Source organism: Paramisgurnus dabryanus, chromosome 19 (assembly GCF_030506205.2).
Source record: "Paramisgurnus dabryanus chromosome 19, PD_genome_1.1, whole genome shotgun sequence".
Classification (NCBI taxonomy): Eukaryota; Metazoa; Chordata; class Actinopteri; order Cypriniformes; family Cobitidae; genus Paramisgurnus; species Paramisgurnus dabryanus.
Genome location: NC_133355.1, coordinates 14,364,492 through 14,502,255, shown reverse-complemented (window position 1 = coordinate 14,502,255; position 137,764 = coordinate 14,364,492). Strand labels below are relative to the sequence as shown.

At 36.8% G+C, this 137,764-nt stretch overlaps 3 protein-coding genes and 1 long non-coding RNA gene across 4 annotated transcripts; 3 read left to right on the top strand and 1 right to left on the bottom strand.

Moving 5' to 3' along the window:
* The first annotated feature begins 6,620 nt into the window (after positions 1 to 6,620).
* On the top strand, positions 6,621 to 12,697 carry LOC135772411 (uncharacterized). Its single transcript, XR_010543227.1, has 3 exons — positions 6,621 to 6,768; positions 7,663 to 7,776; positions 12,560 to 12,697. It is a non-coding gene; the product is annotated as an uncharacterized lncRNA (long non-coding RNA).
* Positions 12,698 to 60,123: 47,426 nt separating this feature from the next.
* Positions 60,124 to 129,677, bottom strand: eif3hb (eukaryotic translation initiation factor 3, subunit H, b). The gene is made up of 8 exons (XM_065290739.1): positions 129,540 to 129,677; positions 115,395 to 115,551; positions 87,824 to 87,991; positions 82,019 to 82,118; positions 79,748 to 79,897; positions 67,070 to 67,190; positions 64,866 to 64,998; positions 60,124 to 60,942 (listed from the first exon to the last, which is right to left on the bottom strand). The coding sequence occupies exons 1-8, from the start codon at positions 129,612 to 129,614 to the stop codon at positions 60,845 to 60,847; spliced, it is 1,002 nt and encodes a 333-aa protein (XP_065146811.1). The 5' UTR covers positions 129,615 to 129,677; the 3' UTR covers positions 60,124 to 60,844.
* Positions 129,678 to 130,049: 372 nt separating this feature from the next.
* utp23 (UTP23 small subunit processome component) lies at positions 130,050 to 131,507 on the top strand. Its single transcript, XM_065290646.1, has 3 exons — positions 130,050 to 130,435; positions 130,578 to 130,752; positions 130,860 to 131,507. The coding sequence occupies exons 1-3, from the start codon at positions 130,248 to 130,250 to the stop codon at positions 131,259 to 131,261; spliced, it is 765 nt and encodes a 254-aa protein (XP_065146718.1). The 5' UTR covers positions 130,050 to 130,247; the 3' UTR covers positions 131,262 to 131,507.
* Positions 131,508 to 134,387: 2,880 nt separating this feature from the next.
* LOC141281067 (uncharacterized) lies at positions 134,388 to 137,335 on the top strand. The gene is made up of 2 exons (XM_073812719.1): positions 134,388 to 134,703; positions 136,199 to 137,335. The coding sequence occupies exons 1-2, from the start codon at positions 134,527 to 134,529 to the stop codon at positions 136,478 to 136,480; spliced, it is 459 nt and encodes a 152-aa protein (XP_073668820.1). The 5' UTR covers positions 134,388 to 134,526; the 3' UTR covers positions 136,481 to 137,335.
* The last annotated feature ends 429 nt before the right edge of the window (positions 137,336 to 137,764 follow it).

Genomic DNA, 137,764 nt, shown 5'->3' with positions numbered 1-137,764 from the left:
TTAACAAAAATTATTTTGACCCTTTTATTATTTCACATCCAATATTTCTAATGTATAATTGAATTTCATTTATAATTCATACAATTATATATTTAAACTTTTAAAATATTTATTTAATGTCTGGAATGGACAGATGTACATTAAGCTTTTATTTGCTAACATGAATTAACAATATTTCTACAGCATTTATTACTATACATTCACACCAGACGCGAGTTCAAAGATTTGCGCGAGTAGATTACATACAAAGTCAATGCAAAGAATGACGCGATCAGACGCGTCCTCGCCCACCCAGTCTCACAAGGTTTCGTGATATAGTCACGTGAATTTTTGATCTTTTTAGTGATATGATCACAAATCGTGATATTCGTGATAACGAATTCCTGTTTTCATGTGATTATCACGTATTGGTTACTCAACTGCTTTTTCCTATTTTCAAACCATTGTCGCTTCGGTTTAGGGTTAGATTTGGTGCTTGCATTAGAATGTCACTTTATGTATTGGTTTATACTATTTTTTTCTAATTTATTTTTGTATATGTCGCCTGGCGTTAGAGTTAGAGTTGTTTTTGGGTAGGGATGTCATTTTTATGTAAATCTAACCCTAAACCGAAACGACAATGGTAAGAAAATAGGACAAAACAGTTGAGTAACCATACATGATAATCACACAAAAACAGGAATTTGTTATACGATCAAGAAAAAATGTGGAAATTTGTGATAATATCACAAAAAAAGAATCAAAAATTTACGTGACAATATAACGAAATTTCGTGAGACTGGGGTGTCCTCGCATGGGGTGATGCGAATGAAGTGATATGGGCGGCGTGTTTCCCGCGAAAACAAGCGCTATTCGCCTCAAACGCGTCTTCGCCCAAGTTGAAAATATTCAACGCTAGCAAAAAATTTGCATGACATGAAGTTAAATCCCGCAGGTAATCTAGGGTGAGTAATGCGATAACCTGCGTTTGGTGTGTACACAACATTAACCTTAGTTTGTGTTTATTTCATAATACATTTAAAAATCGAATTTAAAGTTATAACTTTTAACATTAGTTAATGCACAATTAACTGACATAAACAACTGTATAAGCATTAACTAACATTAACTAAGATTTATAAATGCTGAAAAACTATTGCTCATTGTTAGTTCATGTATAGCTCATGCATTTACCAACATTAACAAATCCAACCTTATTGGTAAGTTACTTTTTTTTATCAAATGATACTTTATAGAATAAAACAATATGTACATTTTGACAACAACAGGTACAATAACTATGCCTCCCTATTGTTTCTATGGCAAACCTGGACAAAGAAATCAATACTCCCCACAGCTTCCTTCAACTCAATCCATCACCACCCCCACAACTCCCCGGGAACCCTAGAAGGAAAATGACAAATGCACCCATCATGTCATCTATGTCCACCATAGCTGGAGTCCACACGTCCATGGTGCCGTCAACTTACGTAGCTAGTGACATCTATATATTATGACACGGGCTCCTACCACTTTAGTCAGAATGCCAGTGGAACAAATGTGTGTATAGATGCGTGAGGGTGTATTCAGACCAGAACTCTCCAGGGACTCTGTTCTGCTCAGACCCAGTTAGTCCTGTCACCCGGGTCGGCAACAACATTCATCAGCACGCCTGCGTCCAGCCTCACCCCAGGTGTGTGAACACGACAGCGCGGTAGCTTATATCTTAACTTTGTAATAAAAAGAGAAAAAAAGGTCACTGACTGCAACTTCCTCGGGCACTGAAGATGAAATAGTTCATCTTGAAGCCCTGACATTCTTCTTTGTCATTTCAAAGGCTTTTTAATAGATTGCCAATTTTTACCAGTTCTGCAAGAAAGAACAGGTTTTAAGACAAACAAGCAAACACTGCTTCTGAATTCAGAACAGCTGTCTTCCAGTTACAAGTGGTATGTTACGCATTTGCCATGCTGTTTAAAATCAAGGGGCAACCTTTCCGACCTTTCTGATAAAGCCAATACGGAAGTTATTTAAACTGCAATTCATCAACTGGCCGCAAGAGGCTGGCTCCAAAAGAGAGTCAATTCCCATAGACCTCCGTGTGTTAAAATGCCCAACTTTACAGTAGAAAAGAATATGTTTACAGCCCGGTACAAAAAGTGTTTTTGGTCTATATAGCTAATTTTGCCATTCATGACAACTGTTAGGGGGGTGAATTTTTTTGTAATTCATTCGTTTAAATGATATTAAGCCTTAAAGTTCTGCATAATTAACGGCGTGGCCACTTGAGTGACGGTTGAACTGCCACTGCTGTTACTAGAGTCGAGCTGGGGGGCGTGGTTTAAGCAACCAGTCACCTCGGCTTTACCCACTTCCTGCCTTTTTACCCATTTTTGGATATCCGCGTCTTTTTACCCATTTGCGGTGACCAAGATGGGGACAGCAGGTACCACATACTTTAAGCTTCAAAGGCCCTGTCCCAAATGGCACACTCCAGACTTGTGGACCTCCTCAGAGTCCACACTTTGACGACATCATGTAGTGCAGACCTTAGAGACCCTTGACGGGAGTCCAAGAGGGCGCACCGGAGTCATACCTTGCGACAGACTTGAGCGTCATGCAAGAAATAGGAAGAGAAGTTGCCCATCAGTGTGAACTCCTCCCTTCCGCCGTCTGATTGGTCCTGCTCTTTGGCAAGGACTTTTTGGGTTGGTGAAGTGCGCGAAGCCTGCAGCAGTGCGGGCTTCGTCGAAGACCACATCAAAGGTGCTAAGAGGGCGCTGATGAGCACACTTTGGAGCACATAAATGAAAGATGGGACACCCTACGGACTCGTAGACTAAGCGAGAAGCAATTTAAGGCCACAAGACCGAAAGTCCTCATGAAGTGCGCCATTTGGGACAGGGACAAAAACAATCATCAGAAACCTATGGGTGACGTCACGAACACTACGTCTAACTTTTTTTACAGTCTATATTTAAAATACACTCCCACATTCCTAAAATCTAAAATATTGCTTTGGGTATAATTTTTATGGTGAAAAAAACTGAACCAAATAATACAAGGAGCAAACAATTAAATAGTTAACAAATTCATAATCATGAAATATTACATTCAATAAAATAATAATAAATTTGTTTTTTGCTAACCCATTTGACCAATTCTTTGACAAAAAACAGTGATTCACGAATAACAGATAGTTAGTTCTTTAAAACTAAACATTCAGCAGAAAAAATCAGAGTTATGTTCTTCAGGATTGAGTTTGAGCCTAGATGTCCGACATAAAGCAGCATCCGTACCAAAACGTATGGATTTCATTGGCTTCCTCTGACATTGACAAAGCTCTGATTTACACTCCAGAGATGATAAGTCACCCTTTTCACTCCATTTTATTGTGAGAAAGTTGTTTCATAAAGGGGTGGGCCTATCTACCCACCTCTGCCTGTCTCTGCCTGCCTGCCACATGGACACCTGCAACCAATGTTTATCTTTTCTGTGAATTCAATCGATTCAAACCCCTTTCACTCTTTCCACCCACCCTTTCCTGTTCAAAATGATGTAAGCAATATGTCACATACTGTACATGAATATTGTGTTCACATTCTTTAAATGTCAGTGACAATGTGCAAGTTCCCAGCATCGCAAATGCACACGCTGAAAGGCATGTTAGTGAACATGCCACAGTTCCACGGCCCTAAACAGACTTTGAAGATGACCTCAGACATACCTGAGCGTCTGTTATATCAGTTATAACCATTCATTAAAGTGTCTATTAGGCAACATAAGGATTTAGTGAAACAATGAACCTGCCAGATCCTAAAAATCCCTGTTTCCTGTTTTTATGTGCACAATAGCACCACTATTAGGTAACAGTTTGTCCCTTCAGTTAAAGATCCAGCAATGTACATTTCAATCTTTAGACATACAGTAATTGTTGCAGTTTGTGACCTTGCATGGAAAACATGTTAAACAAAATTGTAAAATGTCAATATCATGAATTGAACATCCAAAGTGTGCTACAGATTAACCTGACTCAGATCATAAATGACAGTCAACATGGATGAGGAAATGTTCTGGCAAGAAGTATACAGTACCTCCAAACCCATACTTTAACAAATGGTCCCTAACCAAGCCGTTCTTGGCAATGTGTGGTTTCTAATTCTAAATCTAATCCCAATGGAAGAAGCATTCCTTGTTTATTGCTGTTCTTGCAGAAACCGTGCCGCATAGCTAAAATATCGTTTTAGAAGTCTCATTAAAGTTTTATCAGTCCTGGGCTATCGACATTTTGAAAAAGCATTGTTTTCTTAGAGCTCAGCTCATCTAAACTGGATTTATCCATAATGACAGTCCATCCTATTAAATAGTAAGTGACATCAGTATGGACCTGGTTAGATGGTATCTACATAAGTCCATTACTCTCACTGATAGGTGCTTGCACAGATAATCTTATTGTATACACATACACTAAGCATTTTCTGTATAAATCCACACAATCTTAAATTTTTTAAAGAGCACCTATTTCATTGCTAAAAACAACATTATTTTGTGTATTTGGTATAACACAGTGGGCCCTATTTTAACGATCTGAAACGCAAGTGCGAAGCGCAAAGCGCAAGTGACTTTGTGGGCGGATCTTGGGCGCTGTTGCTATTTTCCCGGTTGGAGAAATAACTCTTGCGTCAAGGCGCAAATCAATAAGGGGTTGGTCTGAAGTAGTTTCGTCATCCAACGAGAACGTCATCCAACATTCCCTTTAAACGCAAGTGCACAAGTTCCATGGCGGGTTGCTATTATTATGACGGATTTACCAGGCGCATGCCAGGAGCCGTTCACAGCCGAGGAGACCGACGTTCTTGTAAGAGCAGTCAAAGACAGAGAAGTTGTTTTGTGTGGGGATGGGAGAAATCCGCCCAAATCAGCGTTAAACAGGCGTGGGAGGAAATAGCCACAATTATCTCATCAGCTGGCATCCCCAGGACGTTGCGCCGCAAGTGCTACAATGATGTCAGGAGATGGGGGAATCCCAAGCTTGCCAGCATAAATCAGCCACAGTACACTTACAAATCAAGTTCACATACATTAAGGTTTCTTATAAAAACTGTAACAATGGTAACAATTTATGATTTGCAAAAATAACTGTTGCATCTGTGTAGATTAGATAAGCAAAGTGTGTGCGCGTTGTGCATGCTATACATTATGGTCAAGCATGCGCCCTTAAAAAGCATAATGAACAACGCACAAAGCGCCACTGACCTTAGACTAGTTTTTTCTGGTTAGTGGCGCAATTGTTTTTTGAAACTGGAAAATAGCATCAGGGATGGTTTGCGCCGAAACACACCTCCTTTTTTGCGCTGAACCGCCCAGGGAGCGCAAGTTCATTCCCTAGTTTGCCGACGTGCGTCTATGGAGGGAAAAACCCGCTGTGCGCCGGTGCAAAATACGAATGATACATGCGTCACTGACAAAGTCAATTGCGCTGGGTGTAAGATAGGGCCCATTGTGTTTCCAGATTTCACTCTCTTCCTAAAACGCGCAGATTTGTAAAGCTCTGTGTTCCTGCTTGGCCAGCTAATCTGTACGTTGTGATTGGCCTGAATATCTCTGACGCCAGCCGGAATTTATTACACATAAAGCTTACCCTTATTACCGTAATATGCACTGTTGGGCACCCATATGTTCCTCGGAGGTACTAATATGAAATCTTTAGGTGCAAAGGTGTACTTTTTAATAGGGTAACAACCCTCAGGGACAGCTGGGACCATTGTTTGAAAAAATTTATCTTTAAATGTGCTTTTAGCATTTTTACCCACTTTAAATCATAGGAAATGAAGAATCCATTAATATCACTAGCTTAATAAAAACTTATGGTTATGGAATAAATAAATTTTTTAAATGATAAATTAATAATTTTTGTATACTAAATAGACTTCTGCATATTGACTAGAACACACCAGAAAAACATTTTTAATATCATCTCTCGCTGACCTATATTTTCTCACACAGTAACAAGAAATCAGCCAAGTTTACAGTAAAATCCCCATTACCGAATGTGCTTACTCATACAGTACACCCTGACCCCGCATAATCATCTCCAACACACCAGCTCTCAAAGAGAGAGATCGGGTCCATCGACGCTCATGCCCAAAAGCCAAATGAGTGCAAAGCGAAAAGACAGTCAGCTAGCAAGCTGTGGGTCATATGTCTTTTATCACCCTGTCTTTTCAGAACCATCATAAGAATTTCTAATTATTTTCACTCTCCAACCTCATAAAACATGTCGTCCGACAGAGAGACCATATTTTCGCTCTCCGCATTAGACGTGGATCTCGACAATCCTGTTTGTAATTATCAATTCATTTGGGAATATGGGATTTTCTTTAAAAATAAGGGATTGTTTTTCTCTGGGACGAAACCACATCACACGCTATCAGACATAGGCCGTTATTGTAGCTTGAAAACCAAGAGAATGGAAACTTAACAATAAGGCGCCACTGATGGAGTCTGCAAGTCCCCGAGGAAGAGAGTTCGCCGTTTGAAGATAACGTGCGTCTTTTTCCTTCGCACTCAAAGGAAGAGAAGTTTTGTCTGTGCATCTCAAATGACACAGTTCTGGGCAAATCATTTATGAAACACTTTTCACAGGAAAACATTACATGGTGTGGAAAGGAAAAAACATACACCCATAATGGAATTCAGGGATAAAAGCCATAATGCTTAATACAATAAGCTGGCTGTGTGGCGGAGAAAGACTGCGTGGGACTTTTTGCCAGCGTCAGAATTAGTTTGGTAAGCAATTTATCACAGTTATGTCTGTTTTTCATGGTTTAGACAGTGTGATATCCAAGCATGATTTCTCAAGTGAAAGGGATTGTGGGTATTCAAACAAGATTCGACTGAAAAAGAGAAAAAATACGTTTACGGAAAACGAAATGTTCAATTGATCCCCCAGCAAGGAATCACAGAACTTTCTCTGACCTGTAATTAACCTTAATGCTCATTAAGAAAGCTGCTATCGGTTCAAGATTATGTTAATCTCCGCTTGCAGCGTTAATAATCTTCCACGTCTGTATGTGTTAAGATGAACTCATTATCATAAACAGAGGGGTACATCACAACAGAGAGCGCTGGTGACTGCTGCGAGTGATTATCGAGGATGACAATACAGATGATGCTCATTGTCATCGTAATCACAATCAACACAAGGCTTTCTTTGATGATAATACAACTCAACGATGTGCTTCATTATTGCTCAAAGCAGGTCAGGTCACGGGCCGCTGCTCATGCACATGCAAATGCCAGATGCTCACGAAGCAGAGAAAGTCCCTCTGAAGGCATTTCATCAGTCTCTCTTCACCTCTGCTTTCTCATGGATCTGATATGAACAGGATCCTTATTTGTAAACCTCGCACGAACCTTACAGTAACACATTACGGCAACACCCCGGATTCTTGATTTGCTCATCGCTTAAATAAATCGGCAGCTAAAACAACGCAGACGGTGCGTGCATAGAAACGGCGCTGTCAGCAGGATCAGGTCATTCTTGTAAATTTGTTTTATAAACCTTTAAATGAATTCTCCCCTCAAAGTCATGATGTAGATGGCCCGACTCAAATTAGCATTCTTAGAAGGGGTCTTTATTCATTTATTTTTCATAGTCCTTTGTTTGGCTTTCTTTTCCAGGGTGCCAGGCAGATGGATGGAAGCGAAGAGCTCACTGGTATGATAAATGAAATTCACATCACTCAGCTCCAGTGAGCTGGACACAGGACGGTATGCTGGGATGTCTGAACAAATGTAGGCAGGCGAAAACAAAGTTATACTACATTTTCTCCTTTTTTTCTAGTAAGGATGCTTTATGAAACTTCCTGTTTAACCCAAGCTATAAGCTACTTCTGATTGAAAGCAGTAATATACAGACAGGTGTGGCATTGAAGCAGTTGTTAGCTACTAAGATAAAAGTTATTTTATAGGCCAATGTTTATTAAATGTCTATTTAGACCAGACCATTCTCATGCTTTGCATATAAATACCACGCAGTGTTAAAAGTCGTGCAATACAGGCCTAGTTCCAATTTTGCATGCATATAGTCTAGTCCTTCCTGTAAAGTTAATACACCACATATTTGTGTGTTTTTTTATGTATTGGTTTTTCTTTTTTTTTTTTCAGTTTTTTTACCGTTGTTGCTTGGGTTTGGGGTTAGACAACGCTATTTTACGAGAATTCATACATATTTTACGAGTTGGCAATTCATGTTAATTCATACAACCACATTCGTACATTTTTGTACGATTTGCCTTGACCCCTGTGACGTTGGGGTTAGGTGCGGGCTTAGGGGTTAGGTTTTGTTGTTGTTCTTTTCATGAGAATCGTACATTTTTGCACGATTAACTTTGTATGAATTCATACGAATTAGCCAACTTGTAAAATATGTACGAATTCTTGTGAGATCAGGCTGGGTTAGAACAACTTTTTGTTAAATGACATCCTAACCTTAAGCCCAACTCCAAGCAACCATGGTTTAAAAATAGACAAAAACATAAAGAAACCAATATTTAAAATAACCCATATATATATATATATATATATATATATATATATATATATATATATATATATATATATATATATATATATATATATATATATATATATATATATATATATATATATATATATATATATTGGTTTCTTTTTTTGTCTATTTTTAAACCATGGTTGCTTGGAGTTGGGGTTAGGATGTCATTTAATATATATATATATATATATATAAAAATAATAAGGGTTATTTTCAATCCAGCATTGGGTCAAAAAGGGACAAACCCAACCTGAATTTACAGAGTTTCGCAGGGATGATGTATTTGTGTAGGTTTACCTGAAAGTTAGCGGTTCACTGGTCACAAAAAACCTATTCATTTGTTCCATAGACTTTTGAATTATTGCAAAAAATAAGCTTTGTGATGACATTATAAAAATCATAAAAGTTGTATTCATCTGTGAGGATTAACTCGTTGCACAAAACGTGAACAAAAAGGTGTCATAAATGTTTGTTAAACACGTCGCTTTTTTTAGGTAATCCAAAGTCTATGGGAAAACTAATGGGCTTTTTTGGCCTACAAAATATTATGGCCTTTATTTACTTGGCTTTTTATATAACTTAAATTTGGCTGGGTAGTTAATCACATATCTTTTGTGTTGTGACAAACTCAGAACACACATTTAATATCGCTTTACCCGAACTTAAAGTTATAAGTAGTGCATTACTGGCATTATCTATAGCTGAGATCGTACATAGACTAGGCTACTCTATACGGTATGAACTGCTGCTGGCACTGAAGGGTCTGCCATGTTTACAGGATCCATAAAGCAGCTGGAGGTTGGTGTTATTAATGTAAAATACAGTTCCACAGCCAGCATTAACATGGCTTATGGGACAGTCAATAAAACCGCACAAGTCCAGTGTAAACTCAGCCTGCCATTTATAAATAAATAAATAGAGACATGAATAAGTAATACGGATAATAATAATAAATAAAAAGCTGGTGTGTATTCCCCAAATGCGAAGTAACGTTGAGTTACCACGCTGTAAAACGTAGGGGTGATTTTGATGGCATGCGTTGTGATAATGCCGTCCCCAGATGCCATGCAGCGCATGTCTGAAGTTATGTTGTACCCACTATGAACATAACACAGGAAGGAGTGCAGGGGAAAGCCTGTGTTATTATGTGGGGCCAGGAGATATCGAGGAGCCAGGCACCCGTGAATATGAAATGTGCTTCTCATTTGAAAAGCTGGCATGACTTTATTCCAACAGTATCTCGAGAGACTCTCCAGCTCATCTGCAGTTTGTATCCACTGTCAGCCCCCAGAATGTCTTTCAATACATTTGCACACTGTTAACTTAGCAAGAGTAAACTGCCATGTTTTATTATTATATATTTATTTTAATTTAAGATGTATGTGGTTGGAATACTAACTTTGTACATAAAATACATATGCCAAGTTGTTTAAACCCATGGTGAATGAGCAACGTCTGTGGTAACCGTGGTATAAGTGGAATAATTGACTCTGGTTCTTTGAATTATTTAAAAATAATGCACACTTAATGTGAAACTACCACCTTTATTTTCTAATAATTCAACGGCCTGTCGTCAATTATTCCTTATGTAAATTACAAAAAAATTACTTTTAGAGGCAGGGTAAAAAATAATGCAATTTAAATTTAGTATAGTAACGTAACTTTGAGTGCAAATTTGTTCAATTTAGTTATTGTTTGTTTGCTGGATTCACACCAGCTCTTCAATGCCAAAACCTCCTGGTGATAAACTACAATCTAAAACAGATATTTTCAGCCTAAATACATGCTAGCATAAGCAAATCTCATACAAGCTCAATGACATCCATTTTACAACATTATGCATTTATAAACATTATGCTAAAATAGTTTACATTCCTCACATTACAGACTTCTCTCAAGTGGTCGGTTTATAGTATCGCAAAGGCTAGTCATTTAAAAGCATGTTTCTGAAGCTCTCAAAGCCACATGAAAAGACTTCTGGCTTTTCAAATGTCGAAAAAACACTTAATTAGTCGCTTTATTGTGGGTTATTTACATGTAAAGCAGATAATTAAAACTACAGCGGCAGAACAACACGGCAACAAAATGGCAATTAATAATGCGAAGCAACGTGATGGAACACGCTGGAACAATGGAAACGCGACAGCCCACGTTCGGGCGATGCAGCTTTGCGTGAAACACATCAAAGGCACCGAACATTAAACAAAGCTAAATTTACCGCATGCTTGGCCCTGCATTTACTAAACATGGCAATAACATTCAACGTTCAGATGTTAAACGCAAACATATTGCTTTGTTCAGTCATAGGACAGACACTATGATGCGGTAAATATCTTTGAGTGTATCTTTTGAAATATCTTTGACGTTTTAGGGGACAGTGGCTTGATAGAAGTTTGTAAAACTGTAATAAAACATTTCAGCTGTCAAAAATAGAGCTTCAAAAATCATTTGTTATAATCCTGGCAGGTTTTTGTAATCATATGGGTCTGATTACTTTGATACTGTAAAGGGGTTGGGAAACTGTTTCTGGACCACGAGGAATGCATTCTCCAATTGTGACTTCAATTTGTGGTTTTATTATAGAAAACGGAGACACTTCCTCAAGTGCCCTAATCTGCCTTCCTTTAAACGCAGTAGAAAATCATTAGTGATCTTTAGAAACTCGCCTGGTTTGCCGTTTATATTTCAGCCTGTCATAAGGGACAAACATCACACGAGTATTTTTATTTCAGCATGTGATATTCGATCTCATAATCATAGGCTGGTCACCAACCAGAGGGACGTCTTTACATTCGAAAGCAACGATTAAGGGACACAGAGTTCATGGCTGGACAATCCATCAAGGGCAACTGATACAGTGTTATTACCAAAATGATATATGAGAATTACAGGATATCTTGATCTGATAGACTGATGGGAACCGTGATCGGATTGGAAATGTACATGTCATATGGTAGCATGACTTCTAATCATATAAATTTTACGATAATAAAATTACATGCTTGATACGTCCATGACAAAATGTACATGTCAAGTCCTATAATAATCAGTTTCGAGGAAGCCACTTTTGAAACTGATGTTTGCCAAGATAAAAGCTACTTTTTAAAGTAATTCAAGTACAGTCAGCGTTCTCGTTCAACTACTTACAAACTGCACCGAAGCTACATAATGGCTCGATATCTTTTTAAACATACAGTAGAGCAGTTTTTCTGGGACAAATGCTACAGGCCCTTTACATAAAGTGTGAGAGAGAGAGAGAGAGAGAGAGAGAGAGATTATGAGAGACCTTAAGAACATTTAGTGTGAAAACTTTATCTTCCTTTATCTTTAAAGGGACACTCCATTTTTTTTTTTTTTTTGTAAATATGCTCATTATTCAGCTCCCCTATACTTTTTTCACGCACTGTGTAATATCACTACGCCTCCTGCAGTCATGTTACGCCAGCAAAGTCCTTGATTATTACGCCAGAATGAGAGTATAGTTCCTAGCTATATCGGCCTAGAAAATCGCAACTTTTAATTTTCCGTTGGTCTTAGTACATGATGTAACTACAGAAGAGTCAAGTTTTAAATAGGAAAAATATCAAAACTCTTTAGTCGTTTTTGAGCGCAATGCTAATGGTCTAATCAGATTCAATGGATTGTGCTAAGCTATGCTAAAAGTGGTACCGCGAGATCCAGAGATCGGCTGAATGGATTCCAAAACAGTAAAAATCAAATGTTTAACTTTAGGGGAGCTGGAAAATTACGTATTTTCAAAAAAGTGGAGTGTCTCTTTAAGTCTCAATCAACCATTTCAGAAATGTAACATTTTGTCATGCTACACTTGCTCTAAAAAGCAGTGAATATTTTCATATTTGTAAGTTACTAGTCTCACTGTTTTTAGTTAGTTAATTCCCAACCATGCTAACGATTGTTTGTCTGTAATCTGTTCTAACTACTGAAGTACAGTACTTTCTATACCTATAAAAACTTTGCACATTTGTATGCTTGTTTTTACAGAAGCTTTCGAGGTTTTTATCTGGAGTGCCTGCTGAGGGCCAAATGCTCAAACAGACCTATCCTGCACCTGCCACCGAAACACTTAAACAAGCAATTATCCCAAAGAAACTGGATCTGTAAACCAATCACATTTTTAAACTGCCTATAACCTTTTGATTAATAGCCAATAGACTGTCACTTCAATGTAATTTGGCACTTGCTAATAAAAGGAGGGACATTCAAGAGAGCATTTGATTGGACAAAATGTAAACTTAATGGAAGGTAATTAACTTTCACCTTATAAAATTTAAATGAAACTTTTGTGGACTTGTGAGTTGTTCACGACTGAAATAACTGCCCGAGGCGTTGCAAACATGGCTGTCTAGTGGCGCAACTTCCCTAATGCCGAGTTCAGACTTCACGATTTTAGCCCTGATTTAACTGGTTTTGAGAAATCACCAACAAATGCCAGAAATCAAAGGCAAATTGGTGCTCGTTCATGCGAGTGACAATCAAACAGTGTGAACCATCAAAGACGCGATCTGAGAGAATCGCTGATGAGTCGCCGACACCCGAGAGACATCTGGCATGCTAGATATCTGGACCTGTTGGCGATTCAAAATCATGCTGTGTGAAATGTGTTTTGACTGAAAATAACATCGGCCATGACCTACAGCCAATGAGAGAGCAACATAGAGAGCAGTTGGAAATTCGGGGAGTAGTTATGATCCCAGTCTCACGCATGACCACGTGTTGTTCAATGTTCACTTCTCGCGTGCGTTTGGATGTGAGACGTAGTTTGCGTACCGTGAAAAAGTTGTCGGCGATTCTTCCTATGGTAAAGTCATGAAGTGTAAAACAAACTGTTCCCGATCGATCATGCAGGGTGAAAAGACAAACAGCAGCGACTGAGCGCTACTCCAGATAGTCATGCAATGTGAAAAGATCTGTGACCCGACTATTTTGAAAATCATGCAGTCTGAACTTGGCATAAAGGGATTTTGCTAAAGCCCACAGTACATTGATGATACAATGCACATGAACTGAAGAGAACTCCTTAATTATTTTTAATTGGTGATCTCTTGTTAGTCACGTAAAACAACAAATGATAGCTTTCATGAAGACAACAAGGTACAACCTTTAACCTAAAATCAGCATTCAAGATGGGCTCGGGCACATTTCATAAAAGAGAAACTGATTAAAATGATTAAGGGTTAAGGGAGGACATCAGATCTGCTCAGATCTGTCTCCTGGAAGTAATTAAGCTTCTAGAGCGAGAAAGAGAGAGAGAGAAAGAGAGAGAGAGAGAGCAACAAGTCCCTACAGGACAGAAGATTTTTCCATTTCTCCAATGGAAATCAAAAACACGTTCATTAGCATCAGAAAACTAACATGCAAATCTCCACCACTTGAAACGCAATGGCTAAATAAGTACAAGAAAATGAATAGCAGAACCATCTGCTTCCGCCTTCACAGGATCCTCATCGCTGCTCTTTATTTTCTGCTTGCTTTTTCTTTACGCCTGGCTGCACGAAGGCTGCGGAGAGTCAGATTAAGCCACTAGTTAAGGATGACATCCAATGATAAGCCAAGCTCTCAAAGCATTTATCTTCTCTTTAAGATCAAATAGCATTGACGCTATATAACACATTTGACCACGCTGACAGAAGGCATATCGAGTCTGTGTGGAAACTGCAAAAGATTAATTTATATTAAAAACACAGAGAGAAAAGCACAGAGCTTATGAGGCTCAGACATGTGCTTCATTCCTACTATGAAATAGTACACTGAAATTTTTAGGGAAAGTAATAAAGAAGGTTGTGCAGCGAGGTGTGTGAGCGAACGAGAGCATCAGTTTGATGTACTGTTATTGCTAACTATAACCCCTAACATTATACAGTATATATTACAAAGATGAAGATAAAATAGTAAGGCAGGTATCTTCCTTGATAGCTACATTAGGCAAGCTAGTGTACATCAGATTGTTGACTACAGAGAGAGAAGGGAAGCGAAATAGAAGCAGCATACACATTTCTTCAATATGATTCTCGTTCTGTTTATTCTGTGTTTGACGTAAACCGAATTAATATACCAACCAAATGTTAGATCATGTCCACAAAATTAGATATTTACAAAAAAAGACATAATTACAAAAACAACATGTCCTCTTGTGTTGAAAAGTGTATACTTATCAGAGATTCATGACTTCATGTGCATAGATATGAAACAGTTATTCAGACACATTTGCAATGCTGACACATAACATGTCACTTTTTTATATCAATAGTTCAGGTTGAGACATATATATATAAGAAAGTGTATATTTTAAGTCAAAGTCCCTATAGGGAAGTTTTGCCACTAGGTTTTTGCAACGGCTCCTGGCAGTTATTTCAGTCATGCAAGACTAAGTCCTATTTACTTGGTTAGGGAAAGACATCCCTAACAAGCATGTGCTAAAGACACAATTAATCAACATTTTTCTGAGCAACAACTAAAATTGAGATTAACTAATGTTTCTTAAGATCAAATTGCGCTAAAAAAACACCTTTTTTGAGGGCGTATGACCCAGCAAACAAAAACCAAGACGTTGAAATGATGGCTAACTGTAGACCCAATATAGACCGGCTATGAGTAACCCACTTCTACCCTAAATAGCCTTGAATTTGGTTGCATGCCATTTTTGCCAATATAACTTGAAGATGTATGATATTCCAACATGTAGGCAAAGTCAACAGGTGTTCAAGGTGTTTGCTTTCATTTGTTTTAAACTTATACATATCGTCTATTTTTGGGGTATGGTAGACGTCTATTAGATTTTCACTGAAAGCCCAAATTTAGCCTGGTTTTAGCCCAAATTGCTTGCTGGGGAGCTACTGCCCATACTGCCCAGGTTGGCAAACATGCGAGCCCCACCTCCAAATAATAGTCAGTGTTTATCAATTGATTGGTTGTTTCAACTGGAAAGTGGGACTATATTGAACGGTCATATTGAGCATTGCATTGTCCCCTATTCATAGTAATACATGTGCTCAATCTTGTTATATATAATGGTTTTGATGCAAGTTATTATTTCTTTCTCTAGCTTTACACTTCCGTTTTGCCTTCATTAGTTATATTTATTACTTTTTTGAAGTACAAATATGCCATACATTTTGAATATATCCACCTGATTCTTGACGTAAATTTGGGCGCCACCATCTTTGAGCTTTCTTGTTTCTGACTTCTGGTGAGCCACTAAAGCTAATGGTAGTCCATTGCGAAGGACACAAGTGTGCCATTTTGACTGGCTGTTTAATGTTTATTATGAAATCTAGGAACAACATAATTTGTGCAGTTAGGGGTTGCCATAATAGCTATTACAAACGCAGTTAATCTCTACAAAACATTTGTTTTAACCATAATCCATGCACAAGAGCTGAATGTGTATGTGGCGCACATACACTCATGATCTGTCTTTACAAATCCATCCGGAAAAACCTTTCATAGAAACTGCCAGTAAACAATAAATACAATAATTGTTTTTAAAAAAAACGAATATTATGCTGATAAAAATATGCTGATTTAACTGATTTATTTATTCTGCAACTATATATTATTTAAAAAATGCGATTACAGTACAGAATATATACAACATAATCTGCTTAGGTAATATTTATAATAGTAATATGTTTGCGCTTACTTTTGTTATGTTTTAAATGAAAAAGAAAATACTTTAAAAAGTAAGCAAATAATTTCATAAGCTCATATCTCCACCTGCGTAAGAAGCGATGTAATAATATTTTCATAAAACGAAAACAATACTCAATACATGTAGTAGTTTAATATGTTTATTATGCTTTGTTCAAATAACTTACAATGTGTTGAATGAGAAAGATACTGCTGACTGTGTCGTACCGCGTGAAGCTTGACATGTCGCCAACTCACCATAAAAAGAACATTAAAAATTGCTGTTTAAAAAAACCTCACAGTTGTGACATTTTAAACCAGCCCCTGAAAAGTTAACAACACAAAGTCTTGGTAAATTCCATGTACAAACACTCAACTGACTTTCCCATTGTAAAGATACTGGTATGTCTCTGCTTTTATATTTGGGCATTGAAGACCCGTCACCTACGATCCACAACACGAAATGAATATGACTATGAATATATATATATATTTATATATATATATATATATATATATATATATATATATATATATATATCTTAATTTCATCCTCACACTGTCTCAGGAGGTGTAGTAAATATTAACTGTTCAAATCATGTTTCCCCATGTGCTCCCACTATGCTTTTTTCTACCGGCTGGCTATCGCACAGGAAGGGAAATACTTCACATCACTTCCGCGTTCGAGAAAAAGGTGGATAAGAGGCCATTAAAGTTCATAATACATAACAGAAACGGCATTGTTTAAAATCTGTAATATGCTGATGTAATCCTAAAACATGTGACGATAACGTCCACAACCCACATTGATACATGATATAATTCAGGTCGATAAGAAATTTTTGGTGCAAGCGACAGAGAAGAGAAAAGGCTGGCCAAAGAAACTGACATGTGAATGACACAAAACAGAAGATCATCTGATTCAACTAACAGTGTGTCATCCGATGAGGATTTTGTGCCCAAATTAGGTGTCGTTCTGCACACGAGAGAAAGAAGAATGCGTTACATCACGGACAGTGACAACGCGGGCACGGCCGATGGAGTCTGGCAGCCACGAGGCTCTGGGGAGAGATTTACCCTGCGTCTGGCACGGGCACATCAGAACTGGCTGATCTGCCTTTCCCATAAACGTCGCCTCCCCTCCCAGCCACAGACGGTGGGGGTGTCAGCGATGGCACGTATCTCATCAGTCACGCCGAGCTTCCTCTGCCAAGACTGCGCCCGATAGAGACGCAACCCTCTTTCTCTTCCTCCACCCTAACACCCTCCCTCTCTCTTCTTCCTCGCTCATCCACCCATCTCTTCTCTTTTATGTGGCTGTTTTTCCACACTGTCTTTTGTCTGCCAGGGCATGTGTGATGAGAGAGAGAATGAGTGTGATAGAGAAAGAGAGGTAAAGAAAAAAAGAGGGTATGTTATATTCATCTCTTCATGCTCATTTTGTAGCAGCAGGCCGCCAAAAATCGTACACAGCTACTTCAAGCTATCTTTTAACCCGGGCCAACTGGGCCGGGCCCACAGGCATCAGAGAAATCAGACGGAGTGGAAAGCCGTCGCTCACCCCCTAATTTGTTTATGTGGGGATTTTACTCATACGAGGGCTGAAAAATGCAACGGATCAGACTGCACAGCCAAACAACATTCATCTGTGTCACCCCAGCTGACTCTACCACAGTCGGCCTGTAGTTTTCAACAGCAGCGCTTACTTTATGGTGTAAACACACGCACACATACGTACTTATAAGATCAGAGGACGAGATGTGTGCTGTCTGCAACACTGTCTGGACTTTTGACAGTTACATGTAAAACATGTAATATATAAAGTGATATTTTTCATAAAAGGTGATTTCTTGGGCATATACAGTGACACCACTTCAGTCACACTTTATAAAGATTGTCAGCAGGTGAGTTTTTTATGAATGTACTGTATGAAGTATAGGTGTATATGTTTTCTCATAGCTCAGTTGGTTAAGCATTGCTAAAGCAGTGCAAGGGTTCGATTTCCAGGTAACACATACTGATAATTGTACCGATTGAATGCACTTTGGATAAAAGTGTCTGCTAAATGCAAAAATAAAAAACGTTAATTCTCTTCAAGTTTACACAGGTGCACTATCAAAGTAACTACAAGTGTAGGTTATCTTATGAATAAAATATGTTTGATAGACACAATCACTTTTTTACAGTAAGTGTGACTTAAAGGGGACATTTCATGAAATCTGACTTTTTCCATGTTTAAGTGCTATAATTGGGTCCCTGGTGCTTTTATCAATCTAGAAAAGATCAACCCAGTAACTAGTTTTGGTAAACCATTCTCTGCAAGCATGTGTAAAAGGTCATTGAAATTTGGCTCCACTTGTGATGTCAGAAGGGGATAATACCCCCCCCCCCTTAATCTGCACTATCCAACTACGGCACTGCCATTTAGTTCAGAGATCAGCTCATTTACATTTTAAAGGACACACCCAAAAAAATTTCATTTTTGCCCACACCTAAAAAATAGCAATTTCAACATGCTATAATAAATTATTTATATGGTATTTTGAGCTTGAACTTCACATACGTACTGTGGGGACACCAAAGATTTTTTTGACATCTTAAAAAAGTCTTGTGAAATGTCCCCTTTAAGCTGCGGTCAAATTAGACTTTAATTCAATAACATCTTTTTAGCAGTGATCACGCAGTAAAGTGTTGTCTTTGTAATTGACACATCATGAATTCTGACACGCTTACAGTCCTATTGTACAAAATAGGATTGTGCAATTCTTTTATTTTTATTTACTTCAACTGAAAGGTCACACTTTAATGTATCGATTGTCTATCGATCACACGCCTTCACATGATACGAATTTGCAGGTCAAAATGTACCAAACTTGCAGGGAAAGCATGCGTATGAATGGAGGTCAATGGAACAAAAAGTGCAGGGTGATCGCACTTTTAGGTGTCCAAATACTTTTTGGGAAAACTGTAAAAACAAATTTTAGAAATCTCAGAAACACTTTACTGTACCGTAGGGCTGAACGATACATCGAATTTTCATCGTCATCGCGATATGAACACATCGCAACAGACAGCCTTGACGCGATGAATGAAGGGAAAACAGTAAGCGCATGTAATAAACGTTTGACCTATCACGTTTAGTCCTGAAGACATCCCTGCGTCCTAAACCGCATACTTCCATACTATATAGTAGGCGAAAAGCACTACTTCTCGTACTCTTTGCATACTATATAGTATGGAAGTAGGCAGTTTGTGACGCACGGATTGTTTGCGCGTTCATCCTATTAGGCCAATCAGGGGAACCCCCAAGTCAGCTACGCTCAGATTGATTTGTGAGGTGTCAGTTGCGACGCTGTGCCTGTTAGCAAAAACGTTGGCGGAGAAAGGAGAGAAGATTGAGGAAAATGTGTTGTCAGACGAAGACCTTGTGGTGAAAAGGAACAGCACTTCAGCTAAATCATGAAATTATTTTGGCTTTAGGAGAGATGACGCCGCAAACACAGGTACTGTGGAAGCGGTGATTCACATATTGCGTCTATTGCACGCTCAAGTTCATTATTTCAAATGTAGGCGCGCAGTATGTGCACTCTGGAAGCGCCGCGGTCGCGACTCGCACGGCGGTGCGACGCGCTCGTTTATCCAGGCTTTTCAAAAACATTTTAACTTTTCAGAATGACACAAGCGCAGCGTGCAGATTATGTGACAATAACCTACGTGTCTAGCGTGTTCCACGCGTTTTTAGGCACGACATGTGAATGGCCCCTAAAACAGGAAAAATATAAAATATTTATCGCAACTCACATCGTCATCGCAACATTCACCAATGTCACCGCACATCGCAACTTTTCCTCACATCGTGCAGCCCTACTGTACAGCAGTAACCTTTTTATATCACCATCTTTTTAAACCACGTGAACTATGGTCCGATTCACGTTTTTACATTTTCTTTTGTGTGTATTAGTACATGTTAACGATATGCAAAAGGTACAAAACCCAAAGTAAACGATGATGCGAGTTATGGTCTCCAACGTAAATCTCTTTTCTTGGACTACAACAAACACACGGATTGTAGGCAACAGTTTACTTCCTGGGATTGGTGACGTAAACAAGACCGACATTATCATAATTCCTCCCTCTTCGGACTCCTGTGAGCGAATCTTTTAAACATGGTAAGGAGCGTCACATTTTTGGCTGACGTCAGAGGTATTCAGGCCAATCACAACGTACAGATTAGCTGGCCAATCAGGGACACAGCGCTTTTTAAATCGATCAGTTTTGTACGAAATCCGTGCGTTTCAGGAAGTGCTGGAAATCTTGAGCCATGCAAAAATTTACGGTATATGGAAAATAATGTGTTTTTTATCATAAAACACGCAAATACATTGTATTATACTAAATACACAAAACAACGTAATTTTTAGCAATAAAATAGGTGCCCTTTAAAGCCACACACTGGTAGTCAACCAATGTCAATGCTGAATGTTGACTTCTTGTTTTTATCTTAATGAATCAAGTCAAACGTGCCAACATAGTAAAGCGTCATTGTTTGCATATTTCCAGCGTCCTTACGTGTCCAAAGGGACCCATAGGGTGAATGCGCTTTTGATAATGTCACTGACATACAAAAACAGCTTCAAGAGACTGCAAGAGACAGTGCCAGTGGGCAACACTCTGAACCACTTCCAGCTATTTCATACCCCCAAGGAGGGAAGAGCTAATGGTGATAAAATGAAAAAGCACACAGGAAATAGTCCCATGAGGACCGCCTGCTACGGCAGAACAAATGCTATTCTCTCATGAAAGTCAAGGGCACTAATGTGACGTCTGTAAAGGTAGACGTTATCCGAAAAGATAAGAAACATCTGAATGATGGCAGAGTTTAATTTTAACAAGAAAGATTTTTACATATTTTCATATTGTTTAATAACAAGCGTGAACTCAATTACACTAGATGAAGGTTAGAAAAGGTTTTTTTTATTGTTACGCATAGGATTATACAGTAGTTCAACAAGTGGGCAGGTATAACTCACGTTTTTGTATTAACAAACACAAAGAGCAAATTATGAAATAATGTAAAAACACTAATATAAGTACTCTAAATAAAATCAAAGTGCTTGGTGGTAACAAAAATGTATTATAGAAAACATTTCCTCTGATGTAAATGAGTTTTTATGCAGTGATTAAAAGTTCCTGTGAGGTAAACTATTTCTTGAGGTTTTGCTTTGTCTATTTCATTCTGTTTAAAAACAGCAGTCTATTTTCGTAAATCCATTACAGCACAACAATAATTGGACCTTTCTAAACATCCTAAATCCTCGTTTCTATGACAGGATGATTTAATTTTGCAAGCATATTACCCCTCAATTTCATTTTTTCAAGCAGTCCACTCTGCCGCTCAACTCCGCACATGTTTCTCCAATTTGATTATTTCAAACAATAAATAATAAGCACAGGAACACTAAAAACGGCGAGACCACATGGCAAATGATGAAGCAATTACATTTGTTTGCAGATATCCTCACGATACGCTCCTCTCCCCCGACAAATATGGCTCAATCACACCAGGAAAAAAGCATCTTAACAGTTTCTATAGATAGAAACTGAATGAACAGCTATGTGCCAAATTTTGGACTGTGAAGTCAGTGTGTGGTACCCAAATGTGGCTGTACTGTATTAGGACAAACTTACAACAAAAACGTTTCCCTGCGTAACCCCAAGCAGACAGGATTGTACGTCTGGTCGATTCATCTTTCAATCGCCATATTTATATACAGTATTAACTTGCATTAGGGTTTTTTACAAAACCTTTTTACAACTTGGCATGCAGAAAGTGACAAACGGCACATATTAAATTTTAGCTGTTTCTTTAGTTCATACAAGAAATGAAATTTGTCAACCACGTCATTCTGGGTGTTTGGGATATTTTGAACCAATTTCCATCATATAACAGCCAGAATGTCATTTTGTTCATGAGGAAAGAACAACATAGCGTATTAACACATATATGTGATGTCAGATGGCAACCCAGCACAGTATCAAAACTTTATCATAATACGACGTACGTATTCGTATGATTTTTTAGAAAAAAAAATTAAACCACACCCCTATTCCCAACATCACGGGGCAAATCAATCGCACAAAACGTACAAATATGTTCGTACGAATTCATACAACTTGTCATGAGATTGTATTGGTCCTAACTCCACATGCCTATATCATAGCTTTTCAAATTTGCATTTAGCATTATTCCTCTTTCCCTGCGGTCTACAACCAGCATAGACTTGTGACCCACTATAGGTCATAACCCACCAGTTGAGAACCACTATAGCAAGTCACTAAATGACTTCATCCTTTTTCTTCTTCTGCAAATGACCAGCACTTCCATTAATGGGCCAGATCTTATTCTGATGCTTTTATATTAAAATGCACGAGAGCTATGATGATCTTATGGGAGAGTTGAGCTGGTGTAATTGCCAATCTCCTCGTGTGAGCCCGCATGACAGCGAGTATGGGAAAATTCCCCGAGGGCTCCGTTCTCTCATGTGGATGCTGGGCGTAATCTTTTTATCTGGATGTGATGCTGATGTACAGCCAAACCGGTCTTGAAAAGCTCGGAACATTTTAGGCTTAGTGTAGGAACAAAGCTACATTTCAAAGAGCTTTGTGTGGATGAATCAAGAAATGATGGGTTCTTGCAGCCAATGGAAAGATATTTTCCTGATTGATAAAATTTTTCTTGCATGCGCGCACACATGCGAGAAAACAACTGGTAGCTGTGAATGAAATAGTCTGTCTCTTTAAAATAGCAAGTAATTTAGCCGGCACATCTTACAGTAAGCACTGTGAACAGAGAAAAAGGTGTTATAAATTTCTCTTTCTGACATCTAGAGCGAGACAGAGAGAGAGTTTGCCTCAGGAAACTTGGGTTAGACAACTGATGGAGAGATCTATTTTGGTACATCCAAAAACAGAGTTTTCTAAACACAGACGTTATGATTCCATGTGCAATAAAACTTAGTGTAATTTGGGTCCAATACTCTCCAATTCTGTTTAATTGTCTACAAAATGATTTATCAACACTATGACTTTTCTAAACACATTACATCCTACAGAAGCAGGGTTAAGATTCAGTTCATTTGTTTTGCGCTAGGTCTCTCTGGATCCCCATTCGCCTGGAAAATTACTTTGTTACGCAAAGACAGTCAACGCTGCTGTGAGTTAACACATTTACTAAAGCATGATACAGATGAATGTGAAGATGCAGACAGAAGACAACATTATGTAGAATAAAAAGAGCAGAGTATACTGAATGATCTTTAGTTGTGTTCACAATGCCCAGTCTGAAACTGGTTCAGGCAGTGACAGTGGAAATTTACTGTTTGACAGTCTTGTGACGATTTTCAAAAACCTTGAGATGTCGAACACGTGTACAAGATAAAGATGAGCCTAAATATGTAATGTCATTGATGCGTTGATGCGTATGCATAATTTAGGGTGACCATACGTGCCATTCTTCCCGGACGCATCCCGTCCAGGATTTCGGTGCGTCTTCCGGAAGTCGTATTTGTTGACCGCATACGCCATTCATTTAAAAACATACAACATATACATAAAAAACATATACAAGATATACAATCGTAGTTTCATTCTTACCTTAAAATGTAACAGTTGCTTTTCTGTAATAATAACAATAATCCTCTATGACGTATGTGGTCGACAAATACGACTTCCGGAAGACGAACACAAAATCCTGGACGGGATGCTTCCGGGAAGATAGGCACGTATGGTCACCCTAGCATAATTGCTGGTAAAAAGTATTTTTTTAGAAAACGATATAGTAAAAGTTGAAAATCTAATGGTAGAAAACGAATTACTGGCAAGTTAGCCAAAGGATTAATCAGCTAACAAAAAGATTAATTAAATAATAATCAATAGATTAGTAGACCAATCAACAATAACAAAAATGTAAAAATTTATTTAAAAGATGTAATATTTTAATCGATTGACAGCCTATAGTTAAATTACAACCCAATGGGTTGGGTTCGTCCCTTTTGACCCAACGCATGGGTTGAAAATAACTTTGAAAATTAATTTTTGTACAGCATCCAATATAAGCTAAAACAATAGTAATAAAAGTAATGTAGAACGAGAAATAATAAGTAGAGATGCACCAATATGAATTTTTTAATACCGATAGCCGATTATTCAGACTGATATCTGCCGATACGGATGCCTGTACCAATAGTTTGGTGGTTATATTTACTTGCATTAACTAAATTGTGAAGATTACATTTTCTGAATGTTAATCATTGATATAGTCATTATACTGAATTAATACTGAACATTAATACTAACAATACATAAACATTAAACTAGTGATGTTTCTTTACATTTTCTAGCTCAATTCATTGCATTTTCCTGTTGTCTTTTGGTTGACAGGATATATGGCCTGTGTGTAAAAAAAATTATGTTGCCAATAACTTGCCGATATATTGCTGTATCTTTAATAATAAGCCAAATAAAATTAATAATATACTTTAAAAATGCTCTGATGTCCATTTATGGTTGGTTTGTATATGGACAAACCCTCCCAAAAAATCTATGCTAGGTTGTTTCAGCCCAAAATGTTTGGGTCAAACTGACATTTTGTTGGGTTCATTTGGACCAACAGTTGATTTAAAATCTATTTATCTGCCTACCAATCTATTGATCCATCCACCCATCCATAACTCACATTTCAATAAGGTCTATCCCTTAAACTAGTTGAAAAAGTTAAGCAACCCTTTTAAAGCAGTAAACTACATAAACGTCTAATAAAAGTAGCAAATTACAACTACTTCTTGGAAAAGTGCATTTATGCACTTGGCAGAGGCTTTTATCCAAAGCAATTCACAGTGCATTTGAGGTACATTTTATCAATGTTTGTATTTTCCCTGCGATCAAACCAATAACCTTGATGTTCTTTAAAACCGTACTCTAAAATGCATGCATGTTCCTGAAGTTCAAGTCGTAATGAAAACTCAAAGCAGCTGAACTTCTGTAAGGTTACATCCACTATTGTTACCCAAACCCCCCTCCCCATGCCACAAACACACACGCTTTTTAAATTAAGGTTTATAGCAATTCAATCTAAACCAAATATTATAAGAAAACAGAACTTTAGCAGAGACGTTAAGACAATACATAATAAACCAATGTCATCAAATAAATTCTAATGGACATGTTAGCGACATTTCTGTACAGTTGAACAAATAATCTGCTAGTTAGACTGAGCCCGCTGTGCTTCTGTCTGCTCGGATTAGCAGCTCAAGAGTCAGTAAGGCATGACCCATCTGTTCAAAACACACAGTTAGGCTGACCCCAGAACAGCAGCTAACAACGGCATTGTCTATCTATCTGACTGTGGGTTTCACAGAGAGGATTTTTGTCCAAGTCACTATAGAGTTTTTGTAGCACCCCCTTGTGGAAAAATCATTTATCTGCTCCTCGTGTTAACTGTATTTGTATTTAATTTTGTAAAGAAGAGCTGAATAATCATTCAATTCTTTCAGTGATTATATATTAAGTGAAAATAATTTAGGAATACATGGAGCTTCAAGGATAAAAATATTCCCTTGAGGGAAAACACATCTTCTGCACGGAAACTATGACAGAAATGTAATAAAAGTGGTAATGTTTAGTTTTACTCTCTTCTCTAAAAAACAGACTCATGGGGACATTTGGTCCCCACAATATTGGCAAAAATCTGACAGAGACACACACAGGTCTTTGAGCGAACACTTAAAAGCATGGAAAATCAAACTTAAGGCCGGTGCAAAACAGTTGATGTGACGGCATGATGTTATTTGTGAATCAATGGCAGCCCTTCATGAAGTGTTGTAGTGCGTGGACGTTACATGAGAAGAAGGTGGACGGGTGACATGTGGCAGCTCTGTTTATTTACTTCACATGCTTCAAGAGCATTGGTTTCTTTCTTGTCTCATTTGCTGCATTTTAGCAGAACGTCCAAACATAATATCTTTCTGACGACTTTGTTTCCGACTGATCTGTTATGATGGCCACAGAGATATAACAATACAAAACAGTTATTTTGTCAGTTAACATATCATAATATATAACAGAACCTGAGTGGAGACGAGGTGGAACAGGAATGATATGTATAATGCAATCAATTGAAACCTATACTACATCATCTGATTGCAATCAGTCCTTGCATTGTGATCGTAATAAATTGTTGATTCATTCATGTGTTTTTGATTCATTTTTCCTACATTTCACAAACTATTTTTCTCATCAGAAAGCAATTCACAGAGTTCCAAAATGAGTAATGACGGTGCATTACGTTATTTATTGACCCTTTGCATGAATGATAGTTTTTTAACATATACAAGAGAAAAACTGCCTCTTAATATATTTGCTCCTGCAAAATGTAATAAAAGCACAATAAATAATCACACAACAAAGTTATCTAAGGCTACATTTACATTAATGCATTTGGTACTAACAAAGTATAAGGAAACACACCTGCTGATCAAATCAGGAATTGAACCCATGACCGTTGAACTGCTAATGAAACACAAAATAATTAATTCTAGTATCATAAATAATTCAACAAAAATCCTAAATATAAATATACACAAACCAACATTCATAGTATGCAATGAAAGAAAAACTATTTAGGGTACGTTGCGATTGCATGCAATTCCCAAAGGTGTAAGTAGCCGAATTCATTAAAATGGAAAAGGTTTCATAACACGCTATAACCAACACAACACTACACATTTTTTCCCTGTCAGGTACACCGAGCTGAGCTCTGCCATATCATATAATGTTCAATGTGTGCTTTTATACCCTGGCGCTGATGCAAAAATAACAATTTCTAAGGTTCAGCTGAGCCTAATCACATTGCTCAATGCCATGTTCCAATATTTCCTCTCTTAGGAGAGAATTTATAATGAGAAGGTTAAATAAATGAGCACTGTGTTTAGAAAGAAAAGAAAACCCATTCTGAAGGAACTACATGCAGGAGTACGGACGGCGGCCTCTATAATGTACTTACAGTCAGGGGTTCATCGCTCAATCTGCGAAACTTCGATAAAGGGATACAGGAGTCCCTCCAAACCCATGTGCTGGATCTATTACCTGCTCGGGCCCCACACCACTCAAGGGATGAGTAATATACTCCTATACATCGCTGTATATATTATGTATTTCCTGGCAATGGCACTCCATTGGCAATATAATAAATATATTATTCTATCTGGCAAAGACAACTGTACTATTATTCAGGTCAGTTTTGTTTTATTAACATTCGCAGCAGCTGCTGGTTACGATTTGAAGATGTAGAACACATATATGTAACATATGGCCAACAGGTTTGTCATGCTGTAGTGGGCATTAATAAAATCATCACGGCAGTTTATGCTATGTTAACACGTGCAAAGACGAAGGCGGGACAGGACTGCTGAGAGGTGACATGTGATACTGAAGAGCTTTCAATAACTTTACAGCTGGCTGGCATTTCTGGTACAACAGGAGTAATATTTCAAGTGTAAATTAATATCTATTCAACCAAAAAACACCTGCTGAAGGAATAATTTTTCTGATTTATGCATTTCATTTTAAATAACTGGTGTCAGGGTTATTTTTAGTTAATGTGTTAACCAAATTAAATATTGCTGTTGTCAACCAACATTTGACACATTTCTTATGTTATAATATTATTTTTATATTATCATTTTTGAGAGGTGTTCATTCTTTTGTATATATAAATAATACCACCTGCTGATATTTGATTCTTTAATACTTTGACATTCAAAAGTGCACCTGTAATTTCTCAGAAAACTGTACATATTTATATGCACCAAAGTACTTGCAAAGACTTTATGGTTCTGCTATGCCAGTGGTTTTCAAACTTTTCAGAGTGCATCCCTAGTGTGAATTTATGATAAATTAATGTATTTTATAAAATGTCAAAATTGGGGCCCTCTGGCCACTTCACTGTACTACGGTCATCTGTCTGTACCTGAATGTATATTATAGTTCAATGATATTACCTTCAAATCACTTTTTATATAGGAATGATCGGTAACACTTTACTTGAAGGGGTGTTCATAAGACTGACATGACCCCTTCATAATCATGACATGACACGTGCCATGAATATGAAGGAGATTTTAATGGACGTTCATGACAACTGTCATTAAGTGTCATTCATTCAATTATGTCATTTTTAATGTAAAGATGACCTTGTTTGAGATATCTTTGTCATGACTGACATAACTTGACATAAACTAAAACAACATAACTGACCACTTTTTACCAGTGATACAAATTGAATTTGTTATTAAGTGTTAATACTCTGTCATATAGCTTTATAACAGTGTCATAAATATTTTTCTTGACCTCAGCTGCAGTGGTACAAATTAAATTTTATATTTTAAAATGTCATTAAGTGTTATACTCTGTCAAATATTTTTATAACAACATCATTAATATTATTTAGTTTATAATTTTTTTTAGTTTTCTCCATGTGTTTAACAAATAAAATCAATAATTTAATAATAATAATAATAATTCAAATTGATTAAATTATATTTAATTGCATTTGGAGACGGATTAACCTAAATTAAATGAATTAACAGTACAATAATGGGTTAAGCCATGCAGGTAGGGTCCATATCGCTGGATAAACAGTTAATTAAATTTAATTGATTAAATGTTTTGTTAGTTTTTTCTTCTGTCATAAAATTTCAGAGGTCTCTGTGTGAGGAAGAACAAGTTTTGTTAGTTGTCAGTTTTTTAATGTATTGTGCACATACATAAAGTTAAAGTCGCCATGAAACGGAAGTAGCGATTGCCTTATTTTCCCCGTGGTGACGTATATCCGAATGAAACGGCTTTTGAGATGAAATAAGGCAGGGCTGGATTTGAATTTTTCCATCGAGATCTGATTGGATCGTTTGAAGTTGGGTCGTGTTGCTAATTGCTAATCACTGCGATCTTCTCCCGGACCCCGCCCACCTGCCATACTTTTGACCGGAAGTGAAGAGAGATCGTTTTGAGGAGGGGAGGAGATTTGCATTTTTGATTAAAGATTATGAGCACACACGAATTTTTTAAAAATAATGAAGCTCACAGATAAGTCATTTGTTAATAATACCACACTATTAAAAATACATATATAGTTTTTCATTTCAATTTCATTGCGACTTTAAGTATAATCTTTGACGTCTCTGTGGCTATTCCCATTAAGCTATGTAGTTTCTTAAGTTTGATAATTATTCTGCTATGTCATGTTTATGACAGATTTATGACACGTTATGATGTATTGGTTTATGTCAATTTGTCATAACATAGACATCTCAAACAATGTTATCTTTGCATTAAAAATGACATAATTGAACAAATGATACTAAATACAATTGTCATAAATGTGCATAAAATCTCCTTCATGTTTATGACACGTGTCATGTCATGACTATGAAGATGTCATGTCAGTCTTATGAACACCCCTTCAAGAAAAGTGTTACAGAATGATCTTTGAATCTCTTTAGTTTCTACAGTATGTGACAATAAAACGTGGTTAATTATATAAAAACTTTCCTCAAAAAATTCATTAAAATTATATAATCAAATATTATTACCCTACACATTTTTTAAATTGCTTAACAAGAAAGAATTCTTTTTAAAACACTCCACATGAAAATGTACGGTATCTACATGTACCTTAAAGGGATAGTTCACATTCAAATAAAAATTCTGTCATCATTTACTCACCTTGATGTTGTTCTAAACCTTTATGAATTTCTTTTTTCTGATGAACACAAAAGAAGATATTTTGAGAAAGTATGGTAAACACAGCAGATAGTGACCATAGACTTCCATAGTAGGAAAATAATATTTTGTAAGTATTGTGATAAATGATAAAGAAAATATTTTAATAAATGATGGTAAGCACACAGTTGACGGTACCCATTAAATACCATCATATTTTTTTCCTACTATGGAATTCAATGGTCACTATCTGCTGTGTGTTTACCATCATTTCTCAAAATATCTTCTTTTGTGTTTACCAAAAAAAAGGAAATTCATACAGGTTTAGAACAACATAAGGATGAGTAAATGATGACAGAATTTTCATTTTAAAGTGAACTATCCCTTTAACTGCAAATAAACAAAAAGAAAGATGTGCAGAAAGTAGCTTAAACATGGCATAATGGTAATACCATGGTTTGTTGGACATATACAAAAAGTATTTGCACTTAAGTGTAGGCACTTAAGTCCCATAATTACACAGGAGAAACCTCTATAAAAATATAATCGACTACTGCGCCACTATAGACCGTGTCTGCCAGTTGTGTATTTTTTGCTGGTAAATCTGTGTTCAATATCCATTTGTAGTGTGTTTTAAATTGGTCACAGCATGCAGGTGTTAGGCAGTGTTTGTTCTTCTTTGGGTCTCCTTTAGTTGGCCGATGTCAGGGCAGCCCTGTCTTATCAGCAGGGCCCTGTAACAGCAGCAGACTAACCCTCTCAAACAGAGCGGCGGCATGTCATGGGGTCGCCACCGGCCCGCTACCTCTGAGAGAAGAATCTGACAGAGCCAGAAATACACACAGAGCTTAAGTAAATAAATACGTCTCCCGGCTCTCACAGTTTGCCTGTCTGAGAGCTGGTCTCTTATACCTCATATATGACATGCTTTCACTCTCTCTTTCAAACTCTGGGTCACCTGATTGTTTTTTTTTTTGGAGCAACAGGAAGATGGGTAAGTGATGACAAAACTTTTATTGACAAAAAAAAATGCAGACAAAAATTTTATTGAATTAACCATTGCACTGAGACTGTTTAGACAAATATTATTAAAACTATTAAAAAGTTGTCACTGGGACGGCACCTTTTATAAATGTTCTAATATGTATCATTTTGGTACAGATACAGTATGTACATTTGAGGTACCAGTGCCCTAAAATGTTTTAGTCAACTAATTTAAAATGCAAAACAAATGTGGATATTTGATCATTTTTAAATATTAAGATTGTCCACCTTATAGGTACAAAAGTGTAGTTTTTGAAAAGGCACAGCCCCAGTGACAACTTTTGTATCTTCATTTTGTTTTAGTTAGTTGACTCAAACATTTGAGGTCCAAATCTGAATAGGCATGAAACTTCTGCCCATATGCACATGCACCCCCTCTAACAACATGGTCTGGATGAAGTACCCGCATCCCACTGAATGCCCTGCTGTTTTCATTATTGCAACAGGTAATGTAATTTGTTACACATTCACAACAGGGAAGAGACTCACGAGTTGAAGCGTGTAATTCCAAAGATCTACGCTCTCAATATGCAACTATTGATTAGCCGCAGTGCTAAGGAAAATAAAAACTTAACAGACAGCTATAAAACAAAAAACTAAGCGCTGCCGCAGCCCGCATCATGCTGGAGCGTTGGGTAATAAATATTCCACTCGCCTAACCATCTCTAGCCAGTTTAAAACCATATTTATAGCCACGGCTGTCTGGGTGGAAACAACACCTCTGTTAACCTGCACACTATTATGAGGTTTATTGTGCTTGTCTTCGCCCGTGGAAATTGCAAATCTGTACACTTCATCACAAGAACCAGGACCACAGAAAAGCAACACGATATTTACCCGGCTAGTCAATTTATTTTATGGACTCCGCAACCTCACTCACCCGTGTTTATTCGTCAAGCAGTCGATTATTTTCCAATGGAATTTTTTTGCCTTTCTTTTTTTGATAATTGGATTTTGTGTAAGCACGGTTCACATTCGGATGCAAAGGCGAGAGGGTTTTCCATTTATTTACAATTGCTTAAAGCTTGTCCCTGTGCATTGTGGTTAAAGTGTGTGGGCAGATAGAAGGAATAAAAGCAAAATATAGACATTGGAAAGGTCCATAAAAGCTTAGTGTTTTGTTTTGCCTAGTGGTTTGAGAAAGATATCCGGTCAATAGACAGCGTACTGTAACACACAGTATAGGACTAGAGGATTTGCTATAACTGTGTTGATTAAACTGTTGGCTGTTAAGCTGTAAAAAAGCATAATCCTTAAATTTAAGTAGCTTTGCAATGATTTACCAACAATTCTATTAAAATTGGGACGAGAATGGAAACAGTCTTCTCTGTGATATTTATGGGGGGGGGGGGTGATGGGGCAGTGGATAAAACACATGCCTTTGGTGTGAGAGACCTGGGTTCGAATCCACTGTGACACACCATGTGTCCCTGAGCAAGACCCCTACTTAACCCCTAGTTGCTCCAGAGGTGTGCGACCTCTGACATATATAGCAATTGTGAGTCACTTTGGATAAAAGCGTCAGCTAAATGAATAAGTAAGTAAGAATGTTTATGTATGGCATAAACTTTATATCTTTTTAAATATATTTGTATATTTCTTTAAAAACTATATATATTTATATATTACTATATATTACTACTTTATAACTAAGACTTTACCCAAGCCATTTTGACCAAATCTATAATAATAATTCATATGTGATCAGGGTCAGTTGAAATTGAGATCCATGCATCATCTGAAATATTTGGCCGAGATACATCTATTTGAAAATCTGGAAAAAATTAATATTGAGCAAATCATTTAATACAAGATGATCTCACAGAAAGTAATGTTATAGTCATGAAAAATTTGATTAAATTATTTGTGTCAATGGCACGAAATTCAGCTTTTTTCATGCCTTGAGCACGTTGCAAAAAATTATTTTCAAGAAAGAAATTTCTTAGTATTTTTGTCTTGTTTTCAGTAAAAATATCTAAACATTCTTAAATTGAGATGCTTTTTCTTGATGAGCAAAACGACCCGAGAAAATAAGTCTAGTTTTTGGACCAAACATATCAAATTTTAGTGATTTTGTGCATAAAACAAGATAAAAAAATTTCTTAAACACTAAATTAAAGAAAAATTTGAGAAAAATTTGCTTACCCCAATTGGCAGATTTTTTTGCTTGTTTTATGCACAAACTCACTTAAATTTGATATTTTTGGTCCAAAAAGTGTTTTCTTGGGTCGTTTTGCTTACAAGAAAAAGCATCTTAATTTAAGAAGTTTTAGATATTTTTACTGAAAACAAGACAAAAATACTAAGAATTGTTTTTCTTGAAAATTACTTTTTGCACTGCACAAATGTCTTTTTTGTGTCACTCAGCACTAATTTCTATAAATAGTTTTTCGTGTCCGTGGCACGACTTTTTTTCTGTGTCATTTAATGTATTGTTTTCTCTTTTTTTTTTCTTTTTTTTTAATCAATGTCGCATAAAGTTGGGTTTAGGATGTACTTTTATGTATTGGTTTCTACATGTTTTTCATCCGCTTTTAAAACTATTCTTGCCTGGAGTTGGGGTTTGGGTTAGGATGTCTAAAAATGTAATAGAAAGTGATTCTAAGAAAATAGGAAAAAACTAAGAGAAAACAATCCATAAAATGGCATGAAAATGGCCCCGGACACGAAAAACTATTTATAGAAATTTGTTCGAGTGACATGAAAAAAACATTCGTGCTCAAGGCACGAGAAAAGCTGAATAACGTGCCATGGACACAAATAAATTAATCAAATTTTTCGTGACTATAACACGACTTTCCAAGACATCAGTTTGGTTTATTATATTTATGGTAGAAAATGTAGAAAATATCTTCATGGAACATGATCTCTTTACTCAATATCCTAAGGATTTTTGGCATAAAAAAATTGATCATTTTGACTCATACAATGTATTGTTGGTTATTGCTACAAATATACACGTGCAAATTATGAGTTTTGTGGTCCAGGGTCACATTTTGACTAAAGGATGGGGATGGGTTGTTAGACCAAAAACCAATAAAGCGGGATGTTTGATGACGCTTTCCAAAAAATAACAAAATATGTCTCTTATTTTTAGCAGATGGCTCAGGGAATTGAGTGTTTTTGCAAAATTGTATAAATTGTACAAACTAATCAAAATACTCCACAATCACTTTACACACAGTAAAACGGAATGCATTAAAAAACTAAAAGGTCATGTTCGTACTGTATATGTACACGTAAAGGACTATCTTAGATCAGCTACAGTAGGAAAGCTATACGTCTCAGTGTAGAGTAATTCAATTCTCTTAAAAAGCAATGCTGGGCCTCTTTAGCTCCATGCAGTTCATTTATCTCGATTAGCAGTTCCCTCCTCTTTTCCCCTCCATTTGTCGTGGTTGCACTGTCAGGGCTGTTTAGATGAACAAAAAGCCTGCTTGTTTTGACATATGGTTTCTCGGTTTTGTTTTTGTTGATAATGAGAAACATGTTTCTTGGCTTGCAGTGCCAAAAGCCTGAGGGCCTACAGTTGCGGAGCGCCCGAACATAACTGAGAAGAAATTACCTGAGGCATTTATAACTCTTTTATTTTGAAGATAGCTTGGCTAACACGCCCTTAATTCTTGGAGAATTCACCTGACAACATTGAGATGCATAATGCTGACTGGTTCACTGACTGATATTGTCTTATTAGATAATGTACAGTACCTGTAGCTTAGTTCAGTATTGTGTGTTAGCGGCATAAAGGTTTTGTGGGTTCAAATCTTAGGATGCAGCGTAAGTTGCTTTGTACAAAGCATCTGCCAAATGCATAAATGTTAATGCATGAGCGATCACGTGCAGTCACGCTAAATTTTTTGACCATACTAAGAGTCAGAACTGTGCTTTATCTTCACCTTACAGCATGCACTTTCATTTGATCCTACAGTATGTGGCTAGGCAGGCTTTAGATTGCTAGTGTACTGGAAACTTCAAAAATGTTCATGGTATTCAGTGTATATCCAGTATAACTGGACATGTTTTGTATGTAATATTTGTAAATCTGGCTTTCAAAAGTGTGCATCAGGATTTACAAAAAAAAACAAAAGTGATTTGAAAAAGTAAAGGCCCTCAATCAAACTTTTCCTGGTTTAGTGAATTCAATTTAAATTTAGTTCATTGAACTGAATACTTTAAAGATGTATTACTATTGTAGATGTATTTTATGCGAGCATGGCTTTTACAAACGTTATCGGCACAATCAACTACACTCATGTTGTAAAGATTGAATTCGCTTTCATCAACACAAGCCACATCAATTTCATAAGCGTACAATGAACCTGTGATGAGCAAATGTGTTGGGTCAAGATTACATTTTTTTTAACAGTGGTGTTGGTAACCAATATTAAGAGGTGTGTGATGCTTGGCTTATTGGTGGGAAAACAAGAAAGTGCAATGCAATGTCATCTTTTACTTGGGTGACCTTAAATAATCTTTTAATCTCATTAACATGCTCAGCTACCTCTGAACCTTACAGTTAGTTGACTTCAGGGCATTCTTAACTTGTTTAGAAGACCACAGTACTAGTAAACAGATAGAAAAGATTTTAAAAATCAGGTTAAACTGTCAAATATTTTTTTCATCTACATTCTGATAAAATTAGCTGTTTAATAATATGCCAATTGTAATAACAGATATTCAGACATCCTATTTACAGTATACAGTAAATTCTGATATGGTCCTCAGCAAAGAAAAACATATCATTACTATACAGTATACAGTACTGTGCAAAAGTCTTAGGTCACCTTTACGTAGAAGTTTGGATTTAATTTTATTTAGGTTTAAGAGATCCTGCAGTTTCCTGCTATTGCTCAAGTGGAAGGGGAGTTTACCCTAAAAACTTGACACATCAGTTTACATTTTTATGAAGTTTTTAATAGGCTATTTATACACATTTCCTGCATTTTCTGCATGTATTCTATTAAAGAGACTGAAAATTATATATAATCACCATAACATTGCAAAAACAACAAAGCTAATTCTGGCAAGGTGGCTTAATACTTTTGCAAAGTACTGTATGTATAAGGCATTATACTGTATAATATACATTTTAAATTTTATATTTTAAAATTAAAAGCACTTTAATTTCTTTAAACAGAAGACTTATAACATCGTATGAATAGTGGGAAGGTAAGTAAATGATGAGAGTAATTAATTTAACCCAAAACATGAAGACAAGTCGGACATATCAGAAAGAATACTGAACAGTACAATACTCATATTTAAAGTACACACATGACTTGCAAAAGATTATACAAATAAAGCATCAGAATCTGCCCTCACTATTGCACTGTCTATCTAGAATGACTTTATTTGAACATTTCCTTACTGCTGAATTTTACAAATGGTCATTATGTGCACTAAAAAATGAAAGAAATATTTTGCTGTGAAAATTGTATGTTAATCTGAATCTGAATGTTTCCTTTATAAAATCAAATTAAGGGATCAGACCAAACAATCCCATTACCCAAAATACACCACAGACTGTCCACTAACACACCTAATGCATTCATGGCAAACCTGCAGTTTATTCATATATCCACAAATTATTATACTGTCTCTTCTTTAATATAGCAATAAAATCTGTTCAACTTCTAGCTGTCAGGAAGAAAATGCAGAGCTTTTTATGAAGCCACGTACAGTATATTGTATTTTTTTACATTTAGCCTGTTGTTTACAAAGCTGATAAATTATCCACCAACACAAGGCCCAGCAGAATATAAGAGCGAATAAAGAAGGGTGATTTTTTATGAATACAGCAGGCAGAAGAGCTGAGATCAGCAGTCTCTTGGCTAAAGAGAGCAACAGTCGGATAACATATCTTATAACATACACATCGGCTGCAGCAAACAGCTTTTTTTCCATTAATGGACGGCTGGTATGTAAGAGAAGAACTGACGTCCGTCTTCATTAGCTTTCAATTAAAGTTTCAGTTTGAAAGAACATGCACGGTATGACTGATTAAACCAGCACATATTGGATTTAAAATATATAGGCTGAGGGAAAGCACAGCTAGTTGTCACATGATTAAGTGGTTGCAAATGTTACAGTATCTAATAACTGCATTTTTACTTGTCTAATTTTGCAAAAATAATCTATTGAATAGCCAATTACAGGCTGATAAACAGCACATTTCATTGTGACAACATGCCCCGTTATCAGGGATGCTACTAGTATACTGTATATTTTGCCCTGGGCAGTAATAGTTTCAAGGGCCCTATTTAAAAGTTTTTGTAGCCACCATAAGGTTTGTACCCACACAGAAATTGCATTTCGGAAAATAAACTTACTTTGACAAATATTCACTTGAGTAAAGGGTTTTACAACCATTATATATCTTTGTGCCAAAAGACTCTATGTTTTTGTATAAATACATATCTCAGTAAGGACTGGGGCAATAAAATACATGGCATAGGGATATAGGCAGAAACCATTGTGCACTTAAAAACTCGCTTCCTGTGCCAACGTAACAATCATCCTCAGAGGAAATCAACAGAGTAAATTATGAAAAGCTCCATAGAAATCCACATCAGATAAGACTGTAGAGACCAGATGCCAGTACAGAGGACCAATCATCCTGTGCTGTGCCACATTATGGATTTGCCATTCAGACACAAATCATTATAGCTACAAAGCCCCAGCTAAGTGGCTGCATGAGCGAGTCTCTGCAGGCATGCCAAAATGGCACGATTCTAAACAAAGACTTGATATTAAAGCTTTCCATTCATGTGTGCGTAAAGTAAACACGCACAGAGAAAAAGTCTATTTTGAAAAAATTATACCGGCCACTGCGGAGGAGGAGAAGGGCTGGGAACATTTTCCATCTTTCAGTCCCAAATTGGGCTCTAATTATCGCATCATAATGAGAAGTTAAAATAACTTTGGCCGTTACTGGCAAAGGACCAATAAGACGACGCAAGTCTCTCCATAACAGACCGCCTTTGCAACTGCATTGAGTCCCCGCATTGTTCTGGCTGTCCGCTACTTGCTGCACTGCCAGGCAAGTCATGCGTTTCTGAAGCAAATTATGTTTGAAAATGCTCAGAAAAGGTTTGTAAAAATGACAGTTTGGCAGGGTGATACACCAAGCCAAAGACATTTTAAACAGATAAAATAAAAGCATAGACTTAAAACAACATTTTGAGACAAAAAAAAATTTAAAGTTACAAAAAGTAGCTGCCTTATTGTGACAATTTGTTCCCCTGGGGCTGAAGTTTCTAGAAGAAAATTTGTCATTGTCAATATGCGTGAAGAGACAGAATAATTACAAGATTTGTTCTCAAAGTGAGCGCATGCGATTAATTTAATACATAGAGCTACTAATTTTTTTGACATTATACGCTGTTTCAGTCTGTTGTATGTGATAGCTAAAAACAGAAACTTTATTATAGAGGTTCTGGATTGAGCTGCATTTTCTTCTGTAAATCATAAATCTATATAAAAACTGAACCTGTAAATATATTCACTATAATAACTGTAATATTAAGGTTTTAATATTAATGATTAACTAAAATGTATCCATCAGAATCTTATTAAGGTTTTTTCATAGGCACTGAAAGCACATAAGAGCAAAGATCAATACTATAGAAACCTGAAAGGTTTATGTACAGACAGACATGACCTGTCACTGTTTGATTCTGATCAGACATATAAAGGTCACTTGAACTGTTGAGCAAACACTGTATACACACACACACACACACGCAGACACACAAACGCACACCCACATGGTGCACTGCAAAGCACAGGTTGAAGGACAGCTTAAGCTGGCCTAATACTAGAGGTGGAAATTGAAAGGGAATTCATCACTTCCATGCTGTCGTTAAAATTCAGGCGACCAGAGGGCAATTTTCTTTGTGTCGGCCTTGAGCTGACATCAATGACGGACTTAAGACCCAGAGCACCTCGCCTCACTGCAGGGCCAGCATGCGACTCAGGATCAGGTTCAGCCTTTGACTCCTTGTATTAAAGGAATGCCCAAAACAGTTAAGCAACCTCATTCTGTCATATGAATATACACTGAAAAAAAAAAAAACTTGTAAAATTTACTTTAAAAAATCCTTGTTACAATTTGCATGCACTTTTTTAAGTAAAATTAACTGTTTTTTTTTAGTACAACTTACCTACCAAAATCAGATAAAATCTACTTAATAATGCATGAATGTATCTTAATTATTTTTATTTTAAAAGTTAGATTTATTTTAATCGTTTAGGTAAAGTCTACACTGAAAAAAATGATTCATTGAATTTAATCATTTTTTTTAAGATAAGTGGTTGCAATCAATTTATTTAAGCTACATTTAAACAAAAAAGATTAGTACCATAAAATAAAATATAAAACTTTTGTTTAAATGTAGCTTAAATAAATTGATTGCAACCACTTATCTTAAAAAAATGATTAAATTCAATGAATAATTTTTTTCAGTGTACTACTTTTTTTTAATATTGAAGCATTGCTGTCCTAAAAATATTAAATAAATCTTATTTACTATTGTATGGTAGATTGTATTAACTGTTTGTTATTTTCTTAAACATTGTTGTATGGTGTCAGTTACTCTTACTGTTATACATGGCATTAAAACACAAAATGTATGACCTAATATAAGTCAGTCTTTGAATAAACTTGTTTGTACACCTAAACACACACAAAACTATTGTGTTTTTGACATGAATTGTCAACACTGTGTAGATAAATACAATAAAAATCTTCTAAAGAGGGTTCATGTAAGGAAACACTGATCACCTGAACGGTGACTTTACAAAATTATAATTTACAACAAAACCACATCAATAATATAAGAGTTTTAACCTTTCTGACATTTTATTAACAAATATTTAAGTTGTTAAAGTTCTTATCAGTTCATATTCTGTGAAAAAGCTTAAATAATTAAAATATTCAGGCACAAAGGATTATGGGTATTCCCAGGGCCGGCTCTAGCCCTTTGGTTGCCCTAGGCGAGATTGAGCTTTTACTTGAATGCACTAAAGTTTTTGATAAAAATGTATTTCATTATTTTAGGACTATGTGCAGTGATTAAAAAAAAGAGTTAAATAATACAAGAAAATATATGATACGACTTACTTTTCCTACACAGTTTATTTTGTACATTAATTATTTGTGTATAATCATTTTATACACGAGTATGTATAAAATGATTGTGTAAATTGTGTATAATCATTATTTGTGTATAATCATCATTTTACTTAGAAAAATGTAGTTTTAAATAAATGTTAATATTACTTTGAAATTATAAGGGTTAATCTAATATATTTTACTATACAAAAACGTTTGCTTTTTTATTGTATAATTTAAGCATGGGAGTGGGCTTATTCTGTTTTACCGAATTCATAAAGAAAAATTTATTGATTCGGTCAAATTTATTGCATAATTTAAGAGCTATAGCAGAATGTAATAACAACTTTTGTACTTTTTATATTCCATAATTTTTATTGTTTTATTAATTTGTGCCTTATTTTATTCATGTCTAATTTTGCCAACAAAATCTGTTAAATAACCTATTACAGACCGATTAATAGAAAACGTCATTCTGAAAATTTGTGACAACATGCCCCGCTATCAGGGAAGTTGTGTGCAGTTGTCTAGAAAAAAAATGTAATCCTACAATAGTGAATTGATTCAAAGCTGCACAAAAGCTAAAACTTTTTTTTAAAAGGAGCCCAATTTTAATATTAAATGAGTGTTATCTATTTTGCATTTCTACAATATTTTAAATACAGAAGTTTTATATGTTTAGCAAAAGACGGGAGAAATAAGGATATAAACTGGAAACCCATGATGAAATAATAATCACTTATGGATAATTTTACTTATAAGCGATTAAAAAAAAACTGATCAAAAAGGATCACCTGAGTAAAATGCTTATGACCCTGTCTGTGAAATCCAGGCAAACGTTTTATAATCTAAGGTGAGGTAGGAGCATTAAAGTTTGATTTCAATCATTGATTTTATTTTAATTTCAATCTTTGACTTGACCCTACTCAGTCAATATTAAAAAATATCAAGGTCATATTTTTGCAAAATGTTCTTCACATTATGTAGAATGATTTTATGTAAACTAAATAAATTACTTTAGCTGGGTTTTACAGGCAGGGTCTTCTCACATATAGTTCCAATTGTGTTAATTCATAGTTTTGTTAAGTTTACTATAATAAAAACAGTTTGACAGCCATTCCGTTATCATAATATAGCGTAAATAATATCATATTATTTTTAAGAAATATAAGCTGTGTGACATGATAATGACATGAAGTTCTTATGTATTTACTTTTTCTAGTTCTGAATATCAATTATGAGCAAGTAATTTGAATCCTTTGCCTAATGGGACCTCATGCTAGGTGACACCTCATCATTACAGCTGTATTTTCTTCACAAGTTACAGCCCTAAAGTGACACATTATACAGGTCTCTAAAGAAGCCTGTTGTTTACAAGCTCAGCTGGCATCGTGGAAAACATGCAGCGGGAAAAAATGTTGACAGATTAAAAAAACACCCCATCTGTGCAAGTGTTTCTTAGAGAACCTCTGCTTGCCACCTCCAGAGAGACCGTGCCTTCTGTTTCGACACCCACTGGAGGCGCACCACCCCACGTCAGCCCGAAAATGCACAGAGAGCCGGCCATTGATCATTTTGCTGATAAAATAGTTTCCACAAGAACATGGCGCAAGCTGGGGCCATTTGGCAAGCCCTCCCTTTATTCAACAAATGTGGATGTATACTCAATGCATATGGCTTTCAGAGATAAAGACCAGATGCAGCTGAAAAACACCAGCTGAATTTATAGCGTTACTGTGATGATGTTCAATGGAGAAAGAAAAGGAACAGAAGGTGAAAAGCAGGCAAAGATGTTGTGAAACTATGCAACATTATAACAGCCCTGTAAAATGCTACGCAGATCTCAGCTCACCTCATAGCCGATTAGGATATACAGTATGTGTGCAGCTTAACCTCAGAACATCACAAGCATAGGCGACGAAAGCAATAATACAGGGTTTCAAAGAATGGCCTGTAAATGGCTCCATTCAGGGATTTTACAGAGAAGCCGTGTAATGTCAAACACCCACCACCTCCTGCTCCGGTCACCCACTCCACTATACATCTGTACAAACCACATTTCACCAAGACACAACACCACACATCATCTCAACCCATTCACAAGGGTGGAATCCAATTAGTCTAGAGTCATGAGAAAGGACTGCCAAGAGGCATTGCGACATGAATTCTTTAAAGCCAAAGAGGGGCATGCAACAGAAGAAAACATAATGAAAAAACTGCACCCCTTCTTGCATTGCTATCTGTCCTTGGTGTAACACGTAGGTGGTACTGTATGTGACACAATCATATTAAAACCACAGGTTAAAGTTTCTATAGACTCAACTTCTGTAGATTTTATAACCTTTTGTAAGGATTTGTGATAGAGTGGACCTTCTATAGTGAAAGGGAAAGTGTACAATACAGTAGGATGGTGAAAAGAGCTTGTATGTTGTATGGCTTGGAAGCGGTGGGTGGCACTGACATAAAGGCAGGAGGCAGCAATTTTCGCTGGGAGTGATAAGGATGGATGAGATCAGAAATGAACATATCAGGGGAACGGCACATGTGGGACAGTTTGGAAACAATGTAAGAGATGCATGTGCTGAGGAGAAACAAAGATTATGTTGGGAGGGATGGAGCCATCAGCAAGGAGGAGAAGAGCACTAACAAAGAGGAGGTTCATGGATGTGGTGATGGAGGACATGCATGTGGTTGGTGTAAATGAGGATGATGCAGAGGACAGAGCAAAATAGAGATGGATGATCCACTGTGGTGACACTTGGACGATTTATATTAAGTTCTAAACGTAGGTGGAGCCTAAACATTCAGTCCTGTCAATCACCTTGAGAGCCTATTTAAGGGAATCAGTCTCCAAGCCTTCCCAGTGACGATTCATCCTGCATCACTCCTCCTTCCTAATCTTCTTCTTCATTTTGCTCTCTTCTCTCTCTTACTACAGGGGGGATTTGAACTTGGGGCTCAAGCCGAACCATTATTCACTAGACTGAATATAGCATTAGCATTAAACTTGTTGATGATCATCACAGCTCTCGCAAGGATCTTACTCTGGGTTAGTCTTGGGTTTCTAAACCCTGTGTGAAAGCTATTATTGTATGTTGTTAATTTGGCGCGTGAGGTGTTCGTGCTACGTCATGCGGAGCTGCGCAAAACAATTGGAGTATGACATCATGTATAGCGAAAGCAATTAAAAGCTGTGCTTTTAATACTTTGATGTTATGTGCGGATTGGTCTGTGCAGCTACACATTATATTCAACTGTGGAAAGTCTCCACTATTAAGCAGGCTACACACTGGTTTAGAGTAATTTAAAGCAACATCCATAAACAAATGAAGAGTTTGTTTCCAACGCAAAAAAACGGCATTTAAAAAAATATATGTTACCGCCAAAATCAGTATTGTATCTGGTCAGTATTAAAAAGTAAATTATTAATTTTACGCAAAATCCAATATCTGGCATGTTATTCCAACGCGATAAACGTCGGCCCTCAACATTGCACCATTCCATGCATTGTAAACAAATAATGGCGGCGTGTTGAATCCACACAGAATCCTAGTTTTCCTCACCTTCTTTGTACTTCGTGATCAACAAACAAACAAAAACAAAATAATACTTTGATGGCTTTGATAAACCTGTGGTAGGGAAGAAACGTAAGCCATCAAAATCTTATGATTTACATGATAGGCACTCGGGAGACGGAAAAATGCCGGCTGTTGCTTGTTCTCACACGACAGCATCAAGCTTCTGTCTTGCAAACACATTGACACCAGGCAGGGGATCTTATGAAAAACTTTCCATTATTTTACTCAAAGTCAACAAAAATTAAGCAGGACCAAAACATTTTAAAGCTGATCGCTGTCAAAAAACTTCAGCGACCACATCCCAAGGATGACAGCAGCAATGACAGTGTTCTTAATATGACAAAGTAAGTGTTTAGATTAATGCCATTAATGTTTATTTTTTATTAGTGTATACCACTAGTCAACTAAATGAATATACCATGGCAAAGATGAATGCACATTTATATATTGATTTAACAGATTTATAGCATTTTAACAAAAAAAAAACTTGTCATGGATTTATTGCATTTTGTGGAAAAAAAAATCAGTTTTTATAATAAATCTTTGAAGATCAAATTTTGGATTTGAATTATGTTTTTAAAACCTAAAGATGCTATGTGAAAGTTTGTAACAGAAAATAGTGGTTTTCATTTTGTCACTTTCTTGGTATAGAAAACACATTTTTACCAAAATTAGTCAATATAGATTTATTGCATCTTCAAACAATTCTTCAAACATAGCTACAGTATTCAAAACAAGTTCAACTTTGTACAAAAAAGTGCTTGAAAGTTTATGTGCCATTTTTATTCAGCGCACTCTTTCTGATTGGTTACTAAACTAGGCTCACTCCCTGTAACATTTTGCGCCCATTCAGTTGCATTTTGAGTATTCAGTCTAGTTCTCCCTTACTCATTTCTTGATGGTCCTGTCTTATGAATGCTGAAACAGAAAAGGTACAGCTCCGTGTATTAAAACTGTTTGTCTGAGGAGATTGCGTGACTGTGCTCAATTTTATGCATGTAATGGCTGCAGTAATATTTCTGAATACATTTATGGTAACCATATAGAGCGCCCCATTACTGCAGCCTACGTCAAAAAGCTTTTTCATTTCTATAAATGTACCAAATCTGCAAGCAAAGCACTATATGAAAAAAATTCATGCCGGATTTAAAAAGAAAACTGAGCTGAGGTAATATTTGTAAAAAATGTTTTATTAATCCAAAGCAGGAAAAAAATAAAGAGGACATTAATATGCAATTGACCTTGGTGCTACTTTAATACATTTGTCTCAAAAAAGCAGTTTGTGGTTTTAAATTAATTAAAATTGATAAAATTATATTTTACTATTAGTTAATGTATCAGTTAGTTATGTTTGTGTTAATGTTATGTTAATGTCATGTATTAACTAACATGAACAAATCATGAGAAATACATTTGTAACAGTCTTTATTAATCTTTGTTAATGTTAGTTAATAGAAATAAAGCTGTTAATTGTTTGTTCATTTTAGTTCACAGTGCATTAACTAACATTAACCAACATTAATAAATGCTGTATAAGTGCTGTTCATTATTATTAACTCATGTTAAGTAATGTAGTTAACTAATGCACGTTATTGTAAAGTGTTAATAATTAATTAATATTAGTTACATGTTTTTAGTTTCTTCTTCTATGTCAGAAAATTTCAGAACCCTGTTTTTTTATGTATTGTGCACATGCATAAAGCTAAATATATTTTTTTGACGTCACTGTTTATTAACAATTAGTATTAAAACTTAATGACTACATGCTACATGTTTATACTCAAAGAGAACGAGCCTTTTCTGTGGCAGCACCTAAATTATGAAGCCTAAAAAATTTATGACAAGTTATGTTGTCTTGGTAATGTCAAGTTGTCATGACAAGTTGTGATGTATTGGTTTATGTCAAGTTGTCATAACAAAGACATCTAAAATAATGTTATCTTTGAGCATAATTGAGCGAATGACACTTAATGAAGGTTGTCATAAATGTGAATAAAATCTCCTTCATGTTCATGACACGTCTCATGTCATGATTATGAAGGTGTCATGTCAATCTTATGAACACCCCTTCAAGTAAAGTATTAACGGATATTCTTCCTCTATCTCATCCCTGTGCCTATAACCTTGAGTACAAAGATTTGGTTTAAACATGTGTAACCATGGTTTCCTTTGCCCATTACATCACAGGCATCTCTCTTGCCTAGCTATCAATAGGTTTTGGGATATTTACATGATGTGAGGGGGCTGGTTTCATATCACATAGTGCACAACCCAAAGACCCTCTGGGCTTGGAGGTTTTGTGGTTTCCATGGTAATGTGCATGTGAAAGGAAAATGAAATGACAATGGAGAAAGGAGGCAATCATTCTATGTGTTTAGATGGAAGAGAAAGCCAGTTACAAAAGTGATGAAATGGGTAGAATAAAAACAAGCAAGAAAGAAAGGAGAAGAGAGAGCCAATGTGAGATTTAAATCATTGACTTGCTCTCAGTATTGATGAAACGCTGCTCTCCTCAATCAAATGTGTCAGACACACACAGCATGCTGAAAAACTACAGGTGACCTTTGCTCTTGAAGGAGGAATCTCTCTGAATGTCTTATAGAGAAGATGAGCATTAATAATGTACAATAATTATGAGTGTGAAAAACTTATAATGAAGGATTTACTTTTTCAACAGATGTTTGTCACTTTTAACAACATGTCCATGAACAGTTTATACAGAGCTTTTCACACAATGCACACAATGTTTTAAAGCAGCTTTACAGAAACATATTGAGTACTTATGTCTCAAACATAAAAACCTATTTAGTTCTGCGAAGCACTTGAATCATTTGTGACCCAGCTAAAGTAATTTTCTGTGATTTACTGTTTTCTACATAAAATCATTCCAGAAAGCATTAGATTTCGGGGGAGGCCGGAAAAAGTTATCAATAATTAATACAGTAAAAGTGATCAATAAGTCATATAGTGTCAACATATGCTTTTACATTACTTCAAAATAAGTTAAACAATAAAATAGTAATAAGCAATAAAAAAATAGTAAATTGGAATGACTTGTACAGCAAATTTTATTATTGATTAGGGTAATTTTTCATATTCATTCTTGTTTGTTTTGTTGTTTGTTTTTTATGTTAATTGTAATTTTGTTATGTTTTTGTTATTAAGTTATGATTGCGTTACTTTGGATGTTAGGACCCCCTCGAAAATGAGATGGTACATCTCAAGGGGTTTATCCTATTAATAAAATTACAGATAGTTAAAAATTACAGGGCATCTTAAAATCTATCTTTTACAGCAAAAAAAACACACAAATTATTTTCATAATTTTTCAATGATTACAATTAAATTATAAGGCCTGATTATCACAGGCAGGGACATTTTTTTTATCTAACACAAACCCAATCTCACAGAAATTCATGTTATAGTCTCTAAATTTTTTATTAATGCTATTGCATTGTAAAAAGTAATACCTAAATCTAACTTATAAAAATTAAGGCAAGTGGCTGCATTGGATGTTTTAAGCTGAGTCAACTTGCAGCCTTTTGTAAGTATAATAAACACTGTAATAATACTTTATACAAACGCAACAAAATTAAGTTGATTTAACAAATAGTTCTAGTATTACTCAGTTTAATTTTACTTTTCTTGGTACAGGTAACTTTTTTATGATTTGTTGTTGTTTCCATAAACATTGATTTAGACTTCATATTTCTATGAGATGAGGGTACGAATTGTTTATTCAAACAACGCGCCCACCAAGTTTGGTTTTGGGCAGCTGTAAAGTGTTGCTTCAGGATGCAGTCTATGCACAAGCACCAGTCTTCCGAACAATGGTAACTACAAAACTCAAAGATGAAATAAAAACACTTTTAAATCTCAAAGATAAATGAACATTAAACACTAAAAAGTCTTTCTTTTTAGTTAAAAACACATAAAATAGTGTTTAAAATTTCACTGTCCAAATGCAGTCCCATGCAAAGCATGCTGGGAACTACGAGTCTACTGCCTAGTTAGTTATGTTTACTAAAATAATTTATGTTTCAACACAAAATTATTAAGTTAATTTCCTTCTTACAAATTTTAGTGGATTATACATGATAAAATTAAGCTGAATTTACTCAATAAAGTGTTCATTTAGAATTACTCAAATTATTCAACTTTTTATGTTATTTTAACACAAATTTTGATTAAAAAAACAAGAATTCATTTTTTTTAATACAGTTTACTAATTTTATTTTTGTTAAATCTACTAAGGCACAGAAACACTTTTTACAGTGTGACACAAATTTCCGTTGTTTTTCGTGACCCTGTAGCACGAATGTTTTTCTTTTTTTGTGTCATGGAGCACGAATTTCTAGAAACAGTTTTTCATGCCTGTAGCATGACTTTTTGTATCGTGTCATTTTATATTTTGTTTTCTCATTGTTTTGTCCTATTTTTTACCATTGTCACTTGGGGTTAGGGTTAGGGTTAGGATCACTTTCTGTGACATCCAAAGCCCAACTCTAAACCCAACTCCAGGCGAGAATAGTTTTAAAAGCGGACGAAAAACATGTAGAAACCAATACATAAAAGTACATCCTAACGCAAACCCCGAATCTAACCCCAAGCCCAAGCGACAATGATTAAAAAATAGGAAAAACAATGAGAGAAAAAAAATGACACGATACAGAAAGTCGTGCCAAAACTGTTTTTAAAAAGTCATGCTGTGTGCCACGAAAAAAGACATTCGTGCTCCAGAGGTACGAAAAACAGCTGAAAATCGTGTCAATAGCACAAATAAATAGTATCATATTTTATTATATTTTTGGGGCCGTTGTATACAGTAAAGTGGGTATAGTAGACATTGTCTAATTGTTTAAAAGATCAGGGTAAAAATGACCAGGAAGAAGTGAAAAGCAAAACTATATCAATTGGCATTGGGTGTCATTCTAAGTAACTGAATATTGGGATTGGCACAGAAATCTGTGTATTTCTAGAGGGTAGTGTATATAAGTTACCTAGTTTAAAGAAATTGAGTATGAGAAAAGTGATTGTCTAATATGAGAGAGCCAATAAAGGTTTTACATATTGTAGATAAATTATAGCTTGTCACACTGCTGACACAGGATAAAAATTTATGTCAAGCACCTACGAGCATTGATAAAGATTTTCTCAGACACGGGAGACCTGAATTGTTAAATCCCTGTATCATCATCTTAAATTGCAGAGGTTTATTTTACTATTGACAGCACTTTGTCTGCAGAGTGTTTGAAGAGAGTGCGGTGTTGTGCATAAGGGTCAGAGGCGTTTTCGCCTGCCTCTGCGCAGAATTTACGATCTACCAGCTAATTTTGAACTAAGGTTATCAGGCACTCGCTCTTAGGCGCCATTGATTTAAAGTAATGCTTTCCTCTCCTCTGCACATAAGTCTTCATTAGCCGAACTTTCTGACCTGTGCTAAACCCTGTGTCATTACTTCCTAAAGTCATCATCAATATACTCCCCATATAAACCAGGGTCCTGTTCTTAATCTCAGCCCTGTCGGGTGACATTAAGATTGGCCGAGCTCAATGTCATTCATTGCATAAAATCCTCCCTTTTCTATTTTAGGTTGGGCGAGTTCCATTTAGAGATGTTTTCTGACTTCAAGACATGAGAAAATGGGGAACGTTCAGCATTTGTCAATTTACTATAACCAAGGTGGCAGAAGTTTAAAGGGAAAGCAAAAAAAATTTCTCTGTGCCACGACTCCGAAAGCCAAGTCGTCATAAAATCATTCCCGATTTTCAGCATATAACATGTCACACAAAAATAACTGTAACTCACGCTTTGAACTTCTGTACAAGAAAGTCAAGCAGCCTTGTGCCAAAGGTTTGAATATTTTGACCAATGTCACCTTTGATATTACATCTGCCCCTCCTTTTAAATTTCTATTGCTGTCTTATTGGAGCAGCACACATCTGTAGACATCATACAGAGAGCCAGGAGTGTGTTTTTACATTAGGAACTACCATGACCTCATCCAGTCAATTCCCAGCAACTTGTGGCTTTACCGGCAGACGTTTCAGTTCTTGTTACGCTGAACCCAACCAGTAGGAGAAATTTGCCCAAAACCACCTCTTATGTTTATCAGATTTAGACAGGCCTTTTAAATAAACCCTATTTTCAAACACACCTATAATTGCTTGAGAAATTGTTCATTTTTAAATTTGCAATTACTGTACTTTACCATTGCTTTATTTTAGTTGAAAAATATTGACATAGTTTATGATGTCAGTTAAAAATGTCATGTGTCTTTACTACAATACCACCATTTTAAAGTTTTTGAAATTGTTTTTCTAACACAGTGCTTAGCAACTAAAATGTAAGGTTATAACAGGCTCCTCAAATATTTTTTGTTACCAGCTGCTTTTACATACAGAGGATCGTTTGGTTTTAGACAGGTTTTGATATTTTTCTGAATGAATCAATGAAAATGATCATGAGGAATAACTATTAAGAACTACAAAGACAAAGCCTACACTGTAAAATATTTGCTGTAGTTGTGCAGCTGTTTATCAGTAACTTACTGTAGATTTAAATGTGTGTTATTTTTTGACCCCAGTTGGTAACACTTTACTTGAAGGGGTGTTCATAAGACTTTATAATCATGACATTACACGTGAGAAAGAGAGACTGTCATAACGTGTCATTCATTCATGTCATTTTTTATGTAAAGATGACGTTGTTTGAGATGTCTTTGTTATGACATCTTGACATAAACCAATACATTATAACTTGTCATGACAACTTGACATTGCCAAGACAACATAACTGACCAGTTTTTACCAGTGATACAAATATAATCTGTCATTTAAACATCATTAAGTGTTAATACTCATACTGTCAAATAGTTTTATAACAGCGTCATGAATATTTTTCGGTTCATATTTTTTAAGTTTTTCCTGTGTGTTTAAGAAATAAAATCATTCATCCAATAATAATAATAATTATAATTGATAAAATTATATTTTATAGCATTTTGAAACCGGTTTACATAAAATTTAATAACAACAGTACAATAGTGGGTTAAGCCATGCAGCGTTGGGTCCATATCGCTGGAAAAACAGCTATTTACATTAAATTAATTAATTTAATTAATTAAATGTTTTGTTAGTATTTTTCTTCGATGTCAAAAAAATTTAGAACCCTCTGTGTGAGAAATAACAAGTTCTGTTAGTTTTGTATTGTGCACATACATAAAGTTAAGTAGGCCTATAATCTTTTGACGTGTCTGTTGCATTTTGTTAAGGTATTTAAAATTATTTGACAAAGTATTAACAATTATTGACATTTAATTGACAGTTTAATGTAATGTTAACCCATAAAGCTAGGCAGTTTCTTAAGTTTGATAATTTATTTGCTATGCCATGTTTATGACAGATTTATAACAAGTTATGATGTACTGGATTATGTCAAGTTGTGTCACGACGGGGAACAGAAGTAAGGACACAAGTGCAGAGTTCACAAAACATAAGGACATTTAATAATAAAACATGAAATAAAACACGGGAATCAAACAACGGGCAGGTAATGAACACAGGAACATCCAACGTGAACAGACATGGAAGAAATGACAATGAACCGGCAGTCAGTATTGCACAAACACAGGTATAAATACACAGACTAATGACAAACAGGTGGAATGAATCAGGTGATTAATCAATGAATGTCCAGGTGACAACGATCAGAACAGAAACAAAACATCACACGGATTTAACCGTGACAAGTTGTCATAACAAATACATCTCAATGTCATCTTTGAATTAAAAATGACATAATTAAACAAATGACACATAATGACAGTTGTCATAAAATCTCCTTTATGTTCATGGGTCATGTCATGATTATGAAGGTGTCATCTCATTCTAATAAATCACCCCTTCAAGTAAAGTATTACCCAACAGTTTGTTCAAAGTTAAATGAACATTAAACATTAAGAAGTATTTGTCTTTACAGAATAAAAGTATAAAACAACAGGCTTTTGCAAAGCATTCTTGGGACCAGAAATAATTTTTTTTCTTTTCTGTCAGATTTTGGTTCCCAGAAAGCTTTGCAAGAGGCTGTTATTTTAGTTTAATTTTGGAAAGATAAAGAATTACTAAGATAAAATTACAGTTTTACTCACACAATAATATTTTCATTCATTAGAGTTTTAGCATGGATCTGTAACTGGGCATTCTAAATAGCCATGGTCAGACTGAAGACAAAGACTCAGACATTGACCTGCCAAATAAAAACAACAGCAAATAACTTAACAATATAAAAAGCTGCAAAGTAACTTTAAGCCATTAAGCTGAACTGTATCAGTCTTTTATAGCTTAACCTCCTAAGACCGGTGTTTTGCTTTGTCTTTTTTCAGATTTCTACCAGCTATTTTGGGGTTAGGAAGAGCCAATAAATATAATAACCAAATTGTTTAAGAACATGAATCAGTGTATTTGTCCATGTTTGTGTACAACAGGTTCAAGTTACACAGAATTATGTATTATGGTGCAAACATCAAAAAAAGTAATGTGGACATCCAGGTCTTAGGAGGTTAAAATAATGAAACCATAAGTAAGAGTTTTAAATTTGCAATAGTTTACCATCATAAAGTCTTTTAAAACCTTTCACCTCAACCTCTGCAGTTCTATTGAGAGATTTTACTAAAGATTTACTAAATACAGGCGTTGCCCAATAACAAGCATTCAACTAATGGGAAATGACATTTACAAGCATGCATAATTTGTGAAATTGACATAACTTAATGATAAACACCTGACAATAAAAATGTTTTCCAAATAAATGTACTATAATAGTTGCTAAGAAATAGTTGCCATTTTTTGCCTTATTTAAATGGATAATTTCCTGGAGTATATAGGCCATGGCAAAAACAAATATATTTACAACAAATAAATAATGACCTTATTGCTTTTACAGCAAAATATGCATCAATGCAGCTTTCATAAAGTAAGATCACTAAAAGCCTCCCTACCGTTGGAATAAATAGTTTCTGATCGACTGTGAACAGTAACAGAATTTTGTTGCCAAGGGTGGTTGGTTGCTAAGGGTGCTGTGCAGTGATACACAGAATTGTCATAAATAAAACACAGCTTTTGACCAATCAAAATTAAGGACTGGAACTAATATATATGCATTGTAAAACTTCCTTGCTGTACATTTGTAACTTTCTTGACTAGTGAGAACACAAAAAATATTATAATTATTTTTATAATTTATAACAACTCCTCACTAGTCAAGTCGAAATTCAGTTAATTCAACTTAAAAATGTAAGTGCAACAAACTAATTATACAGTGTGCATGTATGAGTGTAGGCTGATGTGCATTTTTTCTTTAAAAAGGAAAGTGAAGACTGTTGGTCAAAGTCTTCTCTGGGTTTTTGAAAACCTTAAAAATACTGCTTGAATGGAGTTGAACTTATATTTTCATGTGTGCTTGCTCTTCAGAAGCTGCATGTTTAAACTCCACTGACAGTACTGCACAGGCATGACGGTGTCACAGCTCAGATTGTGTTGTCTGAAAAAGCAGGTGCTAATGTTTAAAACTGTTTTCAGATGTTTCGTCCCAGATGCTAGCAACCATCTGCCTGTGCGAATCTCTAGAGACAGCCAGTAACTCGGTTCTAACCATCCTGCCAAACAAAATAAAGGAAAGTTCAGGCAATAAAAGAAATCCTGGAAAAGTGCGAGATATCAACAACGGCTAGGTATGTAGGCAAGTACCTATTACAGTACCTATTATTCAAGTAGAAAGTAGACATTTCCCGTTTAAAGGAAACTGTGGTTATCATTGTACCATAGCAACAGGATGACTACTCTTTAAAACTTTTCAATGACTATAGCTGAGCTTTTAGTCACAACATAGACAGCCCTGCATTTATGTGGGTTATGTGTGGGCCATTGCGATTTAAAAAGAAAACTGAGCGACCACGTTGGTTTTGATGAAAATCTTGACGTTGCATCCTTGAACAATATTTGCAATGACCTTCTGCCTGAAATGCTTCAATTCTTATAAGCCATTTGAAATCAAGAATAAATGATTAAAGCAAGACATATTTACCAATACTGAAACGAAATCAGTTCCTCTTTAAGAATTCAATAGTTTTTATTTCAAATACAATTCTGTGTATCAGTGGTGTTAATGAAGACCTGATCCACAAGAATTCGTAACTATTTCATGCAATGGCTAATTCGTATGATCATTAGACATCATTATACAAATAATACAAAAACTTATGATTTTTAGAAAAAGTAATAATGAAACCCCCACCCTAAAACCAACATTACTGGGGGAAAAGCAGATCGAACTGAAACATACAGAAGACATTTATACGAATAAGCAACAGTTACAAATTTCCATTATTACGTGTTGGTTAACTATTCTTACACTGTAAAAAAATCCGTAGAAATTGCAGCTGGGTTGCCGGTAATTTACCGTAGATTTACATTTATGTTATTTACTGGCAAGAGTTTGTTCAAAGTTAAATGAACATTAAACATTAAGAAGTATTTGTCTTTACAGAATAAAATTATAAAACAACAGGCTTTTGCAAAGCATTCTGGAAACCAGAAATCATTTTTTGTTCTCTTCTGTCAGATTTTGGTTCCCAGAAAGCTTTGCAAGAGGCTGTTATTTTACTTTTATTTTGTAAAGATAAAGACTTCTGAATGTTAAATGTTAAACATTTACAAGTCTTTGTCTTTACAGAATAAAACAAACAAAAAAACTGTATCAAGCAAAACATTCTGGAAAACAAAATCTGAAGCAAAAACAGAAAAAGGTTGATGATGATTTCTGGTTCCCAGAATGCTTTGCATGAGGCTGTTATTGTATAGTTTTATTCTGTAAAGATATTTTTAATTTAAAGTTAATATTTAAAATTTATTTTACTTTGAACAAACTCTTGCTAGTAAATAACATAAACGTAAATCTACGGTAAATTTCCGGCAACCCAGCTGCAATAACATTGTAATTTCTACGGATTTTTTTACAGTGTACATTTAAAGGGATAGCTTACCCAAAAATTAAAATTCTGTCATATTTACTCATCCTCATGTTGTTACAAACCGACCATGAGCCCCATTCACTTCCATAGTATTCGTTTTTCCTACTATGAAAGTTAATGGGGCTTATGATAGATTTGGTTACAAACATTCCTCAAAATCTCTTTCTTCGTGTTTATCAAAAAATAATAATTTATAGACAGCTTTGACAACACGAGATTGAGAAAATGACAGAATTCTTTATTTTTGGATAACCCATCCCTTTAAACAAGCACCAAATAATTGATTTTATACCATTTATTTTGTTCATATTTATTTAATCAATGCATTTCTCAAAAGCTTTCGATGCACTGTCAAAGAAAAAGATCAAAATATGGTCCCAGCTGTCACTGAGACAGTACCCTTTTAAAAGAAAGTGCACATTTGCACCTAAAAAGTTCATATTAGTACCTCAAGAGGTACATATTTGTAGCAAATGTATAAAAAGCTGTACCTAAATGGTACATTTTAGGACCTTTATAAATAGTACAGCCCTGATGATAGCTTGGGACCATTTTCGGAACATTTTTGTACACACAAAAACGTTTCATGGTTTGAGCTGAAATTGAATAAATCTGTGGTTTAGTGAGTCAAATGATTCAGTGACTGAATCATTGAAAAAAGATTGGTTCATCTGACTCATTTTGACTGATTCATAAAAAAGAAATGGCTCAATAATTATAGCCTCCTGAAACAGGTACAGGACTCCTAATTTGCAGAGGAACATTTCTGAAAAGCATGGACTTCATCAATAATGGAACAAAAGCCCGAGCACCTACGGCTTCCTGGTCTAAAACAAACACAATGGCAGCATTCAAAAAGCATCTAATGAGGCAGCGTTATGCCTTCGAAGTCGCCCGCTCACACACAGCCAGATCAATGAAACTTTGGAGTTCATCCCTCCATTATTGCAGACTCAAACACAGCTTATTACCTGAGAGCAGTCTGGTTTCACTAAACCTTAGGTTAACCTTAAGGGAGATGCAGTATTACTCACTTCTAAATGAATTGAAATCGTATAGTGTGTCTTGAGCTGCTCGCTACAGTCAACGGTTCTGAAAAAGTTCTTCACAGTGATGCCATAGAAGAACCGTTTTTGGCCTTCTAGAGAACCTTTTAAGTCAAAGGTTCTTACCTTTTTGTAACCTGTTGAACCTTTTTCACCTTTTTGTACAACAGAAAGGTTCTACACTTTGAAAAAGAATGGGATGTTGGGTTAAAAAGGGACGAACACAGTGACTCGTGACTCCTCATCCAAGGGGCGCTTATTCAAAATAAGTGTTCGGAGTGTCAAGTGTGTGGTTCCTTTTTTCCAAATATGTGTTTTGCGCGTCAAGAGATCCTGTGTGCATCACGTGTTTTGTCAAAATAAGTGCCTGCTGCACACGCGTCAAAACCATTTATGATAAAAGAGACTCTAACGTTCACAAAATACACGCAAGACACTCCCTTAACAGTAAACTCTGTTTACGCATGAGATTATGCAAGTATCTGGCAAACACGAGCATCTCTTTTATCATAAACCCTTTGGACGCATCCTCAGCAGACACTTATTTTGACAAGACACGTGATGCACATAGGATCTCTTGATGCGCAGAACACATATTTTGAAATTACAAACCACTCACGACGGTCTACATACATGTTGTGAGGAACTTCCCATCGAGTGCCCTCGAAAAAAGAAGTCACCGGCCGCCACTGGAACACAGTCGGGTTGTAATTTAATCTACAGTATGCAGTGTTATTTTTACTCAAAATGTTGGATTGTTTTAACTCATTACTGGGTCAAATATGAACATTTTCTGGGTTATTTTAACCCAACGGCTGGATTCGTCCATTTTTGTCCCATTGCAGGGTTAAAATAGCCCAGCATTTTATTTCCAAGCTTATGGATTTCAAAGGTGATTTATGGAACAGAACAAATATTTTTATTAGTAGTAGTAAAAATTATCAGATAGTTGACCATTTTAAACAAAAAAATCCTGCATTAAATCACAAAATCCTGCAATTAAAAACAACCTCTCCATAAAAATCCCACAAGGCAGTGCAACACAAGAGAACACTTGATGGATTTCCATCCAAACGCATTTTCAAAATTCGCTTAAAAAACAAACAAATGTGAAATAGGTGCGTTTCCATCATGATGTTTGAACAAATGACAGTGGACGAAAAGACGCCATCAACGGAAAACAGATGATCAGTCACATTGGTTTAATTTTTGCTACGTCAGAATTCATTCAAGCAAATGCATTTCCATTTCCCATTATTCACAGTCAAAAACCACCTGAAGTGAATGTAATGTTTTTGCAAATTAAGGAATTTTTATTCAAAATTTGGGGTTTCCATCACTCTATAGGAGTCCGATACTTCAAAATGCACAAAAAATGGAGAATGGAAATTATGCGCACTATCCTTACTAGAAGTCATGTCACATTTTGTAAAGCCTCTCATCTGGAAAACACACAAGCCAATAAACATCATGTAATAGGATTAAAAACTTAAGTTAAACCTTTAATTATATTTCAATATAAGCATAAACACATTACAATTAAGCAGTCAGGTCATTGTAGAATGATTCTTCAGTGTCCCAATGTGTGGTGAGCCTGAACTTTTGTACACAATAAACAAATTCCCAGGTCTAGGGTGTAGATTGAGATGGAGTAGACTAATTCTAGGTAGTTAGATTGTGTGTACTGGTTAATGCAGAGGCGATGGTACTGTACAGTAGATTAACAGATGAGAAGATGAGACTTTAATGTTTTCCTGTAATAGAAGCGTTCAAATAACTTCTAAAACGAGCAATATGGGAGAAATGCACAGCAGTGGTTAATGGGTGCCTTCTATAAAATTGAAACACATGGTTCTTAGAAATTCTTTTTTTTGTTGATGTCCCTAAAGAATTTACTTGATGTTTGCAATATACCTGTATGGAGTTTAAAAATAAAATCAGCCATGTGACATTTCTGCACATTTATTAATATTAACTTTCTTAGTATTTGTTATCAAATTTGATTTCAGAAAAAAAACATAATTACCGTCATGACAGAATATTATATTTAATTACAAAGGTAACAAGGTCTGAATTGTGATTACTGTAATTTACCTGCACGAGTGACAGGCATGTAACCAGACACAAAAGGACATAAAAACTCCTTGGCATTTTTTTCCCGTTTGGCCGTAACTGCAATATAATGAGCTCTAATGCAATCCTCTTTGAAAGGCTTGGCACGTTGTGCCATGTCAGAAGCTCATCGCTAAAATTACAACCAAAACTCATCTGACTGGAGTTCAAGAGTTTTATTGACATGGTTTATCTGCTTTAATCACCTGAAGTGAAGTGGAAATAAATTAAAAATACATTCTGTAAAGGCTAATGACTATAGAGAGTAGCTAGTGGGTGGACCGCGGTGAGGTGGTGGGAGGTAAATGTCACACAAACCACAGTTTTACTTTACTACAGGGACTGGTGGGTTTAAATTAATGTCCTGCACCAGGCTCCCGGTGTAAATTGACAGGGATGGGGGCTGCTTTATAGTAATCTCTTATAATTATAACCGTACCAGTCCATATTTTTCTTAAGAATGTGACTTGGCTTGTGCAAAACTGACTTCTTTGATGTCAATAATTGCTCATTTCCCATTAAACATAATTAGAGTGATTTCTAACTTTTTATCGAACCAATTTTACAATGCAAAAAATTAGCTGTAGTTATGTAGCTGGTTGCCAGTAACTTACTGTAGACTCACTTGCAAATCAATAAACCGGCTATGCAGACAATTGCGTTTGCATGGGACTTGGAGATTTGTCAGGTTTCTCGCAGTGACATCACTGCCTATAGTACATAATTGTCGTTCAAAAAGCCAACGACATATCAGTCTTAAGCTATACTGTTTTTTATCTCTTCTCGTATCTGCAGAAACTGTAAATGTAACATAAGCTTTTATTTTCGCAGTTTCTGCTTTAGTTGAGCGGAGACTTCTATGCGTTACTTTGCGCCTACTTCCACGTGTTATGTTTATCTTTCACACGCGAAGACAAGCGCGCATGACAAAACGGGTTAAGGTGTTCACATGCCACGAGAAATAGGGGGAATGAGCAAAAGACTACCGCTTTTTGGGTTTTCCCTGATAAAAGAAAAACGTTTTTACGCGTTTACATGACCCCACATGTTATCAGTTTATTAAAGAGCACTAATTATCCGATTCACGATTTTACATTTCCTTTGGTGTGTAAGTGTGTATTAGTACGTTAACGATAGGCAATGGGTACAAACCCCAAAATAAACAATGACGCGAGTTATCGTCTCCAACGTAAATCTCTTTTCTTGGACTACAAAAAACACACGGATTGTAGGCAACAGTTTACTTCCTGGGATTGGTGATGTAGACAAGACCGACATTATCATAATTCCTCCCGCTTGGACTCACAGCCTGTAAATCCTGTTAGCATTGCATTGTGACCAAATCTTTCAAACATGGTAAGGAGCGTCACATTTCCTGCTGACGTCAAAGGTATTCAGGCCAATGTACAGATTAGTTGGCCAATCAGGGACAGTGCTTTTCAAATGGATCAGTTTTGTACAAAATCAATGAGTTTCAGGAAGAGAGGGAAATCTGGAGCTACAAAAATGTACATTATCTGGACAATAACGTGTTTTTAACCATAAACCATGCAAACACATTGTATTAGACCAATTACACAAAATAACGTTGTTTTTTAGCTATGAAATGGGTGCACTTTAAGCCTAATTGGCGTAAAACCGTGCATGTAAACGCACACAACAAGTCTTTGTCTATACAGAATGAAACAATAAAGTAACAGTATCATGCAAAGCATTCTGGGAACCAGAAATCCTCATGAACCTTTTTCGGTTTGTCCTTCAGATTTTGTTTTTTCAGAATGCTTTGCATGAGGGTGTGATTTTAGTTTTATTTGGTAAAAATAAAGAGTTGTTCATGTTTAATGTTCATTTAACTATGAACAACCTGTTGCCAGTAAATAACAAAAATAAATCTACAGTAAGTAACTTTTCTACAGTGCAGGTAAAGAAAGTCGCTTATTAAGGATTTATACTTTCCATTTCAGGCACTGAACACGGAAATAAAAAAGTGGAAGAAAATAGATATTGGAAAGGAGATTTATAAAATTACAGCTGGCAGAGAGAAAGATATTAAGACATGGACTGTATTAAGGTGGAAAATAGAAACCGGACAGCTTTTTGGAAGCGTCATTCTTATCTCATCTATCAGTCAAGTCACATTGTTTTTGTAGTTTTTGTAGAGTGAGGTGGTCTCTATCCATCAAACAAGTACTCCAAATCCACACAGCCATCAAAACACTACACAGGGTCAAAGATCCAATTTATTCCCAAATTTCTTACATTCCTTTTTGCACAGAATTCACATGTACAGTACAGCCTTACTAAAACGATCACTGTTTGGTCCCTTCTGATCTACATCCTTAAAAGTTTAATTAACCTTTCATTTACACTGTAAAAATTGAAAGTTGGATTAATAAAAAAATTACTTTGAATGGGTAACATAAAAAATTGCATTAACTAATTTTTTTACTTTAAATCAAAAATTTAATTTGAAAAAACTGTTTATGTACGTGTTACCAATTAAAGTTTTTTTTTACTTCAAACTTTTTACATAAAGTGGAAAAATTTAAGTTGAAAATGTATCAATTGAAGTCATTTTTTAAGTAGACCCAACTTTCAATTTATACTATTTAGATACACTCCAAAAATGCTGGGTTATATTCAACCCAGGGTTGGGTTAAAAATGTACAAACACTGACGTTGGGTTAAATTAACCCAGCAAGTGTTAATATTTAACACAATCTTTTATGGGGTAAATTACAACCCAATGGTCTTGGTTCATCCCTTTTCGACCCAATACTGGGTTGAAAATAGCCAAGTTTTATGTTTAGCAGTGTAAAAAAAGTTAACAAAACTTGCTTAAAATCTGTCTTTTGTCATAATCACAACAAAAAATAGGAAATATGCTTAAGGAAACAGATGAGTCTTGACCAATCCTTGGAAATATATTTAGTTGGCTCAGGTCTAACTGCTTGGTTCCTGTAGAGCTTCTGCCATAAAAAGCTTGCCAAGGTTCTGAGACGTGAACTCCTTGATGGTCTGGCAGTACGTGTTGATCTGACCTGAAAGTAGATGGAAAACCACATTTAGGAGATAAAGCTCTCAAATACTCAACAGAGTTTTCATTGTAGTTTATGGAACATGAGAAAGTGAGGAGAAAGGAGAGAAGTTAATCTTGAGGGAAGAGAAGAAGGTACAGAATACAAAAAGAGAGAAAACAAAGAGAAACAGATGCAGGGTGGGCTGTATGGAGAAGGGACTCGGTTAATGTGCTCTATTATGTAACGAACGCTGGCCGCTGTGCTCTTAGCTGATGGGTTTTCTGCTTAAAAGCACAGGTGTCTCTGCCAGTGAGGGATTTAAAGTCTGAAAGACCTTAAGAACTGATGAGAGATGAGTTGCTCTTCACCACATCAACTACAGCCATTTAACTTGGTCAAAAACCAACCCATTACTCAACACCACTACAAAGAGCTGCTCGTGGATCTCACCATCACTCTTAACAAAACTAGAACCTTAATCACAATGACAGCTATTTAAAATCTTGTTTGACTACAAAAACTTCACTTATAATCATCTCAAAGCTTAAAATACTAATTTGAAACATGTTGCAGTGTACAGTACAACGTGGGCCAAGATACAAAACAATATGACAGTTTGCAGTCCAGACGTATCACCACCCCCCAGCTATTTTTCCCTCAGACAGCGGCTGATCTATAACATGCTACCTCCATAACAAGTTAAAAACAATTGCTGTAAATCAATCTCCGGCAAGGCCTCCTTAATGTTCTTCATAAATTACACCTCCTCACTCCCTTCCTTCCTTCTCAGCTCTGCAGGAGAGAAGAAACGATCGCTCCAAATCTTTTTGGATCCAAACGAGATGAAGTAAGGAGAAGATAATTAGGACCGTGTTGGGATGTCTCAAATCGCTCTGGAGAAAATATATGGCTCCCGTTATACAATAAAAATACTAATCGTGCACTTAAAGGAATAATTCACCAAAATATGAAAATTCTTTCATAATTTCCTCAACCTCATGGCAGCCTAGATGTATATAGCCCTAATCGGACGGGATTAGTTTTACAGGGGGACCTCTGAGAAAATCGTGCTTCTCAGAGGTCCTCTGTGTTTTTAATCCCGTCCGAATCGGCCATGTCTGTGTTTTTCTCTGACGACCTCCGTAAGAATTCCAAAGCAATTTACCTACTGTTTTTCGCAGAACTCAGAGGTCCTCTGAGAAATTTAATCCCGTCCGGATGCAAATGTCTGTGTTTGCCCGCAATATCTTTTGAAAACGCGGTTCATTTCGTGTTTTGGCCAACGTGATCTGCCGTAAGCTCTTAATAATGTGCGTATTATTGTATTTCCTGAGAACCATTCATTCAGATATGGATGTTTTTTTCGCATTCTGCAAAATAAAATAATAAAATCAAGACGAGCTGAATATCAAACACTGTTAAGACTGGCCACTGTAATATCATAAACGTTATAAGAAACTCCGTTCAAAGTTGTTCAACTCCGGAATGGTAATGTGAATTAATAAAGATAATAAATTGTTATTAATCATTATTTCTTCATTTCTTTGGGTTTCTTATAAGCAGACAGTTATATAAAAACGTAGGCTAACGTTACTTTAGTAGGATTTGTATATTTTATTTTAATTTGTTAAATTAATAAATTACATGTTCTGTCAAATTTTACATTTAGAGCAAAATATTATACATTACAAACACGCGTATCCAGAGCACGTGCTCTTCTGCAACGCCCAAATGCATGAAACAGACACTCCCATCTCTGGAATAGCCTGCATCATTTTAATCCCGTCCGAATCGGTACATAAAATCCCAGACGTCCTGGGGGACACGTTGAAACTCAAACGTTGTTTGGAAAACTAATCCCGTCCGATTAGTGCTTATGACACACTTTCCACATGACAGAATTTTTTACTAAAATGCCATCATTTGGGCAAAAAACTTTTAGTGGCTAAAAGTGATGTCAAAAATTGTGAAAAAATTTACATCTTTGCTCTTTATTCAAAATTTTTATTAAAAATTAGGTGTCCATGTTACACTGGGGTTTGGAGTATAGCCATATTACCACAAAAAAAAAAAATAATAATAATAAAAGATAAAACTGTAGTCAATGTATGCTTTATTGCGTTTGAGCTTTTCATTTTTCTATGTATATCTGTATTGAAACCTATATGTTCTAAAGAGCCGTCATCTTAGACTCCTCTGTATTCAGGAGAGAGTATTAGCGTAGTGTACGCAATTTTCTTAATAACGTATGACAAATTCGGAGGGCGGGGCCACAGAGCAGCAGCAGAGAACCTCCGTAAGTTGCGTAAAGCTCTGATCTTGAATGCGGACGCGACTAAGATGGCAGCGCTACCGGAAGGTAGTTATTTTCGTTAATAAAGTTTTAAATATGGATATTTCTACAACAACACCGCGCGGATTACCCTCAGAAGACCTTTGTTTATCATCCTGGAGCCGTTTGGATTTATTTTGTGAAGGATGGACGCACTTTTTTTGGACTTGAAGGACGTGGACCCCATAACTTCACATTTAATTAACTGAAAGATCTAAAACATTTTCTAAAATATCCGAAAATGTGTTTGTCTGAAAAACGATGGACATATGCAACTCGGACAGCTTGGGGGTGAGTAAATCATGGGTTTAATATCATTTTTGGCCTAACTATCCCTTTAAGATGGCATAGTCATCATACATTTCTACACAGATGGGTAAGAAATCGATTTCCCATTGATTTCTGTCATTTTCCATTGATAAAACCTTAAAATTGTGATTAATAACATAATTTGTGCTTTTTCTACAGCATTGAGGGAAAAAATCTTATTTAATTTTCTCTTTTTTTTTACAATTTATGGTAAAAAGAGATTTGGATCCAAACTAAAAAGCCCCTATTGGCAAAATTTGCAACTACAACACATCATGTATTTATTTGATTGATTGTTTTATTAATAATTGTGATATTCATTATAATTAATTGTGATATTTTTTGAATGTTTTTCTTTAGAAAACAAAAAACAAATCTGTGTTTCTTTGGTGCTTGATATATAAATGTCAGTGAAACGTATGCATAACATTGCAAAAAAACATACAAAATGAAGAGATCAAAAACCACCTTAAACTTTAACCACCAATATTTCCTGAAGGGAAATGGCAAAGATTTTTGCAGTGGTAGTTCAAAGAGACTTAAAGATTAATCCTGGCGATGAGCAGGCTGTCCATACATGGAGGATGTTGATGGAGTTTAAACATCTTGCTGAGATCGTTTTTAGTTTTCTCAATTACCTGTGAGATTTCAATTTTTTCCTATGAATATTTGTATATATTAAAACACATATTTTCTAATACAGTGTGGTATGCCTTTTTGCCAAATAGTTTGTCCAAAAAATTCCTTAGTTAAGTTTTTTTGTACCATACCCCTCACATTTTGATGGTTTAAAATTGATCCATATACATCTGGGATAAAAATCTGGGGTGAGAAAGTTACAAGATAATTTTTGTGAGTTATTCCCTTAAAGCCAATGCAATTTTCAAGTTTGTCTTGAAACATAATTGTCATACATTTCTACACAGATAGGGAAGAAATTGGTTTCCCATTGATTTTTTTCATTTTCCATTAATAAAACCTTAAAATTGTGACAATAAAAATGACATCCAGGGCTCGACCATAAGAACAGCCCAATGCCCTGGGGAAAGCGTGAGCGATACTCGGCCCAGTTGACAGAACTGTCACTGTCCAGATCGGGGCAGGGCGGCAGTGTTTGGAGGCCATGCCAATTAAAATATTTAATCAAAGAGGATGCGAAAGATTTCAATGTGCTACTCACACTCCGTTTGAGAAGATTTGCATGTACGCACACAGGACGTATATGCCCAGAAAGCCTTATATCAAGACAGCGTGCAAATGGTTCAGATTGCGCACATAAACGGAGTTAAAGATCAATACATACTTGCGATGAGCAGGGTGTCCATCCGTGGAGGTTGTTGAGGGAGTTTAAACATCTTGCTGAGGTCTTCTTCAGGAAGTGGAGCTTCTCCACGGCTCTGTCTCTGAGCGTTCTCCTGCTGACGTCTCTGAACGTACTGTAGAAGATGGGGAACAAATGGTTATTTTAAACTTTATGTCCCTATTTTTTTGGTAGTAACCTCAGGGCCCAAACAATTCTCTTCTGATTGGAAGCCTTTTGAGATGTTGGTGGAAAGAGAAGATGATGGTGCACTGAACGGCAGGTGAGAATGATGTACTACGAAAGACAAGTCAGACAGGTTGTCAGTGTGAGGTTATCAAGCACAAGTATTTGGATAGGTAAATAAAAACCAGTCTTACTATACAATGCTTCCTTAAACACAACATTTACATTGAATTTGGCAGAAGCTTTCATCCTAAGTGCATTCTAGTTACACATTTTATCAATATGTGTGTAACTTGGGAATCAAACCCATGACCTTTGCATTGCTCTACCAATTGAACATTCAATCCACAGACTAGTCTATTTTCAATCATGTTGTCAATATGTAGCTCTATTGTCAATGTACTGTAGAGGCTTGACCCTTGCACTATGCAGGATGGATATTTCCCTTGACATCACCATATGATGTTGCAACCGGACCATATCCTTTGAAAACGGAGTACTTATTCACTTTTACTGTCAGCCATGACTGTACGTTATTGTATTAGACAGCATCAGTCATATTTCCTGCATCAGGAATTCGATTTTCTGCATCAGAATTTAATTTGACGTCTCATCAAGTGGAGCTCCAAACACAAACTCCTCCACAAAACCCGCAAGGAACGTCTGGATATTTATTTTGCGAATAATCCAAGTTGAAAGCAACAAGTGAATAAAGAGAGACCCACAGCGTATCAGAGGAATTCAGGAGGTCATATGCACATTCAATTCAATCAATCATGAAATTCTGGGCATCTGAGCGGGCATCCATTAACAGCTCGCCTCTCCCGTCTCATACGGACCTTGATGCACAACAGCTCAATAAATCTCTTTAAACATCATAGACTTTATAGAGTCAGTCAGGATGATTGTGAACAGAGCTTATGATCTGCTGGTGTTTGTGTGGCACAATAACTGGACTCTCTTGCATCAGTAGCAAGAGTTGTGGCTGTACGTTTAAAAGGAAAACAATTCCTCAGTTTGGGTGGATGTCATAAAGACACCAAAACCACAACAGAAAAATATTTTTAATGACCCACATGTAACAAAAATCCACTGTAATTTGTACATAGCTATTTTTGGCATTACTGCAATGAGAATGAAATCACATAACAGTGGTCAACAGAGAATTATGGTCATCAAAAATATCTCACATTGCAAAGAAGTGTGAAATATAAAAAATATGTCTTTACTTATTTTCTTAATGCTATTCAAGCATCTATGGCTACATTCATGGCAAGAACCGGTTAATCTGCACACAAGTTAATCTATACAATTACAAAAGTTGGGGAAGGACAATTTCAAATCCACCAAACCTGCCCAAGTATATGGGCTGTGGGAGAAATCCCAGAGTACAGCAAACTTCACAAAAAAAGACCTACTGACAGAGTCGAGGCTCGAATAGGAAAGCTTCTTGCTGTGAGGTGCTAACAGTGCTACCCACTGAGCCACTGTTGCACCCTTGATGGTTTTCAAACTGACAAGACATTATTGGTGTTGACACAATACAGCATAAAACAAAAACAACAGCATCTCTTCTGCACTAAAAACCACACCCTGTGTTTTTCAAACAAAGTTTGGATTACAGCCTCCAAATTTATTGGTGGGTTTTAACAATCACAGATTTACACTGTACACAATTTTAACCGCAACACAATTGTTTTTGCATCCATTTTTCATGAGCTGAACTCAAAAGACTATGTCACAGATGTGGCATAACAAGATGCTGATTAGACAGCATGCATGATTATTGCACAGGTGTTGCCTTAGGCTGGCCACAATAAAAGGCTACTCTAAAATGTGCAGTTTTGCTGTATTGGGGGGTCCGAAAACCAGTCAGTATCTGGTGTGACTAGAGCTGAGCGAAAATATGTCTGCTAACAGGAATTTTTATTTAGTTCATGAGGGCAGAAACAACTTCACACACTGTGCTGGTGTGAGATGGTGTGAGATGGTCTGAAGGTGCAGACATTTGATGGGGTCACCTGATGTTTCTGTTGCTGCTGCTTCGTGAGACCGCGGTAGAAGTTGTTGTACTTGACAATGTCCTGATTCATGTCATCCACACGGTCCATCAACATCTGTAAGCTCTTCTGCATGTGAGAACTGCAGAGGAAACAAAGGAGGACATTTAAAGTCAAGACATTTTTCCAATTAAAACTCATTTAACAAAATAAAAAATTAGCTTTTAAAGATACCTTCAAGCATAATCCTAAATTTGGTTAGATTTTCTTTTGATATATTATACAATATAATTTGACATTCCTGTATCTCACTTGGTAGAGCATTGCGTTGGCAGCACATGCGTTTAATTTCAGTGAACACAAATACTGATAAAATGTAAAGCTTCAAAGCATTGTGACTTTGGATATTAATATCAGTCAAATGCAAATACAAAAATATTAAAAATACGAAAACAAGTCAACTTGTATCTTGTTGATCTGCACTTTTTTCACTGAAAAACAAATTTCATAAAGTGATTTTTGTAGCAAACTATTTTTTGTATTTAATGTCTATGGTAGTAAAATGGTTTATTCCATGAAAGGGAAATGTTTTTCTATGTAACACATCTATTATTAAAATTTCAGTATGCTCAGATCACTGACAATATCAGATGAAACATGCTACCAAAGGCAACGCCAAAAAGACGATCGACTAAAATTCCCAAAAATCTCACGGGAATGTTGAAAGATCAAAGCAAATCTCTATAACCATAGCACAGTAATACAAAATCTAAGAAAAATATCTGATAATAACGTGAATCCCTTATTAACAATTCATCATATTCAGCATACATTAAAAAACATTTGCATGTATCATCTCGGGATATGCAAAACAGGTCCTGCAGTATTGGAATTATATTCATATATTATAGCAGGACAGCAGCCCATAGGACTTAGATCATGATGGGTGAAATGTCTTCAAAAGCAGTTTATCTGTTCTTAGTAAACCCCATTAACGACAAATTAGCCTCACCGGCATGTTCCATTAATCTTGGAGAAAATTGTTAGACATATATGGGGAGAAGAGATCCCGGGGGTGCGGATATACCAGGAGCAGCTCTCAGTCACATAAACATGTATACCCTTGCGTACAGCCACACATATATTCTCAGTACAATGAGCGTGGATTTATAATAACACGAAGTAATCTTGTAAGGTCTTTGTGAAACAATAGTATAGAGAAATCTCTCACCACCAGCTAAACTCTGAAAAATTATGCGTTGCTTTAACCCACAGTTGGGTAAAATATTGACAAACACAACACACTAAAAAAAATCTGGGATATTTTCAACCTATCCTTGGGTCGAAAAGGGACAAACCCAAACGTTGGCTTAAATTAACCCAGAAAATGTTTACATTTGACCCAGCATAGGTTAATCTACAACCCAACAGGTTGGGTTTGTTACTTTTTGACCCAACACTGGTGAAGTAAAACATGGACATACTTAAAAATGGGTTAAAACAGGGTTAAATTAAATCCATAATTTTTGATTTGTCCATATTTTTCCCAACCATGGATTGAAACATCCCTGCATTTTTATTTAGAGTGTACGAGTTTACTGTACATTCACATGGGGCGTTAGCGTTAGCGCTTCTCGTTTACTTTTAATGGGTGACGCCATGCATTGCCGAACTGAATTGTGCATCCGTCAACATCCCGTCACTGCGATTGCTCACGGCAGAAGTTGAACATTTCTCAACTTAAAACCCCAACCCGTGCGTCAGTCAAACAGATTGCCTTATGCAAATCACCTTGTGCGAGCCAGCCAATTACATTTATGCAAGAAAGTATTGTGGCCAGCCACTGTGATTGGCTGTTAGCCACGCTTCAGACAAGCCTTCCGTCAAGTGTTAGCGCTTTCGCCCTCGTGTAAATGTACCGTAAATGGGGTAGCTTAACAGAATCCGCTATCGCCATGCCAAAGTCTTCTATGTGTACTAAAGTTGAATTAGATGAACGACAAGGAACATGAATCACATTCAAACTTAAGTCTCAAACTTAGACCTAAATACAACTCAAATGTGGCAGTGACATGGATCACAGCGCCCCCTAACGTGTGGTTCAGTATCTTCCTTTTGAATTCTGACTTTAATCATTTGCAATGTTTTTCTTGTCCAAAAAAGTAGTTTTTTGCCAAAAGAACTTGCATGTCCTTTTTGGGTTTTGCAACAAAAGACTTACAACAAAATGTGTTAACTACCAATAAAAAGAGACAGTGAAAATAAAGCATTTCGATGACTGACTAATAACTGTTTCACTGCCATTAAAGTGAAATTACTGAACTTAAATATAAGAGCCTGGCAAAAATGCTCATTTACAAGAAAACATGACACACTTAGAGGGTTTTGTATCCAAACGATTATTCATATTAATAAAATGAACACTGAACAATGGTGGATCTAATCCTACTGCTGTTGCCTCGTGTTCAAATCAATGCCAAGAAATGTGTCTGCTAACAGGAAAAACTCTCAGTACTACAATGGCAATAAAAACAATTTTGACAAAAGACAGACTCTGCTCCTTAACCAAACGTTGAATTACAGTTGATACAAGTGGTGGCATTTCTGAACTGTAGACACGCCATCCATCCACCAGACAAACCAGACCCAGAGGAACACAAGTTTGGATTATGGTTGATAACTGTAAAAATGGCATGAAAAGACTTTCATTCTCCGTGAATATTTGAAGAAAAGAGTGTAAACCACAGATTAACTGGACTCCGAACAGCAAGAAATAAATAAATAAAATCACCTACCCTGATTTTCCCTTTAACTGCCCCACCAGGGTAAGTTTTAAAGCTTGCTGGCTCTGCAGGTTTGGCAACAAAGCAAGATTGTGGAGAGTACAAGAAGAGAAACAGAAAGGAGGTAATATTTGTGTGCGTGTGTGGCCCTGCAAGCCGTTTTTAATGTTTCTGAAGAGCCTTTCTGTGGATGCGCGCCAGCACTGATGAATGAGGGCAAGCATCTCTGTATGACCTCCATCTTTTACCGTGCACCTCATTATTCAGAACCCAATGAGCTCTATGGATCTTCCATTCTCCTACTATCTGAATTTCTCTCACACACACCTAATGTGCAGTTCATACCAAACACAAACTTGCACAACTTCAATACACACCCACCCAATAAAGAAACACAAAAGCACCCACACATCCCTACAGTACTCGCATACAGTATACATTCATATACACACCTTCAGTACAAACTAGAATACTAACCCTCCTTCAATACAGCCAAATAGAAACACACACCCTATAACAGGGGTCTCCAACGTGGTGCCCGTCACAGAGTCTGTGAGGTGCCCACCAAAGCACATGCTATTAAGTGTCTCAATTGTAATATTATTTATTAAATATTTTTATATTATGTTTGGCTTGGTTTACGTATGTTATCATTTGAAACAACACTAAAACATATCAAAAAGTAGCCCTTCAGATTGTTTTATCCATTGTGGTAGCCAGGGGCGTAGCAGCCATTTTAAAAGTGGGGGGACAGTATGGTAATGTGACCTAAGCTGCTGTTCATAATAATACATTCTAAATAGAATACCAATTGGCATTTTACAGCACCCTAGTGGCAATTTTGGGAACATGCCATGATAGCTTACATGAACCTATATTTGTGAAATCATACTCACAATTTAAAAATACTGCAGGACTTTGAAACCAATGTGAGACCATCTATAGCCTACTTTATTTTTATGAAATAAAGATATTTTATGATAGTTACAATATTTCAGTTACACTACATTTGTATTTTGATGAATATACAGATTACATCTACACTAATTTTATACAACATACATTTTATGAAAATATAGCAATAAAACCTAAATCAATGTATTTACAAGTTTTTAATATTTTCAAGATGGAAGTAAGTTATTTAATCATACATGGCCTTGGGAAGTGGGGGTGCTGTGGGTGCTGCAGCACCCACTGTTGGCGAGAGGGAGATTTTTTTTAAGTAAAAATATTTTGCACAATTTATATATTACTTATGAATATTTTAGGAGATTATTTTTGACACACGTAGGTTATTACGTGTATTTTGGATTTTAATTTCATTACTGTCTGTGCCTACCCATCTCCGTGGCCTCATCCGAGCGCACTTTCTCCGCCTTGCGTCTTTTGAAGACATGGGTAAGCAGCACCATGACCCAGAATAGACTCACACACCTTTGGCTAATGCATGCCCACACAGAAATTCTGAACTGCCTGGGCATTCGTCCCCTAGCTCATGAGAGACTTTGGACTCTATTATACAACCGGCGCAATGCGCGACGCGAGTGTCTTTTGCTATAGTAAAGAGCGCGTTGATATTATGCGCATACAGTATTAACGGGATGACAACGCGGGTTTGCTTATCACATACTCGAATGCGAAGCAGCACAAAAACGCTTTTTAATATGAAAAATTAAAGGATTAAAATGTAAAAGATTATTATTGAGTCTCTTGGACATAAATGATGACCGATTATGAGACACTAGAAGGAGTAAATAGCTGCTTCATCTAAGTAAATAAATGCTTTACTTTAAACGAATGCATCTATTTTTTATTTAAATGCTACCCCACGAATTTATTGTATATAATGACTATGTACCTGTGGATATGGTGAGATGAGAACGTTTGTAAATTCTTTATCTCTTGTTTGTAACAAATAAAGAATTTTTAGAGTACAAACCTTATATAAAGCCTAATATATTCTAAAAATGTAATTATACACCATGTATTTTTTTTATAAAAGTATACAATATCAGAACTAAACCCATTATTATTTTTGTTCCATTTATGAATTGTAAGTTAAAAAAAGACAGTAATAGTACTATTTAGTAAAAAAAGATCTATATAAAAATATACTAGGTATGTTACTGTGAGAATATTTTACCACTGTTAATCGACGTGTGATTTAAAAACGAAAGTAAAATATTTTCGTCCGCATGGATATAAAAAATTGTGAAGTTTAATTATTATTATGTTGTTATAATATTATATGTTGTATTAAAATATGTTCTATGTATGTATATCTAAAGTTATAATGAAAGTAATTTTCCCTGGGATTATTCAAAGTATTTCTGCTTCTGATTAATAGCGCATATATTTATCTGATAACTGATGATGTCTGTATGTTTCAGACCCTGGCTGTGTGCACTGAAGTGTATATGACAATAAAGTATTAAAACTCAATGTATTTATTTTTAAAATGTATTTTAAATAGGCCTATAGGCTCATAGGTTTTTTGTTAAAAAAAAATTATTTCACAGCACCCCCTGTTCAAAACATCAAAACTTCCAAACTTTTTACAATTAAACTAGATTATCTTTAATCCTGTTGCTCCATTACTTTAAACTTTGTTTTAAATCTCTGATTAACTTTAAAGTTTTGATGAGTTCAAATAGATTTTCTACAATTAAATATGTGGCTAAATCATCAGAAACAGACACCGCGAGTGTGGTGGCACTATTCAAAGATGCGTTTATTATAACGTCTCAACAGAGTGAGTTTGACGGTTTAAAAATATTACTTAACACTACCAGTGACAGCTCCCGATGCTCGTATGCGCTTCTCCTCTGTCATGCGCGCTCCAGTCAGAAACTGAGAGCAGTGAATAAACGGACACACGGCGGTGCTTCATGACAAATGCGTCGCGTCGGCACATCTTGTTCATTCATTATATCACAATAACTGAGCTTCGCAATATTTCCTGCCACATTGCTTCGTTAATCAATACAATTGATTGTTTTAATGATTGTCAAATGTTTTTATTTGAATAAGATCTTTAGATTACCGATGTATAGTGATTTATAATATAGGCTACAAAAAAATATATTACATTTGCCTGCATAAACTGTTTATTTTCTTTATGAAGGACAACGTCAACATTTGTTGCTGTTTAATTACACCGGCAGATTCATCAGCGCAGATGATGGGTTTAGCATAAATAAGTTTTAATCTATATTATAAGTTTTGTAAGCTGTGTTTAAATGTAAGTGGTGCAACACAACTCGAATTAAAATTAAACTGAGATAAACAAACCATATTTTAGCTCTAAACTCTGCTTATTTTAATCTGTGCAACCCACGCTGAATCCTGCGCAGCGTGAGGAGGTCCATAGTGTATTTTAACTACAGTAGGTTAAATCATAACAACTTTATCTCGTGATTTGTGTCATCACGACATACTGCAACATTATCTAATGTGTGTTTGAAAAAATTATGTAGGCTAATCGTCCTTTGCTTTTTTCTGGGGTGCATTTTATCCCAGACGGCGTAATAGCAAAAGTAAATGAACAAACGAAACTTCACAAGAGCAACAAGAGATTTGAAGCTCATGCAGACACGCTCTGTGATTGGCTGAATGTTAGTTCACTCAAATCTAAGTAACAAATCAGAGAACACTGTACATGACGCACTGCGCTGTTGCTCGCCGGAGCTCGCCTCCGTCTCTCATTAAAAATGTATGACTTCGGGCCACTTTGATGCTTGGTGGCCTTGTGAACGCACAGTAAAAGTGGGGGGGTCGTGACCCCCCCGTCCCCCCCGGTTGCTACGCCCCTGGTGGTAGCCCTTACTCACAAGGTTGGAGACCGCTGCCCTATATTATGCACTAACACAAGTATACCAACAGACACATTTTATACAAACTTTGCTTGTAAACTGTATTTCGTATTTAATATGTATTTTCCCCATGACAGTGCTGTTGCTTTATTTTGTATTTATATATTTTCTGCATTTTTGTAACAAACCCAAAATGTCCCAGTTTTTGATGAAACTTGAAAACTTGTTGTTTTAAGACCATATTTCATCTTGATAGCTAATGTAGAAAATGTTTGCCCTTGGGGGGAAAGAAAAACATTAGGCACCCTAGATAAACTTATGACGGCAAAATCTTCCATTGCGGTAAAACATAAAAGATGTGCGAGCGACGACAGTCGCAGACGTTTTCTTTAGAAGACAGACTGTCTTTGATTTAATTTGCTCGGGTCACTTACATCAGTGAAGGTCAGACTATTATTCAAACAACTTCATTTAAACCATGTATTATTTGCCAACTTTCTATTAACTGTTATTTATTTACTAAAGAAGGCAATTTTAATATTTGGCAAGTGTTCGTTTTAGACTCTGCACAAATCCAACTACAGTACAGCTTTACCATAAACTATTGGTTTTTTTTATAAAAACATAAATCACATTTTCTATAGACAAACCCTAACCTTACTTTTAAAAGAAAAATAATTCAAGTTTTTAAATCAAAAAGCAATATTTACATTGCGTATAAATTATTTTTAATTCCAAGCACATTCCCAAAGGAACGTTTTGTCAGATTTAACTACCTTCTTGGGAAAACGCTGTGTCCAAAACCTAGCTGAGTACACGGACACACAAAACTCAGTAAAACAGACACGCATGCATATCCACATCTCCTGGCTTTTATTAGCACACTTAATAACATTTCACAATGTCAGTTTCTCGCTCTGTCTGAAACAAACGCAAACAAATCAAAACAAAACTCTGCGGATCTAAAATCGTCCTCATGAATAAGCCGCCAGTGACTGTGGTTTCCAATGACTCGCTGGATATTATTAACATCCTCTGAAAAGACAGTTGGAAGTTGTTTATCTTTTATTTGATTAGGAAAGAAAACACCTTCCATGACGGCAACTGGTAGTTTAAGTGATGCTGCTCCATGAGCCGTGCATCGGACAGGGAGACGCGCCGTCCCAGTAAAAACTGAACCGCAGGAGAAAGGTGACTCATTAAAAGCACACTGTTCTATTTCAGATTTCTATTGACGTAAGGTTTAGGCCATCCGGGCTCGTGGGGCGCCGAGGCGGCGTAAGACAACAGCATAGGCCAAAACACACAAAGAACGAGCGTGTGTCAATCTTAACCACTTATCTAAACGCATGACAGTGAAATGTCACAGGCAATGAGGGGTGCTGCTCAAACATGAGAACCTCTGCTTTGGGACAGCAATTACGCCAAAGCAGATTTCAGACAGGCTTTCTGAAAGGGAGGCAGAGACTTCCAATGTATCCTAAGCAGACGTGACAAGCGTCGAGTAATTTGTCTGTCCACACAGAAACAGATGAATTATCTTAACCAGATGCAACAAGCGAGAAGTAATTTGTCTGTTTATGCTGAAAGAAAAAATGCTGTGCCGTGACAGTCAACCACTGACAGTCAAAACGTATCTGATGTAATATTTGACATAATATACAGATGTGCAAGGTGGGATTTTTAGAGATTTCATTGTTTTGGGCAACAGACAAAATGTCATATAAGGACTTCATAATTCCCGTAATGCCAAGACACGTAGTTTATAATGCCGAAAAAGTGAGAAAAAAATAAACCCTTCACACTGATATGAAGTACACAAAATGTAGTTTTTTGCAAAACATTTCATCACACAACCTTTCGCAATTTTCAATGCATGACCAAAACGTTGTTTTAACAAACACTTGGATTTCTTGCAAGCTACGGCATTGTGCAATTTTTTTTTCGAAATGTTCAGTTCAACTGAGCTGCAACCTTCCAGGTACGCAATTGGTGTTTGTTTATCAATTTGTTTTCCTCAAAGCTGGTAGAGATAAACACAATATCAGTGTGCTTTTGCTTTCTACAAAAGCAACAACATTGTTGAGAGTTACTGGAGTTAACCGGAGTGATGAATGGTTGGATCTATGTGGAGAAAATGATGAGGCGCCCACTCTTGTTCCTGGCTAATCAAAACGAGGCTTGGGGCCAAACAGATTCCAATGAAGCGTCCAGATCATTGAAAAGAGTCAATGAAGTCCAATGGAGAAGTAAGAGTTGGTAGATCATGGAGTTTAGTGGTTTGGGGAGCCACATTGAGGCCAGATGGAACTCTAACAGCCCTACATTGACAGCCATGATGGATCTGGTGCAACCCAAGGGGGCCGACTTTGCTTTTAGACTAAGCAACAACTCCTGCCCATGAGCCCCATCCTAGATATCCAAGCTTTGAGAAATAACAAAGTGAGAGAAAGCCTTTATGTGTGTGTATGTGTAGGGTGAGTTGTGATATATATACCGTACGCAAGTCTAAATCACGGTGGTTACCAAACACGTTGCTGTGAATCTGGGCTACCCCCTGCCACACACTCTTTTAAGAGAGTACAAGGGTGCCTAGAACACGAGATGGGAGAGAAAAGGTGAACGAAATAATGAAAAGAATAAAAAAGGCTTCGCACAGAACCCTCCAGAGAACTGAGCTCATTTTAAATTAGGCCTGCGTTTGTGCAGCCACCACCACTACAGGCTTACAGATTCCCATACAACCTCCCAAATCACCTCGCCATGCCAAAATACTGCAAAACTCATAATTCTTTTACATTTAGCTAAAATGTAACTATATTTCGTCGCTAAATGAGGGGAGCTGGTTCAAAGCGAACCCTATGGGAAGCAAAGCAGAGAGGGAGGGCGAGCAAGAAAGAGAGAGAGAGACAGGGAGGTATTGTGTTGGTGAGGTGCAGTAGCTCAGTGTTTGGTTTCTACGGTAACAACAGACTGCACAGAGATAACTTAAACAGATGTGGAGAAAAAAAGGAGGGAGAAAAGATAGAAAAAAGGAAAAATAACGAAAAAGAAAAGCCACAGATAAATCCGGCTTGTCTGCGAATGCTTTTTAGGTATTTTAAAAGAGAGAGATTGCACAGAGAGTTGGAAACAAGTGGCAGATAGACGTGACATTAAAAGAAAAAAAAGAAAGTTTTACCGATTGAAATATAAAATTGCAAACTGACATTTTAAAAATAAAGTTGTGGTTAAAATTTTGCTCGAATTTGTTTAATGTTTTATCATAGCATCTAATAATATATGAGGAGCTCGGATGCAAAAGCTGCTAAATTCCACCTTCGTCAAAAATGAGAATGATATTAACCGAATGTTCTCTTCACATATTATACATTAAAATTACTTTGCTTCAAATCCGCTTAATCCCCACTTCAGGACAGGCAGGAAATTCAGCTTTTTTGCAGAATCTGCTAAACCCCTATGTCGAATTTTGATCAACATCCTCTAAGTGCATTGTAGATGAATTGGATGAACAACGAAATGTGAAACGACCGTCGATCATGTGGGGTGTAATGGATCGTAGTAGATCCGCCCACGGTTCGGCTCTCATGCGATTTGCAGATTAATACGCAAACTTAAATAGTGAAAGTTTATCGTTTGGACGCGTTTCAAATGATTTTAAACAATTTAACTGTGCTAAATGGCGCAGTTTTCTACACACACATGCAATTAAATGTGTCCGGTCCAACTCCAGTCAGACATAATCAACCCCATGCCCTTTAAAGATCAGAACTCCTGATGTGTAGAGAGATGCGCTACTGTGTCTCTTTCTGTGGTCCAATAAAAAAAAATATGGTGAATAGAGCACTAAACGTAACAGTAACGTAATTTTTACTTTATGTGGATCGACTCTTTATGCTGCATCTTCTTCTAGAAATGTCATTTGGAATTCATACATTGTCTGTGTGTGCGCTCGCATTTAAGTGCACTCAAAAGTGCATACATGGAGAGACGCATTTCAAAAAGCAAGAGAACATAAAATCTTTCTGTTCTTGACAGGACACATACAAACAAAATGATCTTGAAATACCACAGTATTCTTTTTATAATAAAACATTTGTTTATGTCTTAAGTGTATGTATAGATTAGGGGCAGAAACCAGGTCTGTGCTTATCTTAAAGAGACAGTAACCTCAATTAACCTACTTTAATCAGTCTCATTAATGTTAATCAAACAATCCAAGACAAAGAGAAAATCACTTCTGTAGCTCAAAAAAAAAAAACATTTATACATACAGACTGTTATTATTTATTTGATTCGATTTCTAGACCTAACGCCAATTTTGGACCTTACTTAATGTGCATTTTGTTCTTTTTATAAATGTATGCAATTTCTTTATTTGTTCTTATTAGAGTTTTCCCACACCTTAAGTTTTGTGATCCATTACACCCCTAGTGGATCAAATTCAAACTTGAGTCCCTTGGACCTGAATACAATCCCGAATGTGGCAGTCACATGGATCACAGCGCCCCCTTAATGTGTGGTTCAGTTGATGCTTTTACATTCTGACTTATACATCCATTATTCATGTTTCAATGATTTTGCAAACGATTATTCTGCTTTTGTTTGCATGCACTTAGAGGATTTTGCAGCTAAATACATTTTGTTTCAATACCAATGAAATGACTTGTGGTATTTGTTAAAATAAGGCATTTCAATTACTGACTAATAACTGAAATTACTGAACATTAGAGCCTGATAAAAATACTTCTAATTTACAAGAAAACATGTCAGACGAACTCAAAGGTTTTTGCATCTAAACTACCAATATAGTGTAAAAATTGTAATCTGTGTGTGTGTATGTGTGTGTGTGTGCGTGTGTGTGTGTTCCTCTGGTTTGAGAGAGAGCAAGACAGAGGTAATTACAGATGTATTCTTTCAAGTCCTAAGAAGTGCGCCAAAGGTTCCCCCCTTTCATCTGGGGAAAAACTGCATCTGGCAGGGCGAATTAAGTGAGACAAATTAAAAAGATAAAATTCCCTTTCTAGTCAGCCATTAGGAGGCCTTCAAACCCTCTTGGACCTTTGACAATTCAAAAAGCAGCAGCAAAAATTGATATTTCTGTCCCAAGAAGCATCATTTCAACCATAGCTGCTCAGAAAAAAATTGATGAAAATAATAATTGGAAACTCAAACCTCCTCTTGTTCACCACATCCCACACATTCTCACAAAGTTATATATGCAGAGTTAATTTAAATGAAAAAAGTGTGAAATATTGATGGCATCTGATATATTGCCTCATCTCTTCAGGCTCACTCCAGGCCCACAATGACAAACAGGAGAACTGAAGGAGAAAATTGACCAGCAGGAAGATCTACAGAAAATTATCTTTTATAACCTGAGCCGGTTCCTCTTCAAAGCATTCACGTTCTTAACATTTATTCCTTAATGTTTTATTTCACTTTCCACAGGAAAGAGTTGTTTAGAGGGCAAACCTGAATAATACAACCCATACTTTAATGAAATGGTACACAAACCTATAGCTTAGATGTAGCTGAATGACATGAGATTCTAACAAAGTGTTTTACTGCATAACAGTCTCGTTTATTTAAGACTTTTGGCTAAACTCGGAGTTGCCTTTATGAAATATCCATGGATGCCTGCAAAGGGTTCAACCCTGCGACCTTATGTTTGCCACCCACAAACTTTACCACACTGCCTTTACGAAATCAATTAAACTTCTTTCTAATATCAGCAGGAGGATTCTGCAAGACGAAGATAAGAGCTGCTGCAAATTCAAGAGTAAAGTCACTTGTGGACTGTCATTTTGAAAGCCCTCTTGTAGTTCAAGAGGCAAAATGTCTGAGGAACATCTTTCTCAGTTTGAGTGTCAGAAGTATTTCTACTTAGAAAGTCTAATTTGAAAGCGATTAAAACCAGACGTCGTCTAAAAACAAATCGCCCGGGCGGCACTGACCTCTCCATTAGTTCACATCAGAAAAGATGAGTTCCTGCTAATTTGAGCAATCATCATTAGGGACATCTGACTGATAGTACAAATTTACACATGCTCTCGCTCTCATTTGGAAATCCCTGGAAGTGTTGTGAACGTGTGCGATCAGACCTGCTGGAAAGGTTGAGGAGCTCGTGGTTGTCTGTGACAGTGGAATTGCCCTCCAGCTCCCATAGCAGAACGTTGATGAGATGAGAGTTCTTGATGAAGATTGGCACCTCTTCAAACATGTTTTCGTACCCCACGCTTGCCTTCTTCAACCTGTGCACACACACAAAAAGACATTTTCCTATCCGTCAACAAAGGGTCCGATTTTAGAAGCAACTTGTTGCTCAAATCCAATTCACAGTCTCTGGCATTATCATCCAATTAGGATAGTTACTAGGATGGCGCCTTACTCCAAATAGTCTCTTGCAATGAAAGAGTTTTCGGAGCAGATCACTCTAATGAAGTGATTGGATGAATTCAACTCTTCTCGATCACTAATTGATCCATTAGACAAGCACTCAAGGCTGAGCAGTCAACTGATTTCAAAGGCAACAAGTAGCTTTGATCGGTTTAGGGCTGTCAATGGACTTTTAATTGAATTATTTACAGGATATGCTGATTCATTAGCAGTTAAAAGAGACACAAGTGCCTTGAGATATGCAGCTTTGGTCAATGCGTTGTATTTTCACCGAAACAAAAAGTTTAGGGCGGAACATAGTGTGGGTAGCTCCGTGCCCTTAAAAAGAGCCAATATTGTTTTAGTTTACCCTATTGCTATGAATCATAGACTGTAAAAAAAGATGAACGACGCCCGTTCGCTCTCTTCCATTGGTGAAAAGTGAAGCCGCCAGTGTCCTGATACGGCACTGACATCTTGGGTCTTGAGTCTGCACAGTAGCAATTTCGGGACCAGTCCTGCGCTGTAGTGAGCAGGACGTGAAGTCATGAAATCAAGGCCCCGCACTCGCTCTCGCAGAATGCGCATATCACAGCTGTCAATCATGACGTGACGCTACTGTTTTTATAGCATTAAATAACTAACTAAAAACAAACTTATTTTAAAAACAAACACTTGATTTTACATTACCGTGATAAAAACTACAGAACATGGCAGAAACCAGCTTCGGAAAAAAGATAATTGAAGTGTAATTAAATTGTTTAGCTGGTCTTAAGTCCCATTGAATAACATGGGGGAGGCTGGGTTTATGACCTATACGGGGATTAGTCACTGGGGGGTGATCGAGACGTTTTGGCTTCACTTTTCAGGGCTTGTGCGGCACGCTTGCTATGAACAGGGTTCTGGCCAGAGGGGATACAGCTATGGGCAAATCTGGCAAGATGTTGGGTTTAGGGTAAGGTTTGCGGGTAGGATTTGAATAAAAAAACAGTGGTTCTGGCTAGATAGGACACTGCTAGGACCTAAATGCTGTTAAATGTTGGGTTTAGGGTTAGGTTTGGGAGTAGGATTGGAATGAAAAACAGTGGTTCTGGCTAGATAGGATACAGCTAGGATGTAAATGCTGTTAAATGTTGGGTTTAGGGTTAAGTTTGGGAGTAGGATTGGAATGAAAAACCGTGGTTCTGGCTAGATAAGATACAGCTAGGACCTAAATGCTGTGAAATGTTGGGTTTAGGGTTAGGTTTGGGGGTAGGATTAGGATGAAAACAGCACTCATCAGGCGGGATTTCACAAGATTTTGGTCGTAGCTGTATCCCTTCTAGCCAGAACATATGAATAGGGGACAATGATTAATCGATCATCAATCGATAAAAACTGACAATACTCTAGGGGAGGGGCTCTATAGACCGTTTCATCGGCGCACGTCGTGCGGTGACGCGATGAGCGTCTGGTCCGAAATTTACTTCTGGTTCCTGTTTGTTTAATGGTCTGACTAGTTGCTGAAATGGATCTCTTAAACAAATACCTCGTTAAAAATAACAAATGTTTTGGGTTCCTATGTAATCTACGTGTTATTTTGCTTGTTATATAAATAAACTACTTTTAAAGGACTTTGTTGTCATTTATTCTTTACAGAGTTTACCGGAAGTTACGTGATGACCACGAAAGCTGCGTCTATACGGTCATGTGATGTGCTTGCCAACCTGTGCGCATATGCAGTAGCTGAAACGGTCTCAAAAAATGTGTTTTTAGTGAAATGTAAAAGTTGAATGCCAAAGTATTTTCTTTATGATTTCAAGGGCGATAAAAGTTACTTTTGAAAAGCAGCCAGATAAAGATAATCCAAAAAAATTATGTTATTGTGTCAGACACAAGCACTAAATACTTGACAAAACAATAAATGTTTGTTTTAGACCAGGCCTGAATTGTCAGTGAATATTTTATGTAAAAAGGCAATAGGCTTTAACTAAGGTGCGAGTCTGCATGTTTATTACCCATCTGCTGAGAAGTCCTTCTCCTTACAGATCTCCATGAGCTTGGGGGTTAACCTGTAGGCCTTCAGACACAGAGATCCCTGCGATGTCTTTAAAGGATCTACAGGATGAAAGAACCAAAGACAACACATTCGTTTAGGATGCCAATATTTACAAACAGAAGGAAAAAAATATTCATACTTCACGCAATTAGGGGTCTACTTTCAATTGGTTTCCCCTTTCTTGCATAAAAATAATAATGGGGAGTCTCAGTAACATGGCGTATACATTTTTATAAGATATTAATGTGCTTGTTTCTAATGGATTGTTTTGGTATGAATGCCACGTGAACTGAAACAAACTAAATTTCCCTACAGAGATGATCAAGACAACAGCAAAAACCTATTGAAAGAAATGTTTGAAAGGTAAAATTGAGATTATGACATTTGAGAAGCAGCAGATGCTAATACACAGAGGGAGCGTATTTGTCAGCTAGTCAGACTGGATTAAACTCACTGTCTGAAGGCTGACATTTCACGTCAAAAAGGCTTCATTAGTGTTCTGTTGAAGACGGACGTAACTTGACGGTCAGCTCTGCCTGTTATCCGAATAGCAGATTTACACATTTCCAGCAGAGTTCTGTCCTCGTTCACTCATATTACAGTAAATGCATTTAGACGTTGTGGAAAGCATTAAAGATTTTCCTTCTTTTCAATATGCCATGGGGGCATTTTAAAACGAAAAGTTTTTAAGAAATTCTCAGAAACGGGTACGATTCAGTAAGCCATCTATTAGTAGAACAAGACCATTTTAAAGGGGCAAATAGAGGGTTATCTCTGTAATAACACTGACAAAAATACAATATAATAATCTGGAGAATATGTCAATATTTTAAGATCTAATTATGCACCACTACTTGAAAAAAGTAAACTTGTAAGTGACAGTTTTGCAATCATTTTTAACTGATTTTAATCCTTTAAACCAGTAACCAGTAATGAGCCTAAGAGCGCCACCTGGTGGGCTACGTATGCATGCAGTGGTAGTCCACGGCAAATTAATTTTTATATTTTTAATTGACAAATCTTGTTCTTAAATGAACAAAAATGCACGGTCAAGATGCATGATCTAAAGGTCAATTTATGTTTGAACGTCTGTTTGTTCAGATGCAGTAACATTATGCTACTATGAAATGTATCATTTCCTGAAAAAAGTGGGAGACAGTCCTGTGCAATTCAAAGCTGCATGTTAATATAAAGACGCAAACAGTAACCATATACATGTGCTTGAAAGTACAGACGCACATGCATTGCCATCTCCTGTGCTACATACTACATTCTCCTGTATGTGCATGCGCAAACTACATGTACAAAGTACGTGCGGTAGCCAAATCGCACATAGTACTCTAATGATGAAATGTGGGTCACGCACACTGTACGAGGACCCTCACGTATGAGTTAAACGGGACCACACTTCTAGCTAAAGGCGTCACTAGTGCATTTTGTTTAACATCATTTTTTGATGTGCAGGGTACTTTCAGTTTTTTGGCTTATGTGTCAAATAGACGCCTTTAATTCTTTGCATGTGTACAAGCAGAATTAATTATCAATTTATTTTTACTTTATAGATGCAATTTCTTAAAAGTGTAATTTTAAATCGCTTTTTTCCACTGGAAGTAACGTCTGTGGTTTCCCATTGAAAGCAATGGCATTCCTAGACTTTTACCGTCTTCATGGTGATGCGAAAGGCACGTAATAATGCTTAGCTTTTGATACCTTTGTACATCTTAATTTTCTGTTAGGCTTAGGGCTGGGCGATTAAACAATAGCGGTATACACATTTATCGATAACGCTGGGGGGGGGGGGGGGGTCGATATGACGCCTGTTAATGCATTGCTAAAACTGCATTGGACTACATTACATTGCTGTTCCTAAATCTTAAACAGCCTATTATATGCCCTGATGAACAGCCAATAACAAGTGTTTTTATGTAAGATATACACATTTTTGTACTGCTAAACTAAAAATTTATTGTGTGCCTTAATAAATTGTGCAAATAAGACATACAGTGGTATCATATTTGGAAAGGTGGTCCTCAGAATGTTTTTTTTTTACTATCATTGGTGACCCAAAAGTTGCAAAAGGTTAAGAACCCTTGCTTTACACCACTGTATATGTTTCCATTTGCACAAATGTTTTTTCCAGCCACCTTGTACGTGAAAGCCAGCAGAACATATGAAACTACGTCTATCAAGCCCCACGTCTGTGCAACCATCGGCCCGCTGAATGTCTGAATGCTCTCATTGTTCGCGTAGAAAGAGCACTTGGTGCAGGGTGGGGTTTCTGGCAGCTGTTAGGTGTCTGATATATTTTTAGTGAGGAGGGCCTGCCTTCCACCACAAGGAGGAGACTGAACAAACACTCTGATAGGGACACACATCTGGAGAGAGGAGAAGTCTGAGTGCTAGAAAATATCAGTATTGTGGTCTTGTTTTCCAGTAAAAATACTCAATGTTCTTAAAACAAGATCATATTACTTGGGAAGCAAGAGTGCAGAAGATATTAAGTTGTTTATATATTGAATTAATTTTTATACTGCACTGTCAGCAAAACAAAATGTAGTTTGGCTAAAGCTTATATAAGAAAATTGGCAATAGGGTTATAAAAATAAACATTTTAATATCTTAAATAAAGTTAAAAGACATAACATTTATGTTGTATTAAGGATGTTTAGATGTGACATACTAAGATAAAAAATACTAATATATAACAGATAGTAGACAAATATAGAGCCATATAAATGATTTTTTATTTTTGAGTGAATTATCCCTTTAAGAAAATGATTTTTCAAGAAAGAAATGAAAAGAGGTGTGAAGTGAATGAAGGACGGTGTGGGAATGGTTAAAGTTTCAAACGCCTCCATTTAATCTATGTTGTAATAGTAGAGTGTTCATGGCGGGGGCTGTTTTAGGTGGGTAGTAGAGGTGTGCAGTGTGTGTTTGGGGACAGATTTGTTACTAATGCTGCTTCTCTGTCAGCTGTTTAACCACTGGCCCATAGACATCTGGGATGGGTGGCGACTGTGCCGGTGGATGAGGGGGTGTCTGGGTCCTCATCCACTGCTGAAGGTACACATCAGCTCGCTGATAGCAGGCTAAATAAACAGAGGGGAGGAAACCCTGTCTAGACGAAGCTGCAGCCTGGACCGATACACACACCAGCCTCCTGTTTAAACAAGGGGGGATGCGGTCCACAGCCAAGAAAGAGTGGGGTAGAGAGAGAAAAGGAAAGAAGTGTGCATGTTGGAGGGGGGTTCCGAAACATGCTGAAACCCCTTTTTACACACAGATCATAGAAGAAAAACAAGAATAATGTGTCTGTGATTTGTCCCGGATCGTTTGATTTTGATTCATTCACACAGGGTTTTTTTTATCTGGGGCATTTGCACACATCCTGTAAAACACGTGACATGCCATGTAATGTTATTGCAGTCCAGCACTTATTTTCTTATTTGATCATAAATGGGTGAATATCATACCATTCTATTAGGCTGGCAAGCGATCTCGGCTTTAGCGGGCATGGGGAGGATCTCCATGAACTTAACATCGTTCCAGTTTGCAGACATTTTTCCTCATGACATTGATCTACATTTAAAACCCCTGTGTCAAAGAGTTGAACAATAACTATGTTGTTGCAATGTCACACGAGTCCTCACTACTAGACACCCCTTACGACATTGTTCCTGTCCTCTGGATGCGTTCCAGGATTGTTACAACAATGTTACTAGGTCCCCATCCCGGAGCAATTTTTTGGGATCAACACACTTTGTGAAAGGGATTTAAGGTGAATTATGCACAATGACAATAGACCTTTCTCACAGTAACCAGAAATACGTAATCGTCGTGTAAGCGGAGTTCCTGTCAAGCGTCAACACACTAGAAAAACATAAACCCGGGCAAGTTTAAAATGGATCAAAGAGTCTACACAACTTCGTTAACGGATTTGCCAAATATTACATTTGCTGATGTGACACGACTAATGGAGGAAAACTTTTTCCATGAAGAATTTGTCCATAAATTTCTAGGTAAGTAGAGAGCGAGTCTAACTGTTACTGAACTGTTAACCAAAACGACACATTATAAGTCTCGCCGGATAGCCTGAATCCACTTCTGTCTAACTTCACCATCAACAGGGAATTGATGGAACAGATACGGCTTTTTACATTGCCTTGACTGCGGAGGAAGTAGATTTCCGCGACGATTGCGTATTTCCGGTCATAAATACGGAAGTTGTGAGAAAGGTCTATAACGAAGACTGCCAGTCATTTTTATTGATGCCCTCAGCTTTGATTACAAAACAATTATTGCAAAAAATAAACTAAAAACACCATGAATACATAGTTATAGATAAAGATATTGTTCCTGATAAAGAACAAAAATATCCTTAATGGAAGTTTACATAAAAAAAAACACATTTTTACTTAACATCCTGATACGCCATGACGTTATAATACCAAAACTAGTAAATTTTATAATTAGCTATTGATTTAATTATTGGATGGAAATGTGCAAATTGAGCCAAGATATGCCCTATAAATGGCCACAATTTAACTCTTTCCCCACCATTGACGAGATATCTCGTCAATTAAGAAAAAAAACGCTTCCCCGCCAATGACGAGATTTTCCGTCTTTCCGCAATACCGCTATTTTTCACCAGGTGGCGCCCTTCCGCAACTTTTTAAAACCGGAAGTATTGCCCTATGGCAAGCTGCTGCATGTCCGTGTCTGTTTTAAAGATCGCTCTGAATGGGATCTCTATGAAAAGTCCGTCACAAAAATGGAATTATCTCTGCTTTTTGCTCAAAATATGGTGTTTTTGCAAAAACCTACCCATATTCAAAAGCTGATTGCAAAAGAACCACTAAAGGTAGGATGAAAGTTTTTTTTTTTGAAAGCAGAGGGTCTTTTCTTTCATTTGGTATATTGTATGTTTATATATTTAGAGAAGAACATTTTCTGGAAGGCATTAAAATTTGGTAAAAATCATGAAAAACGCTGGCGCTGGCTGGCAACTTTTTAAAAAAAACGCTGGCGGTGAAAGAGTTAATAGCAGTTTTAAAGGTCCAGTGTGGGGTTTAGCGGCATCTAGCAGTGAAATTGCAACCAACAGAAGCTACGGTAGCTGCCACAGGACAAACATGTCGTTGTCTAAGACAACGTAGGGACGGAATAGGCTTTGTAGTGGAAAGTTTGTCCGTTTAGGGGAACTGTAAAAACATGGGTGCATGTTCGATGTAAGGGGCTCATTCTAAGCCCAAGGTAATAAAAACAATAGAGTTCATTATTAAGGTGTCACGATTTTGATCTTGATGAAATTAAGTTAAAACCTTAAAAAAAAAAAATTTAATCGTCAATGCTGCCACACCCCCATGTCAGGTCCGGTCATCTTGCCAAGCGGAAAAAAACTTTGCTAGCTACAGCTAGATGCAGAAGCAGGAGACATCACGTGAGCTGTTCTTTACATGGGAAACAAAAAACAGCACGCGCCTCCGCATTTAGCGTGTGCACAGCAGAGCGGCATCTGTGACAGGACCGGTCGTTTCTCTGAACTGAGATCTGTTTAAGTTTCACGAGAGAGAATCATGACACCCATATTCATTATGTAAGGTCTTTATATGCCAATGATAACATAGGTATGTATATTAAATTGCTTTTCTGTCAAGAGATCTTTCTAGAGGTCTCACATTGCACCTTTAAGTTAGGTGCAATGTGTTTTCCAAACACAGGGCAGGTAGCTAATGTCACGGTCAAGCTAAGAGCTTAAACCTACCATAAACAAGCACAACAGACTCCTCGATGGCGTGCTGGTAGCTGAACTGAGAGTCCAAAAGGGCTCGACTGACGAAAGAACCGTAGAAGGTTGACTGGTACCAACCCACGTGGAGGTGATCGATGTTGACGTGGCGCAGACTTCTCATCATCTCCATTTGATACTGAACTGGAAAAGAAAGCAGAGAGAAACAAAGGATCAGTGTGAAAGAGACAGCCGCAGGCCTAGAGACAGTTTTGCTTCGCGATTACAATCTTATTATGTGGAGCTCTTCACCTGAAGAAAAGGGTCACAGTCACAGTAAACAAAAAGCAAAGAAAGAAAATATCTTACAAAAAAGTCATGGCCTCACTGCTTCAGGAGTGGTTATAGATTATTTATTCAGTCCATTTTTGGTGTCTAGGAAAGAATCGTCAAACAAACGTGTGCTTTTAAGCTGCGAGTATCAATATTTGGCCAGTATGTAATTGCTTTGCATATAAAAACTGTAAAGATCAATAGCAAATACATTTCTAGAACATTCAAATAACTTTCTCTGAACCTCAAAAAAATGTCTGAAAGCAGACATTCACTAATTCAGAAACAGAATATTTGTTTCCATTAAAACTAAATTACCTAAATTTATCTCAATAGCAAAACTGTATAAGATATTATAGTTGTTTTTAGGAAATGAATATTGCCTAATGTATTTTGCCTTCTTCCATTTTTTGTCTTATTGTAGTATACAGCTCGTGGAATATAGCACACAAATTGCATAACTTCATCCCTTTTCTATGCTTTTATTTTATGAAAAAGAGTTTAAAATTCAGTCAGTGCATTTTAGTATACTGAAAGCACCCAATATAAAGGTTACAAAATGACCAATTGGTTGAACTTAGCAGTCTCAAAAACAAGTTTCATAGAGAGCATACTGTTAAAGCTCATAGGCACTGATGTAGGATATCTCCAGGCTCAAGTCAGGCTCTGATAATCCCAAAGTCTCTTAAAGCCATAGAGAAGATATTAAGTCTTAGATACACAGAGAAGTTGACCCAAGTAAGCTAGACTGTTCAGACGTGAGAGAGAGAGAGAGAGAGAGAAAGATAGAATGATGGAGTAAAAGTTGCAACAGAAAGTAAGGACACAGAGAAAGGGTGAAGAGAAGCTGTAAAAGAAAAAAATGAGCTTTAAAAGACCACGATTATTTGCTTTATCAACAGGGTTAACTAACAGCAGCTGATGTACACCTGAGAGAGAGAGAGAGAGAGAGAGAGAGAGAGAGAGAGAGAAAATCAGTGACAGTGTGTAAGCATAAATGTATATGTAAGTATGTAAATGTTTGGCTTATGCATTGCATGTGTGCTTTCTACTTAACATGCATTTGTGTTAATTTAGAGGTAACAAACATCAAGAGTGGCGATATCCGATTACAATCCTACAGACAATTATTTTAGAGTTAGTATCGCTGATATACATCTTATGAAAATGTAATATGCATATCCATTTACTAGCATTATGAAATTTACATGATTTCAATCCTACAGACAACTATTTTACATTTAGTATTGCTAATATGCATCTTATGAAAAATTTGATACACCTGCTGACTATAATTGCTCGCCCTCAAACAGCCTATTGTTTTTGCAGTTGTTATTGCTAGTAATGCACATGTATTTTGTAATAATACAAAGTAGTCTATATATTTCATAAGCATCTTACTGCAGTACTAATGCGTTTACTTTAAAGGGGACATATCATGAAAATCTGACTTTTTTCATGTTTAGGTGCTATGATTCGGTCCCCAGTGCTTCTATCAAACTTGAAAAAGATCAACCCAGTAACTTAGTTTTGGTAAACCATTCTCTGCACACACGTGAAAATTATGTCATTAAAATTTGGCTCCCCTTATGATGTCAGAAGGGGATAATACCGCCCCTTAATCTGCACTATCCAACCACGCCACAGCCATTTAGTGCAGATATCAACTCATTTGCATCTAAAAATGACACACCCAAAACGACACATTTTTGCTCAAACCTACAAAGTGGCAACTTTAGCATGCTATAATAAATTATCTGTGGGATATTTTGCGCTAAAACCTCACATATGTACTCTGGGGACACCAAAGTTTTATTTGACATCTTAAAGTTTTGTGAAATGTCCCCTTTAAATCTTTTTTTTACATAGCAAAACCACAAATAAACTGAATAAAAAATTAAATAGAGCAAATCATTCACGATCACAAAAATTTTAAACTTTCTGACATACCCCTTATAGAAAAAATAATGGAGCATATTTTAATAGAGTGCATATATGAAGATCAATATGATTTTAATCAGTTCTTGGAATTATATTTGAGCATTTAGCAGTTGCTTTTAACCAAAGCGACTTACAAAAGGGAAGAAAACATCAAAGTAATTTGACATAGGAAAGCAATAACATGACAAGTGCCATACTTTAAGCTTTTAAAGTATAGAAAGTTTATGAATAGACTGAAAACTAGAGTTTTTTAATAGGCGGAAACTTTCAATTTCTTCTCAAATGCAGTCAGATTGGGTTTAACAGATATCAGTATGTGTATGAACAGACACATTAGCGCCTCAGGTTTACTGGACAAAATTTTTCACTCTTGTGAGCCAGACTAGAATTCCAATTTCCGAAAATGATCCCCACTGATAACTTGAAGACCATTTATTTTAGCCCTACTGCAAAGAGAGATAGCAGGAAAATTTTAGGCAGAAAAAAAATCAAGGACAAGCACAACAAGGGTCTTCTTTTTATTAAATGATTCAGGGAATCTTGTAAAGTATATTAAATAAGAAGCAGTCTGCTCTCATGAGAAAACATCTGCATGATAAAAAAAACTAGCCGTGGGATAAAATTCTTCAAGGCATCAGTAACTAAAAATTTTTACTAATCTAACGCTTGATCCATTGGGGGAACACATCTCTAGTTTGGCTCTGGGAGGAAATGCGTGCTACAAAAATTGAAGGGGACAAAAACAATGTCTCTTAAAGCGGATACAAAACGGACATCAAAAGCCCGGAGAAAGATGTAGATTCCAGTCCACAGCACAGTTTTTAACCACAAACCAGATTTCACAAGGACAAATGAGTTGCATGAGAATATAAAACAGAAAAGAAGTAAAAAAGCAAAACAAGGCAAAAAGCACAAAACCAAACCCCCCAAAAAACATTTGAAACAACATCACAAAAAAAAACCAGGATAATGAGAGTCTAGCTGATGGCATCCTGTAATTAAATGGGTTTTCATAGGGAAAAAAACAACACACTAAAAAAATATAAAAACAAAGCCAAACCCACTAGATTTCAGCATGGAAGTTTTTGTTTGGTTGTCCGATCTTACATTCACTTTTTGACTTCTGTGGACACTTCAAATGTTGTGGTTGACAAACAGAATAACAAGGAGGCCTAAAATGGCAGATTTGTATAACCAGCTTCGGCACCTAGATCTTAAAACAATACGAAATATATATAATGCAAAAGGAGAATCAATAACAGAAAGCCCATCTGATGAAAGACAGGTCAAATTAAACTATACTAAATCAATATCACTCTTCTTCACCTCCAGGGCCCACAAACAAAGAAGAAACAGCAACTTCTTGTGTATGTTTTGAAAAGACCAGCAGTCATGGAAGTGAATAAACAGCGACTTTTGTTGCAGTTTCGGCCGAATCGGTCCTCAACTTGGCCGATCTTTGTTCCTTCGCAAACGGAAATACCTATAACACAGTTTTTTTACCTGATGGAAGGGCTTCTAGTGGACCAATCACATCGCTTGCGGACGGTCCACGTAGAACTGATGAGCTGTTAAAAATTTGGTGAAGTGCACGTCAGGCTACGCAGAGGCTACGGAAAACATACGGCGTAGACCTTGCACACAACTATAAATTGTACACGAGGAAGATTTTTGGTTGCCCTGGTGTATATTTTCACATTTGGCATTAAACTTGTGTGGTACAGTTTATACTATGAGCTTGACTGATTTTAAACTGTGCTTCTTATTGTGGACAGGTGTGCAATTATTTTTCCATGTGACCAGCCTTCAGGGTTCTCACAGCTTGAATTTTCTAGTCATTAGAGACTTCTGAATAACTTTTGTAGTCAATGAAATATTTTCGAGCTGAGCAAAACCAGAGAAAATATATATACAGCAAATGAAACGTCCATGACATACATAAACATATATCCAGGTGTTAGTTTTACTTCATAATATTGCCAGATTTTACAAGAGAATTTGCACCCCAAGACAATATTCAACCGGTGGGCAAAACAAAATACATATTTAAAGATCAGAATGTCATAGACAGGCCATGGGTTAGTTGGTGAGTCTAGTTTGGATATTACACTATGTAAACATAGACTCAACAGAAGAAAGAAGATTACTGGACTCAGCATGAGTCAACTGACAGCTCACCATGCAGTATTTCTAATGTCTCAAAACTCAAGTGCCATGCAGAGGACAGATTTGTGTTATGCATAGAACACCATTAAAGGGATAGTTCACCGAAAAATGAAAATAATGTCATTAAATGACTCACCCTCATGTCGTTCCAAACACATAAGCCCTTCAATCATGTTCAGAACACAGTTTAAGATGTTTTAGATTTAGTTAGAGCTTGTTGACCCTTCATTGAAAATCTATGCACGGTATTATGTCCATATCCAGAAAGGTAATAAAAACATCATCAAAGTAGTCCATGTGACATCAGTGGGTCAGTTAGAATGTGTTGAAGCATCAAAAATACCTTTTGGTCCAAAAATAACAAAAATTACAACTTAATTCAGCATTGCCTTCTCTTTCGCGCATGCGCAAGACTAAAGTCACGTGACTGCAATGATGCGGATGACATACAACGCTGCTGACGTGTTATCTGGTGCGCCCCATCTGTTTTTTTGTGCACCCAGGCTTCGTTTACAGTCTGAGGGAGACGCACGCTGTAAGTTTGAAAAAAAAAACTTGGCAAACATGTCTGAGGATAACACATCATCCGTGTCACTGCATTCACGTGACTTTAGTCTCGCCATGTGCTTCACAACAGATGCGGAAGAGAAGACAATGCTGAATGAAGTCGTACTTTTGTTATTTTTGGACCAAAATGTATTTTCGATGCTTCAACACATTCTAACTGACCCACTGATGTCACATGGACTACTTTGATGATGTTTTTATTACCTTTCTGGACCTGGACAGTATACCTGTAAAAAAGGTCTAACGAGTTTGAAACGACATGAGGGTGAGTCATTAAAGGAATATTCCATTTTCTTAAAAGAAAAATCCAGATAATTTACTCACCACCATGTCATACACAATGTTGATGTCTTTCTTTGTTCAGTCGAGAAGAAATTATGTTTTTTCAGGAAAACATTGCAGGATTTTTTTTTTTTCATTTTAATGGACTTTAATAGAGCCCAACATTTAACACTTAACTCAACACTTAAGTTTTATTCAACGGAGTTTCAAAGGACTATAAACGATCCCAAACGAGGCATAAGGGTCTTATCTAGCGAAACGATTGTCATTTTTGACAAGAAAAATAAAAAATATGCTCTTTTAAACCACAACTTCTTGTCTAGGTCCTTTCCTGCGTGACTTAACGTAAATGCATAGTGACGTAGAGAGGTCACATGTTTCATATATTCAAATATATATTCATATATTTCATAGTTTCGCGTTCGTCCTCTGTGACCTCTTGACGTCATGACGTATTGCATAGGGTCACGCTGGCGCATCACGACCGGATCTAGACAAGAAGTTGTGGTTTAAAAGTGCATATTTTTTATTTTTCTTGTCAAAAATGACAATCGTTTCGCTAGATAAGACCCTTATGCCTCGTTTGGGATCGTTTATAGACCTTTGAAACTCCGTTGAAAAAAACTGTTAAGTGTTGAGTTAAGTATTAAATGTTGGGCTCTATTAAAGTCCATTAAAATGAGAAAAATCCTGCAATGTTTTCCTCAAAAAACAATTTCTTCTCGACTGAACAAAGAAAGACATCAACATTTTGGATGACATGGTGGTGAGTAAATTATCTGGATTTTTCTTTTAAGAAAATGGAATATTCCTGTAATGACACTATTTTTATTTTTGGGTGAACTTTTCCTTTAAAAAGTTTTTTATTTATATATTTTTCTATCTTAGAATGATAGTAAACTTATTTACTTATAAACTATGGAATAACACAAATGTAACTATGGGAATTATACTGTGACTAAAAGCATCCAAAATAAATCAAAACTATGTTACATTCTAACATCTTATATTCAATGTATTCACCCTTTACCTACAATTTGCACAATCATATTCTATTGCATTTTATCAGCCAGCTTTTTGAGACGTCCCATGGTATGATTTTTTAAAGTTTTTAATATGTTTTTCATTATTTGGCCCAGTGATACAGTTCAAAAATATGTTTTCATATAAAACTTTTCCTTTTCTGTCATTAGTCAAGTAATGTCAGCACATTTTTTTTTGCTTACAAAAGTAATTTCAATCACTTAAACATACACCCTTTTTTTTATCATAGGAAACATTTCACTCAAGTGTTTCAAATCTTTTGACCAAGTTGTGTATATAAAAAGAACAGGTCTGCTTTAGTAAATCGTCTCAGTCTTTTACTGCCTAAGACAAGCTCAGGTATATAAGCAAGAGGACTTGGCATTAAAGGGATAGTTCGGCCAAAAATGATATTAAACCCATGATTTACTCACCCCCAAGCTGTCCGAGTTGCATATGTCCATCATTTTTCAGACAAACACATTTTCGGATATTTTAGAAAATGTTTTAGATCTTTCAGTTGATTAAATGTAATGTTACGGGGTCCACGACCTTCAAGTCCAAAAAAAGTGCGTCCATCCTTCACAAATTACCGGAAGGTATTTATTTTCGTTAATAAAGTTTTAAATATGGATATTTCTACAACAACACAGTGCGGATTACCCTCAGAAGACCTTTGTTTATCATCCTGGAGCCGTTTGGATTTAATTTGTGAAGGATGGACGCACTTTTTTTGGACTTGAAGGTCGTGGACCCCGTAACATTACATTTAATCAACTGAAAGATCTAAAACATTTTCTAAAATATCCGAAAATGTGTTTGTCTGAGAAACGATGGACATATGCAACTCGGACAGCTTGGGGGTGAGTAAATCATGGGTTTAATATCATTTTTGGCCGAACTATCTCTTTAACACAGTCAGTCTGGGGTATATATTTCTGCATGCATGAAAAGTTTGAAAAGTAGCTTCTAATGAAAACCTCATTACATAAAATTTTGTAGGTCACACAATTTTGATGCTGAACTCAAAGAGTACACTCTAAAAAAACAAACGGTGCTATATAGCACCAAAACTGTTGCTTTGGATCGTAACCATAGAAGAACCATTTTTAGTGCCATATAGCACCGGTGAAGCACCTGTGTAGCACCAGTGAAGCACCAGTGTAGAACCATATGTGGTGCTATAGTGGTTCTACACTGGTGCTTCACTGGTGCTTCACCGGTGCTATATGGCACTAAAAACGGTTCTTCTATGGTTACGATCCAAAGCAACAGTTTTGGTGCTATATATCACCGTTTGTTTTTTTAGAGTGTATATTACCACTTATCATCATTTAGATTTCTCAGTGAAGATCAAAAAACTACTAATAAAACACTGATGAATAAAAATTGCTTAATAAAATGTTATACTGTAGATGTGAAAAACTAATAACCCAGCTATATAATGGCACTACCGTGTCATTTTTCACACACTGTGTTCTGGATAAATGAGGGCAGGATCATTTCATGTGGGGTCAAGACGTTTTTAACAGACTGAAACCCCAGGTAATAATTTTCCATGCCACATCCCAGCACCTGTAGTGCAAATGAGATCCACCATCTCTTTATCCAGCTAGACACCTGCATTGTCTCAATCTTTGGATCCTTTTCTACTCCTTTGACACAAGGCTCCTGTCTTATAGTCTTGTGGGATGAATTCAGGCAGTGGCACCTCATCAGGTTCCAGTGACCGGGTACCACAGCCCAAGAAACCACAAGGATTTAAAATTTTAACACATTTATAGGAATAATTTGACTTAAAAGTTTCAAAACCAAATATGACTTTTTCATACTAGAAGTTTATTGAGCGTAGTACTATATAACAAAATTAATTTAGATTATCAGATCAGGCTTGAATACATCAAGGATAAACTGCACCATATCTTTTAGTTTAAATGCATGTTTAGTCTTAAATGTTGAATTGAAGTCTTTTTTTCTAAAGCCCTTCAGTAAATCTCACGACACCTGTGCTTGTATTTAAGCATGTGATCAGCCAAATAAATACCTTTTACACAACATCTTTTTATACACTCGTCCCATTAAGATGGATATACCTAATAGCTGAAATCGTATGAATATGGATGGATTCCTCTTGAGGTTATAATACTGTACCGTCATATCCACACAGTCTTCAGCTTTGTTAAGACTCATCGCCAATCCAGAGCTTTGATAGCATTAAAAAAACACTTTAAAGCTTACGGACCTTGATTTTCTCTTTCTCGCTCTTTTCCACAGCAAGTTTCTCTCTCTATTTCGTCAATAAAAAAGATGTGCACTTCAACTAGGTCACACTTGTATTATGCACACCTCTACGCAGATTTATAAGATTAAAGACCCTATTCATGCTTTAAATCAGCACCTTGCATATAAAGGTATTGTGCATAAACTCAAATCACTGCTTAGCTAAAGAGTTATGGCGCCATCTAGTGTAAGTGTTTTATTTGGTTGCCGATTAAATCTTAACATCTAGTTGTGAACCTGTATGATCTGAAGACGATCTTAGACATAGGCATACGTACGCATAAAATTGTTGCACAGAGCATTTTGTCAGGAACACGAATCCCCGGGAACACACACACATACTGATAAATCTATAGATTGAATGCACTATAAGTCACTTAAAAGCATTAATGGTTTCCATAAGAGTAAAATAAGATCTAAACCACACAGGACACAAGGCTTGACACAAACCATACATGTCAGCCCTTAACACCTGATAGCATCATGTCCTTAGGTGCTTCTCTTTGCTAGACAGGCTAAACTAAGCTGTTGTAACCCCTTCAGCAAGCCGACCGCCTCGGTGCACGCTATGCCCCTCGGGAGGAGTGAGGTGTATATATCTCCTTCCTGCTTTATGGTGCCTGCCTCCTAATTACACCAGAGAAATCATGTCAGGCAGCACATCACAAGCCGATCTGCCAATCAAGTTTCCACTGAGCAACAGGGTTTTTCTTCTGCCCAAGGAGATAGAGACAGAAAAAGAGCTAAAGCAGATCAGCACCTCCCTGGTGGTCTCCATAAGCTCATATAGAGGCGTTGCATGCTCGCAAGTTCCTACACCCTCCCACCGTCTCGAGCTATGAGATCTGGTCATATTCATTATATTGATTCAATATCACACTTGTAATAAATCAGAGGGGGTGTGTTTACCGTGGTTGTACGAGCGAAAGCCAGATGCATCTGCCAAAATCCATGCGCCCAAAAGTGAAAACGCAGCAAAAATAACACGCAGGTGACAGATAAAGGTGATGAGCAGCAACGGCACGAGGTTCAAGGACACTATATATCAAGCGTTTCTGCATCACATGTCACTGTAGACCAGGGTTGTCACAATATCTTATGTCTTCCGGTACGAAACCAGATAAAGTATCGCAATAACTAATAGTATTATAACATCACTCATTTTGCTTTGACGCGATATGTCTTATGTGACCCTGTCTGTAACCAAGCTAAAGTCATTATTTTGTGAAAAATTGAAGACTTTGCTATAACAAAAGGGTGTTACTAGTGTATTTGCAGTATTTTTATTAGAAATATACTGTGAAATCATCTGGATTTTGAGGATTTGGTATTTTTATACTACCATAGCACTAGTAGCAAGCCATAGTTGGGTAAAAAATGGACAAATTAAACTGTAGGGGAAAGTAATCTATGCTAGGTTGTTTTAGCCCCAAATGCTGGGTGGTTTTAAACCGATAGTTGGGTCAAATATGGACATTTTCTAAGTCAATGTTTGGTTTGTCTGACTGAAGCTATAGGGCGGCAGGTTATATTAAAAAATATTGATAACAGTATATGCGATATCCACATTGCTGAAGGCTGCGATAACTTACATTTATTTTACGTGTCTATCAATTGTGTGTTGCATGCTTAGATTGTTCAAATTAAACCAATCAGAAGGGGCCTTACTAAATACCCATCAAGTAGGTCTTATACTGTTATACTATTGGCTAGACCGTGGGGGCAAAGGTGAACCTAGCGCTCAAAGTACGGAAAATAAATATGGCAGGAAAAGAGACGAGCAAGGACAATGACAGCGACAAACTTATGCCTGAAACTGTGTTTTTGACATGCTTTAGATTTAATTACATCAGAAGATGTTTATTTCAGTATGATAATTACATTTCAAAATTATTTTTAAAAAATAGCTAATAAAAATAACATTTATCTAGGGGAATAATATATCGCAAGAAATATATTTATCGCAACATTCAACATTAGAATCGCATAGCACATTTTCCTCAGTATTGTGCAGCCCTAACTGAACTAAAACTGTATTGTTTGTGAAGATAAATAAGATTGAAGAAATACTATGGGATAGAAAATCTAAAATGGGAAACCAGGATATTCTAGCCTGGCTCCGCCCTCCTACGTGCTTCCGCTTAATTTTTATTTCGCTTCAGCAGCACGTTTGGGATAGCTCTGTAGAGTTTAGTTTTCTCTTGCAAAAATCTGCAGGACCAATCAGCGAACAGATGGGGGTGGCTAAGAACGATGACGTTAAGGTTGTGCGTCAGTTTGAGTTGTAGTTCAGTAATGGCAGCGGAGAAAGACGTGAGAAAAGCTATTCGGTCCGTTGTTGCAAAACTGCCGAATATACACAAGTTAAAGCCGGAGCAAGAACCAGGTTTGCTAAGTTTTGTTTGTCTGATTATTCTGACTTGTTGTTTACGGACGGTTTCGGTGCATGATATACGTCACGACCACATGTTAGCGATTGGCTTTGACAGATCCTGAGTGACTCTGGGCAGATCCAATAGTTTTAAACTTCAACAATGGACCCTCCTAAACGGAAGTAACGCTTTGCAATGGAGCATGGCCAGACTCTCTGTACAAATGAAATGAATGTACGAGAGTCTGGTTGGACCAGGCTAAGGATATTCAGCCTGTGAGCAAGAAATATGAAGAATGTCTGATTCCCAGATGTTAAAGAGATAACACGGTGCCGATGCCTTTCCAAGCATGACCAAAACAAGCCTCTCTAAGAAAACTCATATCCATCACTTAGTTGCCACTTTTTGTCAGGCACTGAGAAAGACAGCCTATTTTTTGACACAAGGAGTCCCACACAAAAATTAAACTGTGAATCACAATACAATCCGATGCTAAAAAGAGAGGCCTGTCGTAGGAAAGGTAGGGAGGGCCCCTGTGGTGATAAGCCTGTTTTTTGTAGCACTTGGCCCACTCCGTTTGAGCGTAACCAATAAGACAAGGCACTCAGACAAAGTTAGTACTCCTGAAGAGCAACAAACAAGTGTGTAATACAAGGATGCAGCAGAAAAAGTGTATTTTATAGCCATAGATCACCAGAAGTTACGCGATCACCTGACTTCTTAAAACGTCAAATGTACAAATACAATTTAAGTAGGTATGAATGGTAGGGGTGATGCGATTTCTCGTGGAGGTGAAATGCTGTCTTGTAATATCAGCATAAAGTTGAGTTTGTGGTAAAAAATTACAGTGCATGCATTATATTGTCTTTTACTACGTGTGCTTTTTTGCTTGGGTTTCCAATAGTGTTTGTTTGGAAACTCAATGTCTGACACGCATTGTTTTTGTTAATCATTAATCTCAGTTTAAGCCCGTACGCTGAGTTTACATGATGTTCTTGCTCAAGAATTACAGTGATTGTATCACCTTTTATTATAAAGAATTAGACTAATATTAAAGATTTAAATGGATTAAAACATTGTTTAGCCAGAAGTATTTTCTAAATCTAAAATGAAAGCAAAAATAACATTGTTATGCACTACGGCATTTGTTATAAGACTTACTGTTGGTTTTAATAACATTAAAATAATTTTTTGTTTAATAAAACCATGTGTTTATTGGTTTTGATACTTTATTTGAACCAGTTATTATTGCATCATCATTATATGTAATCTTGAAGGTTATTGTTCACTTAGGTCTATTTTTATTACTTAAAAATATCAATTAAATTACTTCATTATCAATTACCAAAATAATTGTTAGGGACAGTCCTAGATTAGTTAAAACATTTTAAAATTATGTGATTTCAGTTTCCCATTAACACATTTTATCATTGAGAATTTCTTAGTGTAAAAATCTTCCTCGTGAACCCAATCTCGTACCTCATCTCGTGGAGTAAGTGTCACACCTCTAATGGATGTTAACAGAAAACCCAACAAAGAACAATTTATGGGTGGGATTAAGATATTGTAACGGTAAAAAAGTCCCCTGGAGGAATAGGTCTGCAAAAAATTCTAAAGTACTGAAATATCGTAAGTGTGTGTAACACAATGGAATGCAATAACTTAATGATTTTATTACTAAAAAAAATATGTATAGTCAACGTTTTAGGTCGGTGCAGATAATATAAAGAGTAACAAGAATATGTATGTTGGCTATATAATTCAGTTTTTAGCTCTTTCCCTGCCATTGACGAGTTAACTTGTCAATTAAGAGAAATGCTTCCCTGCCAATGACGAGTATTTCCGTCAATCGATAATACCGCTATTATCCGCCAGGTGGCGTATTTACTCTTCCGTAACTTACAAACCCCAGAAGGGACAATTTTTGTCCACAGTGTTGCCTAAAAACACGTAGATCCATAATTAAAGAGTGTTTGTGCAGGTTCATGATGTCTTCCAAAGCCTTGTTCCGAACTCTACAATGTCTTCACAAAACCACAGACCCACACAGTCTTGTAAATTTACGGTTTCACATAAACAAGCCCCTGGCGATACAGGACAAAGGCACATTACTTTTACTCCTTGACTGAGTTACCGTGATAACATTTGTTGATTTCTTGACATTTTAGGAATTTTCTCTTACTACAGTACATTTGTGAGTATGTGGGTTATAGCAGCTCATTAGTACACCATTAGTAAGCTATTAGTTGTTAACTATTTAGCATTAACATTAACAAGTCTCTTTAGCACAAATTTTCTTTGCACGTATAAATAGCATCTTGCTTTAACGCTAATTAGCTCCTCCTTAGTTTCAGCAGCGAATTCACATGAGACTGTAAGATACTTTCCACTCTACCAGAGCATCTTATAGAGATTTAGACAGAAGTGGATTAAATATGTAAAACCAGATGAGAACTATTCTTACGTTTTTCACGGTAGCAGAGGAAAATGTGAAACGGCTTCTACAAGTTACAAAGAATTTTAAGCTAAACCCCTTAAGGAAAAGTGAAGTCACCGGCAGCCATCTTGGAAAGGACTCCAGGCAACTTCTTAAATGGCATTGAAAACAAATAAATAAATTGTGCCATGACCTCTAAGACTACTGCATCTTTTAAATAAGGGACTGAACTTTCTTTCCTAATGTTATATTGAGGACTGTGCTAGCATGTAATGAGTTTTAAAGACACCTAAATAGTTGGAGCACAAAGTCAAAGCTCAAACGAGGGATAGACAATATTATAGGATAGTTGCAAGTGCAACCTCATATTTATACTTTCACAAAATAAATCATTGTTAAAGTGACCTAGTCTCAAGAAAGCAGGAATTTATAGAAACCATTTACATCCAAGGCCAACGCAATATAACCCTGGGTTGAGTGTAACCTGCGGTAACAACCCTGTCGACCTAAGGGAAAAGCATTATGGTTTGGTGTGCCATCTTTTCAACCCCATTTCTCTTGCTCAAATGAGTTTACGCTTGAAAAAGCACTTTGAACATCAATGACTGTTGTCAAATAAGTGAAAGGCCAGTAATGGTAAGGGTAGTCATGGAAGTCATTTTATCCAATCATTGCTCTACATGATCATATACTTGCCAAGGACCATGAGGCTATTTTACAAGAGCAGGTACACAGTGTTACCGACCATAATGTTCTCCATATTCCAAGGTTATTAATGCATACATATATTTTTTAAATCGAAGAGCACCTTGCACGGTTCTCTAAATCACTAAATGTTTCTTTTTAGAATATAGATTTTGTATCCCTTGCCTGTATACAGTCCATGCTGTATATAAAATGTATTCATTCTTTGAAATCAACTCCTTTGGTTTGAAACTATAAATCAGGGCATTGTATCGCTACCATTATCCTCATTCTCAGAATTCATGCTTTTACCTCTTGTCCTTGATTCTCCCACTGGTCCTCACCTTTGTTCGGTTGCCGTGCCGACGAGCAGAACGGAGCGGAGGATGTGAAGGAGGACAGAGGAGGTGGCATGGAGCGAGAAGCGAGTCATTAGCAGCATTAGCAGTCTCATGCACTTTGTTGCCGCTGCGTAAAACAAACCCATTTAGCATCCTAAACCACACCACAGAGTTCCACAACTGCTGTCGACTCAGGAGCCTGTGTGAGGGACGGAGCTTGCCCAGTGTGTGCCTGACACAGATAACTTTATCTCTCGACACAGACATGCACATCTATTGAAACGCTCAAATCCCAGTCCTGCCAAACACCTTGGCCCAGAAATCGCCCGTACCCACAATTGAAGGCATGCAAATATAGAAGGTGAGACATCAACTTAGGCAGGATTTGAATTAACACTTGTATGCATGCAGAGAGCACTACGGCCACACAAATGTACAAGACAAACTCATCTAAAGTGTCTAATCTGATAAATTCCACATGAGGAGAGCCAGAAATCATTTCTTAGATGGAAATAAACGCCATTCATCGGGTAACACAAAACCTAAACACGCTAATGGAAATACTGTTAAGTGTATAAGGGTCAAATTATTAGAAACGAAAAGCTGGAAATGCACACGATCGCAGTAATTTGTAGATTATTTGGCCATTAATGGACAAACATGCCCAAACATTTGCCACTGATATATGACGACAAGCACAATAACACGCACATGCTTTCCACCGACCCTGACCTGAATTGGGTTCGCCTCAGGGTGAGACACAGCCCAGCTTGTGAGACACTGACTGAAAAAGCAGTCCTGCAGGCCACATCGGTCCAAACTTTAAACCATCCTCCAGGCCATACAAAGATAACTTGGGTGAGAAGGAAAAAAGGGGTCGAGAAATCTTGCTGGAGGGTGGATGGAGTGAATGGAAAATAAAATCTAAGGGGTTGTGTTATGGTGGAGACAAGCTGTGGAGCAATGCATTTCAAAGCAAATATTTCTATGCTCACGCTATAGGAGAGCGAGGGTGGCAAATAGTGCCCAGGGGAGCAGTGAAGCGGCACTACGCCTGATCTGATCTAACCGGAGATTAACCACAGCTCTAATCCTCGCCACAGGCCGCAGAGGAGACTCGAAGGGGCTGTGCTCCGCCCTCCACAGAGCGACATGTTCACGCTTGGCTGAACAAAAACTCATTAGGATGTACTTTAACAATACTGCTTACCGTCCCTGCAAGCAACACTTAACCTCTTCTGCTCTGAGACAACAAGCAAGAGCACATAACGGGGTATTCAAAAGATATTTGGAAAGTGAACCAAACAGGAAATGCTGTGACACAGGGCCGTATGTACTCTATTGGCACGTGTGGTTGACAAGATAATATTTGTGAACCTGTCTGTGAAATCCAAGCTAAAGTCTTAGTCTATTTATGAGATTTGAAGCTTTCGGAAAATTTGGACTTAGTCAATATTAAAGATATCAAGGTTAAATTGTTGGATTCTTACTGATTGTATGTTGTGGACAGGTGTCTTTATGCAGCTAACAACCTCAAACAGGTGTGCATCTAATTTAGGATAATGAATGGAGTGGAGGTGGACATTTTAAAGGAGGACTAACAGGTCTTTGAGGATCAGCTTTCTAGCTGATAGACAGGTGTTCAAATAATTATTTGCAGCTGTATCATACAAATAAATAGTTTTAAAAAAATCATATGTGATTTCTGGATTTTTTTAAGATTATGTCTCACAGTGGACATGCACCTACCATGACAATTTCAGACCCCTCTATGATTTCTAAGTGGGAGAATTTGCAAAATAGCAGGGTGTTCAAATACTTATTTTCCTCACTGTTTATCAGCTGCCATCAAATGTATAGCAGCCAAGAAAGATGATGCAAAAAGCTGTCAATAAATAGGAATAATTGCTTATGGATATCAAAAATATTTCCCACCTGCAGGAGTTAAAGCTTTCAGCCAGTTTTAAACATGTGCAAAGGCAACGTGAATGCTGAAAATCATGTGCTTGGCAATGTGTCTGGTGTCTGGGCAGGTGGCTAATGATGAAGGTTGTTAAGATTTAGACTGTGCTGGCATGTGGCTGTGGTGTTTCTCTTGGTTTAGCTGCAGCTGTGTCAAAAGCATCATTTATCTGATGGAAATGGTCGTATATGTAGACATGCTTGATTAATAAATGACTGCATTTAAATAATTAAGCGAACTAGAAAGCCACAGACTTCCTTAGTAATCCATTGTATATGCGGTTGGTAATGTCTTACAATCAGTTACTTCTTGATGCTGTTAAATAAAACGGCTCAGACATGCATACATTGCTGGTTTTAGATGGTCAGACTCTAAAACGTGTACCTTAATTGGTAAAGCATTGCACTAGCAATGCAAAAATACACAGATTTAATCCCAAAGTATACAGATACAAAAATGCATACCTTGTAATTCACTGTAAGTCGCTTTGGATGATGAAAGCATCTGCCAAATGCATAAATGTAAACCTAAAACAAGCAATCGGACCAACGGAGCATCTTGGGCTGGTTTAATCTGGTATTCCAGGGGATCTGTACTGTATTTGTATAACATCAGATTTGGGAAGCATATTAGGATGCAGGGCACAACACTTGACACATTCCCGAAAGCGTTCATTTATCTTCATCCACAAGCTGTTAACCATGGCTTACGGCTCTCCTCTTATTTCAGCAACCTGAAATTAACTCAGAAATGCATCACTCCTGTCATGTAGGTACAGTCGTAATGTTCCTCTCATATACAAAATACAAACTTACAAACAGCCTAAATGGATAATTCATTCTCGGCGCGCCTCTGCCTGGAACCCAAGTTAATCTACAAGATCATTTCCACAATGAATACTCAATTTTTCTGCCAGAAATATGTGCTGCGGATTACCACTGACAGCACTGAGCTGCAATATGTTATTGAGTTTTATTTATGTGTTTATCAGACGAAACCCCCCACCCTGTCAAAGTCACTGAGCTCACGCATGCACTCATTTGTCCTTTTGAAAGGTCCCATACTGCCACCTTTTGGTGAATAAGGAAACTATCATTGTACTCAAACATGCAGAAATTGTATTTTTCTATATAATTTTATTTTTAACACAAAACAAGCATTGTAGTTATGAAACATTTGCTTTGTTGTGTCATGATGAAGCATTTGCTTGTCTTGTTAAATATTATTTCAAAGCCCTAATTCACGATCTTAACAGCACATCACATATATATTTGCATACCTCTCAATGCATTTTTAATAGATGGTCCATGACCTGAATTACACATGTTATCTCAGGGACTCAAACATCACAAAATATGCAGAGTTTCCATTGGAACACTGGCCAGCAATAATGAAGCATTTGTATGCATGTCAGTGGGCATCGAGATTCATAAACAACAGACTGTTCTCAGTTTTGCTTTTTTCTGTGTGGATCTGTTGTTCTGCATCTAGTTTAATACAACACGTAAACACAAACAAACACAACAAAACTAGAAAATGCAATCTGACATTTCCAAACATTAATGAGGAGCTTACACAGAGGATGCATTTTAAATTGTCATAGGCATGTGCGCCTTAGGTAATGTAATGTAATTAAGACATTTTTTTCAGACAAATTTGTAAAGCACCATCATATTTGTTATGGCTTAAAGAATTCATGTTTATACACAGCAGCATTCCCAAAAACCCATGCACACCCCTTTTAAAAAAAGCTGTAAGAGAAATTTAGTTGCTCAATTACATTGCGAATGACACGAAGATGCAATATTTTTACTAAACATGTGGCGCGAGCATCTGGGGCTTAAGAGATCTGTAATTACCACTACCGATAAATTCTGCTCATGAAAAAGTCCCAGGGGTGAAGCTTTGGAAAAGAAACGGAACAATAGCTAAACAGCGACTCTTGTGGAAAATGCTGACGTTCGGCATGCCAATGTGCCATGATGCATTTACGTGGAACAGAGACTGGGGAAACATCTGCCGTTATCTCGCTGACTGCTTTATCGCCGACCTAGAACACGATGAGAAGACTCATCTTGTTTCGATAAATACAAGAGCAAGTAACACACGACGACAGTTCAACCTGACAATAAACATTTAAATATGTAAGTGTAAACATAATTAACCCAGATGTTACCATGCAAAAACTCATTTTACTACGCTGTCTCCTGACACATCGTTTGAAAACAAGATTTCCACGCTGCAAACTGAAGCCTTGTTTTGATATAACTGTATGTGGTGTTGATGGAACTTGCGACTGAGATGCTGTGACTTGTGGATTGCAATATGGTATGTGAAAACGGCATTCACATTAAACAACATGAGGAGCAGAGAATAGACAGCCAGATGAGGCAGAAAATAACAGCAATAAAAATTTGCACCCAAAGGCTGTACACACAGCCTCAACAAACATCAACACTTCAAGTTTACCATTACATTTTTAATGTGGAGAAACATAACTGTCAGGTCCCCAACAAACAACAAAAATCAGCGTTTTTGCATCATAACAGACACCTCAAACATTCTGGAAAATGGAGAATGACAACACGCCTACTGATTTATAAAAAAAAATTGCATGTTGGGTGAGCTAGTAAAGATTTCTGCCATCTTATAAGATCACGACATATCACACCAAACATGTAGGCCAGAGGTCCTCAACCAGAGGAGGAGCAAGGACCCAAAATATATGAATCAAATTTAATATTGGATTTACATACTTTGCTATGATGGTTACGTTACAAACACATTAAAATGAGCATTTTTTGTATACACAGATAAATACTGTTAACATATTACATCATATTTTTTATTTACTGAATATAGACTGTTTCATCGGGCGCACGTCTGAACTTTATTTCCGGTTTCTGTTTGTTTAATGTTCTGACTAGTTGCTGAAACTGACCTCTTAAACAAATACTTTGTCGAAAATAACAAATGTTTTGGTTTCCTAGGTAATCTACTTGTTGTTTATTTAGCTTGTTATATAAATAAACCACTTTAAAAGGACTTTGTTGTCATTTATTCTTCGCTTTATTCTTGCTACAATCGCTTTTGTTGCTCCATTGCATTTACTTGCTGACGCTAGCAGATTACTTTTTTTTATGCGTGGCATCGGATCGTTAAAAACAAAATCGATGTTTTGATCCATATCGATGTATTGTAACACTACTAGTAGATATTCTACCATTTCTACTGACACACATCCATGAATCAATTCATAATTGCCTATGTCATGGTTGCCTATGTACACAAAAACAACACCCTGACTTGATATAACAGACACTACAGTAACTTTAGGCCTATTCCACAATGACTCTTGAATTTTTATAACCGGAGTTTTTCCTCCTGTGGTTTAAAAAAAATCCCATTCACACACGCTCGGTTTAAAAGAAATCTCCTCCTACATGAAAACGCAAAAACACGCTATCATGTGCTGTCAAGAGCCACACCAGCAGGCGGTGATATAACCCTAATCGTAAAGCCACTGTGGCCAATCAGAAGCAAAAACCCCGGTTTTACTGTCTACACGAAAACACTGCAACACTGCAGTACTAGGTCACTGAAACCGAACATTTTGAAAACCCCTGCCAGGATGAGGATTTTCAAAATTTTTCGTTTTCAGTGACCTGATACTGCATTTCTGTGTGGACGAACGGCCGAACCCCATAAAAAAAAAGTCATGGTTATAAAAAACACCTGGCCGTATGAACACAGCCTTAGTTTGATTTGATAAATTCATGCAAAAAATGCAGAAGCGTTTTGTCTGAAAAAAGTTCATGGAATGATGACTTTTAAAAGATAATATAATGAATAAAATATAATGAATAAAATAATGAACACCACCTAGTCTTGTTCCACTTTAACTCTTTCCCTGCCAGCGTTAAAAAAAAAGCTGCAAGCCAGCACCAGCACTTTTTATGATTTTCACAAAAGTTTAATGCATTCCAGAAAATGTTTTTGTTTAAATATATAAACATTCAAAATAGGGATGTATAATGTGTGTGAACTGTGTGTATAATAACTTTGTATAGATAAATGCACACACATGCATGTATATATTTAAGAAATGTTTACATGTGTATTATACATTTGTATATTTAAGTATAAATGTTTTATATATAAATACTTAATATATATTTTTTCTATAAATTATACATGCATGTCTACATATTTATATATACATCATTATTATACACAGTTCACACACATATATGATGTAAACAAAAACTTTAATTCTGCTATAGATTAATTGCAATTAATCGTTATGCATCCCTAATTCAAAATATCAAATGAAACCATCTGCTTACCTCATCCTATCTTCATTAGCTTTTTATTACCTCTCAAAAATGGCTAGGTTTCTTCAAAAACACAACATTTTGAGCAAAAGGCTCAGATAACTGCATTTTTGTAAAGGACTTTTATTAGAAATTGGATTCAGGGGGATAATCAAAACATACATGGAGTATAGGGCTGTCACTTTTGAGAAAAATCTAATTCGAACGGATTTCGAATATCATGCAATGTATCCGAATATATTCGAATATCTAGGTGCCTCCTCAGGAGGAGTCTCAGCCTCCTTCCTATTACGTTACTGTAAAAAATGCGCTACACGTGGAATTTAAAAAACTGGATGGTTTATTTATAGTTTGAATACGGATATTTCACGTCATGTTCGAATGCATATTCGAATACCGAATAAAAAGTGACAACCCTAATGGAGTATTTTACTGCTTTTGAAATCATGGATGCTTTAGTGTTTTATAAGTTGAGTAAGAGCGCCACCTAGTGAACAACATATGGATTGAAGTAAAAACTTGCGTTTTCTCAATTGAAAAGTTAAAAGGGAACCCTGCGAGAATGATTATTGGTTCTGCACCTGGAAATATCAAATATCAAAATATCAGAACATTGGTGCAATATCAAAAATCATAAATATACCATATATTTATGATTTTTGATATTGCACCAATGTTCTACTTTATTGGTGGTAACAAAATGTTTTAAATAAAATATTTAATCTCATATTTAATAGAAGTAGTTTGTTATACTAAATGCAGGATAAAGTGCAGACCCCGAGGCACACTTCCTTGTCAGGTTTATTTTGCGATAACCTCCAACTGACTGTACATCATCTGTTATAAACTTTATAAGATGTGTCGAAAATCAATAAAAAGTTACTGTGTTAAAGTGAGAACATAGTTTAAGATAATAAAAACATTTCAAGCTAAAATGTCTCGCACTCCGAAAATGGAAGGCGAAGCTTATCTCTCTGAATGTTTGTATTACTCTCTATAGGACTTCCATCCTCTGTTTGAGTCTCTCTGAAGTGAACCTGCACTCCTCCATCAGATAAGACTCAATCACATCACCCGAAAGACTTCTGGTCTGTGTGTGACGGTCAAACACCAAGTAAAAATAGAGTAAAGAGAACCAGAGTGACAGAAGTCATGTAAGGTCACCAGTGGGTTTTCATAATGGCTAAAAATGAAAACCCTTGTGGACACAAGAAACACTCGCGCACAAGTAGAGGCGAACTCACCTTTAAAAACTCAGCAATAAATAAAGCAGCTGCCTCGCAGGAAAAACAAGCAAAAAAGCCATGACTGCTCATTAAAGAGTAAATTTACACCTCTCTGCAGCCAGTACAGCACAAGGCTTTTTGCATTGCATACGAGGGGTGTTTAAATTTCCATTAGGGGCCATAATTTGTCAGGCACACGCCTAGAGGCTAAAGACAGTGAAAAGAGAAAAACAAGCCAAGATGGGGATCACAAACCCTATAGCAGAGGAGGAAAATAAATGAACTATGAGGACACCACAGGCAAAGACAGAAGCACTGAGTTAATGTATACTACTGGGAGATACACGCTATCCCCTAAGGCTGGGTTGTAAATGGAGGCATTAGTAAGAAATGTTTCTTGTTTAGAATTAGTACAAATAAAGCTGAAGAGTGTACTTTTTTTTTTAAATACTTACTTCTATCCCAGTTTAACAGAAAAGAGTACATTGCAGAAAAAGATTTGTAGGTTCATTCAAATGCAAGATGTGCATAGTTCAAAAAAACCTGTTTGAAAACAGTCAACATGTAATGGGCAACACTTAATGGGAACCGATTCCTACCTTTAGCTAGTTGCCTATTTGCTTGCATATTGGCTGATTAACAGCACTTGTAAAGCAAAGCAGATATCTATGCATTATTCTGCATGACCATATTGTACACCCGAGGCCAGCGTATGTTTTCAATTGTTTCCAATGGAAGCTTGGCATTTTTCAAAAAAGCCAGCAGCTAGCGGTTTTCTCCACTCTGGTTTTTCTGCGCTCAGCTCTGAACGCCAAGAGTTGAAAATGATTCAACATTGGGTGAAAAGCTTCGCTTTTCAATGTCAGTTCTCACACGGCCGTCCAATCACAGTGGAGGAGGGCGGGACATTACTACAACAACCAACCGGCGCATTGTATAATAACGACCGATAAACAAAGCAGAAGTATCACAGCTACCAATACACTCAGCTGGAAAAAGCTGGCGCTCAGCAGAAAAAACAGCTGCATTCAGCGTACTCCAGGCATTTTCAGCCGCTTTTAAAAGCTTTTGTGTGCACGCCCCCTAATACTACCCAATACATACACTTACTACTTTACTAACTCTACAACTCATATTTTACTACTAGGGATGGGACGATTACCGGTTTCACGACTAACCACAATAGAATGTCCTGACGGTTAGTATTATCGTTTAACATGTATTATCATTACAACCGTATTTGATTACCGTGATTTTGAAAACTCGAGGTAAATCCTGTCCAGCCAGAAACAGTTTGACGCAGGCGCGCACAAGCAATATAGTTTTTTGCACAAAAAGGCATTTAGGGATAATGTATTGTATTCATTCACGGTAAACTTTTTAGACAGATTTATTCATTTTTTTTACCACAGAAATAATTTCAGGGACATTAAATATTAAATTGTGATTTTCAAAAATAAAACATGTTTTCAGTGTGTGTATCAGTTCTTTTTGAACATTTCCATCTTACTTTAACAAAACCATGATAATATTGATAACCGTGATAACTTTGATCACTATAATCATATAATCACATTTTCATACCATCCCATCCCATCCCTATTTACTAAATTTAAGTATTAAAGCAGACATATCATGCTTTTAAATCTGTCCTTTTTACAATCATCTATTTGTGGTCTATGTAAAGCGAAACTGCAATGCTTGGGTCTGAATTCCTCATTATTATAGCCCCACAGGCCCCCTTTCTACCCCTTTTCTGATGTGCATCTGAGAGCAACTCGTTTTGGTACTGTCTTTTTAAATGCACGTCATACCCTGCCCCCTCTCCAGGTTGCAGAGGTGACACTCGGTTAAACTCCACCCCGTTCGGCCATTTTTGTAGTTTTATAGCAGAGATACGATTATCTAGCTGCACAGAAACTTTTTATTTACTCGTTATTCACAAAATGTCAACAACGGAAGACTTGTCCATCCAGCCTTATATGTTCGCGTAAGAGTCGGAAACGGACTGAGAGGAAAATGAAGACGACGAACCTGCAGAACAACGTCTTCATATGGAGGTATCGCAATGGTGTGAGGCTGCAGCCTACGGAGGTCGCATATCTAGGCTGCATACGTCATCAAGACGGTCTTATTTCAGAATATTAACAATTATAAAGTTTACTATTATTCTTAGTTAATCGTAAGTTGTTGTAATATTCTCATGACTTGCAAATGTGATGCTCAGTTAACTTAAACCAGGCTTGATGCCCAAAAGCGATCTCCGCAGGCTGCAGCCTTCGGAGTGAGAAACAGCACTGCTAAACCATGACCACCGTGTACTTTACTTTTTTACTTTAAGTTATAAACTGCTTACCGAAGTGCTCTGCTCGTCGTCTCCAAAGAAAGAAGTAATTGACCCCTCAATCAGACGAAGTCTATCGGCAAATCCTTCTTTATACTGGCGGAGATTGTTAAAGTAGTTATCCTTAAAGTGCCTCGGGCACACAAAAATGACTTTACCCACAGATGTGAGTACATTTCTTACGCTCTCGTAACTTCTGCATCCTTGAGCTTGGACTACAATATCGCAGCGAGAAATATAAAATGGCGAATTGCTCGTAGTGTTGGGCTGGAAGTCGATGTCCTTATTTAGCAGTTCCGCTGCAAATACTGTGAAGTAATTGTTCAAAAAACGTAATAGATAATAGAAAAATCAGAACCGGTTGGAAAATATGACCAAAACAGAATATAAAGATATCAACAAAGCACCTGAAGAGACTAATTTCAACTTTTATGTACTTATAAACACTACAAATATACAACAAAATGCATTTAAGAGCCAAGAAAGTGGATTTAGCATGATATGTCTCCTTTAAAGGTAGGGTAACACATTTTGAAAAATGCTAACGGTAGCCGCCTAGCAATAAAATCCCGATCCCACCCTCAAGTCAAATCGCCATCCAAAGTCATAACACATGAACACGCACAGATCAGACGGTCACATCTCATGTCTCATTCAGCAGTAAGAAAACTTTGCAGTACAAAGTGAATAACACTTCCAAAATAACCAACATAAACAACTGGTTTACATCAGAATTCATTTAAGCACACGTTCGGTTGTGTAGACGTAGTAACTATATCGTTATGCTAATCCGTAAACGAACACAAATTTCATAAGCAAGCAACACAATGTTTCATCAAAGTAGAATATCTGAATCCATCTCAATACAAACATATCGCGTACCTACCTTACCAAAATAAACAGTGCAACGACCCTTTCAGACCCTTTGCCTCCTGCAGCTGTTTTCATCTCGTGGTAAAGCAGTAAATTTACCGATGTTAATTTGAGTTTTTGCTCTTGCTGATCCAGGCAGTTTTTGCTGTTGTTGTTATAAAAGATGCCTTTAGTTTTGTGGCTCCTGTGTAGGTTGTCAATTCAGCAGAAAAGTTTGCCATTCTCGCTGTTTACAGACAGGAGATGAGCGCACGTGAACGCGCCGATGACGTATGGTGTCTGCGTGGACTCGCTGCGCGGTGGGCATTCAAATTACGCTTACGTATGAGGGACAAAAAAGGAAACGTCCGTTCGGACCGAAATCTATGATTTGTTGAACATTTTTTGGTCCTACGCCTTTCACAGATGACATAAATTTCTACAAATACATTTAAACAACTTAACACAGTGATTACTATCAGGATGTGAGGAGACTTTTAACCAGCATAACTAAAAATGTTTCAGGATCAAATATGTTACCCTACCTTTAATAAGCAGTAAATTATGAGTGCGGTGATATTTGTAGTTAATAGTAAACAATATTTTAAAAGTACAAATATTTTTGCATGTTTTTAAGTTTAATCAACTAGGATTTACAAGTCATTTAAACCATCTTGACAAGTGATAAGTTCCATTAACTTATTAAATCAAGTTGAATTGGCTTTAGTTATGTCAACTTTATTTTATATTTTACAAAAGTTACAGCAACTCACCACTAGTCAATCGAGTGGAAATGACTTGCACTTCCAAGATGTAAGTGCAAAAATAATTTTTACAGTGATGTGTTCCCCATACAAAAGTTGTAACAAGTAAAACAACTGTTTAATAATGGTGCTACACTTTGCTTTTATCGATCAAAAGCAATATTCTATTATTCGAAATCGAACCATTCAAAATCTTATTTGCCTCACTATCGCCATCTCTGTTTGAAACATGAAAGGGCAAGTAACTGTGAAAATGGGGACTGTGAAATTGTGACCCTATCTGTGAAAACCAGGCTAAAGTCTTGATCTAATTTTGAGACTAGGACCATCTAAGTTTGATTTCACTCATTGTTTTACTTAGATCTCAATCTTTGGTGTGGCCTTACTCATTCAATATTAAAGATATCAAGGATATTTTTCACAAAATGCTCTTTACATTATGTAGGTTGACTTTATGTAGAAAACAGTTAATGACAAAAAAAATACTTAAGTTGGGTTTTTTATAGACTCTGTAACAATTCATTAAGTAGGTTGAATTTAAGTTGAAGGATTTGTGAAATTGTACCTGCCAGCTCAACTTATAAATCATTATTATAAGCTTACCATTGCAGATCATAAAGACACAGGCAAAGAGACAGATTTTTTATATACATGCTCAGTAATGATTAAAGCGTTGAACAGAAATCAAGTCTGCACCACACAACACCGAAGTCAATATTCATCCCATGTCGCATGGCCCGCCTCACCTGTGATCGCACGGGGTGTAATATCCAATTAAACAACACACAGTGTCTCTCCCCATGCCGAAACCAAAACGCTCTCACTCCTTTTCAGAGCGAGCCTGATGAGGCGTTCTTGCTAGCCTATAAAAGCAGAGCATCAAACCTGCACTCCGATACAAGTTTCTGTTAAATTACACCGCAATTTACTTCATCGTTTACTAGCACTGCCATTGACTGTGATGTTTTTCTGCCTTCGTGATCACAAACATGCTGGCAGGCAGTAAACAGAGGCTGAGACAGATTCAGTGGGTGTGATAAACAAAATACAAAAGCCTGCACTTCTTGTGGAGTTTAATACCTGACAAACTACAAGGGGACTCAACAGTAAGATAGGCCTGGACCCGATGAAGCATGAGAGATTTTGGGGCCAGGTGACAGAAACCGTCCTTGGTTAAAGATTAGGGTAGATAACACAAAGGTCTGGAAAAGGTGCTTCATTAACTGAGCAAATGCTAAGAGTTGCAGTTAAATGAAATGTGGTTTGCTACAGTCATGCCGATGTGACTGCTCAAGATGCTAAGCACCAAGACAAAAGAAAAGGAGACAGGACACAAAAAAAACCTATTCATGTCTGAAACAGACTGTCTCTCACTTTCCTGTGAGACTTCAGTTATCGGATCACAAGGTGTTTATTTTCTGTTTCCTTCCAACACTCTCTGTGTTCATGCACACAATGGATGATATGTAATTCATCATCCTACTGTTTTTAAAATAACAGAGGGTCCTCATGAGAAATCTAATTCCATGCATAATCTTATCATCTTACAATGAATTACAATTTAGCAACTACCGAGACCCCAATCCTATACAAATCAGTGTATGAATGACAACAATGCCAGATTATTAACTGTAGCTAAAATGTCATTTAGAAACATAATCATCAAAAAGCACTAATGAATGATCCCTAGTTACTCACCTTCATCAAAGTCAGCATCATCCTCAGTGTGTTGAGGGAAAGGAAAGCAGTTGGTGATCTCAAGCCTGTCTTCAACCACAAGCCCAAGCAGAACCCCCTGCACCACCTCACTGCCCTGACCTTCCTCCTGGTAATGCTTGATGATCTTCAACACCACCTAAAATACAGAAAGATATGAGAGTAAAGATCTGCAAAGTATTACACCATCCGACAAAGAGTTTGAAAAGTTTGATCATGATGTAAAGGCTTAAATGCACGAAACATGTCGTCTACACATGGTGCTTAACAGCACTAAAAATGACACACTGGCTCGTAATCATAGGGGAGCCACCTATGTGGAACCATAACTGGTGCTATAGCATGACTAATGTTGCTTTTCCATTGCATAGTACCCAACGGGTCAGGTCAGCTTACTTTTGGGGGCCTTTTCACTGGGTACAGTACGTAGTATCCGATACTTTTTTTAGTAACCACCTCGGTTGGAATGCAAAGCACGCTGAGCTGATACTGAAACGTGATGTGTAAACACTGAAGATCACTGATCGGTGTGAGAGAATCGTCACATCAGCGCTAATGCTAAACGCAAGATTACCTTTACCTTCGTGCTTGCACCGTCTCGAGCAAACCTGTTATCATCTATGATTTGTTGTAAGTTCCCAAACTCCCTTTTTTTAGTATCGTACTACAACGTCAAAATTAGGGCATTTGTAAAAAAAAAATTATCAAATAGATAGTCCCATAGATAATGACAAAGTGTACCTTTAAGTGTCAGAGAGTCAAAACAATTGGAAAAAGAAAGAGTCATTCTCAACGATGCTTGGCCCGGAAGACATAACGTAAGAAAAGATGGAGTTGTGGCAAGAAGGGAAACAGCAACTGCCGAAATCACATGAAATCTCGCCGAATGAGTACAGTTTTTAAGTCTAATCCTTCCCCAAACCTAACCCTAAAACCAGCATCTCGCGAGATTTAGGCCATAGCTGTATCCCTTCTAGCCAAAACCATGCATTACACGCATTTGCATTCTCCTCACAATTACGATGGTAGACGTAGGATCAACAGATAGATCAATAAGTATAGAAGCCCTATGATTGCACGACCATTTGAGGTGTCACAAAATGTGGAAATTATTGTACATTATGGGATTTTTTTCCATTATTGATCGTACAGAGGTAAAAATTATGGTACAAATACAATAATTATCGTACATCTGGCACCACTGCAGCACATCCGTGATGTGCACACATATGCACGGCATTTTTGCAACTTAGAGGAAAGCGTTGACTGACGCCAAGGGTGTTTTCTACAGAAACTGTCAGGTAGAGGTAGCAATAAACGTGATGTGCAAACATCTATTTGTGATGGTCAATTTTGATTTGTGGCGGATTGACAAATAAATGAATGCAAATTTTTTGGTAACTACAAAATTCAGACGATTGTATCATTTCATTGTTTTTAACTAATAATTGTTGAAGGTGGTAAATAATAAAATCCTTAAGAAAAAAAATCTAACTTTGTGTACATACCTAAATGTATAGATGAAAACTATCAAGATGCATTGGTTTTGGATTTATAGATATAGCAAGGATTCTTGGTATAATTTGGAACCTTGCAGGTGTGTTGGGAAAATTAAGGTTAATTTTTAAATCATAAACTTTAAAATAGATTGAAATTACAAATGTCCCCTATAGAAAAACATACTGTACGAGCGCACAGAAAAAAGACAATGCAATATGCATCTGCCATGTATTCCCAGCACAGCAGCAATAACAATGAATAAAATACCACAGGTAAAGAGTACAGCATCCCACATACCAGAGATAAGCTCAATAGCAGAAAGAAGCTTCACGTTCTTATAGAAAAATCTAATTCATCTTCAGTCGAGCCTGGCAGACACTCAAATCTGTCGACAAAGCAGTATTGATCCAGGAGTCCAGGAGGGCAGCACCTTACACAATAATGGATTTTCAAATGTGACCACCAAGAGGCACGACCTTATTTACATTCAAACGACAAAACAGTAGCTCCATGGAAAAAACTCAAAGGTTAAAAACAAAAACGGAAAAGGTCTGAGAGATGCTGATAAACTGGTACACGATGTTCATTAAACCACTACTGAAAGGTTAGTGGGGCACGAAAGGAAAATCCTGGTTCCTATGTCCTACAACACAAGTGTGTACTTAAATCTCCTATTGCTTAGCAGGGATTAAGGAACCAATGGGTGAGAAAAAAATCAATACAGCACATCGCAAAAGCTTCATCTACAGCTTGTGCTTGGAAGTAATTTTCCAAAGCCGAAAATGACTAACAACAATCCAGAGATCTGACAGCGGTAGATCTACAATGCCTGGATCAACCTGTCCTCAATCTTGACCACATACACCCTCTTAAACATACTGGGTTATTTTCAACTCAGTGTTGGGTCAAAAAGGGATGATTCCAACCTGTTGGGTTTTAATTTAACCTTTGTTTCAACCCAAAATGGTGGGTTGTTTATCAATATCAAATAAAAAAATAATTCTGGGTTAAAGGTGACGTTTTTACCTTGTCTTAGGGGCTGTTTACACTTTGTATTAAGATGTGTTTTTGTCGATCGGATCACAGGTGGATGAGAGACACACATTACGTTTACACCTGGTATTTAAATCTGTCTCTTTTGTCCACTTTCGACCGCTTCTGTCCTTACTGTGAGGTGGTGGTCTGTCGAGATGGTGGGCGAGTCTCTCCGCTGTCATTTAAACGCGAGCGGGAGTAATTATGAGTTTATACGGACACAGACTAATATTATGTCAGAGTCCACTGCTTGTGTAGCAAGTAAACATGCTGCACATTGTTTTGTACATGTTTAAGCTCCCTGATATTTCAGCGAAATTGATGAAATAAGATCACGCAACTTTTCACAAACTGCAAATTGAAACTATGCGGAGTTCAGCCGCTTTTGTTTTATCAATGAAAGGCTAAAAATAACGCTGTACACCGTGTGTTTGCACCAGAAGTCAGAAAAGACGTAAAACATTGTGTTCAGTACCTCAGATTAGATTAATGGGCAGATACAAGGCGGTCCGTGTGGCCTTTTGAACACTTTCAACCACATGTGGGTTTACACTAAAAAAGCAATCCGATCGAAAGGGTTTTAGACTACCTCTGAATGTGGTTGAAAGTGGACGAGCTCAAAACGTTTTGAACAAAGTTTACACTTGGCATTAACATTGTCCACTTGTGATTCGATCAACAAAAACGCATGTTAATGCCAAGTGTAAACAGCCTCTTTGTTGAATAATGGTAGTCTACCCGCATTCACGAACATACAAAAAGTGCTAGACATTCTGAACATCTCAGTTTCATAGAAATTCCTACTTTAGAAATGTCCATCAGAAAATGGCCCGATCCCCACTCTGCCCCCCCACTCTCATTCAATTCCCTCCCCTTTAAAATAATTTGCATACATCTGGCCTCTCGCCTCCAATGGGAAGTAAATTGCAGCAGTGTTTGCGAAGTTCAAGGCGAAATGGCAAGGTGTGCTCTTCTATCTGTAAAATTTTGGTCTGTCCGTGTTCTGAAGATGGCGAAGTTTACATTGTTTTGAGTAGCATTAAAGGCAGCCAATCAGCATCAAGTGCTTGCATTTCATAATGAGGTTGCCAGTTAAGCCCGAAGGGATGCCGCATAGGTGCAAAACCATGCGTTTAAAATAACCCACCCTAATATAGCTTTCTGAGAGAGATTTTTAGGAAGCTTCTAAGGCATTACAGACCCAACCAAAATTTTGTTGTCTACATGTCACATCACAGAACAAGGATAAATACCCCGTTCAATCATTCTTTGTCATCTTTAATGTTGGGTTTGGCCCTTTTTGACCAATTTTTAGAGTGCAGTTACAACACTGATGCTACCAATAAAGAATATTATTGTATTGAGCAGCTTTCTTTCAAAAACAAAGCATAATGAGATTTCAGCATCAGCAGGACCGAAAAGATTTCAAACTATGCAAAAAAGATACTTCAAAAGCTGCACTAAAATGTTCAGAATTTTTTAATAGCATGGTTACAGGAATAAAGTATTATTAGGCCACTTGACATTGCCATTACTGCCTTGTTCACAGTAAAGCTGACTGTGCCTGTTAAGGTTGAAGAATTTGTCCAAACAATTTTATTAGTGAAATTGACTGTGTCCCCACAATTCCCATTTTACTTACACAACGTACATAATTATTAAGACCACAGGAACCCGACGGCACACTATTCAAGCCAATAATGGCCTAACAGAGAGGCAGAAGTATGACTGATAGTATGCTGGCGGGGGGTTTCGAATTCTTGGTTGCCAGTTTGATGGCTGTATTGGTGGCTTGCCATCTGATTATCAATAATACTGACAGCTTCAGATGCAAGCACTTAGGCCATTAGGCAGGACTCCAGGGGCCAAGACGCCAGAGGTAGCTTTAGTCACACTAAACCAGGCTTCCAGCACCTTTGCTGCTCGACAGTACTCATTTTTTTCCTCAAAAGAAGTGAGCCAGGTCATATTTCAGCCGTACTGTAACTGTAATTAAGTTTTGTTGCAAACCACCCAAAGGCTATCAGGTGTGCTTGAAAATCGTCCTACATCATGTAAAGAACTTTCTGTAGAAATAGGGGAGAACTGGGGAAAATGTGCATTTTGGAAATGCCATCTTTACTGCTTCTGGTACACTGTCCAGCTAAATTAGGCAAATAAACATAGGTCAATATTTTCAAATACTGTACTGGATGTTCAATTCATTCAGTGTGTTTTGCTAAGTTAAATACAATGAGTTAACGCAGCATCCAGGTTGTGTAGTTTCAACATAGCTCACACTTTTTTTCCTATGGGGACAAGGTGACTGGGAGAGCCACAGAGTAAAGTGGCATTCACAGGTCGAAAAGTGAGCGATTTCTAACACAAGGCGAAGTCACCAGAGACCTTCAGTGAGAATGAGGCGGGCATTGAGTGCTATTCCCTATAGCCCATCTGTCATGCACATTAAAACCCAGACACTTCAAAGTCAGAAGGAGAAGCAGTGGCCTTCAACAAGTTGCACACCTAACAGCTTCCCAGTAGAAAGTGGACGAACAATGGTGGCCAAAATTATTAGCCTGTCAGATCTGAAAGTATTTACCTTTTTGCCTCCAAAAGGTAATTTCATTTCATAATGATGGATGCTCTGAGCAGCACAATAAATATCAGATGAAGTGAGTTGTAATATTTTTATCCACTTTTGACTTTAATATTTGGTATGTCCACATTTAGGAGCACATCTCTCTGGCATAATGTCAATATATTTCCTCAAAGCTTAATCAGTGATGTTATCCCATGCCTTCTGCAACTCAAGCCAAAGGCACTTTGAGTCTACAAGTGCAGTTCATTTTCCAACTCGCCCCAAATTTGCTCGATGGGGTAACGGTACAGACTTTAAAAGGACACTCCACATTTTAAAGGGACATTTTTTAGAAAATATGTTAATTTTCCAGCTCCTCTAGAGTTAAACATTTGATTCTTAACGTTTTGGAACCCATTCAGCTGATCTCCAGGTCTGGCGCTTCCACTTTTAGCATTGCTTAGCACAATCCATTGAATCTGATTAGACCATTAGCATCGCGCTCAATAAATAACCAAAGAGTTTTAGATATTTTTTCCTATTAAAAACTTCTGTAGTTACATCATGTACTAAGATCGACAGAAAATAAAAAGTTGCGATTTTCTAGGCAGATATGGCTAGGGCTCTCATTCTGGTGTAATAATCAAGGACTTTGCTGCCGTAACATGGCTGCAGGAGGCGCAATGATATTACGCAGCAGCCGAAAATAGTCCCCTTAATACTTTTCAATAGCAGGGGACTATTTTCAGGAACTACGTAATATCAAGGACTTTGCTGCCGTAACATGGCTGCAGGAGGCGCAATGATATTACGCAGCCGCCGAAAATCAGGGGTGCAAACTTGTCACTTTCGGCGAAATTCCCCATTTTGGAATCAAAATAGGTTGTTCTTGTGATTCGTCTAGATCCAATGATCTATTACAAAATGTTACTACAGAAGAGTCAAGTTTTAAATGCTAATGGTCTAATCAGATTCAATGGATTGTGCTAAGCTATGCTAAAAGTGGTACCGCCAGATCCGGAGATCGGCTGAATGGGTTCCAAAAGGGTAAAAATCAAATGTTTAACTCTAGGGGAGCTGGAAAATGAGCATATTTTCAAAAAAAGTGGAGTGTCCCTTTAAAGAGGGCTGGTAAGGAAAATGCCCTAAATCTTCTTATGATGGCTTTATTATGGTTGATAGAGCATAATGATGACTCTTTAGATACAATTGTGACCAGACTAGCCACTCTATACCGCATAACATTTAGCTTGTATTGTATATTTTATAAAGTTTTCACACAACACATTCTTCTTCACTATCGTGCTGCCCTAAGATTAAACTATGTTTAATCAATACTTTACAATATGAATTTAAGTATATTGAAACGTTTGTCTCATTTTATTCACTCGTACTCTGCTTTTTTATTGCACTTGGATTCATTTTTAGTTACGTGCAATGGGATTGCATCAGGACATCCGGCCTGTAGAAAGTATTCTTGGAGACAGAAAAATCATTGTGCCAAACTTCACACCGGGAACGTGCCTTTAATGCCATAATATTTTGCCTACAGAGGCAGCTTACAAGATTTTGGAAGGGAGCACACATCATTCCACTCAACAAGAAAAGCTGTGTCTCAGCAAGAGTTATTGTTAGATAAGAAGCAGCATCCAACCATCAATTACGATGAGGGACGGGCAGTAGATTCCTGTGGGCACTTGGAGCTCAGTCAGGACACAGCACAGTGGGCAACTTTGAAGAACACAGAAGGACACTAAGAAAACTCTTGTCTGCCATACTTCCTGCTATCCTCATCTCTTTCACTCTTCCCGTAGAAGTGTTACAGATTTACAGACTATTAATCTACACTTAAAAGTGAAGTGTAACAGCACAGCCGGCTCTCATGTTGGCTCTCTGCGACCGTACCTAAGCTCCACTCACGCTAACCTACTGTCACAATGCAAATCAACCAAGAAGTTGTAAAGGCGGCGAATTATGCATATGCATCTTTTTAAAAAACACCAAGCTGGAGTATTTGAGGAACGAAACCTAAGCATGAAGTGAAAGTTGATGTGCATGAAAGGTGACACACTTCGGTAGTTTCAGTGGATCACTGGTGCCCCCTGTTGACCACTTGCCACTTTCTTTGGATGATTACTGTAACCAAGAACAGCATTCTGGTTTTCAAAAAATGAAACCACTAGATGCCTGTTCATTTTGCATATTATATGGAAGATTAAAAACGTATACAAATAAAATGGGATATTAAAGTGACAAAAAATAAACTTTTAATCAACAATGCAAACATGTAATAAAATATCTGTTTCATTTTGCATATTATATGGAAGATTAAATGATATGTATATATATATATATATATATATATATATGTATATATATATATGTATGTATATTTTTATATTTTTATATTTATATATATTTATATATTTTTATATTTATATATATTTATATATTTTTATATTTATATATATTTATATATTTTTATATTTATATATATTTATATATATAAATATTTATTTATATATATTAATAAATATATAAATATTTATATTATGATTAATATAAATAATAATCATAAAAATTTTAATAATATAAAATAATTGAAAAATATTTAAACATGGTGATGCTTGAATTCTTATGTATAAGCAGACTATAGTTCAGATTACTTAAAGGGGACATACCATGAAAATCTGACTTTTCCATGTTTAAGTGCTATAATTGTGTCCCAAGTAGGGTTGCCGCGGTGACGTAATTTTCCCACCGGTTAATCGGCGCATCACAAACTCTGTGATCCCGGTATCACCGAGTGGGAGGGGCTTATAAATGCGCATGCAGATGTGCACATTTTACTTTCACTTTTGAATTATGCAACTGTTTAAATGCAGCGCTTTCGTAAGCTGCGTTAAATCGCCTATGAATTTGCGTGCAATGCGAGTGCAACAGCTGGTTTACTTAAGTGCTTGAGTCAATGTGCGAAGGTCATTCTCACAGAACCCGCCAGTCCCAAGCAGAGCAACCGGCTACTTCTCCATAAAAGCGCTGCTTGAATGATGGGTTTAATATTTTTCTTGATGAAAAACACAACAACAAAACGATCTCGCTTATATTAAACATCATATATGTATATTATTACAAAAACGTAAGCACGTGGCTTCTGTCATCATCTGGTCAGTCAGCTCACCTTGCAAACTCTGTCAGAAATAAATGAAATCTGATACCTACTGCTCTGTGACCTGACGCGCGTTCAGCTCCGCTGAATTCAGGCAGCAGACACATTCAGTTGTAAGTGTTTGCTCTCTCTAACGAAACTAAATGATTTAATTACACGAAAATATCAAATCGACGGTGAAAGACGGTGTCACGGTGGGCAAGTGATATAACCGGTGAGAGGCTGAAGCACCGGTTATCACCGTTTCACCGACTTTCGCGGCAAGCCTAGTCCCAAGTGCTTTTATCAACCTAGAAAATGTTAATTAAAGGCGCTCTTAAAAGCGAATTGAAGCGTTTTAGACCATAAAACATTTTTTGTTACATACCGGAAACATCTCCTCACTATCTGCTTGCTGCCTGTCCGCTGATCAAACTGTAAAAAAACGCAATCTCTGTAGACAGCACAGGCTTCACAAACGGCAATATCAACAAGTGGCCAAACCTAGCATCACAAAACAAAACAAAGTATTCCAGCCAATAAACGACAAAAAGGATTTGGGGGTGGGGGTTGGGCGCGTTCATGAAAGCACGGAAGGGAGGGGGAGGAGTTAGCTACGCTCCGTCTGTTTGAAAACAGTTTCAAACGTCAACAATAACTAACGTCTCGCAGATTCGCTTAGAGAGCCTTTAAGATCCCAGTCACTAAGTGTTGGTAAACCATTCTCTGCAAGCACATGAAAAAATAGGTAATAGAAATTTGGCTCCCCTGGTGATGTCAGAAGGGGATAATATCACCCCCTAATTTGCACTATCCAACCACGCCACTGCCATTTGGTACAGAGATCAGCTCATTTGCATGTTAAATGACACACCTAAAACGGCACATTTTTTAACACAACTACAAAGTGAAAATTTAACTTGCTATATTAAATTATAAGATATTTTGAGCTTAAACTTTACATACCTATTCTGGGGACACCAAATATTTATTTGGCATCTTAAAAAAATCTTGTGAAATGTCCCCTTTAAACAATGCCTGAAAGGTCAAAAAACTGAGTTTGAACACGAGCGAGAGAGGGGAGAGAGAGACTGAGAGAGAGTGAGAAAGAAAGAGAGCGAGAACTGAGGAGATACGTGTCCCTAAAAAGGATTTGTAGAGCTCTCCGTCTAAGCTGCTTACTCACCCCGAAGCAGTTGCCTTTAATCCACCTGCTTTATACATTTAGCTTATTTGTATTCATATAAAAAACTGTGAACAGCAGGTCTACAAAACAGTCCACAGCAACAATGCCTGACCCTCAGGTGCCTGAACCAAACGGAAAATTACAGCAGGTGGTTTATTTCAGGGCCTTCCTCTATCCCATCCCAAACACTGTTTTGCTCTCTGGGGAGGATTAATGCGAGTAATAGAATATCAATAACACCTAAATCAAATAATTTTCCAGTGACCTGTAAATTCTTTGGGCTTGTGAAATAAGATGGCTAGATATTGTGGTTTCCACAGGACAAGGAATGAAAGAGCAATGAGAAAACACATTTAATTTGAAATGGATAGAAATTTTCTGTTCTGAGATTGAAGTCCTCAGGGGGTGAAGCTCTGCAGTTTTGCAGCCGACAGACACGAGTCACGACTAGGTTCGATATTGACAATAGCACCCATTATAGCTGCAGAGGTCAATGCAATCAAAGCTTACAGCCACTATTGCAAACTAGACTGAAAATGTTTAATGCCACAATCAAAAAAACTATAAAAATTAAGTTAAAATAATGAAGACTTTGGTCAATCTAGTTAAGAAGACTGGTGTGAAGGTATTTCACATGATCCGCATCTATGAATTGATTAAAAAAGACCCACTGCCACTCGAGTAATATTACGCTACACGTTTAACAGGAAAAATGGGTTGTTGTTATTCTGTACGCAGTTTCTCCAAGCAGAGAGCTGGAGAGACAATATGATGATGTCTGTATCTGCCAGCACAAACAAAAGTCCTGGTGACTCGCTGAACATCTGAACTCAGGGGAGATACAAACAAAAGAAAGCATTTATAAAGCCCGAAAACTTCCTCAGAACAACCGCTTTGACTGAAAATAAACAAACGGGAGGACAAAACGTCAATGCCTGCGATCTGAGCATCAGGAGAGGAGACTGCAAAGAAAGTGCTGAAAAGCAAACAGAAAATCATTCAAGAGCTCCAACCAGCAGAAAACAGGGAGCCAGGTTTTAGTAAAGACTAAAAAGCAGGCTGTAGGGAAAGTGGATGGAAAATCAATGATGTCATCAAAGGAGGATTTGCTTGAGGAACCTTGATAGGGACCAGAAAAGCACAAATGGAACGATCAGTGCGACAGTGCCCAAGAAACAAAGCAATGACAAAGGTTTCTTACGTTTGCTGCTTGTTCCCTCAGCAGCAAATAATAAAAATAGAAAAAGATGGAAGAGAGACTTTCTAATAAGACTATTGCATGTTATTTTTTTATCACTCTATTGTTTCTTTCTCAAGTTTGTCCATCGTTTTGGATAAAAGCCTCTGCATAACATAAAATGGTAATTTTAGACTAAACAATTCTCATTATATTGAAATAAAGTAATAAAGCCACAAAGAGAGCAAAATTAAACAACCTAAGCTAATACACCTGCAACAATTTGCAATACATTGTACATTTACAGCTGTTCACCAAACAATGTGACGGTTCACTCATATTAAAGGGATAGTTTGGCCAAAAATGATATTAAACCTATGATTTACTCACCCCCAAGCTGTCCGAGTTGCATATGTCCATCGTTTTTCAGACAAACACATTTTCGGATATTTTAGAAAATATTTTAGATATTTCAGTTGATTAAATGTAATGTTACGGGGTCCACCCATAGTCCACAACCTTCAAGTCCAAAAAGTGCGTCCATACTTCACAAATTAAATCCAAACGGCTCCAGGATGATAAACGAAGGTCTTCTGAGGGTAATCCGTGCGGTGTTGTTGTAGAAATATCCATATTGAAAACTTTATTAACGTAAATAACTACCTTCCGGTAGCGCCGCCATCTTAGTCGCGTCCGCATTCAGGATGAGAGCTTACGCAGCCTACGGAGGCTACTCTGCTGCTGCTCTGTGTCCCCGCCCTCCGAATTTGTCATACGTCACTAAGAAAAGTGCGTACACTACGCTAATACTCTCTCCTGAATACAGAGGAGTCTAAGATGGCGGCGCTACTGGAAGGTATTTACTTTCGTTAATAAAGTTTTAAATATGGATATTTCTACAACAACACCGCGCGGATTACCCTCAGAAGACCTTTGTTTATCATCCAGGAGCCATTTGGATTTAATTTGTGATGGATGGACGCACTTTTTTTGGACTTGAAGGTCGTGGACTATGGGTGGACACCGTAACATTACATTTAATCAACTGAAAGATCTAAAATATTTTCTAAAATATCCGAAAATGTGTTTGTCTGAAAAACGATGGACATATGCAACTCGGACAGCTTGGAGGTGAGTAAATCATGGGTTTAATATCGTTTTTGGCCGAATTATCCCTTTATGCCCGGGATACACTGCACGAATATTGGGTGTCCCAGATGAAAGATTGCCATAGTGAAACAATTGTCGCGATTTTTGTGATCGTTGCTTCTCATTGGTGGTCCTATGTTGTATAATGAGAGAGGTTCAAAGATGGACGTTTTCCCGGTCTTGCGTCCAAAGATAGCCTGCGATAGTTTTCTGACAGTGTCAGAAATTCGGCATGATCACCGCACAGTGTGTTTGATGCTACGACCTGCGGGCTGGTATTTGTTTACCACAAGGGCATGCTGGTGACATGTGCTAACGTGTGACGCAGCCGCCGAAGCTCCCGTGTCATCATTTTACAGACTACATGCCTGTCGTACCAGAGTTTAAACGATACATGTTGCACAGTGTGATAAGGTAATGAATGATCTTATAGGAGGCAAAAATCCTGCAGTGTATTCTGGGCTTTAGGGGTGGGCGATAAATCGACTGCGATTATCATGTGCGTGTCATCAGTAAAGCCGGTTCCGTGATTAGAAGTAAATCGCCATCAGCTGCTTTCAAATGGAGCAGCATTTATTGCACAGACCCGTAGTTAACCAAGAAGCTAGGCAAAATCGGGTTCATAATCGAGGAAAATCGATTCCGATTATCTATGCGATTTTGCCTAGCTTCTTGGTGAACTACGGGTCTGTGTAATAAATGCCGCTCCATCTGAAAGCAGCTGATGGCGATTTACTTCTAATCACGGAACCGGCTTTACTGATGACACGCACATGATAATCGCAGTCGATTTTTTGCACAGCCCTAACCTATAAAGACAGAAGTTTATTAAATACCTACGCTTAAAATCTGCTTTATTCCAGCCACATGACATTTAGAAATGCCACTTTGTTGGCAGGATCATCACACAATTTTTTCAGCCAAGTCCTCTAAGTGCAGGGAAGATGAATTAGATGACTTTCAACGGTGCGACAACCGTGTTTCACATTTAAACTTGGGTCCCATATGAGTACATGGACCTAAATACAACCAGAATGTGGCAGTCACATCGCCACATATTGTGTAGTTAAGTTTCTTTATATTTACATTCTGACTTTCATCATTTGCAACGTTACTAGTTGCGTTTTTTTGGGAATGTGCAACAGTTTACGAGTGTAGGTTTCTAAATGAAATAACTAAAGTGACGTTTGTAAAAATAAGGCATTTCAGTTACTGACTAATAACCTTTACATTGCCATTAAAGTTAAATTACTGAACCTAAACATAAGTGCATGATTAAAGAAAAATGCTCATTTACAAGAAAAGTTTAAGTTTTGCATCTGAACTCCTCATTTGTATCACATAAAGAGGAACTACAATAACGTTCACTTACACTTACACACAAACTTGAATGAGAAAGAGCTATGCCCTATTCAATTATTAACAAACAAATTATCAATGCATCTAATTAGAAACTAGCATGAGAATTTCACAATTAAGTGAAACACAGTCATGCATAGACTAAAAAACGTGTCTAAGATGGCACCGTTACCAAAAGCTAGTTATTTTCGTTTATACCGTATTAAATATGGATATTTCTACGCCAACGCCGCACAGATTACCCTCAGAAGGTCTTTGTTTATCCCCCTGGAGCCGTTTGGATTACTTTTGTGAAGGATGGATGCACATTTTTTGGACTTGAAGAATATGGACCCCATATCTTTACATTTTAACAACTGAAAGATCTAGGACATGTTCTTAAATAACTGAAAATGTGTTTGTCTAAAAAATTAAGGACATACGCATCTCGAAGACTTTGGGGTGAGTAAATCATGGGTTTAATATCATTTTGACCGAACTAGCCCATTAATCCAGGACTAGGCCCTAGTTTTATTAGGATATTTAGGTCGTTTTTACAAACAAACCTTACAACAAAAACGAGTGTGCAACTTGAGATAAAACAATGGCACTGATATATGTTAAGATATGCTAGTACAAGGTGTTTTTAAATTAAGGCAGCTCAAACATACAATTAAGTTATTTATAAATCGCCCCTTAAAAAGTAGACAAACGCCTGCCGCGCCTGTTCTGAACCACACATGATTCATTGGGTCCAATAAAAACGTTAAACCTGGACAACATGTGAAATAACTCCTAAGTAGGCTACAAAGGAAAACCGTCTCACGTTTGGTTACATACAATAAAGTTGTTAACATAAGTCCCGTTGGTACAGGAGAAATATACCGTTAACTTAATAACTGAACATCATTCAACTAACGTTAAACGCTACTGAGTGAATGACTCTCGATCAGTCTTTCATTATTATGCAGGTGAACAAACTGATCTGAAGCGGAGTTTACTATATGTGTATTCATTTAGTTACGTAATCTTACCAATCCCTCGATCTGGATTTGTTTGACAGGACAATCCAGAGTTTTTCCACATACTGTATCTTTGAAAGATGCCATCTCGCGCGTTGGTCCGACTGTAGCAAACCGTGAAAAGAGCGACTTCCGGTAAGTGTGCAGCTCTAAAAGGAGCCGAAGGAACACAAAGCATTGGGGATGTTCGACTTCCTGCTTTACTGCGCAGATTATTCGGATATGATATCAAAGTACCGCGAGAGTGATTCACTGTTTTTCAAATGCTCTCGCGATACTTGATGTCATATGGAGAACAGTCTGTGCAGCGCCGCATAATGTCTAAAACACTTGGATAAAGTGCATTATTTTTAGAGTGAGTTAACAATTGAATTGAGGATGTCTTTATTTATTATCGGTTTATATTATATATGCTTATCAGTAATAATAATGTACAATAAGTCTAGTGAAATTTAACTGGAGTATTAACTCAGCGACTGTGGCGTTTTATTATAGTTTCCACCCGGTAATCATTTACTGTAACCATGTAGGAAGAAGCATGGTGGAAATGTGTGAGGCAGGAGTTACGCACGTCGTTTTGTTGACACACTGATCTTAATCTGTTATTTTAAGAATCGCAAGCTTTATATGTTCCGATTAAACTCCTGGCGTTTTAAAGGCGTATTTTTGTACAATCTGTTTCCATTTTGTGTATGAATACTTGGGTATTAAACAGGCATAATGAAGATCAAACGTCAGAAGCATGCAAAGAAAAGCATAATTTATTATAAGTACAACTTTAATTTTCGGCAGCCTTTCCAAATATTAATTGATGGGACATTTTGTCAAGCGGCGTTGAAGAATAAGATACAAATAAAAGAACAATTGCCAAAGTATCTAATGGGAGAAGTTCAGCTTTGCACCACGAGGTAGTATTAATGTCTGTTTAATTTGTGATGTTATAAAATTAAAATGTGAAATACTGTAGTATACTAAAATGGTAAACTGTAGCAAAAGTCCTAGATATACTGTTTACTATAGTAAAACTACAGTATACGTTTTCTATTGCAGCTGCGCACTAAAGGAACTTGAGACTCTACCAAAGGAACTGTATGGAGCAAAACTCATTTTACAGAGGTTTCAAGTTAGGAAATGCAAACACACCAAAGATCCAGTACCTGCATCACAGTGTTTGCTGTCAATGCTCGAGGAAACAAATCCACACCACTACTTCATTGCAACACAGGTTAGTAATCCATGATTAAAAAGGTTTCTGCCATTTTGAATAAGCTTTACTCGTGCGCACTGTGAAACTGTCAAATTTAACAGTGAATACTAAATCCTTACTTCCAGGATTATGAGTTGACTACAGCCCTGAAGAAGATCCCAGGGGTTCCTCTGCTCTACATTATCCAGAACACCATGGTTTTAGACAAACCCTCAGCTTCCACGCTGAAGCACGTAGAAGCTGTTCAGCTGGGGGAAATAGTGAGCTCACCCCAACAGAAGAGCATCCAAAGTCTGAAAGAAAAGGAGGGTTTCGGCAAAGACGGTGAGGAGAAAAGGGGCAAGAAACGCAAGAGAAAATCCAGCAACCCGAACCCCCTTAGCTGCCTGAAGAAAAAGAAGAAACCAATACAACAACAACAGCCTAAAAAGACAGAAGGAGAGAAAAAGAAACGAAATAGACACAAGAGACGAAAGGCTGCTGGGGGACAGACGGCAGCAGTTAGTTTGAACCCTACAACTGCTTAGAGTCAAATGCATTGTTTTACTCTATAGACTTAACTCTTTATTGACCTTCCGTATTTCCAGAAAATCACTTGGTGTGCATAATAAACACGTTTTTGTTTGTCACCATTTTTTTTTAAGTGTTTGTTTGTTTTTTTGTCATTTACAGGTTCAAACATTGCGTGTTTACAAAAAAGGTGAAAAACTTCCATTAATACAATTTTTTTATGAATTTAATGTAACTTGAAATAAATTGAATCTTCAGTGGAATTTACTTTGTTTTGTGCACCTAAAGTGTATAAGTGTGAGTGGAGGATGATGATGATGATGTAGTATATTAAAAAAAAACCTATAAGAAGTGTAAAAGAAGTTTGTGCTGATTACAGGTCATGTAAAAGTTGTTCAAATGGCCTTTCACCTGCCTTTTTATTTTACTTAACATTAGAAGGTGGTACAGCCTCCAAAAGACAAATCACTTCAAAATACTTTTATGTCCAATAAATGTGTCGGGTTCTCTTAAACCTTGTCAGGGTTCTACCCTGAGGTTGTCAAATTAATTTTACAGAAGAACTAGCAGATGTTTATGTATGTTATGATGCAATAATGTCATCAAATGTTCTAATTTTCTTGAAATTATAACAGGTAGTTTAGTTTAAATCTAAATCTAGTATTTAGTTTAAAATGAAAAAAAAATCAGTCATTGAATATGTAGGAAAAACCAAGCTTTGGTTTGTCTTTTCAGATTTCTTCCAGCTATTTAGGGTTAGGAAGAACCAATAAATATAATAACCAAATATTTTTCTTTAAACATGAAGTAGTGTAATTGTCCATGTTTTTGTACAACAGGTTCCATTTACACAGAATAAAGTATTATGGTGCGAACAACAACAAAAATTGTGAGGTCCACGTATCCAGGTCTTAGGATGGTAAAACTGTCTCCTTTATCCCAATTCACAATGGTAAGCTTTTAATAATGATTCATAATTTGAGTTTGTTGAGTCGGTTTTCCTTGAAAAAAGTTTGAAATACGTAATCCGTCTTTGCGTGATGACGTCATGTCCATAAACAAAGAGTAGCCGACCGCTTCATCGTATGTGCTCCGGATGGGAGTGTTTAGCTTGTTTAGAAAACAGTTGCTTAGAGTTTAAAGGGGACATAACATGAAAATCTGTCTTTTTCCATGTTTAAGTGCTATAATTGAGTCCCTAGTGCTTCTATCAACCTAGAAAATGTGAAAAAGATCAACCCGGTAACTTAGTTTTGGTAAACCATTCTGCAAGCATATAAAAAAATTACATTTGGCTCCCCTTATGATGTCAGAAGGGGATAATACCGCCCCTTAATCTGCACTATCCAATCACAGTACTGCCATTTAGTGCAGAGATCAGCTTATACTGTCAAAAATAAAGGTACAAAGCTGTCACTGGGGCAGTACCCTTTAAAAAATGTCCTAATATGTGCCATTTAGTACAAATATGTATCTATGAACTGCCAATATGTACCTTTGAAGTACTAATATGCACTTTTTGGTTACAAATGTGTACCTTTTTGAAAGGGTACTGTCCCAGTGACAACTTTTGTAGCCTACCTTTATTTCTGAGAGTGTATTTGCATTTAAAAGAACACACTTAAAAACAGCACATTTTTGCTCACACATACAAAGTGGCAATTTTAACATTTTATAATAAATTATCTATATGGTATTTGAGCTAAAATTTCACATACATACTCTGGAGACTTTATATGATATCTTAGAAAGATCGCCTTTGAAGTGTCATCTAGTTGGCGGCGTTTTATCTGTAAAGTTTCAAAAGACAATCATCTGGGGAACGGCATGTAAATACGTAAAAAAAAAAGTTTATTACGTTCGAACTGGTAAAGCATCTGTTGAAACACTTGCATTATTATTTAGTCAAAACAAATGTGGCAAATATTTTACTTCACTTCTGTGTTTCCCACAGGCTTGGTGGCACATCCGCCAGGTGGATGGATGAAAATAGATAACTAATATGGGTTTAGATCAGTCGGATGCGGATGTAGTAGGATATACTTCTGTCATGTGGATGTATAATGACAGATTCGCTCTGATATGGTGATCACAGACATTAGATTCATCCACTCAGAGTAGCGGGGCAAAGCACAATGCACACACAGAACCAACGCTATCTCACGAGAAATCGTACATATTTTATTAGTTGGCTAATTGGTATCAGTTCATACGACCACATTCGTAAGTTTTGGTATCATTAGGGGCTGGTTTTGTTGATGTTTTTTCATGAGAATTGTAAAATTTTGCACGATTAACTTCGTATGAATTGATACGAATTAGCCAACTCGGCTGCACAGAACATTGCTTCGCAAATAACTGCAATTTTATATTTCAATCAGAGATGGCGATATAGAGGCCAGAGTTACGGACTGCAGCTTTAAAGCTCATATTGAAACTGTTAAGCATAGCAGAGGCTTTTCATGACTAAAGAGAAGGTGGTCCCATTCTGTCTTTCTTAAAGTCTTTAATGTCAGATAAACATCTAAAAAGACACTGTTGCTTTGATCTGTGGTCTAATTTGGATTTAAATATAGCCTTAATTGTGCCTATTTTTATCCTGAATTGAGATGTGCTGCTTATTTGCACAGGTTGCTAGGGGAAGCGCATGGATACGGCAGCATGTGGCTTCAAATGGCTGCCTGGGCGGTCGTTCGTGTTCGTCAGAGTTTGAATAAAGGGTCCAGAAAGACCCTGAGTTTAATTTCTCCTCATAGACAGTTTGAAGAATAACTCTGACCATCAAACAGAGATAGTTATTAATGACATCTGTGAATAAACACATAAGACTATGACCTGAGAGAATGTGGTTTTCAATTTAGGTAGTCCACTCAGTTCTTGCCATTTAATGTCCTGATACTGCCAAGAACAGTCAGTTGTCTTCACTTGTACCTCCTTGAAAGCCATGGCAACTCCATGTCCACACCACATTTGTTCCCATGCATTAAAAGGCAAAGTTGAAAGCACTATAGGCAAGGCTGATGTAGTTTTTCTACGTCATTCTCACGCACTTAAACACTGACTTATGTTGCATACATAATGAGCACATTTGTGTGAACATTTATGAGGTTGCGAGGAGGGAGGAAGGGAGGGAGGGTGTGCTTTAAATGTCAGTCCCGGAGCAGACTCACTGTTAGATTAGATTAGCTCTCTGAGTGACAGCTGATACATAGAGTTGTGTATTAGTGACAGAGCTGTGCATCAAACAGCTGACTGGAAGACTTTAAACAGAATTTTAAAACAATGGAAGTAGTGATTACCAGACTAAGGGATTTCTCCGGTAAAGACACTAAGTTTGATCAATGTATGAGATCCAGGGACGCTTCCTTTTCTCAGGAGGTGCACAGAGGGACGCATGTGGCTGGAGACCCAGGCCGATTAAACATTGAGACTGCTTTGGCTTGGCTGAGAAAAGAGCTGGTAAGCATTTTTAACTTTGAAAAAAAATTAAGTGGTACACTGTACAAATAGTATCATATCAGCAAATATTTTTATGTTACATTAACTTAACAAATTAAACGGTAACACTTTACAATAAGGTTCATTAGTTAACATTAGTTAATGTATTAACTAACATGAACAAACCATGAGCAATACATTTGTTACAGTATTTATTCATCTTTGTTAATGTTAGTTAATAGAAATAAAGCTTTATTTGCTTGTTCATGTTAGTTCACAGTGCATTAACTAACGTTAACAAAATTTAAATAAAAGTATTAGTAATTGTTGAAATTAACATTAACAAAGATGAATAAATGCTGTATAAGTGCAGTTCATTACTAGTTCATGTTAATTAATGTAGTTAACTAATGAACCTTATTGTAAAGTGTTACCAATTAAACATTTTTAAAGTCAAAAACTTTAGTTTTTTTGTTTTTCAGTGTTTAGATTTTTGCATAGATCCCAGAAATCAAAGGGGAATTTTATAAAAACCTAATTTTACAAATGCTGGAGGTTTAGATAAAAATGTGTTATCCCCCTTGAATTGCAAACCAATCTATACATTATGCATGTATAATGCAAAGGAAGTTACTTAAATAAAAGTAATTGTTTTGGCATTTTGGCCATCTTTTCCGTTTCTTTTTTAGCAATAATTTTTTTTACTTTATATTTCAATGGGATCAGTTTTTCATCCATGTATTTTAATGCGCATGGTGGGTGGTCGGGGTGGTCTATGCATTTTATGTATGTCTAACAACGTTGCTTATATTCCTATTGTTATAGATGCAGGTCATTTTATCCTCAATAAAATCAAAGGTCAACTTTCTAATGAGTAAAGATTTATGACCGTCTTGTCGTTACAATGCATAGACCCATTCTCAGTTTGATATACTGCTTGGCATTTAAAAACTTTGTACTGGTGACTTGTCATGGCAACGTTTCACATAAAAGGCACCACAAGAAGTCTTTGTAAAGATGCTTTCAATTTCTGGTTTATGGTTTTGAGATAAATCATTAAAATGTTTCTTATTGTTTATGATGATGTCATATGTTATATTATTACAACGCTTTTGAAAGTAAGTTTTAATCTGTACTTTGCAACTTAATTTTTCAGTGTTTTCTCCTGCTTTCAAAACTGTAAATTTAAATGTTAGTGAAATCATCATGACTGAGTTGATTTGGGCCATGCTTGTGTTACTAAACTCATTTTGCATACAGTATATGCCATTAAACCGTTAACTTTGTTTGTTTCATGCCTAATTTATTCCACATCATTTATACATTTAAACTTCAGTAAAGAGAGGGGCAACTTCCCTGCAGGGTAGTCACATTATTGCTAGTTCAATGCAAATTTATTTTGCTATTATATCAGCTTCTGTTTGTGATCATCAGAAGTGTCAGATAAACTTATCCTGATTGCAACTTTGCAGAAGAGTGAGAGAATTTTTTTAATTCTGAATCTTCTGCTTTGTAGATTGAAATGCGTTCTCAGGACCAAGCTCTGATTCGCCAGCTGATGGATCTTCATGATGGTATTCAGGAACTGAAGCTGGAGTGTGAAAAGGCCACAGAAGAAGAAGTGGAGATGGAGCCATACTGGGATTCAGGGAGTGATGGTGGGAACAGCAGCGTGTCCTCTTTCTCTGGAGAAATGTGCTTTTACCCTTCCATCTGCTCCTTTAACACATCTATGAGCCATGTTCCCCTGGGCTATCTGCAAAAAAGAGCCTTTATTAGACGTAATTCTGTGCCCTGAAACTTACAGTGTAAAGTCAACATGTGGTTGGTTAATACACCATCAGAGTGACTGTTTTAACATTGTTTTCTTAGCACACTGAGGTTGAGTTGTGTCTTACAGAAGAACAGATGATCAATTCTTTGTGTTTAATGAAGCTGCTGTACACTCAGCGTTTTGAAGGGTCTGTATCAAACTTTTGGTAAAGTTTTTAGTTAACAAAAATATTATATTTTAGATTTTGTTACCATTTTTCATGCTATGCAGAAAAGTGCCCAAAGTTTTGAAAAAACTGATAAACAGAAAGGAAGATATTTTGAGGAATGTTTGTAAACCACATCGATGATAAGCCCCATTCACTTTCATAGTAGGAGAAAGAATACTATGGGAGTCAATGGGGCCTTTGATCATTCCTTAAAATATCTTCCTTTGTGTTTATCAAAACAAAAAAATTTATACAGGTTTGTAACAACATAAGAGTGAGTAAATGATAACAGAATTTTCATTTTTGGGTGAACTATCCCTTTAAACTCTATCAAATGTATCTTAAAAAAATATGTAAGTTGTAAAACCACATATTTTTTAGCAAAATAAGAATTTTTTATTAATTTACTCTAAAGTTTGTAGGTAGATGTCAAATTCTGCAAAAAAATTTGTTATACTGCAGAGCATAATATTCAGTAAATCCTATTTATGGCCGGGACCGGTTTGGAGTTGTAAAACATGTAAAATCTATTTTTATTTTTTATTAAGCATTTGATATGTATGAACTATTTATATTGTGAAATGTTAAAAATGAAAATGTGATTTATGACAAAGTCTTGACTAATAGACTGCTATATGAGAATAATACATTGTGATTTTGTTTCACATGAACAGTATGATTCTATACACACGTTTTCCTCTCTAAACAATGGCCCTCATTTATCAAAAGTGCGTACACCAAAATTCCAGCGTACACCTGGCGTACACCCAAAACCACGGTGACTTTGAGATTTATCAATATGGACGTTGGCGTACGGCACGCTCAAATCCTACGCCTGCTCAGGAGGTGGTGTACGCACATTTTGAGTTAGTGCAGAAATGCGCAAACACTTCCTAACACCACAAAACGCACTGACAAACTAAAATATATGATATATTATGACCCACTGTAAAAAAAACATAATAATTACAAACTTCAGTGTTTATTTTTATGCAACATGGACTTCAATGTTTAATTTGAGAGACTTTACCAAAGCATTTGATTTGTATGCATATGTATTCCTTCAGTTGAGAGCCTGGGCGCTTTACCTGACGTTTCAG

What these genes read in the sequence shown, in the direction of transcription:
- eif3hb (XM_065290739.1), bottom strand. Translation starts at nt 129,614, where the DNA reads ATGGCATCTTTCAAAGATACAGTATGTGGAAAAACTCTGGATTGTCCT. An exon ending in AGCAGCAACAGAAACATCAG is followed by an intron (nt 64,999 to 67,069) that starts GTGACCCCATCA and finishes CATCTTCTACAG; the next exon opens with TACGTTCAGAGACGTCAGCA. An exon ending in GGACACCCTGCTCATCGCAA is followed by an intron (nt 60,943 to 64,865) that starts GTATGTATTGAT and finishes ATCTACTTTCAG; the next exon opens with GTCAGATCAACACGTACTGC.
- utp23 (XM_065290646.1), top strand. Translation starts at nt 130,248, where the DNA reads ATGAAGATCAAACGTCAGAAGCATGCAAAGAAAAGCATAATTTATTAT. An exon ending in GTTCAGCTTTGCACCACGAG is followed by an intron (nt 130,436 to 130,577) that starts GTAGTATTAATG and finishes TTTCTATTGCAG; the next exon opens with CTGCGCACTAAAGGAACTTG. An exon ending in ACTACTTCATTGCAACACAG is followed by an intron (nt 130,753 to 130,859) that starts GTTAGTAATCCA and finishes CCTTACTTCCAG; the next exon opens with GATTATGAGTTGACTACAGC.
- LOC141281067 (XM_073812719.1), top strand. Translation starts at nt 134,527, where the DNA reads ATGGAAGTAGTGATTACCAGACTAAGGGATTTCTCCGGTAAAGACACT. An exon ending in CTTGGCTGAGAAAAGAGCTG is followed by an intron (nt 134,704 to 136,198) that starts GTAAGCATTTTT and finishes TCTGCTTTGTAG; the next exon opens with ATTGAAATGCGTTCTCAGGA.